At 39.4% G+C, this 116,184-nt stretch overlaps 4 protein-coding genes and 1 long non-coding RNA gene across 8 annotated transcripts; 4 read left to right on the forward strand and 1 right to left on the reverse strand.

Moving 5' to 3' along the window:
• The first annotated feature begins 3,022 nt into the window (after positions 1 to 3,022).
• On the forward strand, positions 3,023 to 59,458 carry LOC144027687 (sodium channel protein type 2 subunit alpha-like). Its single transcript, XM_077535463.1, has 27 exons — positions 3,023 to 3,384; positions 8,135 to 8,441; positions 11,574 to 11,691; positions 12,730 to 12,820; positions 13,437 to 13,565; positions 14,444 to 14,535; positions 14,605 to 14,847; positions 14,921 to 14,984; positions 20,932 to 21,073; positions 22,423 to 22,620; positions 22,694 to 22,876; positions 22,977 to 23,348; positions 23,433 to 23,559; positions 23,673 to 23,911; positions 26,990 to 27,163; positions 27,268 to 27,624; positions 30,608 to 31,015; positions 41,391 to 41,508; positions 41,636 to 41,790; positions 42,889 to 43,062; positions 44,590 to 44,712; positions 48,335 to 48,607; positions 51,074 to 51,127; positions 51,200 to 51,341; positions 53,106 to 53,206; positions 54,774 to 55,044; positions 55,139 to 59,458. The coding sequence occupies exons 2-27, from the start codon at positions 8,175 to 8,177 to the stop codon at positions 56,368 to 56,370; spliced, it is 5,847 nt and encodes a 1,948-aa protein (XP_077391589.1). The 5' UTR covers positions 3,023 to 3,384; positions 8,135 to 8,174; the 3' UTR covers positions 56,371 to 59,458.
• Positions 59,459 to 59,992: 534 nt separating this feature from the next.
• On the reverse strand, positions 59,993 to 62,292 carry LOC144027698 (uncharacterized). The gene is made up of 2 exons (XR_013285512.1): positions 62,193 to 62,292; positions 59,993 to 60,262 (listed from the first exon to the last, which is right to left on the reverse strand). It is a non-coding gene; the product is annotated as an uncharacterized LOC144027698 (long non-coding RNA).
• Positions 61,644 to 66,593, forward strand: LOC144027673 (uncharacterized). Of its 3 annotated transcripts, none has more exons than XM_077535433.1 (7): positions 61,644 to 61,786; positions 62,219 to 62,421; positions 62,858 to 62,932; positions 63,009 to 63,101; positions 63,180 to 63,290; positions 63,368 to 63,503; positions 64,697 to 66,593. In XM_077535433.1, the coding sequence occupies exons 1-7, from the start codon at positions 61,783 to 61,785 to the stop codon at positions 66,046 to 66,048; spliced, it is 1,974 nt and encodes a 657-aa protein (XP_077391559.1). In that variant the 5' UTR covers positions 61,644 to 61,782; the 3' UTR covers positions 66,049 to 66,593. The 3 variants fall into 3 exon arrangements, with proteins under 3 accessions (XP_077391559.1, XP_077391569.1, XP_077391578.1); XM_077535443.1 differs by having other exon boundaries at positions 62,247 to 62,421; XM_077535452.1 differs by having other exon boundaries at positions 61,672 to 61,759; positions 62,247 to 62,421.
• Positions 66,594 to 67,341: 748 nt separating this feature from the next.
• LOC144027703 (uncharacterized) lies at positions 67,342 to 81,359 on the forward strand. 2 transcript variants are annotated; one of them, XM_077535477.1, is made up of 7 exons: positions 67,342 to 67,510; positions 68,070 to 68,272; positions 76,722 to 76,814; positions 76,895 to 76,990; positions 78,800 to 78,910; positions 79,067 to 79,196; positions 79,279 to 81,359. In XM_077535477.1, the coding sequence occupies exons 1-7, from the start codon at positions 67,507 to 67,509 to the stop codon at positions 81,135 to 81,137; spliced, it is 2,496 nt and encodes an 831-aa protein (XP_077391603.1). In that variant the 5' UTR covers positions 67,342 to 67,506; the 3' UTR covers positions 81,138 to 81,359. The 2 variants fall into 2 exon arrangements, with proteins under 2 accessions (XP_077391603.1, XP_077391611.1); XM_077535485.1 differs by lacking the exons at positions 67,342 to 67,510; positions 68,070 to 68,272 and adding an exon at positions 68,282 to 69,346.
• Positions 81,360 to 83,111: 1,752 nt separating this feature from the next.
• col6a1 (collagen, type VI, alpha 1) lies at positions 83,112 to 108,302 on the forward strand. The gene is made up of 35 exons (XM_077535495.1): positions 83,112 to 83,392; positions 83,993 to 84,122; positions 84,201 to 84,401; positions 84,513 to 84,672; positions 86,001 to 86,114; positions 86,195 to 86,215; positions 86,313 to 86,333; positions 86,426 to 86,470; positions 86,576 to 86,629; positions 86,716 to 86,760; positions 86,978 to 87,004; positions 87,113 to 87,139; positions 87,249 to 87,293; positions 87,624 to 87,677; positions 89,866 to 89,928; positions 89,998 to 90,060; positions 90,140 to 90,193; positions 90,271 to 90,306; positions 90,384 to 90,446; positions 91,804 to 91,866; positions 94,634 to 94,696; positions 95,544 to 95,606; positions 95,729 to 95,779; positions 95,856 to 95,891; positions 96,017 to 96,079; positions 99,886 to 99,951; positions 101,311 to 101,346; positions 101,692 to 101,728; positions 101,926 to 101,934; positions 102,023 to 102,156; positions 102,470 to 102,576; positions 104,090 to 104,276; positions 104,350 to 104,521; positions 104,631 to 104,660; positions 106,498 to 108,302. The coding sequence occupies exons 1-35, from the start codon at positions 83,308 to 83,310 to the stop codon at positions 107,100 to 107,102; spliced, it is 3,030 nt and encodes a 1,009-aa protein (XP_077391621.1). The 5' UTR covers positions 83,112 to 83,307; the 3' UTR covers positions 107,103 to 108,302.
• Positions 108,303 to 116,184: the final 7,882 nt, after the last annotated feature.

Consider the following 116,184-nt stretch of genomic DNA (forward strand, 5'->3'; position numbering starts at 1 on the left):
AATGAAAAGGTCCAAGCCTTCAAGTGCTGCATTAAGAAAGCGGAGAAAGGAGGAGGAGGAAAAACGGGCCCAGGGTAGAGGTATGTATGTCAGTCAATCATCATTGTTTATAAAATAAACACGAAAATAGCGTTAGCTTCTTAGCTTGCTTGTAACTTGTTTACTGCACCATTACATCCATGCTAGTAGCTACTTTGCACACAAGAGTGGGGCAACGCTTGCTGAGTTTAAACTAAAACAGCCAGTAAGTCCAGATACCTGCAAATGGATTTGCACAAGTCATTGTTTCACATAACCACATTAATTTATTAATTTATTGAAAATAAGAATTATGTGCTGGTTTAATGTAAACATCGATATAGTAAATACATTTTTTTTTTAACTAGATGCGCTGAGAAAATATTTGCAGCCACAACAAGCACCTGCAGAAGCTGTGGTAAACAATCCTTCAGTGTCATCTTCACCAAAGGCTACTGAATGTAAGTGCATGGATGGTGCATTTAATACAAACAGCCATAATTTCTGACATTGTATTCTATCATAATGCAAATGGATTTGTTTTCCCTGCTTTAACACCAAAATAATTTGAAGTGATGTATTTTGTTTAATGTACAGCTGAAGCAACAGCCAGTCAAGCACCAATCAGCAGTACTTTGAGTGACACAAAGCTCGATCTTCTAGATCCAGGTGACTATTTCAGTTATATCAGCTATTGCTGAATCATGTACAGTGGTCAGCATATACGAGTATACCACCTTTGAAAAATTTAAAGATTTTGTTCAATATCTCCCCGCGACCCTTGTGAGGAATAAGCGGTCAAGAAAATGGGTGGATGGATGTTCAATATCTCAATAAACATAAGAACAATTTCCAAAATATTGACAAAATGTTTTCTGTAGAATACGCACTTGACTCACAACATGAAAGTAAGGTTGTAATAGGATGCATAGATTACAAAATCTTCAATCTCTTAAACAGCTTTAATTAAGTGTTTTTTTTAATTATTATTTTTATTTTTATTTTTTATTAATTTTTTTATTTTTTATTTTTTTATCATTATCATTTTAAACTTCCTTATGTTAAATTTTTTAAAGTTTGTTGAATAATGTTTTCAGATTGTTAGTTTGTAACCTATTTTCATTTATTTTTCTTCCTCTGAATGTTAACTACTGTTTCTTGATGCTTATGTGTTGTCTTTCCTCGTGTAAAGCACATTGAGTTGCCTTGTGTATGAAATGTGCTATACAAATAAACTTGCCTTGCCTTGCCTTGCCTTGCCTTCAATTTAATCAAATTAACTAATGCAAAAAAAAAAAATGCAACCCACAACAAAAACGACGACATCTAGTATTTGCTACGAGCTCCATGACTGTTATGGGTAGCAACATGTCTGCTAGGCCTGGAATTAACAAGCCTTTTTCTCGGGGTCTACTTATTTGTGCAATATGTACTCTAATAAAAAAAAAAAAAAACTCTTAGCAGAGATGCAGTCATTTCTTACCTGGCCAAAATCCAATATGTCAAGCATGGAACTTTTTGTTTTTCTAGAGGAGAAAAAACTTCGAGAAATCTATCCCAACATGTGGGTAGCACTCAGAGTGGCCGCTACCATACCAGTGACTGTAGCATCAGCTGAGAGATGCTTTTCCAAGCTTAAACTAATAAAAAACTATTTAAGGTCTACCATGTCACAAGAACGGCTAACTAGAGTGGCACTTATCAGCATCAATCAAGAAGTATCCAGGCAGCTATCTTTTGACGCACCAATTGATGCCTTTGCTGCAAGGAGGTCCCGGCGTGCACTATTTTAAGTATTTGCCGTTATGTTCCTAAGTTATTTAGTGAAGTTTTTTTGCACACTATTCACATTATCTGTGAATCACCTTATTGCCAAAGTTTTACGATATATCAAAGTTTGTATATTGATACATTTACTATTTTTTGTATCTTACACATTAATGTACATAGTGAAAACATTTTGAGGTTTTAAATACTGTCATTTTGCAAAAATTGCAATAAAAAGTTGCATTGCATTGTACTTCTGTTATTTTTCTTATTTTTATTTGTTTGTGGAATTTGGTATTTATTGTGTGGTGTGCTATTAAATATAATATATCTATATTTTTTTTGTGTGTGTGTTTTTTTTTTATGGGATTGGGGGGGGCTACCATGTACATTTTCGCCTAGGGTACCAAATCATGTAGGGCCGGCCCTGGTAGTACATAATAGCTATACATATAGTAACACTATTTTCGTGAGGTAACGAGTGTTATAGATCCAAGCTAAGACTACAACAATCCATCTCATCCTGCGCCTCATCACAACAGGTAGGTATCCTTTCGACAATAACCCTCATAAATAAGAAACAAATAATTCAGCATAAATGCACAAGTCAATGTAGAAATAAATAATCTTGCATTATAACAATATAGTAACTAGTTTAAAATATTACTGTTAGCACAGAAAGACTTATGCTGGAAGCAAAAATGGGTCAGGAAAAACATTCAAACTCACATTCACACCGAAGGACAATTTATCTTCAATTATGATTTTGGAATATTGAAGGAAGCCGGAAAACGCCTGTGCAAGAATACTCAGGATGGCCACGACATAAATAATAATAACAATAACAATAATAATAATAATAACGCTGATTATGATGATGATGATAATAATAATGATAATAATAAGTGCAGCTATGTATGTATTGTCCACTAGATAGCGCAGTAAGGCTGCGCCGGTGAAACTAAAGCCGTGTACGTAGCGTTGACAGTTTTTGATCAGTTTTGCTCTATTACTCTTAAATCTATTTGTCTGTCCGTGGGTGAATGCGAGTGTGTCCCAACAGGGCATATATGGAGTACCAAGGGTATATGTGAATGCTGTAAAGTGAAAATACTATTTCTGCCACTGTCAGTTATGGACCTTGAATCGTAGCCTAATCACTTAACATGACGGCGAGCCTGCCTATATAGATGCAGTAATCCTCTGTGTCCCATCCCTCCTCCCTGCCTCCCACGCTCAAGGACATCATACTCCCCACGTTGTGTGGAAAGACAAACTTCTGTGATGACTACTATGGAATTGCAGTCGAATAGAATGGAACGTGAAAACATGGATGGACATTGCGCACGTGGCCCGTTTCAATATGTCCATCATAAGGTGATTAGCGCACTGGCAGTCTAGAAGTTACTTTTGACCGCCAAACTGTGGATTGCACACGCACTCCTCTGTCCTGCTTTCTGGAGTTTAGGTCTGCATGAAGCGGAATAAGCCCTTAAAAAAGAAGTCATGGATTTTTCACGAAGGGTTTGGCTGCTACCCTTTCTGAAAACGCTACAATTTGACTCTGGAAATGATGCTGAAAATCTCAGAGTTTCATTGGTAAGTAAAATTCCTATGTCTACTTTCATTCTGACTGTGTAAAAAAGAATGTACAGTCGTAAATATTCATCAAATTGTATTCAAGAAAGTACACAGTAAAACGCAAAGGGGTGGACATTTACATATTGATATGCCTTTATAACCTGATTTCTAATAGTGGTTAAAATGTATATTTTCAATCATTGACAACATAGTATTATTGTTATGAAAGAGTTGTTGTATAAGAAGTGAGTGTCTGATGATGTACAGTGCTGTGAATTGTGTGGACCCTCATTTCATGTCGTGTGACATGTTTCTGACATATTTCCTGGATAACTGGTATAAATGTTTAAACTGCAAGTCTTGAGCTTGCCTTTTTTTTTTATTGCGTATTCATGAGTCAAAAGTATGACTAAAATTCTTTCAACTAGTTGTGTCTTTCTGTTCTTGGCTTTAGTCCCGACATTAAATATGGTCTGATAATGCAAGTCTTTACTTTCTGTAAGCATGTACTGCAATTACTTTGAAAGGTTTTTGATGAAGAAGTATGGTCAGAGTGCAGTTCATATTCAACATTGCACAGAAGAATGTTTACATTTACGCTGGATCAAATTTCGTTTGTGCTTATGACTTGTTCAGTTATGCTCAAGAATATGGGTATCATTTGAATCAAAAGTAAGCCAAAAGTATCGTTTTCAATGCACTATTGCCTCATATAAAGTGCTTCCCAGTTTAAAACTGCAAAAATGAACAAGAAGAAATTCCAGGAACAATACAAAAGTTAAACTGTCGACAGGATTTTTTTAAGAGAACAAAACAGTATAGTACTAAAAAAAAGTATACTAATAATTGAAAAAAAAAATGCTATGTTATTAATAAGTGTCCTCTGGATTTTGTGTGATGTCTAAAGGCTGGAAGGATGTACAGGGTATAAAGAACCCACCCAAGGCTTTTTAGGAAGAATGTAAGAAGATATTACTGTACTGTACTGAAAACATTTAATAAACCTCCGATACCTGACGTGACATGATATGATAAGTGAATAATTATCCAGCCTTTCAAAACTGAACTATTTTGGGATAGCTAATGCAGTTCCAATTTCAAAACGTATAGAACAATTTTACATAACTGGACCATGCATGTGACCATTTATTTATTTAATTCTTTATTTTTGTGTGTGTGTATCAGAAGCTGTTACATGGGCCCCATATATGAATGACACATTATTATTATTATTATTATTATTATTATTATTATCATTATTATTATTATTATTATTATTATTATTATTATTATTATTATTATTATTATTTTAGCTGTACGTTTATAGGGTACCACTTCTAACTCTGAAGTGAAAGAACATGCTAAAATAATTAGTTTACACTCTTTGGAAATTGCAACTAAACACTGATTTAAAACAACTGAATAATACTTTGAATATATTTATATATCATGAAACCAGATGAACATACAGTATATTTATGCAGGAGATTTTATGGGTATGTTATAGCAATTCTTGGGGCCCATGACTGATGGGAAACTGCCTTCCCTGTGCATGCAGGTCAGTTGTTTAGATTTCGGTCATCTTTCCAAGTTTGGCAAATATTTACCACATACACTGATACGTTTTGGTTTACCTTTTAACATGACATCACATATGCACTGTATTCAATGGGAAGTGTGGATTGTAAATAATTGATCATCAGTTGTCTTATGCCATGTGATCAAGTTATTATTACCCAACCCTGTAACTTTTTTCTTATAGTGTAAAATCATTCATTTTAACAGTTGTAATTGTATTAAACAAACGAGATAATTTGATAGAAGCAAACACTTGAATGTATATCGAGAAGATCCGTCTCTTTAATCTTTTTTTCAAATAAAACTGCAGAATATAACATTACAAAACGGTATGTCTTTGTACAAACAAACTTCCGGTACAGGGCTCTGCTCTACTTTGAATCCAATTATCATAATTATTTGTAATGATGACGAGCAGAACACAGCTGTCGCGAGGGGAATTTAATTTCATTCATGTTTTGCCCTACAATATTTAATACTTGATCACCCACATTTAAGGTCACATGCAATTTGAGTCAGTTCTCCTTGACAAATATCCTTCATACACTTTATAATTTACTACTGTGCAGTTTAAAGACGCATATTACAGATAACCTGTCATAGAGGACAGATACAATAACTTCCATCATGACAGCAACCCAACATCCCAAACTTTGAACCCGCTAATCTTCTTTGTGGCGCTGCAAGTGGAACTTGACCTATTTGTTGGGATAGGGAATGTGAAAGCAGTGGATTCACTATGTGAGACACGCTGATCGGAGATCAACCTGGGCCAAAATAAGCAGATCAAGAGAAAACAGATCACGAGCGTCTGGCTGAAGGGATCAATGCATTTCAGGACAGTTAGCGATGGAAAACCCTCCAAGTTTTGTTCTTTCTCGCTCAACAGAAACAAAACCTTCTCTTTCAAAAGCTTTTTACTAACATGTCACCACAGATATCGGAATTAGACAATAAGGACTCAGGTCATGACCATCATGTCATCACCTGTTATCTGAGCACTGTGATGTCATTTTCAGTCAACAGCAAGTGGCAGTGCTAGGCAAAATAGCAGCTCCCTGTTACTTTCAATGTTCCAACGACTTGACCTTCATACACTGATTGGTCACCTGGGTACCAAAAAAATCAATGAACTTACTGTATGTTCCACCAGGAAAATCCAGCAGAATAGTTCAGGCTTTTGAGTTTTGACGTTGTGCTCTTTTCATTTACGTAGTTTGTGCAGTGGAGAGTGGTAGAGAGCACGGCTTCACAAACAACATTCTCAACATTGGAGCAAGGAACAGCCGACCGGTGACCACAGATGGTCTCTTGAAAGAGATGTGGACGTGTCTCGGCAGCCAAAAACAGTCACTGACAGCCAAAAACATCCCAAGTTTATTTTGTAGAAAATTTCAATACAGAATTTTCAGGGGATGAATCATGCAAATATTTAGTATTGCAATAGGTTTCCAGGTGGGTTGTTGCAGGTTATGGGGACGTGGCCAGTTTTAATGCACTGCGTACTCATCAGGTGCGAACTCAAGGCCAGCTGGGCTTGGCCTCCCTGTTTTTTCTCCCTCCCTTTTTATTGCATCACATACATGCTTTGAGCATCTGGGTGGTTTGGGTGGGGGCAGGCTGCGGGTCAGCAATTCCCATGGTTGTCCCACCATATCACGACCAACCTTTCTGATTTCATATTTATGACCCCAGGTAAACATAGTAATGGCAGGGGTGCTATGCATGGTACTGGCATCTGATCGACACTCCTTAGTTAGGTCCTCTCGTACCCATGATGCACCATGGCCCGCACCTCCTCTCTGATTAGTAGGACTGAGTCTGGCCCTCTTTGTTGTGTTGACAGCAAACAGAATTCCTCCACAAAGAACAATCTGAGTCCTATGGAGCATTAAAGTCGTCATATACAGTAAATATCAACCAAATGTGCAGTACGTCCAGATCCAGAGCTGAAAATCATTACAATTTGATTGTGTGATGGAGTTAAAGGAATAATGATGTTGCATTACATTGTTTGAGCTCAGATATCCATGCCAGCTTTCCTGAAAATCCACCAAATAGTTTGTATGGTATTCTTACAAGAGTTTAATCTCAGCCGACTGCTGATGCTGAAGCCAGTTTGGTAAATCCTGTCACTATCGAATATTTTTGGAATCGATTAATCTATTGATTGTTCAGTAAATTAATCGACTAATCAGATCATTTTAATTTTGCATTAAAGTGTATTACAAGAAAGGGGGGGGGATTGATGTTGTACTATATTACCGGTTCAGTCGTTGTTTTCCAAAGTAAAAACAGATGTTTGCAAATGTCCTATTTTAATTAAACACAGAAGATAATCAGGCTTCAATCATAAGGACTACAGAAATCAGTGAACAATTACTGTTGTTGATATGCTGAAAGCAGAGGATTTGGACAATTTTGAGTTGAAAATTGCTCCAAACAATTACTCTATTATTGAAATAGTTGTTGATTAATTTGGTAATCGATTACTTAATCGATTAATTTTGACAACTCAAATCCAGAGGTGAGCACTTATAACAGCCACATTCCACCACTGATCAAATATTTGTAACAGAAACTTTTAAGACTAGTACAAAAAACCCATCCTGGGTCAACACAATAGGGATTCTTGAACAATATGTAAAGCATGATTAGTATCAAAAATATATTTTAGCATCACATTAACTGATTCACTCGCAGCCATTTTTACTGAAAATGCTCCCGGCTGTTTTACTGGATTTTGACTGATTTTGCAAAGCCCACAGAATATTGTGTTCTGTTGATATAAAAAAAAAACAAAAAAAAACAAAAAAAAAAAACTTTTGCAGCAAATAGCATTAGTTTCATAATTATTCACAAACCTGTTGAAAACAATGGGAAAAAGATATTTTTTGCAACATGGCTCTTATACTCTGCTGCCACCTGCTGGGCGTTTCTTGTAAATAACTACCCTTGCTTTAAGTGCATCAAAGCCTTCTGTATGTTCTAGCATAAAAAAAAACAAAAAAAAAACGTATAAATACGTTTTTGGAACCATGCCAGAATTTAAAATAGAACTTTTTTATACGTTTTTGGGAGCAAATTAGTTAAAGAGTGTAATGTGTCATGTCTGTTTTTATTATGATCTCAATTTTGAGTCTACAATTTCATTTCTCATGTCATCTTCCCTCTTCCCGCCCACCTGTAGCTGTAAGTAAATTCTAGTACCGAAGAATCAGGATGAAAAGATGGCAGCCATGCTGTTACCAACGGGTCCTGATGGCTTGCGGCTGTTTACTCGTGAATCCTTGGCTGCCTTGGAGCAGCGGATCGCAGAGGAGCAGGCCAAGAAGGCCAAGGTTTGCAAGGAGGCCCACAAGAACGTGGACTCATCCAAACCAAGGGTCGACCTGGAGGCAGGCAAGCAGCTGCCGCGAATCTTCGGGGACATCCCTGCAGAACTTGTTGGGGTGCCGCTGGAAGACATCGACCCGTTTTACTTCAAGAACAAGAGGGTGAGTGATGTGTGTGTATGGCAATATTATACTAAATGTCAACCAAGGATGTGCTGGGCCCCAAATTCAGAGGGGAACATTCATTTGCTCCTCAGTCATGTTGTTTTAATGTACTGAGCTCTCAGTTTGGTAATAATAAAATCACCTGTCTCGCAACACAAGAGACACACCAATTTTGAGCTGCGCAGTTTTGAAAAGTACTAGTCCATTCTATTCTTAAAAACTCATTTTCCAGAGTCAACTTTATGAAGTTCAAAACAGCCATGCCATGTTGTGTCCTCAAAATTGCAAAATTCTTTTGGTAAACAAAGCATTTGATTGGCTCATTGTGGTCACATGATCACAACAAGAGCTACCGTAATACTGAAGGTGAACAGACTGTGGCATCGATGTATGTGGGTGAGAAAGAAATGGCCGCATGATGATGCACGGTTAGTTAATAATAATATTGATAATAATAATGATAATAATAATATTAATAATAATACTAATAATAAAAATAATAATATAAAAGGGAAAAAGACACTTGACTAATAATAATAAAAGAAAAGAAATGGCCGCATAATTAATGCACGGTTAGATATAATAATAATAAGAAGAAGAAAAGAAAAACAAGACACTTGACTAATAATAATATAAGAAAAAAGAAAAGGCCGCATGATGATGCACAGTTAGATGATAATAATAATAATAATAATAATAATAATAATAATAATAATAATAATAATAATAATAATAATAGTAATAACAATAATAATAATAGTAATAATAATAATAATAATAATAATAATAAAAGAAAAAAAGACACTTGGCTAATAATAATATAGGGGAAAAAAAGACACTTAACAAGCTCAGCTTGGAACCAAGGATACCAGGATACATAATAGAAAGCCAGGGAATGGAAAAAAAAGAAGAAGAAGAAAAAAAAAAGCCAAATCCAAGTTTTCATAGTGCACTAAAAAGGGACCACTATTCCACTATTTGGGTCAATTGTTTGGGTTGTTTTGTATAAAATGACAATTTTTTGAGGTGATGTTTTGCTTTAATAACTCAGAAAGTTGGGTCAGATTGACCCAAGTAGTGGATCAGACTTTCTTTTTTTTTTTTTTTTTTTTTTTTAAATTCAAATTGGGTTATCTTTGACCCAACTGTTTCAGACTAGGTTGTATCATTTTAACCACCCACCACCGGCTATAGCCCCTCTGCTTTAAGTAGTAAGCCTACCGAACGCAAATATACACAAACACTTGTAAATTTGAGGTCACAGATTTGTGAAGTTTGATAATTGGTAAATTAGTTTTGCTAATCTAAACTGAAGGAGAAACTACAAGTATTTTGAAATCTCTAATACTTTTCATTGTCTAAAATAAATAGATGTACCTGTGTTGCATACATCAACTGGTCACTGGGTTGGATAGAAGTCAAAATTAAATATGAAATGTGTACTGTATATGTGGGCAGCGTGGTGAAAGACTGGTTAACACATCCATCTCACTGTGCAGAGGTCTTGGATTTAAATGTATAGTGTTTGCATGTTCCCCACGTAGAATGAGTTTTGTCTGGGTACTCTGATTAGCTCCCACATTCTGAAAACGTGCATGCATGGTTGGCACTTTACTGAAACCAAAAGTGCCCAAAAACCTGTGAATTAAAACACACAGACTCCCAACAAGAACAGGAGTATAAAGAACCTCATTTAAAAAAAAAAAAAAAAAAAAAAAAAACTAGACTAAGTGCAATTTCTGGAGAAATTGTGTGGGAATGCTGAAAGCTGAATGCTAAGATTTGAATGCATGTGGAATGCTTATGAAGTAAATTGAGAGATAAATTATGAAATTATGACCTCCTGGTTACTGGACAATGCACTTTACCAACTGTGCCACCGAGCAGTGTAAGACACCTGGTAATGTTGATAAGTATATGTATGGAAGTGTGCGTGGAAAGAGATACTGACAAAAAGTTCAATGTCTGTCCTATTGAAAATGAATGGGGAAAAGTTAATATTACAAGTTAAATTGTGCAAATACTGTAAGTAATGTGGAATCCAACGATATATACCCCAGGACTCCAGGAGGCGTGAATTTTTTAAGCTAGTTGAAATTTGAACAGTGTAAATTGGAAGTATTATGTGGGAGTTGTTACACAGCAAAAAAAGTGTGGAGAATAAAAATCACAATAACACATGTGGGAATGCTTCAGAATTTCCACAATTATACGCAAAACATAAAGAAGGTAGAAAACAATACATATTATTGACGCTGATTTTACCATTTTGATTGGATGGTGTCCTTGTGAGTGCTAATAGATGCCTTTAAATACGTATAAGGTGTCATATTATTTTTTTTATTGTTAATATTTTACTGTGCTTTGGTTGTTGCAAAATGGCTATACAAACAGTGGAACCTCTTAAGTTTTACAATTTTTAATTTGGCTGACATTTTAAGGGGGAAACATGCCTCTCAAGTTTGGACCACCGTCATGCATTGAGGACCGACTCCTTTAGAACTGATTTGTGTGATTTTCCATGTTTTCATAGGAGAAAATTAGCTTAACAAATCTATGGTCTGTCAACGTCCCAGAATGGAATGTATTATTTTCAACATGAGGTTTCATAGGAATTATTTATTTATTTGAAAGATTTTCAATTTTGAAACGATGTTTAAAAAAATGACAATGATAAGTAATGAACCTTCTTTGCCCAGTATTTTACAGACATTTCAACAAAACTGGAGTGCCTGCAACTCATTCTACAAAGATTTCTTTTTTTTTTCTTTTTTTTTTTTTTTTAGATTTTGACTTGCTTTGTTGGCAGATCTGAGCCATTAATGGGCTGCTTATGGATTATCCACAGATGACAAAATATTTAAATAAATGCCACATCTGTTGGGGAAAGGTTTCAGGCTGCTTTGCTTTGGAGTTGCCTCCATTATCTTCTGCTTGTATTTCTCCTATGTACGGTATGATGCTTTCTTGTAAGCAAAAGTGCTTAGGATGGAAATTGATACTTCCAGTAGACTGAACTGTTCGACTTTTTGTAGTAAATATTTTTTTTTTCCAGATCACATACAAAAGTTCTACATCTAATGTTATTAACAAATGAATAATGATTTCTGTCTTTCTTTCCCCCCACAGACTTTTATAGTACTTAACAAAGGGAAGGCAATCTTCAGATTCAGTGCCACATCTGCTCTTTACATATTCAGCCCATTCCACTTCATCAGATCGATCGCCATCAAAGTATTGGTCCATTCATATCCTTTTTGTTTGGTGGGAAAATACATTATGTTACATTGCATGCAAATGCATTTCTTTAAAAAAAAACAACAACATTTTAATGAATTATAATTATGATAAAATAAAAGTAATTTTCAGTTAAAATATCAGGAATGGCATAATAGAAGAAGACGCCTAGTCAGATATGGCAGCAATTTGATTTAAAAACTAGTTTTAGTGACACGATACTCTTGCTATTGTTATCACATTAATAATAGTGACTGAATAGTAAGTCTGCGATTGGCTGGCAACCAGTCCAGGGTGTACCCTGCCTACTGCCCAAAGCCAGCTGAGATAGGCTCCAGCACCCCCCGTGACCCTTGTGAGGAACAAGCAGTCAAGAAAATGATGGATGAATAGTAAGTTGATATTAATATCGTAGGCTAATATACAAAAAAGAGCAATGTCAAGAGGCCAAACGTCCTATTTCTTATTGTCAATAAGCCAATTCCTATTAATCGTAACAGTTCTGTGAATGTTAGTGCTTGCCTTTTTCCAAAGTTACATTTTTGATACAGCTTCGTAATAGTCCGCTGGCATCACAATCCAAATCCCCTCTGAGATCCCTCCTTTAATCTCTGATATGAAAAAAGAGCAAGATTTCTGTATCATGACAGCTGCCTATTATTTATCAGGCAGATAAGAGAATTTTGTGTCAGGGAATATTCCGCTTTATGCAGTATATTCCAAAATCAAATTTTAAAACATATGTCTTGAAATGCACATATTACCTCAGCCATGTAACTTGTCAGTTTTCAGATTTTTTTTAAATTATATCATTTCTTCACAAAAGAAAAATGACATAAATCTTTTGGTCGGATACTATAAATGCTTTTTACTTAATAGTACTCTAAGATGCATTTATTGTATTAATGCCATTGGCACACACTGTGCTTTGTTGCTGTGTCCCAATGGATAGGTATATCCCATAGGATTAGAACATTGTTCCTCTGCTGTTTGACTGAATGTGTGTCAATTAATATTTCGCTGTGTACTTTCCTTAAGTTATTTTCCACATTGTTCAGTCTGTTCATAATGTTCACCATTCTGACCAACTGTTTTTTCATGGCGATGTCTGACCCGGCACCGTGGACCAAGCACCTAGAGTAAGTCCGCACAGTATTATCAGTTGTCTCCTTCCATGATAAACACAATGTTAAACTCGGATGTTGTATGTTCTAATGTAGAGCTGTGCCCAGGCGTAACTGAAGAATCGTGTATGTACAGTACAGTTTTTGATGTATGATGCATGTTGTATGCCACATACAATTTGTTACATTGTGTTATGGAATGAAATTGGACCATTTATTTCTCGGCTATGCCTGTTGAAGCAGGTATGGTTGATCTGTTTACAAGTGTGTTTTGCATGCAGATTTGCCTGCCAAAGATAATATAACTTTTAGTGTTGTTCCGATACCATTTTTTGCCTCCCGATACCGATTCCGATATCCAGCTTTGCAGTATCGGCCGATGCCGATACCATACCGATACCTAAGGTTTTTATTTCTCAACATGAAAAAGCTGTCCTGCCATTGGTTCAGAGCATTCAAGGGCCAATAGGATCTCTTAGATCGGCATGCAGTGAGCATGTCACATATCAGTAAACGTCGTGCATGAGCATGACACATGATTCTGCATCCAAAGTCCTATATTAGCATTGGAAATGCCATTTATTAATAAAAGTGTCTTTTCTTCTTATTCCTGTTCTTTTTTTTTCTCCAGATATACTTTCACTGCCATTTACACTTTTGAGTCAGCAATAAAGATATTTGCTCGAGGATTCTGTATAGTTCCTTTCACCTTTTTGAGGGACCCGTGGAACTGGCTGGACTTCAGCGTCATTGTTATGGCGTAAGTAACAATATCTTTTTGATCATTCTATTACTGTGCCATATCAGTGCTGTATTCTTACTTTGGACCTGTTTAGTTCAACACAAATCTATCCCTCTGTTGCTTGAATGGCAACAGATTGATCGGTGAATTTTGCCATTGAGTGAAAGGGATTTGTTGTTGTTGACATACAGAACATAAATGAAAGGAAAAGTAGATGACTACTAATTGTTGGACCAGTTAAGACAATCCTTTAATTTGTCCTCATGATATTTTATGGCTGCGATTGGCTGGCCACCAGCCCAGGGTGTACCCCGCCTACTGTCCAAAGGCAGCCGAGATAGGCTCCAGCACACCCCCGCGACCCTTGTGAAGAATAAGCGGTCAAGAAAATGGATGGATGGATGGATATTTTATGGACAAAACTCTTAAATTACCTGTTGGATGGAATTATTTGAATTAAGGATGGGCAATACCGATACTCGGTCTTGTCATCACCGATTCCCAGTCTTATTTCAAAATATTGGTATTCACAACGGTGATCAACAGTGAAAATTGCCATTAATTTCATGCAATTTGAAGGTAAAATGCTTTATTTGGATATCTAGGTCTTTTTTTTTTTTTAACTTATCTGTCGTTTTTTTTTTTTTTTTGGGGGGGGGGACATTTTATGTATTAAAAGTACAAAAAAATGGTATCAGTACTTGGTATCAATATCAGTGCCTATTGAAGAGTTAAGTACTTGTTCTAAGACAAACTTTATTCGAAAAGAAAAGAAATACATAGGAAATACATACATAAGAAATACATAATACATATATATGTAAATAATTGTACATACACAACAAAATCAAAATGATTTTTTTTGTATTTTGTATTTCTCTTTCATCATATTCCAGATATGTGACCGAATTTATCGACCTTGGAAACGTCTCGGCACTTAGAACCTTCAGGGTACTACGGGCCCTAAAAACCATCTCGGTTATACCAGGTACAACACATCTTCTGTCTCACATCTGCTTTCAATGTCACCATATGCGGAATCCCCTCACCCATGCAGGTCTGAAGACCATTGTAGGAGCTCTGATCCAGTCTGTGAAGAAGCTCGCAGATGTGATGATCCTGACCGTGTTTTGCCTCAGCGTGTTTGCCCTTATCGGCCTGCAGCTTTTCATGGGGCTTTTGCGGCAAAAGTGCGTTCGCAGCCTCACACACTGCGTCAACTCCTCCTATAGTCCCAATATGTCTTTCATCTGCAACAACAGAACATGGAATTCCATGGAGGACTTTCTCACAAGTGAAGGTCAGTTCACATTGTTAGTTATTTCCCAGTATCACATTTAAGACAATGCTGTTCTCATTCTTGTTTCCTTTAGATAATTTTTACAAAGTTGAAGGAGCTAAGGATGCTTTAATATGTGGCTACGGCAGCGACGCAGGGTAAGTTTGTACGTGTGAATCGTCTGCATGTCGTTATATAACAGTCAAACATCTTCTGGCTTTTGATCACATGCGTGTCATGTTTACGGGTGCAGATAGTCTTTACAGAACCAGCACAAAAAGATGCAAAGACGTGATATGTTTTAGTCCATGACGTAATGTATAGAGGAGTGATCCCATCAGGAGGGGGCGAGTTGTGAGGGAGTGTTATAGCGTGAGAGAGGCCGTGCACAAGACGACATGCAGTGTGGATTATCACCCTAGTGCCACTGGCACCCTGCACTGAGAGGCGAGGGGTTGCCAGCTGGAGAGAGACGGGGGTCTTTGGAGATTTCATCATCTCAAAAGCTGCACATAGTGATGAGGTTGAACCAGAGTGGACCGGATCACTGGATTTGATTGATTGATACGGTTGAGAAAAGACAACTTTGATTTCTTATACGTGCATCAGACCTAATAATATCAGACGCACAATAAATATCTTTAAAATAGATTGATGAGAAAATGCAAATGTGGATATAGATGTGATGACGAGTGGGTCAACATGATTCTGCTTGCAGTGAAGGACTGGTGTCACACAGTGCCTGTCACAGGAAACACCATCCAAATATTGCCTATCAGCCTGCATACGCAATAATCCTATAAATCTGCAAATGCTTTTGAAACAAGCACAGCAGGATGACTCGACCCATGCCAGGCCCAGTCAGGGGTTATAGTGAACTAAATACCCATCTGTGTCACTCTGAATTCCTGCTGTAACAAATGCCTTCTGTGACTGAAGGTGTTTTTGTTAAGCTTTTTCTCAAGGAGGGTTTCAAAACGTACTGCATTTCCCTTATTTCATGGTTGGTGATCTTGAACATTTGCTAGGTTTAAAATGAATGAAGAGTTTGAGTACTGGGCTTTAAGTGCAATATAAGATACAGACATAGTCAGCCTCTTATTCCAACCCAGAACCCAGTTGAGGTCGGGTTAACTTGAGCTACGATTGTGCTTGCTAACATGACCCTTCAGAATAGGTTAGAATTTTCTTGCCTCATGCACCACTTAGCACTTCAGGGATAAATGGACCCATTAATCATGCTAAAATGTAATCAAATTAAAGCAGATAACATAACAAGTAATTAAGACAATGTTGTACATCGGGGATGTGGGCCGGGGCTGGGGCGGGGGTGTTCCGGGCGTCTGGGTCGGCTCGCCGACCGGTGTCCGCTCGGGTGGCTTGGGGGTGGCCTTGGTGCTGCCGCGGCCTGGGGATTTCGGGGGGGGCGGTGCTCGCTTTGCTGGACCGCGGTTGACGGCTTTCTTTCTTTGGTGGTGGTCCTTATGCATGCCAGATCCGTCGCACCAGCATCTACTGAAACTCAAACAGAAGTTGCCTCTCCCTCTCACAGCCCCTTGAATCAGTGGGTGCTGGTGTCTGTGGATCTCACTTTGCTTTATCTATCCTTCCCTCCTTCCTCTCTTTAGTTTTTACTCTGGTCACTTGAGATCTCAATTTATTGGAAGTTTGAGGTTTCTGGGGTTGGCATAAGACTGGTTTTGAAACCACGCAGGAGGGGTTTTGTTGGTGCTGGACTTCACTTTGATGGATTGTATGTACTGGCTTCTATGGATCTCACTCTGCCTTATCGATCCTTCCCTCCTTCCTCTCTTTAGTTTTTCCTCTGGTCTCTTGAGACCTCGCTAAATTTGCTGGAATTTAGAGGCTTCCGGGGTTGGCGTAAGACTTTGATTTTGTAATCATGGGGAAGGCAGGAAGTGTTTGGTCGGTGCTGGATTTCACTTTGATTTATCTTTCTTTTCTCTTTATTTTTTTCTGACCTTTTCTCTGGTCTCCTGACCATTTAAACTTCACGACTCTGGCAAGATTCTGAAGTACCTGGTTAAGGCGAAGGGTAATGGGATATTTATAAGGCTTTAGGTGAATTAATGAGTATAAATTTATACGTATTTGCACGCACACGCACGCACGCACGCACACAAACGCACACACGCAAACGCACGCACACACGCAAAAAAAAAAAAAAAAAAAAAGAGCAATGATGATAAGACGTTGAATCGGTAAGACTACCGAATGAACAATTCTGAGCTCTTTAAAAAAAAAAAAAAAAAAAGACAATGTTGTACAATGATATCCAATACTGTAACAATATGTACGTGTAAACTATAAGGCTTTTAAAAAGGCAAAGGACAAAATACTTTGATACAGTAACAGTATAAGAACCAATTTAAACATTTGATTGTACAGTACAATCCTTAAAGTCAAACAATCTGTTCAGCAGAAAAAAAGGGAAAAAAAAATCTATTCTAGGGTCAAACTGTTTCTATAATAAAACATTTATTAAATGTGCAGGCACTGGTTTATCATTGAACTTTGGTCAAGAGAAAGTGTGTCAAAATACAATGGCGCTAATCCTTTGATAACCACTGACAGGCAAATGTGTGCAAGGTCAACAGTTCCTTTCTGACTATATTTGATATTCCACTCTGGATAGGAACCTTGCTGAACATTTTAAACTCATGATGATATCGAAAACAGTAAAGCTGTTTTGATAAATTATTATTGAAGGCATGGTGTCAGAGGTTACTCCCACGTTTCCATGGGGATCAGGCAAACTTGAATGCTGTTGTTTTTAATCCACCCCCCCCCCCCCCCCTCACCTATCCAAAAAAGCACAGGGACTTAATCTCCTAAGAAGTAAAATCTGACTCAGTGACTTGTGTTCATTTCAGAGGGAAAAGCAGATACGCTTAAGGGCATTAAAGGGGAAACTACATCATTTTAGGTCAGTAAGATCAGACCGATCCAGCTGCTCCACAGTTTACCTACAAGTTACTGCTGTGCTGTTCTTGTGTGTATGCGTTTTCTGGAACAAATTCGCTGGCACACATATAATAGCTTTTGTGTGGGTGTGTGTGTGTGTGTGTGTTTTTTTTCATTTTGCCCATATATCTTTTAAGACTGTGTGAGAAAATACTATTTGATGCAATGAGATTCATCCCAATCTCCACATGCGCATACTGCATGTACATGCTTGCTTTATATGTATTTCAAGTTCTAACAAAAAAAAACAACAACAAAAAATTAGTAAAAAGGCAAACCCTGTTGATGGTGGTTTTGTCTATTTTTTCTCTTTAGCTAATATATTATGATATTATATAATGATCAAAATGATAATTTTGATGGAACTTTCTGAGGCTAGCTGTGGAGACAAGATATTAAGCAGGTCAGGATGGAGGACGTAAAACATAGAGGATGCTTAATCTTTTGAGTGTATTCCAACAAGTAATCCCTGAGTAGATTTCCAAATTAAAGCTTTGGATAGGGTATGATGACACAAACACACGCAGCCAAGCCTGCACAGACACCACAAGGCCCAAGTGTGCACTATACATACATATATATATATATATATATATATATATATATATATATATATATATATATATATATATATATATATATATAAAGAGAGAGAGAGAGAGAGAGAGAGAGAGAGAGAGAAATATATATACATACCCATATACAACCCCTAGCAAAAAGTATGGAATCTTTGACGAGCACTCACTCAGACGTTTTATTGTGTAGATCAAACTCAGATAAAAACCATAAAACAGTCATAAGGTCATTCCAAAGTGCAACATCTTGGCTTTCAGAAAAAATAAAAAAGAAAGGAAGAAAAAACATTGTGCTGGTCAGTAAATGTTACTTTTATAGAGCAAGTGCAGGGAAATAAATATGGAATCACTCCATTCTGAGGAGAAAATATATGGAACCACTCCATTTTGATCAGAAAATAAAGGCACACCCAATCAATTTCCTTTCCTTAATTGGGCACCTGCCTCAAATGACATCTGCTCGTTAGTCAGCAATTAAAAACAGTGCAGTCATCACACCTTGGATGGCTTCTGGACCAAGTGGATTGGCAAGAATCATGGCTCCAACAAGGGAGATGTCTCTTGAGACCAAAGACAGGATTATCAAACTTCTTATAGAACTTAACACTACATGTATGGTTGCCAAAAATGTGGGCTGTTCACAGTCAGCTGTATCGAAGATCTGGACCAAGTACAAACAGCACGGGAAGTTTGTTAAAGTCAAGCGTGCTGGTAGACCAAGGAAGACGTCTCAGCGTCAAGACAAACAACTAAAGGCCATATGTCTTGAAAACAGAAAATGCACAACAAGACAAATGAAGAAGAAATGGGAGGAAGCAGTGATGAGTCACAAATCTGCATTAGACAAGGTGATGACGCTGGAACTTTTGTTTGGTGCCGATTTACAAAGAGGAGTGCCTAAAGAAAACATCCAAATTCCCACAGTCCTTGATGATATGGGGCTGCATGTCAGGCAAAGGCACTGGGGAGATGGCTGTGGTTAAATCTTCAATAAATGCACAAGTTTACATTGACATTTTGGACAACTTTCTTATCCCTTCAGTTGAAAAAAATGTTTGGGGATGATGAAATCATTTTCCAAGATGACAATGCATCATGCCACAGAGCAAAAACTGTGAAAGCATTCCTTGGAGAAAGACGCATCCAGTCAATGTCATGGCCTGCAAATAGCCCAGATCTCAAACCAATAAAGATGATCTGGCAACTGCAATCAAAGAGAGTTGGCACTAAATCTCACTGCAAAACACGACTCTACCAGGAATACAATGTGACACATTACTGGTTGAAGGTGCTCATGATGCAAAACTGATTGGTTAAATTTTAGTATACAGCATTTATATATGGCATTGGTGTGCAGCTGTCCATTAATAGATGATTTGGTATGTATCTCGATATATGGGGTGTAATACAATTCAAGGACAGCTTATTTTGAAATGTAACTATTTATTTTCCTTTCCAATTTATTTCCATTCCTTTCCATTCCCTTCAGAGTTATATCACGCCAATAAAGGATGATTAAATACGTATCTCGATATGTCTAAAGTGGAGCGATTCGATTCAGTTCAATTTGATGCACTCACCTTTTACATTAAAAACTACTAACTAAAAATAATTTGCTTACCTTCCTTGATGCTGGGAGTAATGTAGCAGTTGTATACCACTATTTAATTAATATTGTGAAGTGAATACTTCTCTGATTTTGTAAATGAAAACTAAGCATTATCTTGGTAAAGACTGAATTTTTGATACAGGTTGTGTAACTCCAGGTTCACCATGGGATTTCTTAATTATCCTGTTCCATACTGCAAACGTTTTATTGGGAAATGTAAACAGCAGAATTTTGGTTGTGTTGAATTGGCACGTTGGATAAAAAGTTTGCTCATTTGTGCTTCACGTGTTGATCATTGAAGCAAAGGTAGAGATGTGATGATGATGATGATGATGATGATGATGAAGCCTCTTCTGTCCTCACTGCTGCATATGAGTGAGCATCCCTGCCCCGCCGGCTGGTTGTCGGTGAGATGTACAGCTGTTCTCACAGCAGCACTCTTTGCCCAGCTGTTTCCCAGTCATTATGAAATTATTCTGCACTCAGATTGACATGACAGCCCGGCTTGTTCTCCGCTGCCAGACCTAAATATTTGCTGTAATGCCACCACGCTGACAATGAAGATCAGAAATGGAGGCAACCAACTGAAAAATGTTTGAACCTCTGTTTGCTATCCATCTGGCTTGGCATATAATCTCTTTTGCTGTGGTGCATTTTAGTGCAGGAGAGTGGGATGAATTTCAAGTGCCCTTCTCAGCCGAAATAATGGTGATGATCGCAGTGCTATAGCCGTACTGAGTCACCCGCTTCTCTCTGCTGCCGTGTCAAAGGCCACAAGGCTAAATGTTGATACTCGAGTTGTTTTTGACCCGGTTACAGCGGCACTCACGCTATCACAGCTAGATCTATGCCAGATGCTTTTTGATTTAATTGTGCACTGCCTTTGCTGGTCCAGACTGTCCTTTTTAATAATGTGTATGTACACTTCCATTACAGGAAGTGTCCAGAAGGATTTGACTGCCTAAAGGTTGGAAGAAATCCAAATTATGGCTACACCAGCTTTGATACTTTCGGATGGGCTTTTCTGGCACTCTTCCGACTCATGACACAAGACTACTGGGAAAAACTATTTCACCAGGTTCAATCTCACTTTTCAATCCATTATTATTCCATTATAAATTGCTCTGCCAAATAATTGTTAAATTAGTTGTGTAATCAAGCCCTGTTGCTGAATTTTATGGATCCTACAAATTACTTTATATTATTATTATTATTATTATTAGTATTATTATTATTATTATTATTATTACAAAATACATCCATCCATTTTATGTACTGCTTATCCTATTGGAGTCAAAAGATACACTAGTTTTCTTGTCATCAAATTTTGAACATATTCAAAATTTCCTTGCGACAAGAAAACTGTTCACAAGCATAAAAATGGTTGAAAGAAGTTAAAAAAAAAAAAAAAAAGTGTCTGGCGCACGTCTTTGCAGCCTTTTTCAACTGTGAACTAACCCTGAAACATTTGGTACGTGTGCTCATCCTTGTGAGCCTTCTCCACTCAGTGAAATACAAGATCCAATGCTTTGCTTGTTTCAAGCAATAAATTGTAGAAATGCATTGTTCCATTTCAATACATCTTGCAGGTTACAATAAGAGTCCCCTTTGCCAATTGTGTGATGAGATTCAACTATAGATCAAAAAAAAAATTTCATGGTCAAAATAACCATTCATTCATTTATCCATTCAAATTTGATCTTGCCAAAGAACGACGGAGCCCTGAAAGTGACATGGGAGAAAAAAAAATGAAATACGTTTCTCATTAGGACGTGAAACTTTCTCGTTAGAACGAGAAAGTTTCTTATTAGGACGAGAACGTTTTCTCGTTAGGGCAAAAATAGGGCGATAGGACAAGAAAGTTTCTCGTCCAAATGAGAAACATGTTTCAATGTGTTTTGTTTTTTTCCCATGTCCCTTTACGGCCTCCGTAGCTTACCGATATTGTTGAGAATGATTTGTTCTTAATGATTTATAAAGAGGCGGCACGATGGATGAGTGGTTAGCACGCCCGCCTCCCAGTACTGAGGACTCGGGTTCGGAGTCCAGGCTCCGGCCTTCCTGGGTGGAGTTTGCATGTTCTCCCCGTGCCTGCGTGGGTCTTCTCCGGGTACTCCAGTCTCCTCCCACATTCCAAAGACATGCATGGCAGGTTAATTGGGCGCTCTGAATTGAACCTAGGTGTGCTTGTGTGTGTGTGGATGGTTGTTCGTGCGAGTGGCTGGCGACCAGTTCAGGCCTACTGCCCATAGCCTGCGGAGATAGGCTCTAGCAACCCCCCGCGACCCTTGTGAGGAGTAAACGGTTCAGAAAATGGATGGATGGATTTATAAAGCAAGATACTTGGAAAGCCTGCAGTATATTATGATATCATGAATGGTAACTGATCATTTGCTCCTATTATATTTGTGTGTTTGCATCTTCAAGACTCTGCGCTCAGCTGGAAAGACCTACATGGTGTTCTTTGTACTGGTTATCTTCCTGGGCTCTTTCTACTTGGTAAATTTGATCCTGGCCGTTGTTGCCATGGCCTATGAGGAGCAGAATCAGGCGACCATTGCTGAGGCCTGGCAAAAGGAGAGGGAGTTTCAAATGGCCATGGAACATCTCCGTCGAGAGCAAAGAGTATGTCCCGAGCAAACAATTGTAGAAGATTTGCACGTGGTTACCGTTTAACATCGTTCCTCTCTGTGTGAAGCTGGCAGCAAAAAGGCAAGCGCAGGAGACCGACTCCATCTTGTCCCCGGAGTTGTCTCCGTTCTGTGCAAAGTTAGGAAGTATGAGGCGATGCAGCACTAAGCGGAGGCGTTCCCATAGGACGTTATCAGAAGAAACTGCAGTGGAAGCTGAAGACAAGCTTGACCTACTAGAAGAAGCAAAGGTACCTCACGTAGTCAATCAGGGCAGCAGTTCCTTGACAGAATTCCAGATGATTAGTAATTGATTATCTCTAATTAGAACAAATGTATCTGTCTCTGTAGCCTCCTTTGTCTCCCCTGCCAGCCCACCCGCTTCTGGCCACACTCTCTTCTCACCCACTCAGCACAAGGAGAGGAAGCCAGAACAGCATCTTTAGCTCATTTCGGATGCGCAACAACTCTGAAGGTGACTTCGGGGACGATGAGTACAGCATCCATGGGGACGCTTTCAGAAGCCGCACCAGTTCAACTGCAACACACTGGAAGAAAAGGGCGGGCAGTGTGAGAAGCCACTGCTCCCAAGTCTTCACCCCCAGCCTCACAGTAAACGGGCGGCTCAACATTTCATTAGACCACAATGGAGTCACTGCATTGGGGCCACACACTCTGAGTTCCCTCCCTGCTTACAGCATGGAGGGGATCAAGGAGGACACAGTGAGTGTCTTATGTTTTATTCAGAAGCTTTTTTTTTCTCAAAAGATTCGCTTTATACTATCAATAATATCTGTGCCACAAAAGCCCACCAAAGAAGCGGATAATGTCCAAAGGTCTCTTTTCCAGCCGTCCCCAACAGTGACCGAGCGTCCTCCTGTGCACAGAAAACGGGGACTAAGCTCTGTCAGCTTTTTCAGTGATGCCATGGATGGTTAGTTTTGAGAAAGCCTCGCATCCATTCTCTCCAAAAAGTTCGAATGATGGGCATCGGTAACGCAGAATCATAACAAAAATGTCTCACAGATGACTGCTCTGTCTTTGCAGAGCTGGAGGAGTCCAGACAAAAGTGCCACCCCTGTTGGTACACCTTTAGCAAGAAGTACCTGATATGGGACTGCTGCGCCTGGTGGCTGAAACTGAAGGCGTGGGTGAAGCTGATGGTGATGGATCCTTTCCTTGACCTTGGTATCACCATATGTATTGTGTTGAACACCCTCTTCATGGCCCTGGAACACTACCCCATGACAGAGGAATTCAACACCATGCTGTCGGTGGGAAATTTGGTGAGGATTATTAATTTATTATTATTTTATTTTTATGTTGGGTTTTTTTGTTTTTTTTGGGCGCAATGTGTGACAGCGAATGGGCATTGTACTTTAAATCAAACTGTTTGACATATAGAGATCCTGATGTTGACGTCATGCATCCCAAAATGGCCGTTAGCGCAACCATTTTGGCATGATAGAAAACACATCTGCCACTTTGAGTAAATGGCAAACGCCACACTTGAACAATGTTTGACAGTTGACAACAACAAGAAGCAAAAAGGATCAAGCATTCTCCAGCCTACCAAAAAAGGAGTCAATGCGTAGCCAATGGAGTACTTTGTACATGGTGGCGGAATCAGCAGATACTAAATGCTAACTGTTACCACACGCAAAATGTGGGTGAAATAATCTGTTTCGTTCATTTGTGCTGCTACGGTTTAATAGATATTACACAGTTGAATTTAATAACTGACCAACACCCCATAAAAAAATATTTTTTTACGGTATAAATGACGGCGGCCGCAGCAGCCGCTGCTAAGTTGCTAACGTACATAAATAACACTGCCAAGACTTGCATGAAACTGCCAACTTCGATGGCATTTTGAGCACACATAAAGGGGAAATAAATCCGGATTGTACAAACTTGTAAAGCCTTTGTATGATCAGATTTGAAAGCACTCACCGGCAATAGATGGGGTAATTCCACATTAGCAGTGCCACCAAGTTGGAAAAACCCCCCAAAAAACTCTCCTGACACTTCATCGGCAATCCAACATGTTATCCTCGCGCATGTATATCATGTCCTTTTCATCAAAGTGACTGTCAATGCTCTTGGGCAGAAAGTTGACGGATAAACATAAGTTTTCGAACTCCACGCCATTGTAGCCCATTAAGCTGCACCAATAATTTCCTGCCGCAGGGAGGCGTGTTCAGAGAAAGTCATGTGATGACAGGATCGCTGCTGAAGACAATTTAGCAGTTAGGTTTCAATGATAATGGCAGTTTTAAAGTAAAAGTCAAGTCAAAAAATTTCTTTACAATAACCTGTTCACTACCCCAAAACATGGTAGGCTATTCTGATTAATATTGCATGTGTGGAATATGAATTAGCAGAAAAATCCCCCCGTTTCTATCCATTTTGTCTTGTACAGCACCAATTGTTGTCTGTGGACTGAAAATGACATCACAATGCCCATGGGCTGAGGTAGTAGCCGTCAAGGCTCACCTGTTTTCTGTGTTTGGTCATGTGTCGTTTGCAAGGTGAGCCCTTAGGTGCTGTGATGTCATTTTCAGTTGACAGCAAAGGCAAAAGATAGAAACCGGTGGAATTTTCTGCCTAATTCATGTTCCGCAAACACAATACTAACCAAAACACTGTGCTTACAATAGTGGGAATGCATAGGAATAATATTTTTGACTTGACTTCCCCTTTAAGGGTGATGTGTGATTGTGTTACTTTGATCAAGCTGGTGTACATGATGATTTTTTTTTTTTTCTGGCCATTATTATTTTCTGATTGTTTGTTATAATGTATTGCTATGTTTGACTTTTTGGAATGTGACATATTTGTTTGATCTGCTCAAAAACAAACTCAAATGAAGCTATTGTATAATTAGCACATTGTATTTTCAAGTCAACAGTAAACTCTGGAATGTGGCTAGGCTTTCTCTGCATCTATAGGCACGATGCAGCTCCTTTTGACCTATCTACTTTTCCATCAGTAGTCTAAAAGCAAATAATGCTGCTGTGACATGAAACCATTCTGTTGCTCACAAATACTCACTTCTATTCAGTCTAGCCTCCAATACTCTTGCCCCTAACATAGTCCTTCTCAAATAGGGGGGCGGGGCCCCAGGGAACCTTTTTCCGTAACCTGCTTGAATAAAGTTTAATTGCACATCCACCACAGGAGGTGGCAGTGGCGGGCTCATTGTCAGAGAGCGCGCAAGGAGTATTAGCTCCTCTGCAGAGTTGTATTTACAACAATTTTATAGTCAAATGATGTTATTTATAGGGACGGTGAAGAGTTGGGGGTTGTAACCTTGCAGTATCTGTTCACAAACACTACGAGAATCCATCTTGTACTGCTCCCGCTGATACGTTCGCAACCGACCTTTTTAGGTTGGCCCAATCAGGCGTTGTTTAGGGCGGGACATGCCATGCAGCTGTGACGAAACCAGAAAGTGCCAATGCTGGTGGAAACAAATAAACCTAACATAGATGAATGGATGCTGCAATTAATTCTGTTTTTGCAGAATTACTGTTTCCTTGTTGAATGTTGAACAGAGAGAGGCGCTTTGTATTTTCATCTGGTAAAGATAAGTCTTTAAAAGTCCTTAAAAATGGGCACCAGCGCATTTTTCTTCCGTTCCGCCAGCAACTTCTCGCCCTTTCGATTTCTATTGAACAACCTGTTCAAAAATGATGCAGCCACACCTCAGAGATGATTCTATACCTCCACAAGGATGTCATCGGGACCAACTGCCTTTCCATTTTACATCCTATTGAGTGCCTTTGTAATACCCCCTTATACTCATCCACGCTACTTCCTGGTCCACCAAAATTGCCTCTCTACTCCTTCTTCATTTTCTCACTTTCTCATTCATTGCACCTAATTCATCAACTTCTGAAAGTATTGTTTCCATCTATCCAGCAGGCAGTGGGACCGACCGTTTCCATCTTTATCCTAAATCTATTTTACTCACTTCACAAAAGATGGAGATGTCCACTTTGGTGTTTGGACTTTTCAGCTGGAGGCTAGTATTGTGACAATCTCAGTGAAAGCAGGCTCGTTGCTTGGCTTCCGTCTCCTCTGGGTCACTGCAGTGGCCAGTCAAGCAAAGGTGGCGCCGCCATTCATGCTCCATGTTGTCAGAGTATCATCTGTAGTTTGAAACAAAGATATGAAGAAACTGGAAAAGTCACAGAAAGTCATAAAAGTGGACGAGACATCGTAAATTAAAGAAAAAAAATGACTTTTTGTGTTACCGTTTAGCTCGCTGCTAGAGAACAAGTTGTGCATTCAAAGGTTTATAGACTTACCTTTTTTTCTGGTAGCCTATTTTTTAATTCTTTATTTTTATGTGCCCTCAGGTGTTCACAGGGATCTTCACTGCAGAGATGGTACTGAAGCTGATCGCCATGGACCCGTATTATTATTTCCAACAGGGCTGGAACATTTTTGATGGCGTCATTGTTTGCCTTAGTCTGATGGAGCTGGGGCTCTCCAATGTTGAGGGGCTATCTGTCCTTCGCTCCTTCAGACTGGTAAATCTTTCTTTGAGTGCCGCAACATCAATCGTTTGTGTTTGCCTTAATAGTAAATTGGTCATCCTCATGTCACATTTTCTCCACCTTGTTCTCTACATCAGTTACGTGTCTTCAAACTGGCAAAGTCTTGGCCCACCCTCAATACTCTAATAAAAATCATTGGCAACTCAGTTGGCGCTCTGGGCAACCTGACACTAGTGTTGGCCATCATCGTCTTCATCTTCGCTGTAGTGGGAATGCAGCTGTTTGGCAAGAACTACCAGGACTGTGTGTGCAAGATCTCTCATGACTGTCAGCTTCCTCGCTGGCACATGAAGGACTTCTTTCACTCCTTCCTGATTGTGTTCAGGGTGCTGTGTGGTGAGTGGATTGAGACCATGTGGGATTGTATGGAAGTAGCTGGGCAACCTCTCTGCATCCTGGTGTTCATGCTGGTCATGGTCATTGGCAACTTGGTGGTGAGTACATCATATGTGATATTTTGTGAAGATCAGCTCATCATCATCCATACACTGCCGTCACATCCAACATATGTATTTGTTCGCACATGGGGGTTGTTCGCACATCGCATTTGAAAGCAAGTAAACGCTGATATTTTCTTGATTCGGAAATAAATTTACAGAATGCAATTGTTTGGACTTGATTTTATACAATGTGAAAGGGGCCTTCTGAATAATCAGTTTAAAAAAATCTACTTTTGTCAGTTTTGATTGTTGACATCTTTCTTTAGGGTTAATAGTTTGACACACTGAAAGTCCGGATGACATTAACCCTCTGTTGTGCTCTCTGAGTCATACAGGACTGTCTCAGAAAATGAGAATATCGTGATAAAGTCCTTTATTTTTTGTAATGCAAAAACAAAAATGTCATACATTCTGGATTCATTACAAATCAACTGAAATAATGCAAGCCTTTTATTATTTTAATATTGCTGATTATGGCTTAACCACTGCAAGTGCATTAAACCATATGGGCGAAATTGTGATCTAAGTCTGACATACCTTGACCAAATATCAGCCAAGGCCATACATTTCACCTTCTACAAAAGGTATTGACTTTCACGCACAATCGAATACAGTTTAAATTTAATCGTCATCATCCATTCTGCAATTCGACTTTTTTTTTTTTTTGTATGAGAGTGGAGCTATGTTTACACTCTCAGCCGTTAAATGCTCATTTGTCTCAGTTTTGATCCCATCAGCCAAAATGAATCTGCTTTGTGAGATTTTTTTTTTTTTCACAATGTGCTTCAAAATTCCTTACAATTTGTCATTTATAGTTCATACCATTATGATACAATAAAGTCAACTTAAAACCAAAGTAACTTAAATAAGGGACTGCTTTTTGAGAAATATAAATCTATCCATCCATTTTCAATACTGCTCTTAGCTGGAGCCTATCCCAGCTGACTTTGGGCAAGAGGCCGCATACACCCTGAATTGGTTGCCTGCCAATTGCATGTATCTTAAATCGTAGGCCTTATTACATTGCAATACTGTATATCATTAACTGTCTGCTCTGGCTAAAAAACAAAACAAAACAAAAAAACTATTGTCATATCCATGGCAAAGTTACACTAGTTCAACAGGAATTTAAAATATTTGTGAACCACACATTGTTATTCTGTGTGTAAACCTGAAAGATTGCACTCTATTACCTTGTTAGGGCAAAGACCATATGGCTACAGTATGCTTTGCATATAGTGAACAAAAACCGTCTTCTGCACATGAATCGTGGGAAAGCTGTTTATCCAAGAGATTATCCAGTGTGCTTAAGAGATGATAAAAGTCAAAAGTCATTCATCACTAATCAACTGCTCATGCTTCCCATCTCTGACTGGCTAAAGATGATCCTTGTGCACCAACAGTGCACATCACATATGCACACATGCACGTGTACATACAGAGCAGTGTGTGTGTATCGTGTTGATGCTCTCTAAGCTTGTAGACAGATTACTTGGAAGTTGGATGCTAGGAAACTTGAGTTTAGAATAGCTGAAAGCACAGGAAGACATACATATGTGTCTCAGCGTTTTGGCGTAGAATATCTTGTATTGAGAGACAGAGATGGATTTGTATTAAAGTTACATTTTGAATGCAAGACACAAATGGTCATTGAACAATAAATAATGCTTGATCTGTCTTACAATTAAAGTTATAATAAATAGATAAATAAATGCCTATATATATATATATATATATGACTTGCTAAGAGCAGAAGATTAATAAGTATTTGCTTATTTATTTATTAGTGCTGTTAAAGTTATTAATTAATTCATTAATCACAAAAAAAATCACGTTAATCATGCATAATGCAGATTAATCACACTATTAATTTTGACCGCAGATGATCCTTTAGTTGACAGTGGATGGTTAGGTTAAACGTGGCACATAAGAGCAGAAGATTAATAAGTATTTGTTAATTTATTTATTAGTGCTGTTAAAGTTATTAATTAATTCATTAATCACAAAAAAAATCACGTTAATCATGCATAATGCAGATTAATCACACTATTAATTTTGACCGCAGATGATCCTTTATTTGACAGTGGATGATTAGGTTAAACGTAGCACATGCAGGTTTTGTTTGAGCAATAAACATAACTCCATGCATTAAAATAAAGCATTTAATAAATGTTTGCGTGTGACATTCAGAATAACTGTTCATGGCAAACTATTGGAGTCTTTTTTTTCCCCCATTTTAAATTATATAAGTAATTAACTGATTAGAAAAAGAGGAGGATCAGCATGTCCAATGGATAAAAAAAAATATTGAAGACATCCTCATAACATTAAATGTCAAAAGAATTAACGAATAAAACAGCTGCTCTTTAAATTTAGCTGGTAAAAATGTTTGTGCGTTTTCATTAGTCCAGGGGTGCCCAAGTTGGGTCCTCGAGAGCCCCTATCCAGCCTGTTTTCTGTGTTTCTCTCCGCCAACACACCTGATTCATGATCAGGATCGTTACAGAGCTTGCTGATGAGCTGATAATTAGATTCAGCTGCGTTAAAGGAGGGAGACATGGAAAACAGGCTGGATAGGGGCTCTCGAGGACCGGACTTGGGCACCACTGCATTAGTCAAAACAAAAGTTTGGTCGTGCACAAGCTGCTGCATCGCCCAATCAGCTTGAAGTATTGTACTAAATTCCCTCCCTTTCCCGAGATCACATTGGAGCAGTCCCAGAGTGATATTGTGGAGAACTCATCATTTGCGTGATTCACATTATGTCTTGCCAGTTAGGTCGGTACAATTTTTTACCTTTTTTTTTTTTTTTACCAAACAGTTTTAAGGTGGATGGGGAAAAGTATTGGTAGTGTTCTTCCAAAAACATGCTTGTTGAAGAAAATGAGTTTGAATGGTGCGCTGCTCTGATTGATTGGTGAAGAAGAAGAGTGTATTCAACCCCCCCCAAAAAAACATATTTCTTGTGTGTCAACAGGTACTGAATCTCTTCCTTGCCTTGCTGCTCAGCTCTTTCAGTTCTGACAACCTCTCAGCTCCAGATGAGGATGGCGACTTGAATAACATCCAGATTGCCATCGCTCGCATCCACTCTGGTCTCTCTTGGCTTGCCACAAGCATCGTCCACCTCTTCAACCATGCTTTGAAATGCAGGCGGAAGAAAGCCAAAGAGACCTCTAAGGCCGTTAGGCTGGTTTCCAATCACCTGGAGCACAATGGTGGAATTTTTGGACGCTATGGGGACAAGTACATTATACCAGAAGAGGACAGCTACATGACAAACCCAAACCTGACTGTTATTGTTCCAATCGCGCCTGGAGAATCTGATGTGGAATTTATGGAGGAGGAGGATATTTCAGAGTCATCGGATGATGAAGACCATAAAGTAAGTTTGAAGCAATTTGTTTTCCCGTTTTATACACAACCAACACTGATTTAAATACTGACAATGACAATGAGCCAAACTTACCACATTACAAGTTAACAGTTAAGTTGTGATTTTAAATGATTTTTTTAAAGGTATACTTTCCTTATTTAGCCCATTATAGCAATAAAAAGTGAATATTTTGTCTATAATTAATTTGATACTTTCATTATTTTTCACATACAAATTGTACCTTTAAAAACACATTTTGCAACTCGCTGTCGACTGAAAATGATGTCACAAGGGCTCAGGTAACCAAACACAGCTCACCTGTTTACTAGATTTGGTCATGTGACATTCACAAGCTGAGCTGTGATTGGTTACCTGAGCCCTTGTGATGTCATTTTCAGTCTACACCAAGTTGTAAAATGTGTTTTTAAAGGTACTGATTGTACATGAAAAATAATGAAAATATCACATTTATTATACGCAAAATATTCATGTTTGACTGCCAAAAATGGCTAAATAAGTAAAGTATCCCTTTAATGCTTTCCAAGAATGATTTTTGTGGGCATCAAAGTGGACATGTGGTTAGCATAATCTCCCCCTGCCTCACAGTTCTGGAGTTCGATTTACGTATCTACTTAAGGCACTGCAAAAATGTCAAATAATACTTAATTTTCTTCTTTTTTTTGTCTGGTAACAAGCTTTTTTAATGACAAATATCTGACATATCAATATCCTTGTTAAAATGATTCCTGAGTTATTAGCTAGAAGGTACAGTATGTTGGACTGATCTGATATGAATAACATGACTAAACATTACAAAAAATATCTGATAAAATACATCATCAGCAAACATGCTAATTATATATATATATATATATATATACACACATATATATATATATATATATATATATATAAATTTATGCAGATAGCTACAGATGTTTCGCTAGTCAAATTTTGCTCTGACCAACCAATCAGAGGTCAGAAAAATGGTTTCATCATCAAGGTCCAATGATAACAATCAATGAAACAGTCTCATTGCTAATACAGTTTACGTTACATTGACCAGCACGACTGATTCTGAAGGCCCTATAGGAAAATTTGATTTATATGGTAGCACATAAAGGCTGAAATCCAGTTGGACAAGATACACATACCGTACACAATGCAGCCATGAGAAACACATCAGAATTAAATGAATGGACTATTGGGAATAAATTAATGCAATTTTATGGAACAAATACTAGAATTTATGCTGCTAATTGCTTACGATAATGTTTAGGCTCGCAGAAAAGGCTTTGCTAGCCCCAACGGCCCATCATAGGATCTAAAACAAGAGCTCTATTACAAATATGTCACTTTATAATAGAGCTGTTAAACGATTACATTGTAATCAGCTTAATCACATCTTAGAATTTTGATTAATCACGATTAATCGCTTAATTAAAAAGGCTTTTTCATCAACATTTTTTGTCCGCTAAATTTAAAGAGCACCTGTTATGTTCTTTTTTCGACTTTTAATGTTATTGTCATACTGGGGGTGTGATAGGTGGACCCAAAAGCGGAGAACACAAAGCAGGAAGAGCAATGACAGGAATGATAATAACTTTGACTGACAGGAACGTGGACTGGCGTGGCATTACGAGGAGCAGACTGGGTATGACGTGAAGACTGGGTAGGACGTGAAGGCTTGGCATAATGGGGAGACTTGGCGTGGCGTGGATGACTTGGAAGACTAAACTATGCAAACGTGACTATAGCTAAACACACGGACAAGCAGCGACCGGACTAGCCAATACACTAACAAAAGGACAATGCTCCCATAACGCGTGCAACAAAACCCACTCCCTAAATACACACACTAACGAGCAACTAACACCACACAGCTGGGAAACACAGCAGGCAGGGGGAACCAATTAGCAACACACACCGGGAAGGGAAGACACACGCAGGTGGACAAGGTTAATACTGACGAGACTAGGGGAGACAAAACTGGACAACATATAACATAAACACCCAAAACTAAACAAAACCTCAACCAACCAAAACCGAACATAACAGTTATGAGGACGTCTTCAAAATTTGTTGATCCATTGCACATGCTCATCCTCCTCTTTTTCTAATCGGTTAATTACTTGCACAATTTAAAATGGGAAAAAATGTCCCCAATAGTTTGCCATGAACAAATATTCTGAATGTCCGACGCAAACATTTATTAAACGCTATACTTTAATGCATGTATTTATGTTTATTGCTCAAACACAATCTGTGCTACCTTTAATGTAGCCATCCGCTGTCGAGCTAAAAGATCATTTGCGGTCAAAATTAATAGTGTGATTAATCTGCATTAATACATGATTAATGTGATAATTTCTTGTGATTAATTAGTTACTTTATAATAGTCATATTTCTCGCTTTTGATCAATGGCGCCACCAAAGGGTGGCACTTGGCCAGTGGAACTCAGAATTTAAATGTACTGTTACTATTCTTTGCAAATTAGATCATTTGTAACCAAAGTATATTAGTAGGCTTTTAAGTTTTTCTTGACTACAACACTATAATGATATCCTGAAATGATGGTTTTTAGGTTTGGTGCATATTCCCATCTGGCCACCCCTGTGAAAAACTTCTGCTTGATGGCCTCATATTTTAGTTATCTTATTCAGCAACATGAGAGAGGAAAAGTCAGTTATCATCAACACTAAGCACAGTTATCTTTTTTAATGAAGTGGTTTTTGAAACAGCGCTTGAAACAGATTTCTTAAGCTTGTGCAGTCATACTTTATATCTAGAACAGAGGTCGGCAACCTAAAATACGCCAAGAGTCATTTCAGTGTTTTCCACAGAAAAAAAAAAAAGTACAGTCACAAAACCTTTTTGAAATCCAGTGGCGAGCGGTCATAGTAAGCTATTAATGCAGTGCATGCCCAACCTCTTCAAAATAAAATCATTGAAAATATTTCTGTGAGTGTCCTCTAAAACACAATACTGTAGTTCTACTGTTTTGGTCTTAAATTCCTGTATATTTTATCCTGTTTTCCTCGCCGGGAGCGGCAAAGTCGTTTGCGCATACACAATAAGAAATCAATTGTGTTAGTTCCGTTGTTTCTGTATGTGCGTCTTTTGAATGGCAAAAAAGCTGACAGTCAAGCTGCATGCCTGACAACGCGAATGCGCGTAACTGGCTTACTTCGCTTGTTCTGCGATAAACAGTCACTGGTTCAGTTCAAGTTCATAGCCGAATTCCAATGAGTGCCCTTTTCCCGAAGAACTTTTGAGGAAAAGAATAATCCAAGTGGTTGTTCTACTCCTGAAGTAGTCATCACGAAAACAGGGAAGAATTTCGTCTGTTATGGAGCCACAACACTGTCAATAAGATTTGGTATTGGAAAAAAAAAATGTCATTGTAGAAAAAGCTGCAGTGGCATTGAAACAAGTATTGGCATTGTAAAACAAGAATTGGCATTGTAAAAGGTTGTATTGAAAAATAAAATACAAACATTGAAAAAACACTATTTTCTTTAACCATATTTTTTTTTTTATTATGACGTCTTTTTCAATGCCAATCTGCAAAAAAAATTTACGCTTTCTCTTTTTTTTCGAGTGTCACGGTTTTTCAGTTTCAACTCGCTGGGTTTCAGTTTCACTGAAGGATCATAAAAAAAATAACGGTTTGTTATCCCAGGACCAGACCAGTTTTAAGGGACACTACACTACCCCAGGTATCCAACCATGAAATTTGAGTGATTTTTTTTTTTTTTTTTAAATCAGCAATAATAGTCGACATTTCAATATTCAAAGGAGTTTTATTTTTATAAATGTAACATCAAATTTTGTTTAAAGTCCTTTGGTTGGATACCTGGGGTGGTGTCGTGTCCCTTAGAACTGGTCTGGTCCTGGGATAACAAACTATGAATTATTGTTTTAAGATTTTTTTATTTTAAGCCCTAAACCAGGTGTTGAGCAGCTTTTATTTTGAAGGTGACCAACGCAGTGGCATGTCGGCATGTTACCATAATGCACAGTATTAAAAATTGTTGGGGCGGCTGGCTTGACTTCGTCTTTTCGAGTGGAGGCTGGCCTGACCGCAGTTCGAAATTGACAGTCTCCTCTTCCTGCTCTTTTGTTAAAACAGTTGGGGCGTTCTGTAATGACAATGCCCAAGCCAGCGTCACAAGTTATTTCTTTCTCTTCCCCATAACACTGTACCCTCGTTTCTTACAAAACTCCTTTAAAAAAAAATCACTTTACAACGCTCAAAGTAATCGAAATTTGCGTTACACGCCGCCATGTTTACCGAGCTGGGTAAACATAACCTTTGACCGGGACCAGCATGCCTTGCGCGCGCTGAGATTCCGATTCGATTAGCATGACATGATGCATTAAGTAATTTCAAACATGGCGGTTTTAACGCCACAAGATTATATGTAGAAAAACACAGACTCACGGGCGGTTTAGGAGTTCAAGGTGAACTTTTATCCACGACATTTTTTTTTTCCCCAATACCAAATCTTATTGACAGTGTTGTGGCTCCATAGTCTGTCACTTTCAAGTAGTGGCTCGCTGGCTTTCCAGAGGTGAGGTGAGGTTGGTTGAAATCGCTTGTCGCCTCACCGAGTTTGTAAAGTGATCTAATGTCCGCACAAATGTTTGGAATTAACAGGAAATGCTTTAATTGCCACTCAGAAAGTCGGACTACTGTCGTAAAGTCCAGTGCAAATAGTACTCATATGACAGCGATGTCAATTTTTTTTTCCTCTCCCGGCTTGAGCCCACTTCGTGGGCACGAGCCAGTTCCGAATACTGTAAATTCCAACGTATTGGCAAATTTGTGCACATGTGATTGTGTCATTTCACTCACCACGGTGCTGGTTATATTGTAACGCCACCAGCAAATGTTGTTTGGGGAAGTCACCCGTTTATTCCTTTCATCAACACGCCACTTTTTGGCAGTGGCCAACGCCAGAGCAGAGTACAACCGCTCTTGTTACAGCAGGAAAAAGCAGCACAAAGCTACTCAACCACACGTCTCCTCCCTCACCCGAGACCTGTGTTGCATTCAGTAACAGTCCGACATAACAGTGCTCAACATAAACGGCAACCACAGAACATACAACACATAGTTCGTTACAATATTAATTAAAGTGTGTGTGGCATTAACCTGTGTCGGTCCTGAATATTTCCCCTTTTTAATTTTATACCTACACAGTAATATTAAGTAATAATTAAATAATATTTAATATTAAAATTAACAATAAAAATACCCCCAAATTTTTCAGCTCGCGTCCTTACGCCGGCTCGCATTTTTCTCAGTCCGGCATGCCCACTCGAAAAGGTCACCGCTCGCCACTGTTGAAATCTAAAGTGATGATATCATTATATACTGCATATAATTTTTTTTTACGGAATGCAGCAAATACAAAAACATTTGATATTGGGAAAAAGGAGCATGTACTGAAACAAAGTAATCTGATCTGAAACCATAAGGATTTAGGAATGTCTGAGTCAGAGTAAACCAACATTTTGGATGAGGCAGTCAAACCAAACTTCAACTTGAATCAATCACAGCATTCACTCAATGCTGCTTTTATGATGCTCCGCTACATTACCGCATCACTCAGTATCATTCAGAAGTGAAATACAGGGCCAGGTTGACAGCGAGAGTGGGGTGGGGATGGATGCTCTTCGGAAACATAATCTGTTAATCTGTAGAGCAGACAATCTGAATTATGATGGAGACTATTGTCCCGTAGAAAAAAATCCAGATGTTTTGTTTCCCATTTTCCTTTGGTGCAATGTACAATATACATGATATATAGAATAACCTAGGATTACCTTCATTTGAAAAGGTGAAATGCTGGGGAATTAATTCACTAAAGTCAAGGGATCAATACTGTGAAAATTGTCACTTCCTTGGTCCATGCACCAACTCTTAGCTGTAGCTATCCTACAACATCATGTTTGACTTTGTTGAAACGAGTGCAGTAAAAAGGTCAGTAAAATGATCAAGCTAGCAGTAGACTTTTTGCACTTTTGCACGTCACTCTATTTAGAGAATACAGTTGTTACAGTCATCTCTAAAATTACATCAATCAAACCACTTTGCTCTCAGAGTTCATACCAGAAATGCTTGACTTGCTTACCTCTTTCTTACCTTTTCCTTACTGCGATCCATTATTATACAGTTTATCCTATACTGGACTTCCAGGCGTTGGGTGGCAATGATATGAAGTTGCAGGGACGGATCGCGCATTTGGTACCTCAGTCTTCAGAGGGGATTTAGCTGACTCCACCACTTAATACCATCATGTAACAACTATTAGAAACCATACATTATCTTGAGCATTTATGAATCATCATTTATCCAATAACTTGACAAAACCCCCAAAATATATATCATCACTAGCAAAGGTGATAATTCAATGTATTAATGTGGGCAAATCTCTAAACAAAGTTTGCTTGTCAAACAGTTTTGGTCTGACCAGCTAATCAGGGAAAGGCAAACTGCTGACAACTTGTCAGCCATCGAGCTGGACCTGCGTGGTGAATTTAAAATCTGATTGGTTAAAGAAATAGTCCTTATGCTGATTGGGTTTGTAGTTCTCCTTATGGGATGGGTTCACTAAGTCTTCATTGATGTTGATGAACGATATTATGGGAAATTTATCCAGAATTCAACAAAAACGTTTTGGGTCTAATTTTTGTGCCCAGCACAAGTCTAGCACAATACGGATAAAGTTTTCTTTCTTTTTGTATTTTGCTAAACCAGCACAGAAGAGAGCATTTGTGCTGTAGCCGACTCCTGACTTGCGTTACCCTACCTGTGCCACAAGTTGGACCTGGTTTTTACAATTCTAAAGTTTAGTCTACAGTACATAATTGTCACCAAATTGCCAAATGGTCCGGGGCCACGGCACAAGCACACTAAACTAGACTTGCCCCAGAAAGATAATGAAGATGTGCCCATTTTTCCGTCAAGCACAGTCTACTTTCTTCTCACCAAATCACCGGATGTGTCAAGAGCATGGCAGCTCCATCCACCTTATGCACTGATGCACACCCAGGTATAAAAGCTGAACTGTTAGTCAAGTCAACTTATCTGATTCTGTATAGGCCTTATTTGCAAAAGAGTTAAAATAAAAACTAAAAATGAAAATGCTTTTTAAAAAAACAAAAACTAATTAAAACTACATTTTATGTTTCTAAATGAGCCTTTGGGGATGATTTTAAATGTGATTTTAAGTAGATTTATTTTTGGTATTAACCAGAATAAGGACGTTTGAAAGTGTGTCACACAGAAGTGACGTCATATAGCAGCAGCCAATAGAAAAGCAGATGACATCGCTTCCATGGTGTTTTTTTAAATATTGCGCACAAGTATACACATTTTTTTTTTTAACTAATACTGAAACTAAGTATTAAATAACTAAAACTAATAACAACTAACAGAACCACCCTGAAAACTAATTAAAACCAAAAAAAAAAAAAAAAAAAAAAAAACTCAAATATTAAATAAAAACTAAGAGGAAAATTCCAAAATTATAATAACCCTGCTTGGGAGAAATGCATCCTCCTCAAAACCAGCCCTTTCCTCGCTTATCTGAGATTCCGTTTTTGATATCAAACATTGGAGATGTTTCAAGTCTACAGAAAAGAACAAGGAATTTTCCAAAGATTGTGATCAAGCATGAGTGGGGTCTAATGAACATCAGCAGCTGTGCCGCGTTATCAGTCCATTTTGACCGAGAGGATTGACATGGATGAATTTGCTTTCATGACATGACTCGCGTCATTCAGCAAAATTGAGTGATCTTGTGACAAATGCCGTAATTTTACATGGAATAAGATGGACCGGAAGAGTCCAAGATGGATTAGTCCTTAAAACCGGAAGTTATGCTGTGCACATTATAGCAACCGTTTAATTCTGCAACTGCTTGTACTTAACTGTAACAGTTGGATTAAGTGTGAGTTGATTGGTCAGGCCTGCAGAGAGGGGTTCAAGTATCACCAATCAACTCACACTTAATCCAACTGTTACACAACTACTGTAGTGCTTTTTTGTTTGTTTTGTTTTTACTTTTGTGTATGTTTTAATTTGTTATACATATTATATATGGCTATATTATCTCATGTATAAAATTAATCAAGTTAAAGAGGCAGTTTCCCATTTGAAATAAATTGTGTGTAATTAATAATGTTAACTTCAAATAAATTAGATTATATAGTGTATTACAAAATAGTTTTTGCTACGAAGCAAAATAAAGAGATCGTTTGGAGAGAGGGAGAGAGAGAGAGAGTCAATGTTAATCATGTTGATCAACAGATCAACATTATTCCTGTAGTACAGTTGCACTATACAAAATATCTGTGTCTGAATGTTGTAGGTCTCATTTATAATAAATAAATAAATAAATAAATCACAAGAAACATATAGCTAATAATGTCACATTTTAAAGCATGTTTGTGCATTGAACTAAAATATATAAGGTGTGTCAGAAAAGCTCCAGGACTAGATCTGATTCCTATCTAAACCTACTGTAAGTTTCCCCCTTCAAAGTAATCCCCCTGAAGTCTAAATGGACTTTCCCAGCCTCATTCATGTAGTCCTAGAAGGATTGTTCCGGGATTCTCCAATGAGGATCTTCAAAATGGGGTCACTTTAATGAGCTTCTCTTAAGCTTGGGAAAGTGGAAATGTATCACGTAGACCCAACCTTGGTCCGTGTGATAGATTTACAGGCTGAAGTTTGCTCCAATACACTAATGCCAGGAACCGTCAGATGCTTGAGACATTGTGAGCGCATTGTGAAACAGCCACAAGGTGCCCTGACACAAGTCTTTCTTGCAAATTGGACGAAGTAAACACTGCACGGTGTCTTTGTAGACGTGCTGGTTGATCGTCTGGCTCACAATGAAGGAAAAGGAACACTTGTAGTTTGAGTTTGTAATATATCATGGAATTACTTTGGGTCCTCATTGTCTTATGCTTTCCATTGCACCAAGTGCACAGCACTTTTTTTTTTTTTTGCCATTACCTGGATTTCTGCACAAATTGGTCATTGCTGTAAATGGGATCTGATTCTTATTCAAGTTACAACAATAAACAAACTCGATCTTCCTAAATTAAGACGACACAAACTATGTTTCTATACTTCTTTTTTATTTTTTTTTATTTTTTTTTTAAACACAACATGTAATTCTCACAGTTTGAGGTGAAAAAGTATATGAACCTCTGGACATAACTTTATTAGCCTCCTTTGGCAACAAACTTTTGCAATGTTGGCACATTCCTCTGATACAAACTGTTTGATTTGAGCAATATTCTTGATGAGAATTGCTCTCTTAAGATCATGCCACAACATCTCGTTAAGCTTCAACTGCCATACAGATTGTCTTGAATTCAGCATAATGTCATGATAACGTACTTTGTATTCATTAATTTTCCAGTCTATGATACTGTCGCAATACGTTTCCCTCAGAAATTGTTGCACTATTAGTGTACCTGTACACATACTGTACCTCACTAATGTTGATTTCTAAAACCGGACAAAAAAAAAACTCAAGTCAACTGTGTTTTCACATTACTAAAAACAAAGCACAATGTTGTCATATTTCATTCTAGAAGGAGAAAACCAAGACCACTTTCAAGCATGCATACAGTATGTGTAATTGTATCCAGTTTATTTCATATTTCCATGTATTCCTCTGATAATCTTCTGCCTAGATCGTACACGACAAACCTTTTGATAGGATAGGGACTGACCTCTGCCCCACAAATAACGATAAATATGCTCTGCTTTGACAACAACGTCAAATCTTATCAAAAGCGTATTAAGGTATAAAGGAGATTGAAAGGTCATGCCTGAAGGTGAGCAAAGCCATAATGCATGACAGTGGGTGGAAAATCCTGCAGCTGCTCTCCTTGGGAATAGAAATTACAATGACTTGCATATTATACATCTTGCTTGTGGAAGCTTCTTTAATCGCATCCACGCAATGTAATGTCATCAAACACTGCATTCAAGTCTTCTTGAATCATTTTGGCTACATTTAAAGTCATTCTCAGATGTCATAATAATAGTTCTCTGACATGCTGTTGTCAAATTACACAAGAGATAAAGAATTACGGCACCACCTTCACACTTTGGTGCGATCTGGATTTGTGTCGTTTGCAAATGCCAAGTATGGCTTTTGGTAATATGATGACTGATGGCGATGCTAAGGGAATCTTTGTCATAACTGTATTTAGCAACTCTGTTGCCCCCTCTTGGGAGAGTTTCCTTGCTGTTTAAACATGATGATGGTTTGCTGAGACTGACTTTTAATAGCTTGAAAGCATACCTGTATAGTCTGAGAAATGGTAACCTTGAGACTTCCTACCTCACAGGATAAGATAAGCCTTTCAGAAGGCAGCACGGTCGATCTGAGGAAGCCTGGTGAGGAGCTGGATAATTTATCGGAGCTGGCTGAAGAGTGCATGGAGCCAGAGGAATGCTTCCCAGAAAGTATGCTTCCAACTTACTCTACATTCCAAACAGAGAGATTTAATTTTCAATGTAGCTTTCTTCAGGTATATTTTATCGTTTGCGTCATGTTATGTTTTAAAATATGTGTTTTCATCTTTCCACTCAGTGTGCATCAAGCACTGCCATTGCTGTGATATCGATATCAGCCAAGGTCTGGGCCAGGCCTGGTGGAGACTGAGGAAGACCTGCTACCAGATTGTGGAACACAGCTGGTTTGAGACCTTCATCATTTTCATGATCCTGCTCAGCAGTGGTGCTCTGGTACAGTATCTTGACGTCTGTGTTTACTGCCAAAAGGATAGAAGTTGTAATACTATACCAATTGGAATTTGGTGGCTCAGTCAAAATGGTGATGGAGTGGAATTTTGGCTTTTTTTTTTTAATTTAGTTTTTTTCTCAGTTTATTGGCAACACAAGCACATTTTCAAAGCGCACTGATTCTTAGGACTCCCTGGGTCCACTTGACCACTGTTGTATATTGTTTGACCCATTTGAGTTATCCAATGTGGAATTAAAAGTCAGCGTACTTTTAGCAAGCCATGTTATGTGTTTATGGTATGTTACATTAGTCTGTGCACTTACACACTGTAAATGTTTAAAAATGGTAAATTATACAAAAAAATGGTTTAAAACATAATTACTGTCTGAGTTACCCCCAGGAATTTATCTGGTCTTTCTATATTTAAACCTTCTATTTATAGTCTTACGTGGTTTCTTGCAACATTTTCAAATACAATTAATTATGTCTTGTTTTTTATATTTTGTGTTTATTGAGCCTTGCTTTTATTTTCTTGAATTCTGGGATAAATTTGTCCCAGAAATGCTGGATTTTCTCAACAGATTTAAATCTTTTTTCTTTTTTTTTTGTTACACCCCTATTTTTTCTTTTACCAGTTTGTATCATTACATCATGATTCAAATGATATGTAGTTTTTCAAATGAAAACCAATTATGACAATTCATTGATGTCTATTTTTTCCCCTACATTCCAAGAGGATACTTAACTCACCAGACAAAGTGTTCGGTATAAATCTGCACAATCGTGATGTCAAAAGTTCAGCAACATAAACAAAACAAAACAAAACAACACTAGTTGACATTGTCAGGCAGGCTGCCTGGTGGTTTATGTGCTTGTTGTCCAACTTTGGCTCCAACATGTATGTTAATTGTTCACGTTAGTAGCCTATGTGAATTATTCAAATTGTTGTAATGTAGTCATTATTATAAGCTGATGTTGCATGGCGCAACTGTTGTTGCACATCTGTATGCCTTTTAAAGCTCCTGGAGGACATCCATTGAAAAACATTATGGTCATCTCTGACCATCCATTTCTATTTTTTGTTTGTCTCCTGACTGCAGGCATTCGAGGATATCTACATTGAGAAGAGAAAAGTCATAAAAGTGATGTTGGAGTATTCAGACAAGGTCTTCTCCTACATTTTTGTGCTGGAGATGTTCCTTAAATGGATTGCTTATGGCTTCAAGAAGTACTTCACCAACTACTGGTGCTGGCTTGACTTTCTCATTGTGGATGTAAGTGAACAAAGAATGTTGTGTATGAAGTATAATTCAATTTAACCCTGTCCCAGGCTGAATTGATATTGTGATTTACGTATTTTGAGGGTTTTACACAGTGAACTTTCCCTCCTTTTCAGGGATTTTTACGACCTCAATTGCTTTACCACAATGCTTGTGTTCTCTATGTTTTGCCCTCACAGCAGGATTTGACCCAAAAGTTTATTCATTTGTCCAAATGACATTGATAATTGTCGCCTCTTTTTTTTTTTTTTTTGAGCGTGTACATTGTGGGTTTAGAAATACATACATAAACCCTAATAAACTGCCCGAGGCTTGCGGCCCGTGGCCTGACTTGACTTCCTGTGATTTTACCTGCTGTTACACAGATTGCTACAGACCGCTCTATTGTTAGGGTAAGTTGTAATTAGCAGGTCCCAGGTGAGTATGAGCTCAAGGAATGAAACTCGCATCTGCATCACTTTTCACTTGCAGTTTGTCATGACATCAAAAGCCATTGTTTCCAAGAAGGCATTTCTCTTGGAGAAAAACAAAATCCTCTTCAATTCATCATTTGATGACACTTCAGGACTTTGGCTTTTGTATCAAAACAATTTTCAGTGGCACATACTGTACTGTAAGGTTTATCTACAGAAGATCAATTCTAATCACTTCAGCCTATTCGTCTTGGTAAGCATTCGTCACGTTAGAGATACATTGTAGAATTGAAATTTGTTTTTAACTGCTATTCTGTTTGTTTAGGATGTTTGATTTCTACATTGGCAAAGTCATCTTCTTTACTTGATAAAAAGTTGCATTTTTCCTTGATGACTTCTAATTGTGCTTTTTTTTTTTATTGTTTTAATGCCTAAAATTGGGACGAATACTCTCCTTGTTCTGTTTAGACTGTTAACCTTCAGTATCTTCTTTAGATATGTTGGACAAACACATCCGTAAATGGACTTTTATAAAGAAATTCACACCACCGGGACCTTCTGAGTGCTAAATTGAACTCATTGGCTCAAATTGGTTACAAATTTGGCTGATTTGTTAAGCATTCTTTATAAAACTCACTCTATTTGATATATATCCATATATTATATGCATATATAGCTGATTATGCATGCATGGACACATTGTGTACATGTGTGTGTACTTGTCTGTGTTCTGTCATCCCCAATTTCATTGGCATCTTTCCATTTCCCATTAATAGCAATCACCCAAGGGTCATTCAACAGCGGAATGTCATTTTGTTTTGTCTGTTTTGGATGTAGAATAGAGTGGAAGTCTAAATGTTCTAAAAGATGGTGCAACAACCAAACCAAATCTAAATCTAACAAATTCTACATTGTCTTTTCCTAACTGTGGAATGTCCCAAAATCACAGAAACTACAAATGATTCTTCTTGTCATGTTTTTGTAACGGAGATCTTTAGAGAGACTATTCTTGTTTCTCTAGCTTTCCATGCAAGGACTTTGCTACTTTTTTTGTTCAAAGCATTTGTACGAGACTGACAGGTCAAATACATTTGACTTCTTGTTGTAGGTGTCCCTGATAAGCCTGGTGGCAAACTCACTGGGTTATTCCGACTTTGCTGCAATCAAATCCTTGAGGACCCTGCGGGCTTTGCGGCCTCTCAGAGCTCTATCCAGATTTGAGGGCATGCGGGTGAGAACACAAACAAGACATGGTGTATCTCTATATTACTCAATGGGCAACAGCATCATTTTTTAGAAAAAAATACATTCGCAGAAACATTCATGTGCTAAAAAATAAATAAATAAAAGCAATATGATGATAAATTATATGAGACGCTACTATGGCCCTCAGGAGCATGTCAATCAGCACCTTTACGGACAATTCTCATCACTTTCAATCTTCTCCTGTACCCGTTCAAGGGTTTGCGTGAGCTTTAAGTGTACATATAGTACAGTTGTGCTTGAAAGTTTACAACTGTAAATGTACATAAGCTAAAGGTCACTTAACTCATTTACTCGCAGCCATTTTCACTGAAGCAACCCCGTTCGCTCCCGACTGTTTTACTGCATTTTGACTGATTTTGCAAGGACCACAAAATATTGTGTTCTATTGCTATAAAAACATAAAACCTACTAAAAGAAATATTAGTCTATTCTTTAATCTTTTATCTTGTTTCCGTTTTGCAGCAATTAGCATTAGAATATAGCAAAGTCTGTTTAGAATTGTGGGGAAACAGCTTGTTTTCATCATGGCCCTGGTTGATCCCTTATACTCTGCTGCCACCTGCTGGCCGTTTTTGTAATTACTACCATTTGTTTCATCCGTTCTCTGTAGTTGAGAGGCTGCATCAAAGCCTTCTGTATGCTCTAGCAAAAAATAAAAAAAACGTACGTAAATACGTCTTTGGGACACTTAATACATTTAAAATACAGTATAACGTATTCATACATTTTGGGGAGCAAATGAGTTAATGAATCGTCACCAAAATTCACATGCACATCTCTACTCATGTCAACTTCAACCTCTGAAAATATCAAAACAATTGCCACACTATTTTGGATTTCATGGGCATTAAACCTTTAAAGGGACACTTTACTTATTGATCCATTTTTAGCAGCAAAAAGTTGCTACTTTTTCAATAATTAATTTGGTGACGTGATTATTTTTTTATGTACATTTAATAACTTTTAAACCATTGTTAAAATGAATCGAACGCCGGCATGTTTGTTACACGTGACTAAATAACCCGGATGTTTACGTCACTAGTGTGTAAACGCTACACTATGGAAGCACTATGCAACGCAGCCGTGCATCTAGCGTCAAACCCGGAAGGATTAAACCTTATCGCTTCGAGCCAACACGACAAAATAACACTACCGAAGGAAAGTCTGCCTTGGATGTGAAAGTTGTGGCGCCAGATGGTCTTTTCGGGCACAAAATAAACTTTGACGAACGAGTGAATCAGGCGGGGGGTGAGTGGTGCTCGTGCGGGAGCTGCAGGAATGGACAATCCGCTAATGAATGTGTGCTGTCTGGAAATGAAAGAACTCGAGGATCGGTTCCTTGCGGACAATCTCAACTGCATCCTGGAACATCAGACATTCAACATGGCAATACTAAATAGACATTCTCAGGATAGCTTTGGTTGCGATGAAAGATGTGAAGAAGAAAAGTCTTGGAGGAGCAAATATCCAACAGGTAAAGTGACACACAGTACGAGCAATGCAAAACGTGTGGAACTGACGAAATGTTTCAGGAAAAAGAAAAAATAGTAAAATTAAATGTATCGTCGTTACAGCACCCAACCTCCCCTAGCTGTTTTTTTTTTCTTTTTTGCGTAGCGTCCCGATGCGGTCAGGCCAGCCGCCACTCGAAAAGACGAAGTCAAGCCAGCCGCCCCAACGATTGTTAATACTGTGCATTACGGTAACGTGCCGACGTGCCCCTGCGTTGGCCACCTTCAAATGAATTATGAAATAAAACAGTCCGTGCAGTATAATAACCAATGCCCCCCCACCCCCGAAACATGCCTACCTTTCGCTTTAAATTTGCTTCGCTTCTCCGAGATCTTTCAGTGGCCGTAGTAAGACCTCGATTTGTGTCGGCTGTTGTGAGAGTGAAGGCTCCGTGTTGCTAGCAGTTGCGGCTCCTCCATCGGCTTGATTATTTCCCACGTCTGGTTCTTTAAAGATACTCGGTACTGCGTTGGGCTTTAGTATTAGGCGTGTGGCGTACCCCATCTCAAATTGTAACATATATTCGAAGTCCTCATGCCTGAAATGTTCGCTGCGCACACGCCTGCTTGTCCTTCGGGAGGTTGACAGCACTTAGCAAACAAACCATTGTCTACTCAAGTAGCTTTTTTTTTTTTTTTTTTTTTTTTTGGGGGGGGGGGGGGGGGGGGTCTCGCGGGTTTTACCTTGCCGACGCCTTGCAAAATTTTGCAATACAGTAAGGCATAACTGACGTTTGTGTCTTCCTCGTTGTTATGTCTGCGTGAACTACTGTTCCCCAAGCGAGTATACACACTAGTGACGTCACCATTTGGGGGCGTTGCAACACGGAAGTACTTCTATGTTGAAAAAAGTTAAATAAATCAATATAGGAGTGTATTCTTCAGCTCTTATGCATGTTTCGTAGCTATACTAACTATTTACTGCCAATCAAGCCATACATGTAAAATTAAAGGAGCCTTCCTTTAACTCTCGCATGTAAACTTTCAAGCACAACAGAATGTAGCCTATGTGTGCGCCCACGACCAATGGGCAGATTGCACGAGTATGCACATGATCACACAACCTGAGCAGCAAACAAGCTGCTCGCATTTGAGAAATTTCTCTGAGGCTTCAAAGTTGTCCTATCGAGCAATTACATAAAACTACAAACGACTGTCAAAAGCATCAAAGGCCAGTAAGAAAGTCAATCAAATTCCTACGATAATCTGATTTATATTTGTCTCTGATTCTGCAAAATGAGATGTCAGTTGATCGAGTCATGATGATTTTGGACCTTCTACTGGTGTGGTTAACTTGTGATGTAACTGACCGATGCTTTCATGAATTTTATCAACTGCTGTGCTATTTTTTTCCTACCTTATCAGTCGAGAATGAACAAAAGTTCATTCTCGACTGATAAGTTGTTGCTATGCAGTGTTACATTCTCTAACATCATTATTTTGGCTCCATGTTATGATTTCCCCCTTTCCAAGTTTAAGGGGGTCGTAGATGGAGCTGTGGAGTATCCCTGAAAAATCTTTCCAGGATTGCATGAAAGCATGGCAGAAAAGGTTGGGAATGTGTGTTAGACTACAGGGGGATTACGGCACTTCAAGGTGGAAAACTTGTAGTTTGTATTTGAATAAAATATAAAGGAAGTTTTAATAACTCGATGAATCCCAGGTGGATGCCACTTAACCATGCACATAAATACCTGATTGGAGAGGGGGAGTGATAGTGCTCTGCATGCCCGTGTTTGTCACTGGATTTATTTGCCCTGGAGATGAAGTCCTATCTGGAATGCATGTTATTTACACAGAACAAGTAGAGAACACTTGCGACCTCCTATTTCTCGTCTCACTGAAATTAGCCCATTACACAGTCCCATACATTCATGGGCTTATGGTGTGCTTTTGTTACCACGACAGGGCACATTGCAACTATTGTGGCTCCTATTTGCGTGAATTGACACCAGAGTGGAAGAAAAATGCAATTGCCCATCAAGACAATAAAATCAAAGGCCGTGTGTATGTGGCGTACAGACACATGATTAAACACAAATAAATGAATACACTCTTCTTTGTGTTGCTCATCAGGTGGTAGTGAATGCTCTTATTGGAGCCATCCCCTCCATCATGAATGTGCTGCTCGTGTGCCTCATCTTTTGGCTCATCTTCAGCATCATGGGAGTCAACCTGTTTGCGGGCAAGTTTGGAAAGTGTGTCAACAGAACGGGCTTCATCCACAGTTTCATAGTAGTCAACAATAAATCCGACTGCCTGGCCATGAATGACACGCAGTACTACTGGACAAAAGTGAAAGTCAACTTTGACAATGTGGGACTGGGCTACCTTTCCCTTCTACAAGTGGTAGGTTTCTTGGGTAGCATGGATTCTCTTAGTACTGTAGAAGTTTGTATAATTGTCGCCGGGCGGAATCTTCGTACATCCTAAATCATCACTTTTCAGGACTCATGTTCATGCATGGAACAAAATCCAGTGCAGCTAAAAATCCATTTTTTTACCGACTTGCCCTGGTCAGGGTCGCAGGTGAGCTGGAGTTTATCCCAGCTCACTTTAGGCAGAGATGGGAAAAGTACTGACATTCTGTACTTGAGTAAAAGTACAATTACTTGTATAAAAAAATGACTTTGGTAAAAGTACTCATTCAAGTAATTACTCAATTAAAAGTAAAAAAGTACAGCCTCTAAAATGTACTTCCCGAGTAAAAGTAAAAAGTATTTTTGCCGGATGTTTCCTCCTCGTGTCAAGACAATTAAATTTAAAAGATCATCACTTAACAAACCCTTAAAACTGGCTAAATCGCCTCATGAAGCCCTTGCAGCATTTTTTTTTACTCCTCTAGATGGTGCCCTTGGTTTAAAGATGCAATGGAAATGCCTTAAATGCCTTAAATACCTGTATAAATTATATGCTTAATAAAGTCTACAGGAGGAAACTTGTATATATATATTTTTTTTTATTAAAGAATTATAACTGTAATTCAACAAAAGATGCCTCTGCCAAATCTAATGTTGAGCTTTAAGGAACTAAGCAATAAAAGAAAAAGGGGGTGTTCAAAGCAGCACATACCATCCACCTGTCCATCATCCATCCATTTTCTTAGCCGTTTGCTCCTCACAAGGGATCGTGGGGGGTGCTGGAGCCTATCCCAGCTGGCTTCAGGCAGTAGGCGGGGTACATCCTGAACTGGTTGCCAGCCAATCGCAGGGCACACAGAGACGAACAACCATCCACGCACACAAGCACACCTAGGGACAATTCGGGGCGCCCAATTAACCTGCCATGCATGTCTTTGGAATGTGGGAGGAGACTGGAGTACCCGGAGTAGACCCACACAGGCACGGGGAGAACATGCAAACTCCTTCCAGGAAGGCCGGAGCCTGGACTCGAACTTGCGTCCTCAGTACTGGGAGGCGGATGTGCTAACCAGTTGTCCACCGTGACACCCCCCCCCCCCACTTGTTCATGTTTTCATTTAATTTTTTTTCGTACTTGTTAAAAAATAGTGACCACCCCGCCACAAGCCCCCGCCCCTATACTAACTGCCTACGAGCTGTATATGTCTAATGTGTACATATACCGTAAAGTTTATACAGTAGTATGCTCGGGCTATTGGCTCTCCAGTCATATATTCAGATCAGCGCATTAACCAGGGCCAAGCTAACGAAAGGGTAATGATTATTTAGCTTTTCTGTACCCTCCATCCATTTTCTAAACCGCTTGCTCCTCACAAGGGTTACTGGTGTGCTGGAGCCTATCCCAGCTGGCTTCGGGCATTAAGCGGGATACACCCTGAACTGATTGCCAGCCAATCGCAGGGCACACATAGACGAACAACCATCCACACTCACAAGCACACCTCGGGACAATTCGGAGTGGCCAATTAACCGGCCATGCATGTCTTTGGAATGTGGGAGGAGACCGGAGTAGACCCACGCAGGCACGGGGAGAACATGCAAACTCCACCCAGGAAGGCCGGAGCCTGGACTCGATCTTGTGACCCCAGTACTGAGAGGCGGACGTGCCAACCACTCGCCGCCCGCTTTAGTGTACCTTACCTCGATAAGTTGTTTCAGATTGGATGGGGAATTCTTGCAGGCGGCTAGCTCGTGGACTTACACAGAAAATACAGGACACAATGCATTCACCATGAATTGTTCTTAGAGCCAACCAAAGTGAACATTTCCCGCAGGTAAGGCCATGGGTAGCCAGCCGATTCGCAAGCTCCTTCTGAATCAAGTCCATAATGTAGACAGTTTCAATCTCGTTTCAATTTGGACACTCTACATCGCGTCATCTCATAGGTTGAGATGGAGCCTATCACAAACGGGGATGTCGGAGACCGTGTGTAACGCTTCATATGATTGGCCGAGCCAGGAACATAGAAGCGCATAACCTGCCGTCACTTTTTAATTGTTGTCATGCACGTAAAACAAAAGTAACGAGTAATGACACTCTGTTTTGTATCAAGTAAAAAGTACCGATACTGTTTTTAAAATGTAACAGATAAAAGTAAAAAGTATTCTAAAAAATAAATACTCCGTGAATTACAAAGTACTGGAGAAAACTACTCAATTACAGTAACGAAGTATTTGTACTTCGTTACTTCCCATCTCTGACTTTAGGTGAGGGGTGGGGTGCACCCTGGATTGGTGTATACACAATTATTAACACTCAAATTTACATCTATGGACAATTTATAATACGCAATTAACCTAACATGCAATGAATTATTAGCTGGTTGACTTTATTATTCCAAACTTGGATCAGTGGGCATGGCACAAGAGAATAATGTGTATTGTGGCATTGCAGGCAACGTTTAAAGGTTGGATGGAAATAATGCATGCAGCAGTTGATTCAAGAGGAGTAAGTATGTCACATATTAAAAGTCATAAACCTAACAGCAAACATTTGACTTGCTGAACTTTTGGTTTTCAGGTGGAGGAGCAACCTATCAGAGAAATCAACCTCTACATGTACCTTTACTTTGTTGTATTCATCATATTTGGCTCCTTCTTCACCCTCAATCTCTTCATCGGAGTCATTATTGACAATTTCAACCAGCAGAAGAGAAAGATGAGTATTTTTGTGACTCGTATGGGAAAACCGTTATCACAAAACCCACATGAAGTTGCCAGAAAAAGAAAGTGAACCCTTTGGAAATCAAGTAACTGGATTTCTGCATAAATTGTTCACACATCTTCAAATGATCTTCTGTTCTAAGTCACAACAATAGACAAACACAGTCTGCTTACACCAGTGGTTCTTAAGTACAGAAACCCACAAGTTACCTACGCGCATTGGCATTGCAAATCGTAGTTTGGACACTGACTCCCATCACTCAACTCAGCTCTATATTTAGACAGCACTTACCAGCTAGAAATCCACGAAGCGCCTCTCGCTGTTCAACATTCAACAAAGAAATGGTGAGTAATTCTGCAAGAACAGAATTAATTGTAGCGTCCATTCATCCATGTTAGGTTTGTTTATTAGCCCTACCGTCGGCGCTGGCTTCTTGGTTTCGTCACAGTTGCATGTCCCGCCCCAAACACAATGGACACTCTGTGATTGGTCCGAACCACCAGTGGTTCGGATGGTGGAAATCAGCGGGAGCGGTACAAAATGTATTCTCTGGAGTTTGTGAACTCACAAATACCGTGAGAATTCATCTTGCGAGAGCAAGGTTAACGATATGCATCTGGCACGTAAAAATGATTGTAAAAACGATACTTTATCGTCGGAAAACCCTCGAGGCTATGCACGCTGATAGCAGTCGGGACGAAGAAGACAACGAACACTTGTTGAAAAGGACGCAGCTGGTAAGCCCACTGATGACATCACAGCCCAATCAACTGTCGTGGTGTTTTACGTCATGTCCTGGGCTCGCGCTGGGCTCGCTCTGGCCCAGGTAGGCGAGAAGGCCGCGAGCAGCTTGGCACGGTCCACTTCTGACTTGGTCAGCTGCAATGGAAATTAGGGATTCACGATAATGATATTTTCAACCGATACAGATAAACCAATAATTTAGAGGTGCCAATATCGATAACAGATAAGTAAGTCGATAATTGTTTGCAAAATTAACCTGAATACAGATGTGCTTTCGAGTCTTACTATAAGTCTTAACAAATACATTGAAACATTGTATAAACTTTGCACAATGTTTCAATGTATGTAAAGCACCATAAAACTGAATTTGATTGATATGAGCCACAACCACAACAGATGGACCAACCTGGCATGTCTATAATTACTGCTGGATTTCTTTATTATCCGGTTTATTTGTATGAAATCAAATTGCCGATAATTGTCGGCAGATTTCTCTATTATCTGGTTTATCTGTTTGACGTCAAATTGGTCGATAATTGCCGATAATTATCAGCCACCGATATTATCGTGCATCCCTAATGGAAATGCTCGCAAACACGGTGCGGTGCTGGGCTGCAATGGAAATACGCTATTAAAAGTTTTGTAAAAGAGGAGGTCCAAAATTGCTCCTCAATGTTGCGCAGATCTGATCTGCAACAACAAGAAACATTCGGTTGAGCTTCCTGCTGCCAAAAGGGGGATCAACCACTTATTCGATCCCAAAGGTTCACATACTTTTTCATGTTTACAAAAACATGGAAGCAAATCCATGTTGGTGTTAGTTTAGCAGACTGTGTTTGTCTATGGTGCTTTGTCTTCACTCTCACCACAATGGTACTCATCTGTGGTGGTGTTACGTTAAACACACATGCACGTATATACATTCCAGAGAGGTGTCAAATGTAAATAATCTAAAGGCTCTTGTTTTGAATGGTGCTGTCTTTCAAAAATAAAGTCGGGTATCTTTGATTATACTTAGGTGGAGAGGATATATTCATGACTGAGGAACAAAAGAAATATTACAATGCTATGAAGAAGTTAGGAACTAAAAAGCCACAGAAGCCAATACCAAGACCCACGGTAAAGTATCGGACCAGTGGACCACGTAAATATATATATATATATATATATATATATACCAGAAAAAAACTAGCAGATTTGTGACGTTATAAAGTGGCAAATTTGTCAGGAAAACAAAAATCACAAATTTAAAAGAAATAAACTTGCACATTTGTGGCTTTTGTCCACTAGGAGCTCAACATGAAGATTCCTGGGTGGTTAATGGAACACTTTTTATAAAATAAAAAGGCAGGATGGAGACGGTTTATTTCTTAGACTTTACTAGTCATACACGGCAGCTCAAGCGACAACACTTCCTGACCCCCTATCATCTGATTAACACTAAGGAATCAGAAACTACACAATAAATTTTGTAGAGTAAGTTTGACTCTATTTAGAGTGGGACCAAATAGGCTCAGTTTTAGAGTAATATTAACACTTGGAAGACTGCAAAATAAAGAATTGAAAAAATATATATATATATATATATATATATATATATATATATATATATATATATGTATGTATGTATGTAGGTCGCACGTCCACCTCCCAGTTCTGAAGACTCTGGTTCGAGTCCAGGCTCCGGCCTTCCTGGGTGGAGTTTGCATGTTCTCCCCGTGCCCGCGTGGGTCTTCTCCGGGTACTCCGGTCTCCTCCCACATTCCAAAGACATGCATGGCAGGTTAATTGGGTGTTCCGAATTGTCCTTAGATGTGCTTGTGAGTGTGGATGGTTGTTTGTCTCTGTGTGCCCTGCTATTGGCTGGCAACTAGTCCAGGGTGTCCCCCGCCTACTGCCCGTAGCCAGCTGAGATAGGCACCAGCACCCCCCGCGGCCCTTGTGAGGAATAAGCGGTCAAGAAAATGGATGGATGGATGGATGGATGGATGTATATATGTATATATATATATATATATATATATATATATATATATATATATATATATATATATATTAATCACACTTTTTAATTTTGATTAATCACGATTAATCAGCTCAATTGCTTGCGTATTCGCGTAATATAAAATAAATACAAAATAGCGTAATATTTTGACATTAATGCCCTTTATTATCTGAATGTCATTTGCAAAATTGATTAAATGCATCTATGCAATTGCATGCATGTGTGTATTGCTCAAAACGTAACAACATCATATCAATTGGGTGAAATTCAGCAATTATTATTTAATTAAACACAAATTACTTTTGTTTTATCTCACGTCCCGTCGGGGTGTTTTTTAAAGCGAAATTTACCACCGAGCACACCAACTGGAGTCACCCCGCTCATTTTGGAGCAACAGGCGTAGGAAATGTCGTGCATTGACCTAATCACTGACCTGCGCAGCCTTCAATGTAACCATCCGCCGTTACGTTCAAGGCTCAAGTGCGGTAAAAAAAAAAATAGTGCGATTAATATGCGTTAATACATGATTAATGCGACATTTTCTGTGATTAATTATAATTTTCAACACCACTATAAACCAGTAAAATATGTCAATAGTGTCAATCAAAATTGATTTTTATGCACTCTTTATGTCAGGACTATTGATAAGTTACTGATTGCATTTTTCCTTGTCCAACTCAGAACATTCTCCAAGCGTTCTTCTTCGATCTGGTGTCCAAGCAAGCCTTTGACATCATGATCATGATGCTGATCATTGTCAACATGCTAACAATGATGGTGGAGACAGACGAGCAGTCGGACCGCATGGAGGCCATCCTCAACAAGATTAATTTGGTCTTCATTGTGATCTTTACGGCGGAATGCCTGATCAAGATCATTGCCCTCCGTTATTATTTCTTTACAGTTGCATGGAACATCTTTGATTTTGTGGTGATTATACTCTCCATCGTGGGTAAGTTGAGATGCAGTCATATACACGGCAAGAATACGATGAACGGGAAAGTTCTCCGAGACTTAACAGTTCTGTATTTCTACTGTCATTACAGGGATTGTTCTCGCTGACATCATTGAAAAGTATTTTGTATCTCCGACCCTGTTTCGAGTCATCCGCCTGGCAAGGATCGGGCGTGTACTTCGACTTATACGTGCAGCCAAAGGAATAAGGACTTTACTGTTTGCCTTAATGATGTCCATGCCAGCACTGTTTAACATCGGCCTCCTGCTTTTCCTTGTCATGTTCATCTACGCTATCTTTGGCATGGCAAACTTTGCCTATGTGAAAAAGCAAGACGGGATTGATGACATGTTCAACTTCGAGACCTTTGGGAATAGCATGATCTGCCTTTTCCAGATCAGCACCTCGGCCGGCTGGGACAACCTCCTGAGCCCGATAATGTCCAGCTCCCCGGATGAGTGCAACGTTCATTTTGTCAATACTGGCACAAATACTCGAGGTAACTGTGGCAGCCCCTCAGTGGGCATAGCGTTCTTTGTAAGCTATATCATAATCTCTTTCCTCATTGTGGTAAATATGTACATTGCCATCATTCTGGAGAACTTCAGCGTAGCCACAGAGGAGAGTACAGATCCACTAAGCGAGGATGACTTTGAGATGTTTTACGAGGTTTGGGAGAAGTTTGATTCTGAGGCCACGCAGTTCATCGAGTTCTCCATGCTGTCGAGTTTTGCTGACCATCTGTCGGAGCCGCTGCGCATCGCCAAGCCCAACAAGATCAAACTGATCTCAATGGACCTCCCCATGGTCAGCGGCGAGAGAATCCACTGCCTGGATATCTTGTTTGCCTTCACAAAGCGAGTACTGGGAGAGTCGGGGGAGATGGATGCCCTCAAACAGCAAATGGAGGAGAAGTTCATGACGACCAACCCTTCCAAGATTTCTCACGAGCCCATCACTTCCACGCTGCGACACAAGCTGGAGGAGGTGTCGGCCGTCATCATTCAGAGGTGTTACAGGAGGCATCTGGTGCGCCGGCAGATGAAGCAGGCCTCCTACCTTTACAGACAAATCAACTATGAGACTGTGGTAGATGTGGAAAATGCTCCAGAGACAGAAGGGCTCATCGCAACTATGATCCATCACTACGGGCCTGTTGGAGGGGAGTTCTTAGAGACAACAGAGGGCTCGCTGATGTCCTCACCACCTTCGTACGACAGCGTGACCAGAGCAGCCAGTGACCTCTCTGATGTGATCAGGTTATTAGCCAGGGACTCTCAACTTGGGGATCCTCATGAAAACTATGAGGAAACTTTTCTTTGAGATAAGTGTATGATTGTGTTTTTTTTTCTGCAAAAAAAATGCTTCAAGCAAATCATGGTCAAAGAGATTTGCCTGTTTTCATCTGAATCATGCAAAAGCTTAGAAAGTGTCTGAAATGAGCATTATTGTTCAATTGAAATGCTCATGGGGAATGTCGAGGGCCTTACTTCAGAAGAGAATACTAAACTGTTATTATTTTGACTGGGGGGAGGGGCTTATTGAACTGCACACACTACTTGAAAATGTGAGAGGAAGGCAACCCATTTTTCTTTCCAATAACATGTTCTATGTGGCCCCACTATTATAAACACAGCACTCTGATTAATACTACATTTGTGGAATATGACTTCAGAAACACAATCCACCCATTTTTATCCATCTCACGGGCCGTTTTGCCACTTGCTGTTGACTGAAAATGACATCACAGCTGCTCAGGGCTCAGGTAATGACCAATCGCAGCTCATCTCTTTTTTTGACTATGGTCATGTGACATTTCCAAGCTGAGCCCTGATTGGTCGTTACCTAAATCCTAAGCAAGTGTGATGCCTTTTTAAGTAAACAGCAAGTGTCAAATAGTGATGGGCATTACAGTTCTTTTAGGTGAACTGAATCACTAGAATCAGTTCATTTAAAAGAACCGTTCAAAAGATTCGTTCACCGAATCGATCAGCCACAACACTCATTCACTGAATCGTTCGTTCCTGAACCGGAAATGGCAACACGTTCACCCACTGACTCGTTCACTTACTGAACCGGAAATGGCAACACACTCATTCACTGAATCGTTCCTGAACCGGAAATGGCAACACATTCACCCACTGACTCGTTCACTTACTGATCCGTTCGTCTTCGCGAACGGGAAGCTTCCTCAGTGACTCGTTGCTGAACACCAATAGTGAGGCTGCATGTGTAGTAAAATCCCGCCCACCTCTGACGCTAGCTTCTGATTGGTCGTTCGCGAAGACTGACGCCATGAGCGTGGCTGCGCTCAAATGAACTGAGAAGAGAACGAATCACTTCGAGAAGTGACCCGTTCACTCACGTTCACTGAAGAGATTCCTTCTAAAGAACGAATCGGTCACGACCGATTCCTTCTAAAGAACGAATCGGTCACGACCGATTCCTTCTAAAGAACGAATCGGTCGTGACCGACACAACACTAGTGTCAAAATGGCGGCTGCCTGAGATGTATACAAATAGGTGGATTTTGCTGCTTTACTCATATTCCACAAACAAATATCGTGTTTAGACTCGTGGGGCTGCATAGAACATATTATTGTAAAGAAAATTTTGGGGTTGACTTCCACTTTAAGACTTTCAGGTGAGATTTCAGGATGAATCTAAAAAGGATCTTAACCTTTACAGGTTATTTTAATTTGACTTTTCCAAATTTTTGAATGCACACGTCCAACGGTTGCCCAACTTTCTGTGTTCTCTAACACAGAGCTGAACAGCAAAATTCAACAGTTTTTGCTGAATGAACATTTTGAAGAACATCCACTTCTTTGTCCAATCTCTCTGTTGCAACCTGCTGACACTTTGTGACACTCGAAAGCTCAAGGTGCAAGGCCGGTTTCCTCTGAAAACATCCTGTTTGAAGCCTTGCATTGGTGAGGTACTATTGATTAATTGTGAGGCGTCGTTCTGGTCTTGTGACTTCAAAATGTGAACAGCACAATGAAGAGAATTGTATAGTATAAATACAAAGTCTATTTAAACCAGGAAATGTCCTGGTTTGTTTCATAAATCACATATCTGTTCTTAAATGTGTTGTTCAGCTCCTAGTGAGAGAACAGTCACTCATTGGTGGAAAAAAGTTCGGAAACATTGAAAAGTTTAAAACGCATTCAAAAGTTTAGAGAAGGTCAAATTAAGTGCACCTGTAGAGGTTACATTACATGTTAGGTTTGTCCCCAATTTTCACTCAAAAGCCAAATGGAACTTTTGTGACGAAGTAAGTAATTGGAGAAAATTGATGACAGTAGTGGATGTATTATTGTGGTTTAAGTTTGCACTGATGTTGAAGAGTGATTCCCAACCAGGGTCCCAGGGAGAATTTCACTTAGTCTTTTCTGAAAATTATCAATTCTTAATTACAAGTATATATTTCTGCATCTATGCAGTGACATACAGTGATAGGCAGATTAATTTATTTATGTTCAATTAAACAAGCCCACATTCCACACTAAGTACATTTGTGAATAGATTGAGATTAATTATTCATACTTTTCCTGAAAGTTTTTGCTTGGTGGTGTGCCGTGAGATTTTTTTTATTATTATTCAAATGGGTGCCTTGGCTCAATAAAGGTTGGGAAACGCTATAGAAAATGTGCGTCGTACTGAGAAGTCATTAGGTAAATACTGTCAACCAAAATATTAAAAACACCTCACAGTATGAAAAAGTACCGGTTGAGAATCAAGACAATCATTTGATCCCATTAGTGGGTGTGGCTACAGTTACGGCCAGATAGTGTATGATACCAGAGATGAAGCATTGGCATACCTCCTGTATTTGTTTCGATACATACTGTACATTAACACTAAAAAATGAAACTACTTAAAATCCTACATGAAATTACAAAATAATGCATGTTTAGAATTTATACCATGCACAACTAAAACAGAAATCTGATGAAATTGTCTTAATAAGAATTTTGTAACCCAAAGCAATTTTATGTTCTCTTGCTATGCACATCATGAGGTCAGTTTGAAGAGCAGGGTGTAAAAATTCCTAAATCATGTGCCTGATTTTGATTGTTGTCCGCACACTTCTCTGAATCTCTTTGAACCATTTTATTTGACTGTTGGATGCAGCTGGAGGAGCATGGATACATTAAGAGCTAATTTTGTATATTAATGATGTAAAAAAAAAAAGTATATAAGTTGTACATGTAAAAGACATTTTTAAACATTTTGTAATTATATTTACGTGTACTGTATATACTGTATAAAGAACAATTAAGTGTCAGTCATACAACATGATCAAATTATATACACATTGTACTCATTTTTCTATAAGATATTTTCCTTGAGAAATGTATTGCATTTAGGTTGTACTTACTAAATGTAATAAAACATCTTTTCCATAGTTGTGGATTTTCCAACTCTCACCACAGTAAAAAAGAAGCATAGTGGCAGATGTTTTCGTTCTGGCATTTAGGATTTTTAATTAAGGAAGGTAATTGCTTGGCCTCACCCTGGGACTTTTGAATGATACGTGTACACCTTTTCTTACGCTATATTTGCTTTTCTTGCATGGGGATAATTTCACATGAGGAAGCACTTAGCTCATTTGACCTCATTATAAGGCTAGCAAATCTCTCTGAGAGGGGAAAAACAAGACAGATGTGCAAAAGCCTCTGAATCAGCACAGCTTCTGTCCTTTTGAGTGTGTTGCCCTTTAAAGCTTGAATTTGTTTATTATTCCTCAACAAACGTAATCAACTACCCAAAAATATCGCTGAAATTATCTGGGATAATCATTGATTTTGTTGAATCTTTAAAGAGATTGTACATATACGTACATAAATCACACAAATACGGTGATGCTTAAATACTGAAACATACATTATGGATACAAAATACTAATATGTGTACTTATTGAATGCTTTACATGCACACATTTTCGTACTGTACATTTCTGTACATTTGTTTATTTTCCATTGTCTTCAACATGACTGATGATGATTACTGCGTCAAGAATAAGACATGTCACAAAAATGTTCAGTCATGTGTTTTGTAATAAATCTGTATTGTGTCCCCGCATTTTTGGGGTTGGGGGCAGGGGAAATCAACAAGGGTGCCAATTTGGATTTAGCCCCAAACAGATTTCCTCTCTCTGGTTGTCGGGGTGGTCAAATCCAACTTTGACCAGCTGGGATGGAGAGATAATCTGTTTTTTAAAAAAACAAAAAAAAACAAACACTTTTTTTAATTACACACTCTCAGGACAAGCACACAAGCTCTCGCTAGCGACTCTCTCTCTCTCTCTCTCTCTCTCTTTCTTCCCTCTTGCACACACATTCATTCAGCATAGAAATGCTGACAGAATGCGCCCCACATACATGCACATGAGCACAAAGATGCTACATATACACACAGACATGCTCTAGGCTACTTGTGTGCCGTTCATCTTCTTCCTGGTTGCTTTCCTATTTGTAGGTGAAGTGCCAGAAATTTTATATGTGAATGAATGTGATTTTTAGACATGTGGCAGAGATTTAAAATGCACTACGTTTAATTACAAATTGCATTAGCTATTGACACAATTTAATATCTTACAGATCATCTGCATTCGCTGTGCTCTCCCGTCACTGGAATAACAATGTGTTACAGTCTTCTACTTTACATCTATCAATTTTAATGTATAATACATGTATGTGTGTGTGTGTGTGTGTGTGTATATATTTATATATATATATATATATATATATATATATATATATATATATATATATATATATATATATATATATATATATATATATATATATATATATATATAAATTGTGCTTTAAAATATGATCACAGAGGACAAAATGCAATATTATTAAGTCAAGTCACATGCACACTTTTAATAAAATATACTAGTTTAAATTATATTAGGAAAGAATGATATAATGATGGTGACGTTTTTTGTTTTTGTTTTTTTTTACTGGAGGATCAATGGTTATAAATAATCTTTAGACAACCGTGAAAGCTGTAGTACAGTACCGTAGCAAATGCATGTTTCAGGGAATCAACATACAATTGTCCTTGCAGTCTTGCGGTGGATAAGAGAGAGTCGACTGCCACCATCAGGAGATTTATGTACCTACAGATTCATTTTGAGACGTTCAGAGAAGCTAATAGGAAAATAATTTATTGTTTTAAAAAAATGTCGGGCATGAAATCACATAGTATGAGGATGGCAGTTTTTTGGTGTTGTTGTTGTTGTTGTTGTTGTAATTACTACTTATGTTAATGTATTGCAACAATTTTTTACATTTTCTGTGTACTCCTTGCATGTCATTTGTTTAATTTAATTTAATTTAATTTAATTTAATTTAATTTAATTTAATTTAATTTAATTTAATTTAATTTAATTTAATTTAATTTAATTTAATTTACCCATTATGGGGCTAATAAAGGTTATTTTAACTGACATAATGCAGAAATAGTAAACGTTTGTCAAATTTATGACATCTTCACTCCACACCGCTAGTTGGCGGCATTGTATCTCAATGTTACTTGCCAACCAGTAAACGCCCAAGGAATGGAAAGTAATATAAAGAAGAAGAGTAAAAATTAGAAAAGTAGTTTTTGTTACTCAGAGAGGCGAAATGCGATATTGAGTTACTAAAGATAACGAGATTGTCGGGGAATAAATTTAAGCGGACATTCTGAAACGGTGTGTTCCTTCGCTGGAATCAAATGGGTAAAGTTAGCGTGACACTTGTTTTGTATGTTTGTACACGCTGGTAACTCACCGATGACAGGCACTTCTACAATCAAATATATTAAAGATGAGGAAGATTATAAAGCGATGCAAAATTTTGGATTTGTGCCATAATTTCTACCCGTGAAATCTCATAGTACAGATAGATTACACATTCGAAAATTACAAAATAGGGTACACTGGTAACGATATCATAAGTTTGACATGAACCCAAAGAACAGCAACTTGTGCAAAATGTATATAAAAACTGAACAGTTGCACATTTGCTTTAAAAAAAAAAAAAAAAAAAAAAGCTTAGAGAAGGTCAAATTAAGTTCACTTTGTGCACGTGAAGTCATTCCTGAAATTTTACCCAACTGAATATCATTAAGTAGTGTTTATGTACCTGCATGTTGACAATGCTTGTTTCAGACGGTCCCCTGCCTTTGCCGTCGCTCAGGCTCCTGGTCCCACCACTGAGGATGATGTCAGCCATCATGTGGAAGATGGTTCACTTGCGAAGCACAAAGCATTATGGGAAAGTGGTGGAGTTCATCATCTTGGTGAATGAAGCCATCCCTGATATCTTGACTCACAGACAGAAGATGCTGATTACGCTTGGATTGAAACTAAAGGTAAAAATGGCCATGAGCGGACAACAGTCAGTGGTGAATATTAAGAACTGTGCTCGATCCAGTTCATAAAATGCCAATGACTCACTGGCACATACAGGTTCTTATACTAATGTCATCCTATTGGAAATTATGCATTTCCATATACCGTACAGTGGACCCCCATTTACTTACGGTTGGGCGTTTGCGTTTTCCCCAATATTTTTCAAAATGTTTTTTCTAATATATTTTTGGGAGCGCCGATCCGCCGTTTTTCATGGAAAATGCATATTGGATTGGTAAAAGCAAAAAAAATAAAAATAAAAATCTAATCTTATGGGGCTGCCTGGTACTTCTCCCCCTTGAATAGTGGGGGTCTACTGTACAGCTCATTCGTTCAGATTCATTATTTTGGCAGCATGTTTGTCATTTTGTACTAGATTGAAAATTGTCTTCACAGATGTTAAGTTGTGAGCAGGATGGCAAAAGTGTTCAAACTGTATTGGAAAGCATTCTACCTGGCAGTTCAGAGCAGGTGTGTGGTCAGTTCTTCATTGATAGATATAATGTCAAGCAACGTTCAATGGAGAATATGTGTATTATTAATGCAGGCTCATCCAACAAATGATGCTTTTGAGGCTAACTTATCCACACTTGTTCTGCGACTTTTGGAGGACCATGAATGGCGAGAACACTTCCTAAAGGTGTGCATCTGTCCTTTTGTCAATGTTTTAACATCAAAAACAGCAGCACAAAACTTAACCTCTTTCGTCAACTCACAGAACGAGTTCCCAGTGCATTATGGGCCAGAATTTGACACCGCATTGGAAACATTGGTGTCCGACTTCTTCAACAGATTGGATGGACTGCTGCTTATTCCAGATTTTAAACAGGCATGATCATCACAGGTGGTGCACTCAAAAACACTTTCAGCTCTGCAGTAATATTACCTATTTATATTTTTAAACAGACCTCAATGTGGATTGGTGTTGATATATCAGCCCTGCTGGATGAATACCAGCAATATGGTTGTGAAGCTGAGGACTTCACAACACTACTCAGGAGCACAATCCAACGAGGGAAATTAGCCAAGATAAACACCAATGGTACGTCTTACTGTATGTGATAGAACTGATGAAATCATACCAGCAAATATTAATTGCATTACTGCGAAACAAGGTCAAGCATTTCTCTAAAATGAACATACAATGAGTATATGTTTTCCTTCTTTTATATCATGACTACGGGTGATATGGCCTAAAAATAATGTATTCTAAAAAAAAAACAATTGCAGTAATGATATTTTTGACGGTATTGGTAATAATTACTGAACAATAGATTTGTGATTGGTGCTTATCACTTTTATTGCAGCACAATATTTAAGCCACCTTTTTTCCCCACAATTGATATGTAAACAAAGTACAAATATAGCAACCGTAATGGAATGAAATGGAAATAAAAAAAATAAATAAAAAAAACAGCCCAGTGAGTTTTTACCCTGCAAGGCCTAATTCTAACATACAGTAACTGCTTAAAGCACTTGAAGCACATTTACTTAGCAAATACAAAGAAAACACAAACCTTCAGAAGTCAGTGGCAAATTGCATGAGTCAAGAAAATCCATTACTTTCTCCTGTGTGGTTGATCCCTGTGTTGTAGAGGCAAAAAAAAAAAAAATCTTCACCAATGATATGGTAGCAGCTAGTTTGTGGCGTCATGCTTTGTACTTCGCAGGCACTGTTGAAAAATGTCTTCAGTTGAAAAAAAATACACCAGTAATATCGTAGAAGGTAAAAAAAAAAAAAGAAAAAAAAAAGAAAAGTTGGGTTGATTTCCATTTGTGCAGTTCTATCACCCTCTGATGGCTAGTTTTTTAGTGCAGTTCATTTTCACAAGACGTTTAAAATCCATGCTAATGGTCAGATGAAGGGGAAAGTAATATGCTTGTGAAGAGAGAATATGTGGAGGAACTAAATGATGTGTGCTTGCATTAGGAAGTAAGTGCCTCAATAATATTTTTTCATTGCAGTAATGTACAAAAGCACAATATTGTTTTGTTGTTTGTGTTTTTTTAGTATGAGCTTTTATATATATATATATATATAATATCGTGATAATTATCGTATCGTGACCTTCATACAGTGATATCGTATCGTGATGTTTGGATATTGTTACATCCCAAATAATAATCTCCGGAACAGCAAGCATAAATGCAAGTACTTGGTGGTATTCCGTTTTAAGTGTTGTTAAATATTCAACATGGATGTCATGAAGTGATTTGTCTTAATTTTCTCTTTAGACACGTCTGCCTCAGAACAACAGCTCATCTCATCACTAACTGTACCTGTCGCAATGACGGAGACAAACTCCCCCTGTCAGACGTTGAATGATGACAGTCAGGCGTGCTTCCCCCAGACTGCCACTGGTGTTGAAGAAATCACTCGCACATACGTAATCGAACAAGAACCCGAGATTTGCTCTCAGGAAGAAACGGTTCTGACAACTCTGAACAATAGTCAAGTAGAAGAAACGACAGTTGCGTTTGTTGTGGATGACCAAGCTTTAGCCGCCACATTGGTACCTTCCACATCAGCTCTCCATCCTTTAACGTCCAGCTCTCCAGCTGGTCGTCAGCAGGAAAGAGTTGCACACAAATGCCCTTTATGTAATAAGTGCTTTATTTATCGTTTTGAACTCCTGCAACATCAGAGGATCCACACTGGAGAGATGCCTTACAAGTGTACTCAGTGCGGAAAGGCCTTCAGAAGAAGCTCAGATCTGTCTAATCATAGGCGCACGCGGTGCACAAAAGCTGCCTATGTTTGCCTCAAATGTGGCAATAGCTTTCAGTCAACACAGGACAAACGTAAACACCGGTGTGTTGACAATACACAGCAGTTTGTCTGTTCTCACTGTGGAAAAAGCTTTAAGAGGCCGAGCCATTTGGAAAAGCACGAGCTGACTCACACTCAAAAACGGATCTTCACATGCAGGCAGTGTGAGGAGAAGTTCTCTAGTATGAGTGAGCTGAAATTTCACCAGAGGACTCATTCCGTGGGGCTGTCCAATCAGTGCGCTTATTGCGGGAAAATGCTCCCTTCTGTAGCGTCTTTGACGGCTCATGAAGAGCGCCACACCCAGCCGAACACACACGTTTGTGCGCAGTGCGGCAAATTGTTTAGGAACAAGCACGAACTGAGCCGTCACATGCGCACGCACACAGGCGAGAGGCCCTATCAATGCTCATACTGTGAGAAACGTTTCTACATCTCGGCAAACCTTACCGTACACATACGCACTCATACTGGAGAGAAACCATTCCTGTGCCCTGAGTGCGGCAAAGCTTTTGTGTCGGCCGGCGAGCTGCTGATACACAGACGCATCCACACAGGGGAAAGGCCCTACAAATGTAACGTGTGTGATAAAGGATTCACCATGGCGGCCAAACTCACATGTCATATGCGCGTCCACACTGGGGAGCGACCTTATGTCTGCACTGAATGTGGAAAAGCCTTTTCAAGTAGTGGACAGTTGAAAGTTCATAAAATGAGCCACACGGGAGTCCGACCATACCCCTGTCAGTTGTGTCCGAAAGAGTACAAGGTTCTCAATCACCTGAAGAGGCATTTGAAATCTCATGGCATCCAATAACCCAGTCTTACATTTGGGATTTGCTGCCCATTATGTCAAATGGCCTTAGTTTTGCCTTACAAACAAGCTCTGTTGTCATGGAAGTTGAACAGTTGCTTGTGCAAAGAATTTGCCACAAATACTTGCTATTATATTACTAAGTTATTGTCCAACCCCCACCACCTTGACTGATCTGTTTAGACCCATTATAATATTGTTTTTGGTTCTGAAATATAATTTTTGTCTGTACTGTCTCATAACTTGGGTGGTAAAATATAGTGCCCAATGCCTATGCCATACCAATTATGTCAATTTCACCAGGGACCCACCCTTCTCACGCTGCATTCATGTCCACCTCTGATAGCATAGCCTTAAAGGCCAAACAAACTCCATATATTTAATCAATCAAATGGCAAAATTAATCCATAATAAATCATCGCTGCACAATATGTACATGCCATTCATATGTATTATTTTTCCAAAACTTAAACCAGAGATGGCAAAATTACTCACATGCTAGTCTGTAGTAAAGTAGAAGTACTAATACTAAAGTAAAAATAAACAAATAAATTATATATATATATATATATATATATATATATATATATATATATATATATATATATATATATATATATATATATATATATATATATATATATATATATAAAGTTGAAATGCTGATTCAACTCCTGCACTTTAAAATGCAAGTCTATATGCAGACTGTACTTGGTACACATTCGTTTTGATCTCACAACAGTTCTTTTGAATCAGGCCATGGATGGGGAATATCTTGCTTCGATCTCCGAGTATGTTATTTATTTCTGCCTGTTAAGACTCCAAGATCTCAACTTACTACCGAAAACTCAAATGAAACAGTGTATACAATAAATAGTGTATACAATAAATGTTTTGCTTGCATGGTGTACCAAATCCCTCATTATTTATTTAAAAGTATGTGTCCTCTGTTGGTGTGAGTTTACTGGCTGCCTGAATGTGGTAAGAAATACTGGAATATTTGAAGAAAAAAAAGGTGGAGAAAAAATGACTGCAAATAATCACATCTGTAGCTACTAGTCCAACCCATTGCTAAACTTTACCTCCAGTACCCTTATACATATTTTAAAACCTACACTATGGCCATATTTCAACAGTTAGAAATAAGTAAATTGGGAGTGCTACTTATTGTTATGTCAAAATTTAGTGTTGATGTTTTTAAAGGTTTCCGATTGGCGGCCGATGGAAAGTTCTTGCGAGGTTTGAATCGGGCCGCCAGATTATCCAAAACGAACGCCCCCACTACAAATGACGTGACGTAAACTGAGCCAACATACTTCACTATGAAGAGCATGTTTCAGGAAGAAGTTGGCGCCCTAGCTATGTAAACTGTTAGCTTAGGCTAACTGTGAATACAATGACGATTCGTCTGTGTAGAATATTTGCCCTTGATTGCAGTTGAAGAATTCGAAATTGAGCGACATGGGTATGTATGTATTCGATGGAATAGCTCGACGAAAACTTACATTTGATACCTATTCTATCTGCAAAAGCAAATGTGTATCATCGGCACTACAGGCCACGACTAATCCCTGGAACGAGACTTGTTTTGCCCAATAGTGGGTTAGTTTGGTGACATTAGCGGCCTTTCGCTAGCATATTTGTTGTTCGCTAACACCGGCGGTGTTTAATTGGATGCATTCGTTGTATACAAAGTGCAACTGCTGAAATTAGTGGTACCCTGCTTTAATTTTAGAATACTGCGGACGCCTGGTTTGCTACGTACTACATGCATGGTGAACTGCAGACGTGCGAGGCTTATCGCGAGCCACTTTTATTATTATTATTATTATTATTATTATTATTATTATTGTTAGTTATTTTGTGTGGTCAATGTTTAACATGAAGAAGCAGCTACTGATGAACACTGAACAGACCCGTTATCTCCAGTGAAAGTAGACCACTTGTCCACACCACACAGTAATTAAAGTGTTTAAGGTTGACAGATGTATTTACACTTTGCGCTTCCGACTGTGTGTATGAAGAATTCAACGTTCCTCTGTCATCACTGGCCTTCCTGGTCCCACCACTGAGGCTGATGTCAGCGGTGATGTGGGAAGTGGTTCGCCAGAGGAACATTAAGCATTATGGGAAGCTGGAGGAGTTCGTAACCATGGTTACAGATGCAGTTCCGGAGTTCATGAGTAAAAGAGAGGGGAGACTCTTGTCACTGGGCCTGAGAGCCAGGGTAAGTGAAAACCACTCAATCTGATCACTTCTTGTAACAATGAGGAAGCTAATAGCACTGAAAACTGTAGGTGAAGCCACTGAACTACAAATGTGAGACGCTATTTCTTCTTACCATCTGTTAGGGGGTTATCCGCAAATTATATAACCCAGGGTGATATGTAGGGCAAATCATAAGTATATATATATTTTTATTCTGATCCTGTCAGAGCTGTCATAAAGTTATACATCAAACAGTGTCCAGGTTAAAATGATAAACACAGTATTACACAGCACATTTAAGCAGAGGAATTGCATCAATGTCCTCTCCTGCTCAGCTCGGTCTGTGCTGACAGGAAACTTCTGCTCCTTCACAGGCCACTGGGTCTGCTACAATTATTAACACCTAACCGCAATGCTCTAATCACTGAATCCGCACATGACAGAACTGGCGGTCGTTAGAGGTGTGCAAAATTTCCGATTCTTAGATTATTCACGATTCGGCCGTGGAGCAATCGAGAACGATTCACAAAAGTCCAAATTCCGATTATATAAATATGCCAAGGGAACCGAAACTAAAAGTGGACCGGAGCGGAAAGTACGCGGAACTGAAACGCAGTAGCGCGCGCGGTCTTCGGGACGCTTAATGGGACGGACCGAGAGTACACATCCACAACTCACGCCTCGACATTCAAAACAACAACAAGCATGGCTGAGCTGACCAACCCACCTCTTCATGACATCAGACCTGCTCCGAAAAGGCAAACAACTTCAGGCGGAAGTATCAGCTAGCTGGCTGCAGTGCGTCGGTTAGCGTTCGACAGGGCGCCGCGCAGTGATACGAACGAACGAACAGAAAAGTAGTGGCTGGCGGTAATGGCGTCTGACTTTATTCAGAAAAGAGTATTGTGGTGGAAATGTATCACGCTTTTGAAAACAAATAGTTTTTTTTAGAAGAAAAACGCTTTATTTCCGAGACCCCAGCCATCTTGCTGGACTATTTTCTTTTTTATTTTCTTCTCGTCCAACGTCGAACCAGAACGCGTGTCACCGAACGCTGTCAGAAAGAAGTCAGTGCTGATCGCACACACGGGAGGTGAGGATCAAATTGAGATTCATGTTAAAAAAGCCGAACGATCCCATTAATGTTTACACGTTCATGTTTACACAAGTTAAAAAGCAGAAAAGCACTTGAGGGTTTTTTTTTTTTGGACCTCTGAGAAACTTTAATGTTTACATGTTCATCTTTACACAACTTAAAAAGCAGGAAAGCACTTTTTTTTTTTTTTAGGCATTTGTATTGAAGTAGTAGTTCACATTGTCTTTCATTTATATCTCAGTGCACTTTTGAGTGGATACAAATAATATATTTTTGCTCAATGCTATGTTTTATTCTGTTGAAGACTGAATATACTTAAAAGCTGTTGTTACAGAATGAGGACTTGAGTATTTTATTTACTGTTTTGAACTGTTAACTTGATACTGAAATAGTAGTTTATTTAGGCCTGAGAGGACTTTTGTACTATTTTTGTAACTAATGTACGAAACATTAAAAGCACCAAAATACATTGTTTTTTTCTGCTGCCTGGGGGGAAATCAATAATCGTTTTATAATCGAATCGTAGCCTCTGAATCGTAATCGCAATCGAATCGTGAGGTGCCCCAAGATTCCCACCTCTAGCGGTCGTAGATTTGTTTTAGTGAGGTTGTGCTGAGCTGAAGTTACAGATTCCACTAGTTTTGATGGTGTGTTTAGTTCTAGTTTGGCAATGCACAAATCTAATGTGACTGCTTTTTCATCTATAATTGGATTCGTGAGTGTAATTACGCCTACACACACAACAGGTCTGATTGAGCAAATAATTATTTTGACACGTTTCTGCTGATAGTAAGCTATTGATTGTCTCAGCGATGCTAAAATTGTAACGGTTGAAGCAGTTGCGGTTTTGTGTTTCGCCAGTAGGAGGAGCTAGTTTTTCAGTACAGTCTTCGCTCGCTATAACACGGTTCACTTTTTGCGGTCTCGCTGTATCACGGATTTTTTTTTAAGTGCAATTTTGCATATTTTTTTTACAGTAATATACCCATTTTATAAAATTTATGAAGGTTTGAACATTGTCAAAGTTTGAACAAGAGAGAAATGTGAGAACATGTAAATGCCTCAATGAGAAAAGTGTATAAATTGTGCGGTCGGGGATTTTAGAGCCTTAAAACATTTATGAGTTGTAAAACATAAAGCTAACTACTTCGCGGATTTCATTTATTGCGGGTATTTTTTGGAACCTAACCCCAGCGGAAAACGAGGGAACACTGTAATTGTAACAGACGGTTACTATGGTGGCAAACTTATTTTGTTTAGGTGCATTGTTTTTATTTTCCTATTATTTTTGTATAATTAGTAGGACTATATAGTCATTAATAATTAGTTTATAAGTAAATTAAAAGGGTAAAATTTACGTTTAACTTTTTTGAGTATGATTAGGTCACTTCCTGTTTTCGTTAGCATTGCAAGGTAGTAGTCCGATGCAGCCACAGCAGCTCTACGTCGCGACAGTTGCAGAGCTTAAGTGAAGCTAATTAAGTTGAACAAGTACCCGTTTGTTCACTAGCAGGCCAAAGTGGTACGTATATGTTTTATTTGTATTTTATATTTTCGATGTTTTGTAAAGCTAAGTTTATTTCATTGTACATTTGTCTCACCAGTTCTACGGTGTGTCTGTGGTAAAAGCAAGGCCCACAGTAAAACATCAGTGCAAAGAACTCTTGTGTCTCCGATTTGTGAACAAAACGGCATAGTAGAACACTTTCTGCTGGAGGAAGTAGAATACGATTCTGCGCCGGTGGAAGAAGAACAGTTTTGCGCTTGGAAAGTAGACATCTTCTATCACGGAGAAGGCGACGTTGGCTACTCGCGTGCAAGGGAAGTATCACACGCTTGGAAAATGCATTGAGCAAGTCAAGTAGCAAGCTAACCTGTAAAAGCTAATCAAGTAAGCACGAAAGTCGTGTCTTGGAAGTAGCACAAGTACTTGTGAACTGCTGTCAAAGCCTCAATTGCATTCAAGACCCAACTGTGACATTTCAAGACAAAAAAGCTGCACATTCAACAGTAAGATAAGAAGTTAAAGTGAATGTTTAAAAGCTAAAACAAGACAAAATGGCAGATGACAAGAAGGTTACAATGCAGCCCACTGAAGAAAGCAGTGCGGGGCTCGATCTACATGATGAAAATAAAGGAAAGGATACAGAAAAGCAGGCAAATCGAGAAGAAACTACTCAGTCCGCTGATCCCACACAGTCTGAAACTGCGAAGAAGCCAGCGTACACGCACACTCACTGAAAAAGGAAAATCCTTACAAGAAGCAAAATTAAATGATTTGGTAAAGGAGTTTGAGCAAATCTATAAGAAGTGGAAATACAAAATTAACAATTTTAAGAGAATGATAAAATACAAGGACACTGATTTGATTCCAGAAGCTGTGAGGGGCATACGTGCTATAATGACTGACATCTGTAACGCATGATAAAATCAGAAACATTGACATTCCTGATAATGAAATAAGAAGAAAATGTGATGTATGCTGGGCTATCAGTGAAGCTGCCAGTTTAAAGGCTCAATGTCTTTTGGAAGAAAATGGTGATCCAGATAGCATTCCCTGGCCTGACTCAGAGTCAGTGTTTGAAAGCAGCTCTTCTAGCATTTCCTCAAGAATGACGTACAAGTCAAAGTCCATGTCTAGAATGTCCCAACAGTCAGCTGTAGCTACACTACACCAAAAACAAGCTGAGGCTGAAGTAGCAGCTTCAGAAGAAGTTATTAAAATAATGAAAACACAGCATCAATGTGAGGAAGAAATAAGAGAACTTGAAGTTGAAGATGCAAGGAAAAGAGCTCAATTTCTAACAGAGAGCACTACAATAAAGACTAAGTTAGAGGAGAAGAGAAAAGAAGTGGAACTATTAAAAGAAATGCAAAAGTATAATGTCGCACAAGCAAGATTAAGGGTGTATGCTGAAAGTCTAAGCAGTGAGGATGAAGAAAAGCCTCCTGTTATCAATTCTGAAGTCAAGCAAGATGGTTCCCTCCCACAACCAACCATGCTAAATGTGCATTGTAAACCATTTGTCCCTTCTCAAGTTCCAGCTCTCACAAGTCAACACTCTTTACCTCACCAAGCATCGGTGCCTCAAACATCGACCTCAACTGCAAATGAAGCAACCTCCATTGACCTTGTCAAGACACTGGCTGAAGCAATCACAGCAAACAGAATTCCAATACCGGAGCCTGAAATCTTCACAGGTGACCCGCTGCAGTTTAATGATTGGAAGTTGTCTTTTCAAACATTAGTTGATCGAAAAATCTGCCAATTCAAGAAAAACTCTTCTTCCTAAGAAAATATGTTGGAGGTTCAGCGAAGAAGGCCATTGAAGGACACTTTTTTTTTTTGCTGGAACACTCACAGCCTATTCTGCTGCCTGGAGAATTCTCGATGACAGGTTTGGAGATCCATTTCTGATTGGCAAGTCTTTTCGAGACAAAATTCAGTTGTGGCATAAAATCAGCACCAAAGACAGCAAAGATCTGCGTGAGTTTGCAGATTTCCTAAGCAGTGTTGAATCAGCCATGCACTATGTCCAAGGTTTACAAGTGTTAAATGATTGCGTAGAAAATCAGAGAATAGCAGCAAAGCTACCTGATTGGCTAAGCGCAGGCTGGAACAGAAAAGTAACTGAATTCCAAGATGACAACAAAATGTTCCCCAATTTCAGTTATTTTGTCAAATTTCTGAATAAAGAAGCAAGAATTGCATGCAATCCAATCACTTCACTGCATGCAATGAAGTCAACTGAACCAGAAAAGTTTCAGATCAAAGACAAGCAAAGGAAGAACAACATGCCTTATGCTAAAACATTCAGCACAAGCTCCAATGAAAAGGCAAATGTCACATGTCTGTTTTGTAAGAAACCTGGTCACACAATTCACAAATGTCGAAGGATCCTGGAAAAGTCAGTTGAAGAAAGAGTCAAGTTTGTGCAGTCTGAAAAACTGTGTTTTGGCTGCCTCAAATCCGGTCATATCTCCAAAAACTGTACTTCCAGAAGTGTTTGTGAGAAATGTCAAAAGCCTCATCCAACTTGTCCATCAAGATAGAGAGAAAAGAGACAAAGAACGAAGACCAAAGAATAATCAAGAAAGATCCAATACAAATCAGGAAACAGAAGTTGTGTCTGAAACACAAGAAGAAGAATTCACACGTTATGTCTAACAGAGTGGTGCAACAAAAGTCACAAAGTTGTACTTCTTCGGTTATTCCACTCTATGTATCAACTGTGGATGAACCAAAGAAAGAAAAGCTTGTGTATGCGTTGCTTGACACACAGTGACACCACTTTCATCTTAAAGGACACAGCTGAGACATTAAACACAAAGTCTGAGCCAGTCAAACTCAAGATCTCCACGATGACGTCCAAAACAAAGATCGTGTCAAGCCACAAAGTGAAGGACTTACAAGTAAGAGGCATGAACTCTAAAACAAGAATCAAGTTGCCAACAACTTATACGCGAGACTACATTCCTGCCAATAGATCACATATTCCCACAAGAAAAACAGCAGAGAATTGGCCCCATCTGAAACATCTCACAAGGGAGATGGCACCCAACCTTGACTGTGAAGTAGGCTTACTGATCGGATATAATTGTTCTCAAACTTTACTGCCACTAGAGGTCATCAGTGGTGAAAGAGACCAGCCATTTGCACAGAAATCCCTGCTTGGTTGGAGCATCATCGGCTACAGTGATACCGAAAGCGCAGATGATGATGATGATGAAATTGGAGTAAGTCGTCATGTTATTGTATAAGAAGTCATAAGCTCAAAGACGAAGTGCACTTTGTTTACAGAAACAAAGTCAAAGAAGTCAATCCTGCTGAAATAGTTAGTGTTGGAAATGGACTTTGTTGAAAGAAGTGTTGAAGAAGAGTCAATGTCACAAGGAGACATGTCATTTCTGGCTAAAGTAAAAGAAGGTATCAAACAAAAGCAAAACGGTCACTTTGAAATGCCGCTACCCTTCAAGGAAGAAAGACCTGAATTGCCAAATAACAAAATTTGCGCAGAACACATACTGAAGTGTCTGGCGAGGCGTCTCAGAAAAAATGATGTCCAAGTGAAATAGATTAGCACTGAAGACCCAGAGGTCAAAGCCACACATTTTCACAGTCCAAGTAAAGGAAGAGAAATCTGTCCCAGAACGTCTGCAAAAGTTCTCAGTTTGGACAAGAGCTGTGAAAGCAATAGCAAGATTAAGACGACATGTCAAGTATGCAAAGAATGCAAAAGAAATGTCTAATGAAAGTACTACATTAGAAGAAAGAAAAGAAGCAGAGGAGCTCATCATTTGCACAGTCCAACAAGGAGCATTCAGTCAAGAAATCAAGTCACTCAAAGACAAAGAAGTCAAGTCATCACACTCCAAGTTGCACCAGTTGAGTCCATTCCTTGACAAGCATGATATCCTGAGGGTGGGAGGCAGACTAACAAAAGCATCGCTCCATCCCAACATCAAACATCCAGCTATCATGCCAAAAGAGCATCACATCTCACGCTTGCTCATCAAACATTTTCATGAGAAGATACATCACCAAGGTAGAGGAATGACAGTCAATGAAATTCGTGCTAATGGCATATGGATAATTGGATGCAGTGCGCAAGTGTCATCATTCATATACAAAAGTGTCAAATGCAGAAGATACAGGAATTACAATCAAGCACAAAAGATGGGCGATCTGCCATGTGAAAGACTGGAAGCTACCCCTCCATTCACATACAGCGGTATGGATTGTTTTGGACCATTCTGCATAAAAGAAGGGAGGAAAGAATTAAAGAAATATGGACTCTTGTTTACATGTATGTGCTCGAGAGCCATTCATATTGAAGTCTTGGATGATCTCAGTACAGACTGTTTTCTCAATGCACTTCGTTGTTTCATTGCAATACGTGGCAACGTGAGTCAACTGCATTGTGATCAAGGCACTAATTTCATCGGTGCAAGAAATGAGCTTCTGACACAAACAACTCAAGAGAAAGTCAAAGAGCTTGGTATAAGCTTCATTTTCAACCCACCTGCATCAAGCCACATGGGAGGAGTCTGGGAGAGACAGATTCGGACAGTAAGAAATGTTCTGAGAGCCATTCTGGATGAGTCAGCTGCAAGATTGGACACTTCATCATTGAGAACTTTCATGTATGAAACTATGGCAATCGTGAATAGTCGTCCACTAACTGTTGAGTGCCTTAACGATCCTGTAGGACCAGAGCCGCTCACACCAAATCATATTTTGACAATGAAGTCAACCGTGATATCACCACCACCTGGAGAATTTGTCAGAGAAGATCTCTACCTGCAGAAGCGATGGAAAAGAGTGCAGTATTTGGCGAATGTATTTTGGACCAGATGGAGAAAGGAATATCTGTTAAACCTGCAACAGAGAAGTAAATGGAACAAGAACCGAAGAAACATGAAGATCAATGACATAGTTCTTCTACAAGAAGACTGTGTTCCAAGGAACCAATGGAAACTCGCCAAGGTCATAGAAGTCACACCCGGAGCTGATGGCAGGGTCAGAAAGGTCAAGCTTCTCATTGGCGACTCAACTCGCGAGAAAGAAACCAAGACTGTTTTAGACAGACCAATACATAAGACTGTACTTTTGCTAGGAGCTGAGAAATGACTATGATGTTCATTGCTGTTTATTAAGTTCAAATGTATGTTAACGTTTATTTAGGATCACGCATACTGTAGTAGTGTGATGGTGGGAGTTTAACGGTTGAAGCAGTTGCGGTTTTGTGTTTCGCCAATAGGAGGAGCTGGTGTTTCAGTAATTGTAATAGAAGGTTACTATGGTGCGCAAACGTATTTTGTTAAGGTGCATTGTTTTTATTTTCCCATTATTTTTGTATAATTAGCAGGACTATATAGCCAATAATAATTAGTTTGTAAGTAAATTAAAAGGGTAAAATTTACTTTTAACTTTTTTGAGTATGATTAGGTCACTTCCTGTTTTCGTTAGCATTGCAAGGTAGCAGTCCGATGCAGTCACAGCAGCTCTACGTCGCGACAGTTGCAGAGCTTAAGTGAAGCTAATTAAGTTGAACAAGTACCCGTTTGTTCACTAGCAGGCCAAAGTGGTACGTATGTTTTATTTGTATTTTATATTTTCGATGTTTTGTAAAGCTAAGTTTATTTCAATGTACATTTGTCTTACCAGTTCTACTGTGTGTCTGTGGTAAAAGCAAGGCCCACAGTAAAACATCAGTGCAAAGAACTCTTGTGTCTCCGATTTGTGAACAAAACGGCATAAAAATGCAATACATATACAGCACATACTGTAGGCCTAGTTTTCCATGAAAATAAGAACAATAGTAGACTTTTTAAATGCCTGCCTGTGTGAATTTTGTTAAATTTCCACCAGACTACTCTTGAATTGTTGCGTTCTGAGCACCCTGACGATCTCAAAGCTGTGGAAACTCACCTCAACCGGATCCGATCGTCTTGCATTGAAGAGGTGAGTGACGTCGGTGTCATGTTGCCAGATAGTGTATTATCATGCCATCACTTGCTGCCATTCTGTGTTCTGACGTCTAGACAAACGATCCTGTAATTGAAGCACCAGAGGCCAACTTTATGAAGCTGGTACAAGGCCTTATTCAAGATACTGATGGCAGGGAACATTTCCTCAAGGTAGATCGAACAGCATACAGTTTCTATACATGAAGGCCAGTTTTGTTAAATGTTTAAAAAAAAAAATAAATTGGCGAATATTGACCTTAATATCACTACTAGTGTTTGCTGACCCTTAGTTTTAAGGTTTTTCCTTTCTTTTTCTTAATTATCCTTTAAAATGATGGTTATTAGAACCATTTAGAGATACAATATTGTTGTTTTCCCCTTTGGTATAATGTATCGTATAATAAATATCCATCCATAACAACAGCTATTCCATCGCAATATATATCCAAGCTGTCAATGGGTGACAGTAAATATCACATCTCTTAACGTATTGTAATACAGTATAAGGTTGAACCTCATACTCTGTAACAATCGGCAGTGTGGCATGGCGCCACAAGGTGGCGCTTCTTTATTTTTGTGTGGCGGTAGTTTATTTTTTCCTTTTTGGCGAATAATGTTTTTTGTTTGTATTGCCGTGAACGGTAATTGTAATATGCAGTGGCGTCGAGCCCGCTCTCTCTTTTTGTTGTTTCTTTAGAATAAATGTTGACTTGTGGACTTCAGTTGCTCTTCCTTTTTGTTTTGCTGTCCCGCTGCGCCGCCCATGGCAAATCAGCCTCCGCGCATTACAACTCGTATGTTTTTATATTTAGTGACTAACGTAATGTCATAATCTGGCTTTTTATCTGACTTACTTAAAGGGGACGTCAACCTAAAATCTTTTATGCTTTTTGCAACCCTACTAGTCTAAACACAGTATTCTGATTAATACCCTATTCAGAAAATGCAAATTAAATATTCATCTTAGGGGCCGACCCTACAGCTTGAGCCGTGATTAATTATTACTTGAGCCCTGCACAACTGTGATGTCATTTTCAGTCGACAGCAAGTGGCAAAATGGCTGCCCCCGCAGGTAGTTGGTGAATTTTGCTTCGTAAATCCTTTACTACCGCACGTTATAAAAAATAAAAAAAACAACCCTGACAATGCCAGCTGATTTCGAGCATGTTACCTAATCTTTCAAAGGAAACAGAATATTGTGTGCTTTTACTACATATATAAGGTGGGCACCGCATGAAAGATCACATTCCATTCTTTTATTAGAAAAACAAAGTATGTTTCTACCATATTCCGTTCTTTAGTAATCACCATTTGAAAATAGGTCATTTGAGTGACATTGAGCGAAAATAGAAAAAAAAAATTAGTGACACTGTGAATTAGGTTTAATTTGATAAAGGCTTTGATCATTCACGTATTCCGTGAAAAAGTTCCATTTCATCAGATATCGTCATATTTCATTGCAATTTCATACATCAGCAGCCCATTGAAAAGAGATACAATGCTGCCATCTGCTGGCCATAGTTAATTGGTGTTTTTTATTTCACAACCCATTGACCAGGCAGCGCTGCACATTGACGTTGCACTGCCCATTGATTAAAAAAAACCCAAGTTGACATCATTTAACGTTTATGGTGGCATACATCGTGCTTTTACTAATCGTTATTAAATGTTTTGGGCTGTCAAAGAGTTAATTCACATTCCACAAACACAATATTAATTAGAATGTTGTGCTTAGACTCGTGAGGGTGCATAGAACATGTTGTTCCCTTTATCTGCAGCGGCCATGTCGCAAGAAGTGTCCATCGTTGATTACTTGGACAGCTAATGCTAGGAACGTCACCACAATGATTAAATTCATGACGTTAGAGGCGCACACACATCAAGGACAGCATTTATTCATACAATTGCATAATGTTCCTGTCCAGTCCAATGTTTTTTTGAGTGTCATGGTGACAATCTTTCATTCTTTCTGCCCCATAGAACGTGTTTCCAGTGGAGTATGGCCCTGACTTCGACACAGCACTGGAAACGCTAGTTTCTGAATTCTTCACCAGACTTGAGGAGCTGCTGCCAATCCCAGATTTTAAGCAGGTGCGCCATCAAAAATGACCAGTGTAGTTTGAACTGAGTACATCAAACTGCAAGCGCACCAATAATTTAAGCATCTTTTCCCACCAGCTTGAATGGGGCTATACAAATACGTCAGATAATTCTTTCTTTTTTTCTTTTCTTTTTTTTTTTTTTAAGACTGCATCTTGGCTTAGTACTGCCCCTTCAGTCCTTGAGGAGTACATACAGTGTGTGTCAACTGGTGAAGACATCAAATTTCTTCTCCAAAACAAAGAATGTCATGGAAAAGTGGCAAAAAATACTGTTGGTATGTCTCTGTACATTGTCAGTAAATGTTTTATGTTGTACAAGATGCTTCTTCCAATTTTTGTTTTTCCCCCTCCACACAGCTCCATTTCAGTCGGATGATCTTCTTATCCCGTCCTTGTCGCTGCCCCCTTCTCTGGAAGTGGCCATCGCGTCCCACCCGAGCGCTTGTGACGATGACCACAATGTTCCCCAGATAGTCATGTTTGATGAGGAACTGTCCACAAACCCTTCCACCTCCACCGACTTTCCCGATTCTCCAAAAAGAACCGATATGTCCTCGTCCCCTTGTCACAAAGCGCAGGTAGCGACACACAAATGTTCGGAATGTGGCAAATGCTTCAAGCATCATTCTGTGTTGGTGGAGCACCAGCGAGTCCACAGCGGCCTGCAGCCTTACACCTGCTCCGAATGCGGGCGGGCTTTCCGAACGGCCACTCTGCTGGCCGGCCACAGGCTGCGCAAATGCAAAAACGCCGCATACCTGTGCATCAAATGCGGCAACAGCTTCCCCTCGTCGCTGGACAAATTCCGACACCACTGCCCGAAACGAGGGCGCAGCTACGACTGCGGTCACTGCAGAAAGTCGTTCCAAAAGTCGAGCAGCCTGAAGGAACACCTGCTCACTCACGTTCAGAGCCGCCTTTTCAAGTGCAGCCACTGCGGCGAAGGTTTCCCCGGCATCGGCGATCTCAAGTATCACCAGCAGGTAGATCACGACAAGCCGTACCAGTGCAAGCAATGCGGGAAGAGCTTCATCTCGTCCAAGTGTCTGCTGAAACATCAACAGCGCCACGGCGAGATGGAGGCCTCCAAATTACCGAGCGGAGGCAAACGCAGGAAATGCGGCGCCGCTCATCGGATCGCCTCGTTGCCGTCGAGAAAACTGGCCGGCAAGGCGGCCTACCCTCGAGGACGGGTCGGCCACAACTGTCCGCTGTGCGGAAGGAGCTTCAAGTATCGCTTTGAGTTCCTGGAGCATCAACGCTTCCACACGGCCGTCAAGCCGTACAAATGCTCGCAGTGCGGCAAAGCCTTCCGCACCGAGGCTCACCTGTCCGGCCACAGGAAGAGGAAGTGCAAGAACGCCGCCCATATTTGCACCAAGTGCGGCTGCCATTTCCGCTCCGTGCACGAGTGCGTCAGGCACCAGTGCGCGCAGCTGCTGGCCAAATACGAGTGCTCTCACTGCGGGAAGACCTTCAAGATGGCCCACCTGCTGAGGAACCACCAGATGACGGAACATCAGCTCCCCTACAGCCCCAACCGGCGCTTCCGGTGCCGCTACTGCGACGAGACCTTCCCCGGCATCAGCGAGCTCAAGTATCATCAACGGGTCGACCACGAGAAACCGTACCAGTGCCAAGAGTGCGGCAAATGCTTCCTGTCGGAAAAGTGCTTGTCCAACCACGAGCTGCGGCACAACGACGACAGGCCGGAGAGCTGCCCGGTGTGCGGCCGCGGCTTCCGCAACCGCTACGACCTGAAGCAGCACATGCGCACGCACACGGGCGAGCGGCCCTACCAGTGCACTCACTGCTCGCAGTGCTTCTCCACCGCCGGCGGCCTGAGGAGCCACACGCGAGTTCACACCGGCGAGAAGCCGCACGTGTGCCCCGATTGCGGCAAGGCCTTCTCCCAGATGGGCGCCATGCGCACCCACAGGCTCACCCACACCGGCGAGAGGCCCTTCAAGTGCACGGTGTGCGGCAAAGGCTTCACCATGGCGCACAAGGTGACGGTGCACATGCGCGTGCACACCGGCGAGCGGCCGTACGTGTGCTCCCAGTGCGGCAAGGCCTTCTCTGACGGCAGCGTGCTCAAGCAGCACATGCTCAACCATTCGGGGGTGCGGCCGTTCCACTGCCAGATCTGTCCCAAGACGTACACGTGTCTCAACCACCTGAGGAGGCACCTCAAAAGTCACTCCGGCATGAACTGACTCGAGGCAACGTTGTCAATATTTGCACACATTGAAGAGACTGGATCTTTTTCGTCAAGCATGGTTAGAATTGCTGTGAGATACTGAACCCTGAATTCTACTTTTTAAAGGACATATACAGAAATTTGGCTCCATAACTATCATGAAAGGCAGCACTGTAAATTTCAGCAACATCATGGTTTTCTGAATTTGACATGTACAAAATAAATGACATTGGTTACACTTTGATGTGACTTTACTGTCTTTCAGGGGGGAAATAAATTAGGCTTTTTTTTAAATCCATACACTAGAGGGCAGTAGCTACACTTGACACTTGTCTCGTTTACACCAGCTGGAATCAGGACGATCACATCACTGTTTATCCTTAGATGACTTGCTTGTTTTTGAATGTTCGCTGATAGACATATAAGGAGAGGAAGTTTATCTGGCTATTTCCAGTCATTTACTTTTATTTGGCGTGAGTAGGAATCTTGATTTGACTGCAATTTCCTGCAGTTTGGCTGGCGCCTTGTAGAATTTGCAAGCAAAGTAAACTGTCAGGATGACCAATCGCTTTTAGTCGTCTGTGCATTGACTCGCATGAAAACGAAGCCTTCGCAGGAATTATAACCAAGTCATTGTGATTAATCTCTTCCAGATGTGTTTTTTTTGGTTGGGGAGGTAAAAAAAAAAATATGTTCCCCCAGCTCCTTTGATGCAAATGTTCCACGGAGCAGTAGTTACTTTGGAATCATTATTTCATCATCATTTTCTTACTTAAACCATGTTTATAATAAAAGTGGTTTTTGTGTTCAGCCCTTCGTTTTTCTCGCCCTCTGACTCAGATTTGCTACTAGTCCTGTCTTTGCCAGGATCCTGTGGAAACTCATTTTCTCTGCCAATTACATTGGCCAGAAGAGAAGCGGCTGTCATGAGTTTGCATGTGCTGCGCTTATCTTCACTTTTGAGGGAGCACCATGTTCTTAGTTTCTTAGTTTAGTCATGAGTGAGCTCACTGTGTAAACTTAAAAATGTCTGCCCTCCTCATGCTTGTAAAAAAAAAAAAATGTGGAACATAAATTCCGCTGTAAATGAAAACAAAGCAAACATCTAATTTCTCCCTTAAACTTCATTTTAAGTGGATTTGAGCAAAATCCTGTATGGAGACATCCCGAAACACAGGCATCAAAATTTATACATGCTGCCATAAAACTGAAGTGATTTATTGTCAGGACTGGCTCGTAAACAGAGATCATTACCAGATGTTTCATCGCCCCCACCCACCCCATCCTCTCTCCTCCTGCCTTGCATCTGCTCACTGTGAGCAACTGTGTCTCCAAGAAGAGTGAGCTCAGTGGAAAAAGTGAGTCCAAGACAGTCCCACATGTATGTCCACAGCAACCATGAAAAATCACCCCACTCATCACCTGGCCAAGTGAACCCTTCCACGTTTTCTCTTCCATGGGAGTGTACTGCACAATTCTCAGAGTTGTGTCCACAAATGAGCGCTAGATGGCACTGTGCTTCTTCCTGCTGCACAGGTTGAGGGAGCCAAGAATTCCCCCTCCTTTTGCCTTTCCCCTTTTACTCTTTGAATGTTCATATCAGGTCTGGAAAACCAGATGTCACCGAAGGAACTTTTTACAGAACTGAAAAGTAGCCCCAAATGTCGTTGTTTGCAACGCGAAAAATCTCACTGCCCATCCATGCTGTGATTTTTAATGCCAAATTAATTCATACATCATTCTGTGTTAAATGTTAACCCTGTTTTTTTATTCAAGTTGTAAAAGTCAGACAATCGAGTTAAAGTTTTATTGTGAAAAATAAATACAAGAGTATAAGCATGCATGTTTTGCCTTTTCGTACATTCATAATTCTCTCAAGAGTCCTTATAAGGAAGCAAGCATATCTGAGATGTAGTGCAAACCTTTAGTCTATGCGCGTTCTCGTCAATTCTAGCTGTCGTGCACGGAAAAGAGGCGCGTGCACGCCCCCTCCTCCCTCGTCGTGCGCGTCGTCGTCCTCTGCGCGCTCTGGCTCTCGCCTGGACTGACTGCGGCTGGGCGGTGGAACGCAAAAAGTTTCGCCGAATTAACTCATACAAGACCCGGGTTTGGGGGTTCGGGCCGCTTTTGCGTTTGTTTCTTCGGGGGATTTGTTTGTTTTTGCGTAATTTTTTAGCAATTCAGCCATGGAGACTTTGAGAGGGCTCCTTGTGCTGCTGTGCGTCCTCCTGGCCAGAGCGCAAACGCAGATCCAAAGACCCAAGTCCGCGGGTAAGTTTCGCTTTTTTCATTTGTTTGAAAGAATGCTGTGTATATTCTGCGTGAAATGAATCATGTCGCATTTAAAGTTGTCTCTTCATCTTTAAATATGACGCGTGGTGCATGCTGAAGTGACATTCCCGCAAGTGATGGTCCAGATGTGCATTGTTGCGTTTAAGAACACTCGGGCATGAGATTTCAAAGTCAAATGGGTTTAGGAAAGAAGCATCAAGCATACATTGAAAATGTAGTAAATTGAACATGAAGGCCTACAAGTGCATGTTGTTGAATTTGAGCGTTTGATGAAGATGCACTCGATCACTCAGATTGGTTAAAGCAAAAGAAGATGGCGCTCCAGAAGTGTTCCCATTTTGGGGTTTGTAGGAGTTGTAGAGCCTCAGGCCTGCATGATTCTGCTAGCAACCACCCATGGGTGTCAGACCTGATGGAGGTCTGTAGTGCTGCACCTGGGGTCTCATTTTCATGGAATGCATTGACACATTTCATGCAGCTTGCATTTTTTTCTCCCTGCTTTTTGTCTACAACCTTTTGGGTGCTCATTTGGTGTCGTCACCGTCACCATTATTGCCTGCTTGTTTGTTGTGTGAACAGAATGTCCAGTTGACCTTTTCTTCGTATTGGATACATCCGAGAGTGTGGCCCTCAGGCAGAAACCTCCCAACTTTTACATTGACCAGATCAAAGAATTCACCAAGCGCTTCATCGATGAGCTGAGGGACATGTAAGAACGCACGCTTGAACGTCAACTTGAAGTGTCTTATCGTGGTACAAACTCATCCATGTTTTCGCTCCCCCATAGGCGGCATAGTTGCGACCGCTACCTGACGTGGAACTCGGGGGCGTTGCACTACAGCGACGACGTCATCCTGGTGCGCGAGCTGAGTGACATGAGCACTGATCGCCAGGCCCTGAAGAATGACATCGACACCATCAGATATATCGGCAAAGGGACCTACACGGACTGCGCCATCAAGAGGGGTCTTGCTGAGCTGCTCATAGAGTAATAATAATTCACAATGATAATAATACAGTTAAACATAAATGGGTTCCGCATTGACAAACTTAGCTATTTCCTGAAAAGTTCACCTATTCGCTGTTTTGCGCTCTTCAGGGGTTCCCACTACCATGAGAACAAGTACATCGTGGTGGTGACTGACGGGCATCCCATCACTGGCTACAAGGAGCCTTGTGGAGGCGTGCAGGAGGCTGCAAACGAGGCTCGGCTACATGGGGTCAAGGTGTTCGCCGTCGCCATCTCACCTGATCAGGAGGTACTTGCACCTGTTGTTTATTCTGTAATGGTGAACCGCCGAATTTTCATCATCTCAAATATCCCCCCAAACATGGATGTTATGTTAGGTTAATTGAATTTTCCATTGGTGTGAATATGAGCGGACATGTTTTTGTCATATCAGCCCTTTAATTGACTGGCGACCGGTCCAGAGTGTATTCTACCTCCTGCCCAAAGTTATCTGTAATAGGTTTGAGCTCATCTGCAACTTTAGAGAACAAGTGGTATAGAATATGGATGGATGATTGTATTGATGGGCAGCCATCTTGCCTAAAGTGACATCATCATCATCATGGAGAAAATGGGCGGATGGACTTTACAGTGGGCCATTGGTATTGATTTCACATGGCTGTTTTTTTTTTTTCTTTCTTGTGCAGCTGGTGTGGAATCATGATAGTCATGTCTTTTATATGGACAAAAGTTAGTATTGAGTTATTATATGGACAAAAGTTAGTATTGAGACACCTTGGTCCTCTTTGCACTTGTAGCAGCCTCTGCTTTTCATGGGAAGACTTTCCATAAGCTTTGTGTATGTAGGATACCCCCCCCCCCCCCCCAAAAAAAAAAATTCAATTTAATTAAAAATAAAAATAAAAGTAGTTAAAAGTAGTTCATAGATTGGGACATGCCATTTTGTCAGAGACATTTTGTCAGTCAATTTTAATTGAATTGTTATAATAAAAAAATAAAAATAAAATAAATAAATAAAAACAAACATGGTGTCGTAGTTTTGCAAGGTTGAGGATCCAAGTGCAGGGAAGCAAGAAGGCAGGACAGGATGATTCTCAACAATCTCTTTTCCAAACCCCAAAAAGGATCATGAGGAGAATGGAAATAGGCCTATCAAGAATACTAAATGTATGAATGAATAAATTAACACAAGTTCAAGCTTCCAGGTACCAAACAAACACTGGGACTAGGTATGACATAACATAATTTGGGGATGTGGCTGCTGACAAGGACCGAGTCAACCAACATTGAATCAACAAAGATGAAAGAAACCAGAGAACTAAATACAGTACAAGCAAACAAACAAGACAACAAGGAACACCTGGCTGAGGGAGCTGATTGGTAGATATAAGAGACTGTTATGACGAGAACAGATGGAATCAAATAAGGATGAAATGTACAACAATACAATATATATAACCAAATGTAAAACACTGAATATGTTGTATGAATGTCTGTTGAATGTCATCAATTTGTACTGTATACTTAAAGCACATTTATGTGTGACACTGAGAACAAAAATCTAAATGTAGTGTTTTATGGATGTTAAAGATTTCCCATTTGTGTTTGCCCTCTTAGGATACTCGACTTTCCATCATCGCCACTGACCAAAACTACAGGCAGAACTTCACAGCTGCAGATGACTCCAGAGCCACCAAGATGGGAACCATCAGAACCATCATTGATATGATCGTATGGATTGTCTTCTCCTTTCTCTAATTCCCCAAATGTTGTATTTGGATCTTATTAACATTTTCTCTCCCTCTTTTCAGACAAATGAGACCAAGGACGTGGTATGTCTGATTGTCGGTTTTGTATCTCAAATTAAATTATTTCTTACTTTACTTTTTTTTTCAATGCCCTAAATTTCTACCTCTTTTTTTCCCCCAGTGCTGCTCATTTGACTGCAATGTAAGTGCTCAATGTGACACTTTTGTTACAACTCCTAGCATGTTTGTTTGATTTTCAACAACTGTCATCACTGTCATTTTGCTTTGCTACAGGCTCCAGGAGGCCCTAAGGGACCAGATGGAGATACTGGTGGCATGGTATGGCAATACAAGATTATGCTTTCGGTTTCTCAATATGCAAAATGAGTTTGACTCTGAAGAATTGACCTGTGACAATCTGACATGTTAACTACCTTTTCACAGGGAGAAACTGGTCGTCCCGGAATGCCAGGAGAGAAAGGAGATATTGGTGCCATGGTACGTGACTTTTGATCTTCAATATTTCATTCTGCCATTATTACATCGCAATGATAATAATCGTCAACATTGCCACTATGTTACAGGGCAGCGTTGGCGATCCTGGTCCTGTTGGATACAGTGGGATGAAGGTAAAACCTCCACTACAACATGACTGACCCCATAGTGTTATACTAGAATTGAATGAAAGGCACTTGTCCATGTCAGTAGACACCAAGTGAATGTCACTTACCGGTACTTTAATTAATATCACTGACCGAATGATATTATCATTAAATCGCCTTATCATAATCCAAAATGTAAAACATCCATTTGAATGTGTTACAATGTGTGCTTTTCTTTTTACAGGGAGACCGAGGTGGTCGAGGAGAGAAGGTATAATCAAGTCATCCAAATACAAAAAATTGATTGTTGTATGTGCTAGAATTAGTGTGTAGCATAACTGATGCATTGGACACAACTGATAATAAATGTTCATTGCAGGGAGAAAGAGGACACAAAGGCTACAAGGTGAGCTTGATTTTCTACACACGTTTGTTCATTCTCTGCAAGCGTCGACTGTATTTGAGTCTTTGCCATTTGCTTCACTTTCTCTTCTGTGTCTGTGGCTCTTCCACAGGGAGACAAAGGTCTAAGGGGAAATGATGGTGTTGATGGACGCAAGGTGGGTTACAAAACGTGCCAACCCCTGACAAATCTCAAAAAATTATCCGGAGATATAAATTAGATATAGACTCCTTACTAAAGAATACTTTGTCAAATGGCAACATAAAACGAAAAACTGAGCAAACTCCAATAATTTTTTCAACAACCAGTCATACTTTTTCAATTAACTATTTTTAAAAATGAAAAAAAAAATGCATTTTCATAATTTTGATGCATATTTGATTAGAAATGTATACACAAAATTAGATTTGAACAATTAATTATTTTTTTCCCCTGAAATGCTCAAGTCATTAAAAATGTATATCCTTTGCTGTATTTTTTCTATTAGGGTGAAGCTGGTTTCCCTGGTCTTCCTGGCTGTAAAGGATCTCCTGGATCAGATGTGAGTACAAGATCTATTATCTCAATCAGTGTGCTGACATTGCTGGGGCGTGTCAAGTAGTCGTGTCCCTTCACCTGTGGACTTGTAGTGCCCACTGACTCATACCTACCAGTCCATTATTGAGCACATTTAGCCCAACTGACTTGGCAATATGTAAAATTAATTATAATATAAACCACAACTATAGAAATTGACCAGAAAAAAACAGCTCAGTGACCTAGTGGTAGAGTGTCCGCCTTGAGACGGGGAGGTTGTGGGTTCAATCCCTGGCCGAGTCATACCAAAGACTTTAAAAATGGGACCCATTTCCGCCCTGCTTGAGACCCAGCATTAAAAAAGGGTTGGAATTGGAGGGTTAGATCACCAAATGATTCCCGAGCACACAACGGAGAATGAATTTTGCCCCACTTAGGTGGGTGTGACAGTCAGTGGTACTTTAACTTAACTTAAAAGTCATGCCCATTGAGTCTAACCCAGTGCTTCTCAAATAGGGGGCGGGCCCACCTTGGTGTGGTGCGTGTGACCTCGGGGAACATGTTTTTTTTTTTTTTGCTGTATTGGAATAAAGTGTAATTGCGCATCCACTACAGTAGGTGGCAGTGGCGCTCTCATTGTCAAAGAGTGCGGAACGAGTATTAGTTGCTCTGTAGATGTACACCACTGGCCTGTATATATTACTAGATAGCCGATAGGCCAAGGCTCTTGAAGCGACTGGGCGGCCATCTTGCTCCTCCCAAGAAACGTTTCTCCACATACGATCCTATACATTTACAGTATCGAAACTGGAGAACATTTGAGACAGTATGTAGTAGAAACAGCATGATTTATGATGTGTTAAATTTGTTAAACATAAACAAGAGGACTTAAGACATCTTACAACTTGTCTTAAATACATGTATTCATTATATGCTTAATGATGTTTACAGGAGGAAACTTGTATATTTTTTTATTAAAGAATTATAACTGTAATTCAACAAAAAATGTCTGCCAAATCTAATATTGGGTTCTAAGGAACTGAGCGATAAAAGAAAAAGGGGTTGTTCAAAGCAGCACATATTGTCACACGTACAGTATGTACACATCCCACCACCCCCCAAACACACACACATGCACATGCACATGCACGTCCCCTGGTACTATACTAAGAGCCTACGAGCTGTGTATGTCTAATCTATACGTATAGAGTACTTTGCTTGCGAGATGGGGGGAGTAAGATGGCCGCCCTGTGGCTTCAGTGGCTTACACAGGCGTGTCTGGGCTTTCAGCTATCCAGTCATATATACAGATCAGTGATACTTTATCTATTTGCATGTTATTTGTAAAAATTTGTCCAAAAATACTTTAAAAGAAATTAATTTTGCATTTATATTTTTAATCTAAAGAAATGATATATTTACAAATGAATTTAATGTAATGATTAATTAGGTAATGATCACTACTACTACAAGACGTGCTCTTATATTTTTTCCTGAATATGAAATTTTACACGGAGGGCAACCTCTCGCGCACATTCCCTCACATTCCTCCATGATGGTCATCCTACAAATGAACGCACACACCAAGCGACACTACCAAAATTGACTGAACTGATGCAACTGTGTCACTGTCAGTGGGATGATTGATTTGTGTCAGCCAGACAGTTTAGCCTCCTGCAATGCTGCCTCAAAACCAATACAGAGTTGAGGCTTTTGCGTTTAAGCGTGTCGGTATATGTGGAATAGTGCGGCCTTACATGCTTTGCTGACATTTACATTCACTATATAAAAGAAAGGGAACTAGCTCATGAAATGTTTACATCTTTTTTTTTTTGTGCAGACTTAGGGTCTGAAAATACCCTCATATGCACACAGTATTTATTTATTTTTCTTTCTCTCAATTATCCATGTTAACTTTACAGAATCATATACACCGACCAGTTTTATCTGCAGGCATTTTGTTTCCAAATTTGTCAGTAGCTACAATTGTATGTTTTACATTGTTACTCAGTTGAGCGGCGTTGACCAATATCAGGTCTAGAACCTGCCTGGCTCTTTAATCACTGCTAGGTTTACATTCTTACTGTCAGTTTGTTTAATTAAATGAAGCCGTATAGACATATTGCCCACAAATACACACATGTGCACGCATGCTTGTCTGCCGCAACAATTGAGCATTGTGGTTTCAGCTGTAGCTGTTTTTGTTCTTCCAGGGTCTTCAGGGTGAGCCTGGGCCAAAGGGAGACGCTGGTCCTTATGGGCCAAAAGGAGAAAAAGTAAGATGCATTGTAATTGGTGGCTTTGAAATAAACACGGTCTATTAAGTCACTCTGTTCTTATTCCAGGGAGATAATGGAAAAGATGGAGAACCAGGAAGACCTGGAAACTATGGGCCTTTAGGACCTCAGGTAAACCAACAGACAGAGAAACCCTCTTCCACTCCCCCCAAAAAACAGAAAGTTCTGACATTATCATGTGCTGCGGCAGGGTGATCGCGGGCCCCGAGGAGCTAATGGCGACAAAGGCGAGCGCGGCGACGATGTAAGTTCACCCGGTTCAAGCCAGAAAAACTTTGGTCCCCAAATGGTCACGTTCATCTCATTTCCTTTGTGTTTCAGGGTGCACCAGGACCAGACGGACCTCGTGGCGAGATCGTAAATAATGTTGATTCTCATCACTGTCATGTGGATTGCTGGTGCAGTAAGTCTTCGTGGTTGGTAATCTCTTGTAGGGAGCAGTTGGAGAGAAGGGGGAGCAAGGTTCCCGTGGCAACAGAGGAACAAGAGGAGAGGCAGTAAGTGATAATGATGATGAATAGTGGAGCTCCTCAGCTGCCTCGACAGGACATACAAACATTTGATTAGTCCCCATTTGCACTCTTTACAATGTGTGGGTCAAACAGACTATATACTTATAGGCCAAAATACACAGCTGCATGTTGTGTACATAAAGAAAAGAAACAAACAAAACAGATGTCATAGTTTCCCAGGCCCAACAGTTGTGGCTTTGGTGCCGTGCTCAACGGCCAGGATGTGAACTGGCTCCAATAACTAATAAATCTCAATGCTATGCTTTAGTTTTGATCAGCAGCTGTTGAGCACACACATTGTTCTTTAATTATTATTGTACTGAGTAGTGTTAATTTCATTCACAAAAACTACACAGAAATATCTTCATCAACACACATTTTTCAAACTAGATTAGACGAAAACCCTCATTAATAAACCTAAAACTGGGACTAAATCAACATCAATTTTTGTCGACTAATGAAGACGAGATGAACATGTACTTCACTTAATAAAAACTTGGACTTAAATCTGTGGACATTTTAGTTCATGAACAAAGACGAGACAAAAATTATAGGATTTTGTAAAATCCTGTCTCTGCTAATCTGTCATGTTTCAAATCTGCAGCTCGCGAGTGCCACATGCTCAAACATAGGACAGACAGGAGGAGGATTTATGGTAAAAGGTTAAAAAAAAGGAAATTATACTTATAATGTAACATTAATCCAATGGCTACAATATTCCAACAATAATGTTAATCCAAACTCTAACTAATGCTGGCTAATTTATTAGCTTGTAGCATGGCGTCATAGTAGCCACTTGTTGATATCCTGTAATTGTGTGTCGAGTTGTTTTTCATCAAAAAGATGAGAGAAAAAAATTTGCGTGAAATAGTTTTAGATCCAAAATATTCCACATCTGCTAACCAAAAAATAAACAGTGGTAAAATGATTGTCCTGACTAAAACTAGATTAAAATGTTGACAGTTTTTGTTGACTAAAATTACATGAATAAAATGTTTTCTTGGACTAAAATAAAGACTAAAATGCTTGATTTATAGTTGACTAAGTAAAAATGGTTATAACTATGAATCTAACAAGTGTGATTAAAACTGAGACTAAATTTTCAAATGTCTGATCAAATTAACACGAGTACTGAGGAGCTAGGACAGACAGACTACTACTTTCCCATGTTCAGTTATAATTTATTTCTGTCATTAAAAAATAAAAAAAATAAAATAACTTTCCTCAATGCACAACCTCAGCTTTGGGTTTCCACTTGACCCAAATTCCCCACAATTCAGCTTGACTCCAGTTGCTTTATTGCCTGTAAACCGGATTATACATTTGTTCTTCTCCTTGCCAGGGGGAGCCAGGACCCCGCGGAGAGCAGGGACGAGAGGGCTCAACTGGCCCCAACGGAGACCCTGTGAGACCTTCACACACTCAAATACAATCGTACATACACGCAGGAAATACAGTGGCACACTGTTTTCGGCTTGTTTCATCCAACAACTCCATAAAACACCCACTTTTCACTTCAGCAGCTTGTTTTTTTCCCCCCATTCTGAGGAGGACTGAGTGCGCATGCGCATTGATGTTTCACACTGACGGGGAGCACACTGAGACGGGACATTTTAACAGTGTTGAACCTGGCCGTAGCCCCAGAGTGCTTCCCACTCATGCGTATGTTTTCTCCTCCTCCCAGTTTGAGTGTTCAAGCCCTCCCGGGAACATCAACGCTCATTCTTTCCCTTCTGACTCAGTTCTTCTCTCCATCTCCTGCAGCCAAAGCCTCAGTATGGTTCTTAATAAGGCTCCAGGCAATACATCAAAAATAATGCTCTACATGGATTACTTGCGGTAACCTCCGTGATGTCAGAGCTTTCAATGGATCCTTTGTGCTACTATTTTTTCCTCATCAGAACTGAAGGGAGAGTAAAGAACTACTGTCCGAAGTGAGAAAATGGACATGCTGGACCACACTCGTATGCTGCTACAAACGCAATAGCAAATTAAATGAGATAATTTAATGCTTTTGGAATTATGATTCAGTGCAATACTAATACTGTTGAAACAACCTAATAATATCATACAGTATACAGTGCAAGGTCACCCCTAGATTTGGTGATTTGTAACATTGATTGACGATCATTTCTAATTATGTATTTTCATCTCCAAATAAAATAATACTACCAGGGAAAAAAAATAAAATAAAATTAATACCCCAAGAGATAACTATTTTATGTAACCTAACCTCCCTCCCATTACAATACACTTTGTCACCACAAACAGTGGTTATAGACTTTAAGTAATGGACCATCAACCCATTTTTTTTTAAATGAATACTTTACTTATTGAGCCATTTTTGGCAGTCAAACATTAATATTTTGCCTATAATAAATTTGTTATTTTCATTATTTTTCATGTACAATTACTACCTTGAAAAACACATTTTGCAACTTGCTGTCGACTGAAAATGACATCACAAGGGCTCAGGTAACCAATCACAGCTCAGCTTGTAAATGTCACATGACCGGCGTAGATCACATGATCTACGCGAGCCATGAATTTTAAGTGCCGCGTCGCTCGTGGCCGGCTGCGGTGCACACGTCGCCAATCCTTGCACGCCGTAGATGGCGGGGCGTAGCTCGCTCGTGATTGGTTCGTTCGATGGCGTACTCGGCTTTTTTTTCTTTTTCTCTCTCTCAGCGGGCGGCCATTTTGTCACTTGCTGTCGACTGAAAATGGCATCACAGTTGCTCAGGACTCAGGTAACCACCAATCACGGCTCACCTGTTTTCAGAGTTTGGTCATGCGACATTGACAAGCTGAGCTGTGATTGGTCGTTACCTGAACCCTGAGCAACTGTGATGTCATGTTGAGTTGACTGCAAGTGACAAAATGGCCGCCCACTGAGATGGGTAAAAACAGGTTGATTTTGCGTCTTAACCCGTATTTCACAAACACAATATTAATCAGAATGGGTGGATTTGACTTCCTCTTGAAACGATAAACTGTTACCAAGGCAAAACAATTGAATAACAAATATTATGTCACAACTTCTTGCCTATCTATAAACTGAATGAAATGGATGTCATCGCTAAAGCCTGGATATTTCCGATATTTAATGTGACAATGTCAAAATGACTGCTATTCTAAAGTTAATTTCAGCAATAACATTTTATATTCACGTCAACTGTATTTAGTGGCGTGTCTTTGGTCCTCAGAGTCAAGTCCTTACAAGGTAAATAAATCACTGCTTGCAGTCAGCTATGGACTTTCTATGCCTAAAAAAAAATAGTGTAATATCACAGCAATTATTTACATTGGTGGAGAAATGGTCATGTAGCAGCTGAGCCCAGCTGTTGTTGAAACTTCTCCAAATGTAATAACTAAATGAGACTCCCTGAAAACTTGGTATTTCCCACCGATGGTCATGGCACAACATGACCATCAATTACACTACTCTACTTCGAATCACTCTTGGAAAGCATTTTAGCCATGTTAAGCTTAAGTGTTGAAACATATTTGTTACTTGAGGGTCAGCCAAAAGAATGAAAAGTGGAGGTCAATTTTATTCGCCACAAACATGGAACTGAAACAATTTAATCTGTATGGAATTATGCTCACTGTAGCTTTTTTCTGCAACAAAGTTGATAGCGACTAATCCGTGCAAGCGTCCACGTTTTAGAACTTCTTTTTTTTTCATTAGACTTTGTTTCTTTAAGTGTTTTTTATTTATGTATTTGTTTGCTTGCTATGTAGTGAGCTACGTTGCTTCAGGCTCATTGCATGATAACTAGTGTTGTTCCGATACTGTTTTTTGGCCCCCTATATCGATTCCGATACCCAGCTTTGCAGTATCGGCCGATACCGATACCTAAGGTTGTTGTTTTTTTTCCTCAACATGAAAAAGCTGTCCTGCCATTGGTTCAGAGCATTCAAGGGCCAATAGGATATCTTAGATCGGCATGCAGTGAGCATGTCACATACCAGTGAATGTCGTGCACGAGCAAGACAAAAGATGTTGCATCCAAAATCCTATATTAGCGTTGGAATTAATGGTATCAGCATGTTACTTGTGAGTAGTCACCGATACCTATACCACTGTTTTAATGCAGTATCGGGGCCTCTGCCGATACCAGTATCGGTATCGGAACAACACTAATGATAACAATGCTGATGTTTTGCAGGGTGAGCCTGGCAGGTCTGGTTCCCTCGGATACAGAGGAGATGAAGGCCCTCCTGGACCAGAGGTCTGTCTGACGCTACAAAAATAGTCATACAGTGTACATACATATATAGATTTAAAGATACAATCGCAAATTAGTAGTTGAGCTGGGCGATATAGCAAAAAAATATATACAGTCTTCCCTCGCTATAACGCGGTTCACTTTTCGCGGTCTCGCTGTATCGCGGATTTTTTTTAAATGCAATTTTGCATATTTTTTTACAGTAATATACCCATTTTATAAAATTTATGAAGGTTTGAACATTGTCAAAGTTTGAACAAGAGAGAAATGTGAGAACATGTAAATGCCTCAATGAGAAAAGTGTATAAATTGTGCGGTCGGGGATTTTAGAGACTTAAAACATTTATAAGAGTTGTAAAACATAAAGCTAACTACTTCGCGGATTTCATTTATTGCGGGTATTTTTTGGAACCTAACCCCAGCGGAAAACGAGGGAACACTATATATATATATATATATATATATATATATATATATATATATATATATATATATATATATATATATATATATATATATATATATATATATATATATATATATATATCGATTTATTTTTATTTTTTTTCAGGCATTCTATTTGTCCAGTAATTTATTGATGATTTAGATATGGTGTTTTCTTGCTGTTGTCCTGTGCCATTTAACCATGAAATGTTCTCAAAAATAAGACGAGCAGCAAGATTTTGCACTGTAAGCAAAAGTCATCGTGTTGTTATATCACCGTGCTATTTCTCACAGATGCGATTACACGCACACAGAACCATCATTCGAACATGTGAATGTTTTCAATAAGCACGTCGCATCACTTTTCATATGCTTCCCATCTTGTCATCTCTTTTTTTTCTCCCAGGGACCCAAAGGACCAAGAGGAATCAAAGGGTCTGCCGGAGACAGAGGCCCGATGGGAGGCAGGGTGAGTGAGGACGATCGAGCGGGATGCAGATGTCTGCCATCCATCATAAGCCTTGCCACGAAATGTTTTTGTATGCGTGCGTATGTGAACATATGTAAAGATGTTCTTCTTGCCATCGTCAGGGTGTGGACGGCGTGCCAGGAAATGGTACAGCAGGTTGCCCAGGATTCCAGGTGTGTAGTTATTGTGACATCATGGCTGTACATTATATTTACACAATATTAACACTTACATTTTTTTTTTCTTTAGGGTTATCCTGGCCCACGTGGAGATGCTGGTGAACCCGTAAGTTTCATCAGATTCACTTCAATTTGATAGTAAAATTGAACTTTTTTGTCAGAATGTATATGAGGCAGTTGACTTCCAGTTGTGTAAGCTCATTTGTCACACTGTTGGGTTTTGGCCTTCAGGGTGGCAAGGGAACCCCTGGACCTAAAGGAGATGACGGAGAAGCCGGTGACTCAGGCCCTGATGTGAGTCTGCCTTCTCATTGATCTTTTGAGTGCTGTGAGTCACACAACGCAATTTCCAATTGTATTATTTGTGGCTCACGTTTGGTTCCATAGAATCCGATCTAAGATCTTTTCATGTTCTCTGCCGCATGTTCTAGTGCTTCTTTGTCTGTCCATCTTGTTCGCACACTTTCCTTCTGGATTACAGCTGGAAATAATTTCTAATGTAGATCTGAACAGTTTGTGTGTGTCTGTGTGTGTGTGTGTCATTGGGGAAGGGAACTTTGAGCTGATGCAGCTGTGTATATGTCGTCGTCAAGGATACCAGGAAATGAGTGTGGAGGATGAAGGAACGACATTACTCTGTGTGTGCGTGCGTGCATCCATATAGCATGCCAGCCTCCAGTTTAGCTTGTTCACGTTTACATTGACATTACTGTATTTCCGAGGTTAGTGTGTTGTGACATTAACAATTCTGCTCCTTGTAACTTTCTTCAGTCATGTTGTCCTCAAGACAGGTCACACACAAGCCACACAATCTTGGAAAGTTCGGGATTTATACTTTGAGATTAACATTTGGCATGTGCATTGTGTAGTTTTCATTTGCTTTTAATGACATTACGTTGGATCATGGTATGCCGTATAAAGTTGTGTTTCATTATGCGCCCAGACAAACAGGCTCTCTTAAACATACAGAAAGAACACAAAACATGTGGTTTTCCTCATAAAAAAAAAAAAGTTGGCACAATCCATTTGTTACAGTTGGTATTTAGAAAGACTTCGTACAAGCTTTCCTTTGTATAAATTGTACTCTCGGTGCAATGTTATTTAGTCGTGTTTGTTTGAAGTTGAGTGTACATAATTATGCCCCGAAATACTTGTCTGCAATCTGGAGCCTGGTTATCTTATCTCAGCATAAATACAGGAAGGAAGAATGAAGCAGCTTTTTGACTCTGCTCAGGAAAAATTTGCAAGCATATCTTTCAACGTTTGAAATATTTCCAGTTAATGAACGTTTAACATAATTAATTAACACTGTTAGAAAAGATGGTGTGCTGTAAAGTTTTAAGCAATATTTTTATTCAAATTTATAAAAAAAATAATAAATAAATAAATAAATAAATACATAAATACATAAATAATACAAGGATAAAAAAATTAACTCACCCCCCCCCCCCAAAAAAAAACAAAAACAAAAAAACAAAAACAAAAACAAAACAGGTCATATCTAAATAAGATACTGAATAGCACTAGTTTGTCCATGACAATAGTCCTAGTTCAAACAGTCAAGGTGGATGACACACTATGATTTATTATTTATTTTTTATTTTTTTATTTTTTTTTTTTTTTTTTTGCAAGCTACTGGAAGCAGAGAGAACTTCTTTGCATATTGCCAACTTTGCCAAATGTTCTGTTGCCATCTGTTTATAACTCCTTTGTCCTTTGTGTCTCATTCAAGAATGTATTATTATGTATTACATTCCACTAGTAACCATAACCACTAGAATTTTTTGACTTTGAATCAGTTGCTTGTTTGCGGCATCCATCCGTTGCTTGAAACTGTAAAGGCTGACGAAAACATCAGCCAGCCATGCTTTAAAAGAGTCATTGTTTCAGACAGAGGACGCAAGCAGCCTTATCGCTGGCCATCTTACTTCTAAGTGGCTCTGAATCTTCACTCGGCCTAGCTGCCACATCATGGGCAGTCAAGCATGGTGCTTATGATGTCATTTCCTCCCCACTGTTACGTAACAGGAGAGTGTACGTTCAGAAGGGCTGGCTCAGGCATGTTTTCAGATAACCAAAGATTGATTTGGTGATTTAATTTCACACTTTTGGTGAGGCAGGCACTCCACAGACTTCACTTTGTGTATTCAAGTAGTTAAAATTGACATTTTCCATATGCCCCCTTTTCATTAAAACAAGGAGACGTTTCATATTCAAATATTGTAAATGTTTAGGCTTTCATTTAAGAGGTTTCACTATACTACCAATATTTCCAGGGGCTCAAAAGTATTTGGGCACAGTGATGTCTGGAGCCCGATGACATCACCAATTTCGGAGTTTCTTTTGTAAAGCCTTTAATGGCAGCTAAATTCCACCAACTTCATTTTTGTCTTTCGTAAGTTAAATGCAAGCTCAATTTTTTTTATTTTTTTTTATTATTATTATTATTTAGTTTTTGGATTTTATTGAACAACTTTTATGGTGTATACAGTATATTACAAAATTTTAATGTGAATAAAAATTTTAAGAAACACTGATTAAAATAAAACAAATATAGTAAAGATATCTCATCAACTGCCTTGGTAATATTTTTTAAACTGTAAAGAGACTTTATAGACACTGTATATATATGCATAAACTTTTGCAATTTACATATTTTTTTGCCAGATGTGCTCTTGTACAACCATGCATTTCTTGAACGCAGCTCTCGCATTGTATGACATTAAATACGTTTTTATAGGTGTGCTTACTAGTGCAATGTCCCATCAGTGTAAGCATTTTAAAGTCAGGTGGTTTGCATTACTCTTTGTCTCCTTCATGCATCTATTGGAAATGTACGGGAGCTGTCGATGTAGATTTAGCCGCAGTGTTGCTTTCCAAATATCTTGCAACATAACAAAAAGCTGAGCATACTGAGTGTGGTGATTTGTGACTCCAGTCCAGAGTGCCATACTGCCAGAACTCCGTCTCTTTTCTGTCTGGTGTGTTGGGCTGCAAATGAGTATTTATGATTAGAGTGAATGTGGAGTTACACCATAGAATTGAGTCTTCCGGTGGAGCCAACATTCTCCAAAATCCCTTTTGAAGTTGAATCTGTGGGAACATAAATCCCTAAAATTGAATTAAGCGGCGTAGTCTCCACACTTCCTCAACATTGGCCGTCATCTCACTGTAATCAGCAGTTATACAGACAGTCTTTCTCTGCAGCTGCGCTCTTATGACAGACCAACAAGACACTGACCTTGAAGATTTAGAGGCTTTAGGGGAAAATAGTGACATCACCTGGTGAAAATGTTCTCATATGATAGCATCTCTTGGCAAAATGTGGCAGATAATGTTACATTAAAGCAGTGCTTCTCAATTATTTTCTGTCATGCCCCCCCTCCCCTCAGTAAGAAGAAAACATCTCGCACATATTATTATGATAAATAATATCATTATACATTCAAACTGATTACCAACATTTACTCAGGAGCACAATATTTAAAAAAAAAAACTTTAACCTGCAAAACAAAAATATATAAAATAATTTTTGATGCCCAATGTTTTTTGCTGTGTGCAAAGCGAGCATGCCCAGTGCAAACAAAACCCCTACACCACCGAGCGAATGCTCCCTGCGCACACTCAATAATGAGAGCTCCACTTCCCCCTAATGTAGTGGAGGTGCAATTGCACTTTATTCTAGGACAGTAAAAAAAATACAAAAAATAAAAATAAAAAAGGATGTTCCCTGATACATACATACATATATATATATATATATATATATATATATATATATATATATATATATATATATATATATATATATATATATATATATATATATAAAAATGAATGTTTTATAATGTAACATTACAGTTATTATAATTTTACAATTTTCGAAGAATGTCAACAGCTGAGTCTAACTCTTCTATAAACATGTGCTAACTTGTGCAACATCCCTCTTGTCAGTCAAATCATTATCCGGCCCTTTACACCCAAATACTCTTTAGTGTTTACAGTGGTTAACATGGATGCTGAACCAAACAACCTTTGTACGTTGTGTCAGACCACTAAGGGTTAATTTGATGTAAAGTGTAGCTTTTCCTTTCTTACAGAACACTCAACCAGGACCTCCAGGACCAAAAGGGGCCAAAGGTCACAGAGGACCTGAAGGAAGATCTGTAAGTATGCCAGAGTCCGAATCTTTGTTTGTTCAAGTTGAGACTTTGGATAGTTTGCCGTCCACACATGCACAAAAGAGCCTTCCTCACGCCATTAGCCCACTCCCACGCTCAAGCAGGGGGTGAATGGATTTGTATTTATTGAAATGATATGGACAAAAGACACATTGTATGCTTGTGACTGCATGTCATTAGCTTCAGTAAGATTAGATTAATTGTAAAACAAATCCATTATATTCATATATTTTAAGGTAAACAGCAGAAATGTAGTTGTTTGTCTTTTTTTTTTTTTTTTTATCCTAATGTGCATTTGTGCAGAGTGTTAATTGTATTGAATTGACTTCCCTTGCATTTTGACAGATGATGTTAAATTCCAGGCAGGAAACACTTAAAATGTTGCATGACGAGCAGGAAACACTTAAGTCTCTTTCGACTTTGTTGTCGAAGGGCCTGTTTGATGTTTGCGTGTGGCCTCCGTCTGTCTCTGCATCCCAACTTTGCTGTTCGACCGCTAAAAAAAAAAAAAAAAAAAAAATCCCATTCTGGTACGAATGTACTATTGGAGGCCTATGACAAGCTTGAGTATTGTGATCAGCCTTGTGTTTATTGCAGTGTTTTCTTTGCTGACTTGCTTCCATTGACACGCAGTGACGAAGCTTAGCACAGCTCCTCTCACCGCTAAACACAACATAAAACCACATGGAAAGACATACAGATAATAAGCACCCTAGTTTGAATCATCTTAAATAGGAAAACTTGTGCAATACCGCCTTTTACCCAAAGACAATGTCGAAAAAAATACGGAATGTGTCTAAATATAACCATATGTTTGGATGCATGTTCCACAAATAAAACCCTCAGCTCGCAAACCCCGTTACTTTCCACACCATCCGCCCGCCCGCGTCTCGTCCGACTTGTGTGTGTTCAGCATATCTCCCAGAGCCAGCATCATGCGTTCATGTGTGTGCGCCCATTGTCTCTCTCGTCTGTCTGTCTGAGTTCCTGCGAGCACACATGCAAGCAAGGCGCCTTTGACAAAAGGAGGGGGAAAGAAAAAAAAAACCGCTCTTAAACAGAGTTTATCGTCTGTTAAAAGAAAACAGATGGATGGATGTTCCTGCAGCCAAGTGAGAGAGAAAAAATGTGGTGATGAATGATTGGAGGATTCACATGTTGCTAAAGAATATCCCAAAAGTGCAGTTGCAGTAGAGCAGTGGCGGTTTTCTGAAGAAATATTACTTGAAAGTCATCACTAGTCAAGGAACTTTTGTTTTAGTGAGATTAGATTCATAATTGTCAAGTTGATTTCTATTAGACCGTCTCGCTGTCTCTATCACTCACTCATGTTGTCTCTTTTAGGGACCTACCGGGCCTCCTGGACCACCAGGAACCGATGTAAGTCTATTAAAAAAAAGATGGAATCTGATCTCTCGCCCATAAATTAGCCAGAAGACCCGAGTCGTCGCCTTAATTCCCGATGGAGCCTGTTTAAGTTTTGCATTTGAATATGATACCCTGTGTTGAGGCCAGAGCCACGCATGCAATTTCCTGAACAGCAAATCCCACAGCCTTTCACCGTACAGTCCTCTCAGTGAAATGTCGACATTATGTTTTCCTTTTTCCCTCCACCTTTTTGTTGAAGTAACTTGAAAGGCCGCCCTGGCTCTCTTCAAACGTTATATAATGTTATTTAGAGGAGCGCGTTGCCATACAGTAACATGACTCCGCCCCTCTCCTCAGGAATGCGAAATTCTGGATATCATCATGAAGCTCTGCTGTGAGTTCGACTTTAACATTGTTACACACACAAACACACGCTCGTGTGCACACACACAAAAGCATTCTAACGTCTATTCAAGCGAATTTTTAATTGAACCCAAGAGAGTTAATATTACACGTTTTGTTTTCTTTGTAATTCACTCATCAACTTTCTTCTGGTTTGTGTGTTTTGCTATCTTTTTGGATCCTTCGCAGCTTGTTGCGGTAAGTGCTTGCTGAAACCAAAACCTGTTTCTTCTGTGACTTACCACATGGTTTGAGGATTCCTTTTTTTGTGTATGTGTGTCATCAGAGTGTAAATGTGCAGCTCTGGACTTGGCGTTCATTGTAGACAGCTCAGAGAGTATTGGTTCGACAAACTTTGCTCTTGCCAAGGACTTCATCATCACTGTTGTCGACAGATTGATTAAAGACCAGCAGGTCAAGGTAATGTCCTCCTTCTCTGTGCTGTTCAGTTCATGTTCATTGCGCTTCTCAATTCTTAATGGCGATCGGTTCATGTTGTCATGGAAAAAATTGCTTCCTCAGAGATGTTAGGGAATAAAACCACGAGGAAAAAAACAAAAAAAAAGAGGGGAGGGAAACACATACTGGCGTCTTGGGTTTTGAACTGGCTCTGATTTGACTCTCCAAAGACTCCCCTCTTCCTGTTTGGACGTAATTAGTCAGGAAGGGCTGGGAACACAGAAATGTGGACAGATGAAAACATAAACAGATAAACGCACGTTTTTCTCCCCAGTTTGCAGGTAACGAGTCCAGGGTAAGTGTTGTGCAGTACAGTGGCGCAAAAGCCCAAGAAGTCGTCCAACTGGGCAGCAACGTTGCTACCCTCACCGAGTTTAAACAGTGAGTTGTCCTACACGCGCACACATTTAAAACGCACGCACGCATTTAAAAAAAAAAAAAAAACATTTTTAACTTTTATGACAAAAGAAAAAGCCATAATACAAAGGTGAATCACTACACCAATGGATCTCATGCATCTCGTTTATAACATTCTTTCATACAAGTGTAAAAAAAAAAAAAAAAAAAAAAAAAAAAAAAAATTAACACTAATCATAAGTTTCATACAGTTAATTTAATATGTTAAAAACACTCCACTTTGACAGAACACTGGAGTTTATACACACACTCTACAAACCGTTGCGGCAAAAGTAACCCAATTATGGATCAACTTTATGGGTCAATTTGACCTATTTTTTTCTGTTGTTTTATACAAAATTAAATGACCCAATTTTTGATCCAAAGTTGGGTCAGATTAACCCAAGTAGAGGACCTGACCCAATTTTCTGGGTCATTTTGTAGAAATGACACAATTTTTTTGTATTCAAAATTGCGTCAAATTAACCCATACTGTAAAAACGATTGGGTCAAAATGGGACTGACCCAACATTTTGTTTTGCTCAATTAACCCAAAACAATGGGTCAAATAAATAACTCACAAATCAAATCAACAACAACCCAGAAAATTGGAGCAAATTGACCCACTGACCCACAACATTTTGGGTTGTTTTATAGAAAATGGCGCAAACTGACCCAAGTAGACAATATGAACTAATTTTCCGGTTTGTTTTAAACAAAATTACCTAGATTTTGACTCAAAGTTGGGTCAAATTTGTCATGTCTGGGGTCACGCCAGGGTTAAGTTTGAGTTCATGACCTGTTAAGTTGGGTTCATGACCGTGAGGTCAAGTGTCTGTTATGTACTGATGTAACAAGTCTCTGTTTTGAACTGATGTAACTAGCATCTAGTTTCAGCTGCTTTTAGGCTATGTGATGTTATGTGATGTCAAGGTCTATGTGATGTCAGGAATCTTTAATCCCTTTACCTGGTCAACAGCCAATCAGATAATTTCATGTCAGTCCTGTTACCCACGTGTCTAGGCACAACCAATCAGATCGATTCTTTGTCTATATAAGCATCCTAATAAGTGTGTGTCTGTCGGATTATTACTTCTGTTACCACTGTCCTCTGTGCAACTTTTTTTCTCGTCTAGTCAAGTTTGTTCCACGCCTCTTGATGTGAATAAATAGTTAAAATCTTATTTGTGTCTGCACTTTGGGATCCAACCTCCAGCTCATGACAAAATTGATCCAAATAGATTATCTGTCCATTTTTTATTAAAATTTTTTTTTACCCATATTTGGGTTCTTTTTTACCCGTTTTTAGGGTGAATTTTTACCCTTTTTCACAAATACAAGTAATGGGTCCAGTCCAACCTGTTTGGTTCATTTGTCTATAATTGTGAATGAAGTAGAATCTTTGATAACGTAATTATTGTTCTTATTGCCAAGACTGTCCTAATGTTGGCCACTGAACTAAGTGTAATGAAACAGTTCCATGTTCATTTGTGTGCAGGGCTGTGAAAGACCTCAACTGGTTGGCTGAGGCCACTTACACTGGCGAGGCCCTGAATTTCGCTCTGGAAAACACCATCAAGCTGATGAGGCAGGAGAACCGCGTCGTTCTCGTTCTCACCGACGGACGCTCCGATATTCTCAGGGATCCGGTTCCTCTCAACGTTCTCTGTGGGAAAAACATCAGGGTAAGAGACAGAGACTGAAGTACACCCATGCAGCTGGACATTCACCAGAGCAACGTATCTGTTGGCCTTCCAGGTGGGAGGTTTAGGGGTGAAGGACTACTCAGGCCGTCAGCCCAACCAGGAACAGCTTGGAGATCTGGTGTGTAAGAGTGATCCCAAACCAGGCTTTTCTTTCGTCCTGGACAACTTTGCCGAGCTTCTTGATGATAGTTTCTTGCAGAATCTCACATCCAGAATCTGCCAAGGTATTTTCATTGGAAAGCACATACATACACATAGAAGAAATGTAGTGTTCCTTGGTTTTGTTCTTCGTTCTAAGTAAACTGACCTCAAATGTGTTGTTTTCACGTCCAGATAAGAAGTGCCCAGACTACAAGTGCCCAAGTAAGTCTTTGTTATTAGCAATTGTACTAATTTTGCAATTTCTTTACATGTGAAACTATTGAGACAGTCACTGAAGGTGAGACTGAATGTCTCGAGTGACTAGCCACAAGTTGAGGGTGTAGTCCACCTTTTCACCCAAATTCAGCTGGGATAACATCCAGCACCCTGCGTCACTAAACAGGAAAGTTGGTGTAGGGATTGGATGAATCGCGGACATGTTGTCTCCAAAATCAAATGCTAAAGAAAGTATAAAGACATAAACATCCACGTTTTATACAACTTCTCAAATAGCATCCAGATGTTCCCCATTGTGGAAAAAGGGGCAGGGATGACTGAGCAATGTTTTTGTATTGTTGTTCAGTTCTGTGATATTGGTAACATGGTAATACCTTGACATCGATGCGACAATTATCTCAGACATTATCAACTGCAGGTAGTTTGACCCGCATTCAACCTTCAAAATGAATTCATTTGAAGAAAAACAGTAATAGAAATACTGTCTTACAGATGGAAAGATTTCCTTTTTAGTTTAAAATAATTTACTTTAAACTCCAATATCCCTCGACAATCACTGGCCATCAATAAAACTTGGAGTGCTTTTTCACTTTTGATAAAGCTATCCGTGTCATCTGTCTGACATGTCTGTTGTACTAGCTAGCTTGCGCGAGGGGTCTTTAACCTGCCACGCTGGAGCTACATGTGGCTCTTTAATCTCTCTCCTATGGCTCCCTGTGGATCGCTTAAAAAAAAAAAAAAAAATTATAATAACTTTTTTTTTTTTTTTTTTTTACATATTCTTTAAACAAATTGATTTAGATTTATTAAAAAATGAATAAAATTCAATGTTAAAAAAAAATGTCAGTCTAAATTTTTAAGGTGTCATAAAAAGATGGATGAAAGGTAGATGAAAAAGTTTTTAAAAATTACTTAAAAATGTACCACAGAATGCCCAAAAAGGAAGAGGAAAACAGAAAATTACCAGAAAATGTACATGAAACTGCAAAAAATGTCAGCAGAATTGAATATAAAAAGTCAGAAAAGAAAATATTCAAAAAATAACCATAAAGTGTCTAAAGAAGTAAGGCAGAAAATTACCATAAAATGTCTTTGGAATTTAAAAAAAAACAAAAAAACTATAAAATGTCAGCAAAAAAAAAGAAGAAGAAACCCTGAAAATTACCATAAAATGTCCACAAAATTGCCAAAAAAAAAAACGTAAAAAAATATATATAACAAAAAAGGTAGGAGAAAAATGTTCCCAAAAAAGGAAGAGAGGCAGGAAATTACCACATCCATAAAATTGCCAAGTGTGTCAAAAAATTGACAGAAAGGAGAAATCTAAAATGTATGAAAAATTAAATAAATAAAAAATAATCCAAGAACAGAAGACAAAAGGCAGAAGAAAATGAATGTCATCATGGATGCTGCTTTCATATTTGTCTACTGTGTTGCAGCTCTGATTAGCTCTTGGGCCCTCAGTACATTAGACTAACACGAGCATACTGTTTCCCTCTTCACAATGATCAAAATGTTTTGCGGCTCCAGACTGTTTTTTTTTTGCTATTTATTTGACCTAAAATAACTTTTGAGAGTAAAGGTTGCCGACCCTTGCGTTAAGCTAACCTAGTTTGCATGCTAGGACCACAACGCACGAAGTAGCGACAAAGGTACTTATATTGGTTTTACTGACTGATTTCTTAACAGTACGTTATAATACAACAAATCTGGCATTCGTATTGAAGGCCAAGTCACATCTCAATTTGAGTGACCGATTCGTATTGTCAGTTTGTTGGTTTATTAGTTTGTACATTAATTTGATGCATTGTGCGTTTTGCAGTCTCCTTCTCTCAAAGCCACGACATCCTGTTGATGATGGACAGCTCAGCAAGCGTGGGCCAGAAGAACTTTGACACGAGTAAGACCTTCGTGCACCGCTTGGCCGAGCGCTTCCTGAATGCTCAGAAGCAGAGGGGCGTTAACGTGAGAGTGGCTCTGGGCCAGTACAGCCGCAACGCCCGCATGGAGCAAGGCCTGACGACAAACATGACCCTGCTGTCCCACCACATCAACGAGATGGCCTTCCAGAACGACGGCACCAACGTGGTGGAGGCCATGGACTTTGCGATTAAGTCCCTGCCGAGCCGCGGCGACGCCACGGGAAACAAGAAGAAGGTGGTGCTGTTCTCGGACGGCAGGTCTCAGGCCGTCACCGAGGCCGTGCTGGAGAAGCGCGTGCGCGAGCTGGCCAACGCCGGGTTGGAGCTGTTCGTCATCGCGGTGGGCAGCCAAGTCAACGAGGTCAACCTGCGCACGCTGGTGAGCAGGGGACAGCGCGACGACATCAACTACGCTCAGCGCCACCTCTTCCGCGTGGCAGACTACCCCTCCCTGCTTCGCGGAGTCTTCCACCAAACCGTCTCCCGAAGAGTGTCCATGCCTTGAGTGCACGGCCCGGAAGAACAGGACCAACACTCTTTCCATTTTTAGTCCCATTATGAATAGTCAGTCTCATTTACCATACACTGTTGTTTTTTTTGTAAAGAATGTCACAAAGCAACTGATGATTGTTTTCAAAAGGAGCCTCATTTGACCATAACAGGAATGATAACTTAAACTTGGATTTTAGACTGAGGGAAATTCTTGCCTGTGAGGCCTTAACAGAATCATTTTACTCCCACTGAAGAAATTTGGTCTTGGTCCTTATCCAAATAAATTTGAGGCTACACCTGCTTGTCATTCACTCAAGGACGACAGTGTTTGTCATTTCAAAAGGAAGTTGTTACGTTGTTACAATACATGAACCAATCACAAGTTTGGACACATCTTCATGCTTTGGAAGAGTCGTATTTTTGAATGAACCAGTGAGAAAATGTGTCCAATCTTTTGATTGGTACTTCATGTGAACCAACCAGAATATGTGAAACATATTCCAAATCAATCTCTAAAAGTCTCATGATTCCTTATTGCTGTTAATTGAACACGCAAAGTGAACAAATTCTAAACTGAAACATGTTGCTGAGCAGACTAATGAACATGCCTTGAAATCTGTATTGGATTAACAAAAGCGGAAAACGGGATGTGACATCATGCGGCCTCTGAAGCGAAACCTAGCAGCGTTTCACCTGTGATTAACGACAACAGCTGGGCGCCACATGTGCCATCGTGCCTAAACAGCGATGTATGTGTGTCCGAATGTAAATGCATCTGTCGAGGTGCTTTCTTTCTTTCTACTTGTAGCCTTGGGTGATTGTTCCATAAACAATTCTGCCCAGCCCGCCAGTTCAAATGACAGAATGACGCAAACCTGCTGTATAATTTCTGTGCAGCTTGAGATGACTCTGTCAAACACACGCGTAAACACGCCTTCGTATTTCATTAGTGAGTTTGAAAAACATCTGTCATGGTTGAAGGCTGGAAAAGAAACTAGCCACCCACCTAGTCGAACCCTTGAAAAAGTGTCAGTTCCTCACCTTTCATGTTATTGCCAACGAGTGGCACAGAGTCACTGTACAGTTGTCATTACCTGTGGTGCTATTAGTCTGTGTATCAGCCTTTACCCATGTAAAGAAGATTATTCACTGAGGATAAACAACCTCAGCAATGTCGAAAGTGATTATTCAATAAAAGGTTGCTACACAAAAATGTCCGCTTACTCTTATTTACTCACACGCATACAAACAACTACTTTGTTGAGTGGAACATCCAAAGTCAAATGCCTCAAAAGTCATCTTCAAGACAAGAAAAAAAAAATGTGTGAACATACTTCAAAAGTCAAACAAGTTCAAAAGAAAAGTTTCATCATGTGTTGCGTCACACAAGACATTAGCAAATCTTGTGAGCGCATGTAAAACGATGGGGTTGGCCATTTTCTTTTTTGTTACCACAAAATGCCACCAGGCTTGGCTTGGCTAGTGTGATGACTATTAAAACCAGAAATGGAATTTGACGCAACGTAGGAAAGTGCTAGTCACTATGCTACTTTATATACTGTAATACATCATAACTTTATCATTGTTATTGCAGTAAATAGCAGCTACAGTTGTGATCAAAAGTTTACATACACTTGTAAAAGATAATCTCATGGCTCGCCATACTCCTGAACTTCCAGTTATTTCTAGAACTGATTTTTCTCTGATAGTCATTTGAACTGATGCTTTATTGTCACAAAAAAAAAAAAAAACATTCATGAAATTCTGTTCTTTCACGACTTTATTAGGGGTTAACGGAAAAAGAGAGCAAATCTCATGGGGCAAAAATATACATACAGCAATGCTAATTTTTGGTTGCATGTCTCTTGGCTATTTTCACTTCAATTAGATGCTTTTGGTAGCCATCAACAAGCTTCTGGTTGAATCTTTGACCACTCCTCCTGACAGAATTGGTGTAGTTCTGTTACATTTGTTGGCTGCTATCTTAGCATCGTCTGCATGTTCTCAATGGGGTTTAAGTCGGGACTTTGGGAAGGCCATTCTAAAACTTTAATACTAGCCTGATTTAGCAACTCCATTACCACTCTTGATGTTCAGTTGGGTCAGTGTGCTGTTGAACACCCAACTGTGCCCAAGACCCAACCTTTGAGCTGATAATTTTTTGGGGAGAAAAACATAAGTTCATCCTCCTTTTTCATTATCCGATTTGCTCTGTATAAAGCACCAGTTCTTTTGGCAGCAAAACAGAACCACAGCATAGTACTACCACCACCGTGCTTGATGGTAGGCAAATTGTGTTCTTGGGGTTTTCTCCAAACTTATTGCTGGACATTGTGGTCAAACGGCTCAATTTTTTGTCTGACCACAGAACTTTCCTCCAGAAAGTCTTACCTTTGTCTGTATGATTAGCAGCAAACGTCAGTCGAGCCTTAAGGTGCCGCTTTTCGGAGCAAGAGCTTCCTTCTTGCACGGCAGCCTCTCAGTCCATGCAAAAATATGCTTGACTGTAGACACTGACAGCTGTATTCCAGCATCTTCTAATTCTTGGCAAATCTTGGGACCTGCAGATACTTTGAAATGGCTCCAAGCAACTTTCGTGACTTGTTCAAGTCAATGATTTGCATTTTCAGATCAGTTTTGACACTGCTGAGCTCCTTTGACTGTCCATTGTTGCATTTATGGGCATTGGTATTCAATGAGCCCGATTTCAATGGCCTCAGAAAAGTCACAGTCACTCAAACACACACAAGAAGTTAAGAGTCAATGGTATGAAGCTCATTTCATTGACAAACTTTCTAAGTCACCAACATTGCTAATTCATGCTGCTGCATGTATATTTTTGCCCCAGTACGGTCACTTTTTCTGTTAACCAATAATAAAGTCATAAAAGAACCAAACTTTATGGATAGTTTTTTGTGACAAAAGTATCTGTTCCAATTTCTTTATTAGAGAAAAACTAGTGTTGTCAAAATAACTGGTAACTCAGGAGAGCCATGAGTTATTTACAAGTGTATGTAAACTTTTGGTCATAACTTCTAATTAGAACTAAATTCCTAAATTAGTAACATACAACAAATCACATTTTATGCACAATCTTACAATTCGAAGTACAGAAAATACCAGTGTAGAGTTTTAGAGCGAAGGGAAAGTCAACCCAAAACAAAACCAAAAAAAAAATTTCAGTTGACAGCAAGTGGCCCAAAAGAAAAAGGAGAGAGAGAGAGAGAGAGAGAGAGAGCAAGAGAGAGCAAGAGAGAGAGAGAGAGCAAGAGAGAGAGAGAGAGAGAGAGAGAGAGAGAGAGAGAGAGAGAGAGAGAGCGAGAGCGAGAGCGAGAGTGAGAGAGCGAGAGAGAGAGAAAATGCTGCTCCCTAAGATGTATAAGAACTGGCGGATTTGGCTGCTTAATTTATATTCCACAAACTCAATATTATACCCAAATGCAGCAAATGCACCCAAACAGTGAGGACGTCTGGTGCGCTCACAAAATGTTTAATCGACAAAAACATACAAAGAAAACTAGGCTCACTATCAAAAAAGTTTTAAAAAAAAAACAAAAAACAAAAAAAACACAAGACTACTAACCAGGATGAGGCACGAAAATAAACAAAATGATCCAACAAGAACTGAACAGAAACCAGGAACTCTCATGCAGGCAAAGCAACGACACAATTAGAAACACCTGGACACGACACATGTGGCTGAGGAAGCTGATTGGTTGACGCAGGGGTTGATAAACAGGTGGACACAAAACCACAACGAGAAAGACATGAACCACAAGAAAACAAGACAGAACATGAAGCAAAACTAAATACGAAACTAAACAAATACGGATCATGACATGTTTAGACTAGTGGGGCCGCATAGAACATATTATTGTCAAGAAACAGTTTGGGTTGATTTACCATTTATAACACATAAAAATTTTATTAAAATCATGTTTGAAAACAAAATGATTTTCTTGTTTACATTATTATAAAAACAAAAAAACATTTCCATAGAGGATTTGTTTAGTCAGCTCCTGAAACTTTCACTGAATTCTTTTTTCCTACTTTGCTTTTATCACATTCTCACCATTGTCTTTCAATGGAGATTTGAATCATTTAAAATGTGTAGGCTCATAATTTCTGTTTGCTGCACAATTGTCTGATGACCATTTAAGGGATTACAAAGTGAGGCTTAAGTAATCTGTGACTCCATTGAGGACAAGTGCTTTTGAAAAATGATGGCGAGAGAAGTGTTATGGGCAACTCTAAACAAATGTCGAGTCAACACCTGCCTGTGGACGTGCCCTTGAGCAACAGCCCGACTTAACGTCTGACTTCCTTGTTCAAGACTCAGAGATTTTTTTTTTTATTCTTCTGGAGGACAGCCTTCGAAGTCTATCAATTTTATCTTCATGGATACGCAAAATAGAAACCGTCTATTGATGTACAAATCTAAAAGCTCGACACGTGTTTTATATTAAAAGTTCACTCTTGGCCTACTGAACAATTCCAGTGGAACTGTCTCAGTGTGAGTGAGTTACGTTACAGACTTGATATTGAGCCACTGTTTTGATCGCTGCTGTGTCCGTGCGTTTGAGAGTGGGTGTGTGCGCGAGTTTAATGAGACTCATTTTAGTTTTCGATACAGATCCTGAGCACATAATCAGATCATTCAGAAGAGTGTGTGCGTGATGTTTCGGTGTGTTTGTGTGTAATGTTTGTGTATGGTGGACTGTTCCTTTGAAATTTGTCTTGGCCCACAGCGGTATTTTCTGAGACTGCACTTCCTCCTTCCTCCCGTTTTCAAAAGCTGCACGGAGGCCTTTCGGATTAGCGTCCGACCTCAGCACTACCCACTCTGCACAAGCTCCAATGCGAGTGACACAAGTTGAGCACATGGGCTTAACCGTGCGTAGTAACGACTCTCAGCTGCTTTGCCTCAACACAAACCACGCCTGGAGAAAGTGAGATGAGAGATTAGGAAGAGAAACACGGTAAAGAGGAGTATATGTTAGATTATCACAATTTATGACCTGCTTGGACTAAAAGTGAACCTTTTGCACACGGGTGTTGCACTGGAAAACATCTCAGCATCACAGCAACAACAAAAAAAGCTGTCATTGCAGCAGGAGAATATATGCATGTTTTGGTGCACATACATAATTTGTTGTGTTTCATATCGTGGAGCCTGTGTGCATACAGTATGAAGTGAGTTTGCAGTTCTGTGGAAAACGTCAAGTGAGACTGGAACTGTTTATGATTCTGGGACAGATTAGGCAGAAATCCCACCAGACTGAAAAGTCTTCTTGGTCCATGTGAAAGAAATTAAGAAGGGAAAAAATATTAAAGACAGAGAGCATTTGTGAGAACTAAGGAAGGAGTGAAGAGAGAGGCTGCTTTCCTCTTATTTGGGGGAGAGGGCCATTCCTGTTTTATGAGTCACAGTTTTAAGAGGGACCAGAACACCCCCTCCAACACTTTATTCCGCTATCCCATGCACATTGCTCCACTCCTCTTCTTCTCTTTTTAAGGAAAAACTTTTCCATGGCTAAGACAGAGATGAGATTCACTGCTGACCAGCTGGACTCCTCCTCTTTTTTTTTTTTTCTTCCTCACCCCCCTCCTCCATTTCCTTGGTAAAATGCTGCCAAATACCTTGCCTTCAATTAGATACGGACTCATGGTGTGCTCTGCTTTCCCATCATCGACATTTACAGATGTGAAATATTCCGATTCCCAAATTGAGAGCCGTTCGTATAGCTTGTGTACAGCTGGTGTTGTCTAATTGTCCATTCAATGTCCGGTTCACAATCACACTATAACTCACCAGTGACAAGTCCAGTGCGCAGTCTATGTTTCACTGTTCTGCTTGGATTCCTAGCTAAGTTCTGGAAAATAATACTTGCTGCAGACTGAATAAGTTTGAAAGCATCATAGGATCTAGCACCACCTCACTACAGTATTGAACTAGAGCAGGGGGGCCCAAGTTCGGTCCTCGAGAGCCCCTATCCAGCCTTTTTTCCATGTTTCTCGCCACTAACACACCTGATTCGTGATCAGGATCGTTATCAGGCTTCTGTCAAGCTTGCTGATTAGCTGTCATTAGATTCAGCTGTGCTGAATTAGGAAGACATGGAAAACAGGCTGGATAGGGGCTCTCGAGGACCGGACTTGGGCACCACTGAACTAGAGTCACACTTCACACGATATTATTATTATTTTTTTTAAATAATTATTATTTGTTATTATTATTTGTTTTATTTTTTATATTTTTCCCTACTACTCCTAAACTCAGTGCCGGTCCAAGCCTCCATGGGATCCACAGCAAAATTTGATTTTTGAGCCATTCATAACCTGTCATTCATCGAAATGAGCATCCGTTTTCATCATTGGCAGTGGCCATCTGTCAATCGCCAACCATCAGTCCGTCACCAAAATGGGACCTCCGTCATTGACGGATTGACGATTTCATTAACAGGTGAAAAACCCCTTCCGTCAATGCTAAGTTTGTCAATTTTTTGAAGTTTCCCGTCAATTGTGAACAAAATGAGCGTCCGTCATTGACAGATTGACGGAAGGTCCACCTCTGCCACCACCAATAATAGTTAATATTGATCATTCGTATGAACATATTTCATGTTCTACTCTTTCATTATGTACACTTGTAAAGCTTTATGTGAGACTTGTTGCATACTTCCCAGTGTTTTTCATGGTAAAAAAGGATGGATGGTATTTTCAAACGATATGCCAATCTTCAGTAGTTGATTGGAAATCCCTTTGCCTTAATCACTGCCTGGCATTGCCTGGGGGACTGGGAAACATGCATGGTGAGTTCTTCACAGTATTAAAAAAAATTTTAACACCCCGTTTCCGTGGGTTTTATGAGCTGGAAGCCCAAATAATGTAAAGATAAACAAATAAATATTTGAGTTGAAATCACTTAAATTGTGGGACCTGAATCTATAATCTCTGAAAGTTTGACTTTTTGAATGTAATTATGGAAATTATTCAAGTTTTCGAGGATATTCTCATTTTTTGAGAGCACCTGTAGGAGATGTTACAGGCCACCTTCATTGGTGTAGTGGTGTGGCCAAGACATGTCAAAAAACACAATCTCATCCACAGATATACAACTTTGTCAAACATGGCAACAAGTATGTAATGAGAATCTAAAGGTGGTGATGAAAGCTAATGTTAAATCCATGCCGACATTGCAGTTCTGCTTACTTTTTGTGACACCACAAAAGGAATCAGCAAAAAAAAAAAAAGATTTGAAGGTGGGAAACCCACCTATTTGTATTCAAACAAAAAAATGTTTCACAAACTCCCTTTATTTTTTTTAAATCCCTAAGCAAATCTGTAACTTTAAAATGTGATTTTATTTCAAATAATTTAGCCCTTTTTGTGATGCTAGTTTATACTGTGTGACAGTATGTAATGTAAGCTGCATCTACATCAAACATCAGTCTGCTCTGCCATGAGCAATGGTGCTTTCCCAAATATAGCCTCAGTGTTTAACAAACAACAGATATCTCCAACATTGAAGAATGCATCCATAATCTATGCTCACATGTTCATTAGACCCTAAGCACACGCATCTTCAGTCGTGGTCTTGTTAACAATCGTGAAAAGATATCATTAGTTGCAGTAGTTAAATTCTGGAATATGAACACTGGTCTAATTTAAAGAGATGCAAATAGAAGAGATGGTTCATATTGAAATGTGGTTGTAATATTTTGTAATAACTATACAGTAGCGAATTGGATTTCACCAAAATATTTGAAGCAATTCCAGGTATGATGCAGTACAATTTTACACAAAAGCATTCAGTAGTGTGACTTGTGCCAAAGTTGAAATCATGAGACCGATAAGACCATTTATGCAGAATGACACCGAAATGTAATGCTTTCTTGCTCGCCATATGTAGCACACTTTCATAAAGTTTCTTAGAAATCAATTACATCGTTTTTGTGTAATCCTGCTGACCAATGAGCCAATGGCGAGTAAATGTTGTGTTACTATAATGATCAGAGGCGGTTCTCTGACCCCTGCGTTTTGAGCTGGATAACACATTAGTGGCTACAAGCCACCGCGAGCCCCTTTAGAAATTCAAGCAAATTGGACAAAGTGACATGATAGAACATGTGCTGTTTGCAGCTGCTAGAGCGACGATAAAATGAAGAGGACATCGGGCTTGATGTGGGCACAATGTGAGGTGCCGAAGCATGTTAATCCTCTCACCCCTCCCAGTATGTCTCAGGAACATACAAACAAAGCAAATGAGCACGCACCTATACACGTAAAGACGGCGAGAAGGCTCAAGGACCGTCTGTCAGTGTTTACGCCGTGTATAAACTCCTCTAACTTCACCGAGTAATTGCAAACAGACACCAGCAAGGGTCCTTAGTGAATACAAGTAGGGAGCTTTTTAGTCTGCTTTTCATCCTGTTTAGCTTTCTCACCACATGTACTGTGATGAACCTCCTGGAAGTATTTTCAATAAGGGGACATGTCCTCTATTCCCGTCCTTTAGACTTTGACTACATGTTTCTGTGGATGTTACAAAATGCCTGTGGAGTCAATAGCATTTTTGAAGTGCATGTGACATGCATGCGCGTATGCGAGTGTGTGCATATGTTTGTGTGTCACCGACGGAAAAAGTATTTCTACGTTATGCTTAAGTAGAAGAACAGATACACGTGCAAAACGACTTGTAAAAGTAGAGGTACTGATTCAACTCCTTAAGGAAAAGTAAACAAGTACAGACAGTAAATTGCAGTTGGGAAGCTGATGGATGGTAGCAGACAACACATTCACCACGAATCATTCCTGAGGCCGACATCAAACAATTCTCCAAGTAATCACAAACTGACGACGACGAGTCTAAACACGGCATTGTGATTAATGTCGCATTTGTGGAGTAATAGGAATTAAGGAGCAAAATACACCTGTTTTTATCTATCTAAGGGGGCGGCCATTTTGTCACTTGCTGTTGAATGAAAATGACATCACAGTACCTCAGGGCATGTCACATGACAAAACCCAGAAAGTAGGTGAGGCGCGATTGGTCGTTGCCTGTGATGCCATTTTCAGTTAATAGCAAGTAACAA

This window comes from Festucalex cinctus, chromosome 1, assembly GCF_051991245.1.
Source record: "Festucalex cinctus isolate MCC-2025b chromosome 1, RoL_Fcin_1.0, whole genome shotgun sequence".
Classification (NCBI taxonomy): domain Eukaryota; kingdom Metazoa; phylum Chordata; class Actinopteri; order Syngnathiformes; family Syngnathidae; genus Festucalex; species Festucalex cinctus.

Bases quoted from the DNA above. Each gene is read 5' to 3' on its own strand.
- LOC144027687 (XM_077535463.1), top strand. From the start codon at position 8,175: ATGGCAGCCATGCTGTTACCAACGGGTCCTGATGGCTTGCGGCTGTTT. The intron at 14,985-20,931 runs GTAAGTTTGTAC...CTTCCATTACAG, and splicing joins GGCTACGGCAGCGACGCAGG to GAAGTGTCCAGAAGGATTTG. The intron at 51,128-51,199 runs GTAAGTATGTCA...TTTGGTTTTCAG, and splicing joins CAGCAGTTGATTCAAGAGGA to GTGGAGGAGCAACCTATCAG.
- LOC144027673 (XM_077535433.1), top strand. The intron at 62,422-62,857 runs GTAAAAATGGCC...TTGTCTTCACAG, and splicing joins CGCTTGGATTGAAACTAAAG to ATGTTAAGTTGTGAGCAGGA. The intron at 63,102-63,179 runs GTGTGCATCTGT...GTCAACTCACAG, and splicing joins GGCGAGAACACTTCCTAAAG to AACGAGTTCCCAGTGCATTA.
- LOC144027703 (XM_077535477.1), top strand. The intron at 76,815-76,894 runs GTGAGTGACGTC...TCTGACGTCTAG, and splicing joins GATCGTCTTGCATTGAAGAG to ACAAACGATCCTGTAATTGA. The intron at 79,197-79,278 runs GTATGTCTCTGT...CCCTCCACACAG, and splicing joins AGTGGCAAAAAATACTGTTG to CTCCATTTCAGTCGGATGAT.
- col6a1 (XM_077535495.1), top strand. From the start codon at position 83,308: ATGGAGACTTTGAGAGGGCTCCTTGTGCTGCTGTGCGTCCTCCTGGCC. The intron at 86,216-86,312 runs GTATGTCTGATT...TTTTTCCCCCAG, and splicing joins CAAATGAGACCAAGGACGTG to TGCTGCTCATTTGACTGCAA. The intron at 86,761-86,977 runs GTAAAACCTCCA...TTCTTTTTACAG, and splicing joins TTGGATACAGTGGGATGAAG to GGAGACCGAGGTGGTCGAGG.